Source organism: Hippoglossus stenolepis, chromosome 15 (genome assembly GCF_022539355.2).
Source record: "Hippoglossus stenolepis isolate QCI-W04-F060 chromosome 15, HSTE1.2, whole genome shotgun sequence".
In the NCBI taxonomy this organism is placed as follows: domain Eukaryota; kingdom Metazoa; phylum Chordata; class Actinopteri; order Pleuronectiformes; family Pleuronectidae; genus Hippoglossus; species Hippoglossus stenolepis.
In genome coordinates this window covers 5,027,856-5,172,034 of record NC_061497.1, presented here as the reverse complement: position 1 = coordinate 5,172,034, position 144,179 = coordinate 5,027,856, and the positions used below count along the sequence as shown (strand labels likewise).

Genomic DNA, 144,179 nt, shown 5'->3' with positions numbered 1-144,179 from the left:
AAACTAACTCAAAGATCAATTTTTCGTCACACGAAAATAGCATATTTCAAAGCAATCAAATGCAATTCAAATTGCTTTTCTTCTTCTTCTTCTTCTTCTTCTTCTTCTTCTTCTTCTTCTTCTTCTTCTTCTTCTTCTTGCTCCTGGCAAAATGACGAGGTCTGGGACCTTGGGTTCAGGGTCAGAGACGTCCACTTCAGGGTCTGGGACCTCGGGTTCAGGGTCTGGGACCTAGGGTTCAGGGTCTGGGACCTTGGGTTCAGGGTCAGAGACGTCCACTTCTGGGTCTTGGACCTCGGGTCCAGGGTCTGGGACCTCGGGTTCAGGGTCTGGGACCTCGGGTTCAGGGTCTGGGACCTCGGGTTCAGGGTCACCGACGTCCACTTCAGGGTCTGGGACCTCGGGTTCAGGGTCTGGGACCTTGGGTTCAGGGTCTGGGACCTCGGGTTCAGGGTCACCGACGTCCACTTCAGGGTCTGGGACCTCGGGTTCAGGGTCACCGACGTCCACTTCAGGGTCTGGGACCTCGGGTTCAGGGTCTGGGACCTCAGGTTCAGGGTCTGGGACCTCGGGTTCAGGGTCACCGACGTCCACTTCAGGGTCTGGGACCTCGGGTTCAGGGTCTGGGACCTCTTCAGTTGAGCTTCAAACCAGAGATGTCTGGGACCTTGGGTTCAGGGTCTGGGACCTCGGGTTCAGGGTCACCGACGTCCACTTCAGGGTCTGGGGCCTCGGGTTCAGGGTCACCGACGTCCACTTCAGGGTCTGGGACCTCGGGTTCAGGGTCTGTGACCTCGGGTTCAGGGTCTGGGACCTCGGGTTCAGGGTCTGGGACCTCGGGTTCAGGGTCACCGACGTCCACTTCAGGGTCTGGGACCTCGGGTTCAGGGTCTGGGACCTCTTCAGTTGAGCTTCAAACCAGAGATGTCTGGGACCTCGGGTTCAGGGTCTGGGACCTTGGGTTCAGGGTCAGAGACATCCACTTCAGGGTCCTGGACCTCGGGTTCAGGGTCACCGACGTCCACTTCTGGGTCTGGGGCCTCGGGTTCAGGGTCTGGGACCTCGGGTTCAGGGTCACCGACGTCCACTTCAGGGTCTGGGACCTCGGGTTCAGGGTCTGGGACCTCTTCAGTTGAGCTTCAAACCAGAGATGTCTGGGACCTCGGGTTCAGGGTCTGGGACCTTGGGTTCAGGGTCAGAGACGTCCACTTCAGGGTCCTGGACCTCGGGTTCAGGGTCACCGACGTCCACTTCTGGGTCTGGGACCTTGGGTTCAGGGTCTGGGACCTCGTTATTAATATTATTATTATAATAATAATATTTATTATTGAAATCACTTTTTTTTACAATAGAAAATCCCAAACACTAAATTTAATTAAGTTTGAATTTAATGTATATCTACATTCAACTGCATTTTTTTAACATTATCATGTTTGTTCCTTTGATGTATGTCACTGCAGGTCACCATAGCAACCCCCCGCCCCCTCCTGCTTCCTTTTGCTCAGATTAAAGGCAAACAGACCTTTGAAGTCCGTCGTTACCTAACCGTCAGTTTTCAGTCAGTTTTCTTCTGACTACTTGGCTCGTTGCACTTGAATCGCTTCTTTCACCGGAACTCGTTTCTTTGGATTTGCCTTGAAGACAACTACGATTTATTTGAATCAACATGATGCCAAAACAAAAGCAAAGCGTGGAATTAACTTCCAAGCCAACTGCTCTTGTGCTGGGAGAGAGGAGGAAGATGTTCCGGAGGCACAGTGACAGGGAGGCAGTTGTGTTCTTGGAGACTTCCGCCTCCTCAAAGAAGCCAAGAAGCCCACCTGATTGGAGGGGCGAGAAGAGGCGACGCCCTCCAACCGAGCCCGTGGTCTTTCTCCACGCTGCCTCCTACGAGGATCAGCCGCAGGTGGACATCACCTTTGGCTTTCCATCCAGCCACAGGACCGAGAGGACAGAGGAGGAAGCTCCAGCTGCCTCTGAAGAAGCTGTGAGGAAGGAGCAGGTCCAGCCTGAGGAGTCCGTCAGCTGTGTCACTGAAAACTTTCAAGCTTTCATGACGGAGCTGAGTCACGAGAAGATGGACATTGAGGAGAGCCTGCAGGAAACGGTTGAGCTCCTCTTTGAGAGGGCCGTGCAGAGACAACACTCTGCTGCAGTCTTCGCTGAGCTGTGCCAACGCCTCTCAACAGTAAGTTATGCATCTATGACTGGAAGCTACTTTTATCCTGTTTCTTACTTAGTTGAGCAGCTTGTGTTTTTTTGCAGGTTGTAACATTAATTTAACCCTTTGATAAACAAGCTATCTAGTAATGGATTGTCAAATAAGACTTAATAAGAATATACATTTGTTCATAAGGTAAGAAAGGACAATTTTAAATAATGATTTGTGTTAATCAAAAACAAGATATAATGAATACGTAGAATATTAAATGATGAAATAAGTTGATTTGAAAGATATGGCAAAGAAACACTCTAACATGCATGAAATAACATAGGAAATGAATACAGGTCATTTTTGACCCATGTTGTGCATTAGAAGGGAAGTGATACAAAAAGGATTTTGATTCAAAAAGTAAGAAAGGAAAAATTTAAATAAGGATTTGTGATGATAAAAAACAAGTAAATTGAAGAAAACCTGAAATACTGAAAGATTAACATAATTTACTGCAAAGATATAAATAATAAAAACTGAGTGGGGTTACTTTTGACCCATGTTGTGTTAATCAAATTATGAGTTAATTTAGAATTGAGGATAAAAATCAGCACACACTGATCACTGTTGACTGCATTTGGTGTTTGCTGTATAAAGTGATTCCTTGCATAGAAATAATCACTATTTATTTTACTAAGTATGTGAGTTGCATTTGTGTTAATATTTCCTTGTGGTTTTCTCCTCTTCAGGTGGAAGTCCAATCCTTGTCCGACTGGTCAGCCAGTGTCTCCTTCAGGTCTCTGCTTGTCAAACACTGCCAGGCAGAGTACAGGAAGAACTTTGACAGGGAGGACATTTCTCAGAAGAGGGGGTCTTGCCTGGAGCCAGTCAGGGACGTGAGGGTGATTGATCGGCTGAGAGAAGACCGAAACAACGCCAGACCCTCCTGTCGCTCCCTCAATACCATCAGGTTTATTGGGGAGCTGTTCATATCAAAGGTTCTGGCTGAGAAAGCAATGCACAGCTGCATCAGGAGGCTGCTGCAAAACGGAGACGGGCCGTCTCTTGAGAGCCTCTGTGAGCTCCTCCAACTCATCCAGCAGGACCTGGAGGTGGTCATGTCCAGGGAGGTGATGGACTCCTTCTATAACCTGCTGGAGTTCATTGCAGAGGAAGGGAAGAGGGCACCAAGGCTCTCCCTTTTGTTGAAGGACACAGTGGACACAAGGAAGAGAGCAGGCTCCACTCCCCACTAACATTTCAATGAAAACACATGTGGGAAATATAACTTTACATTTCCCTTTTTCCCGAGAATCAATGAAAAGAAAATAGATGTTGATATATAGATGTACTTGTTTTTTTGTAACACTTCTGAATATATTGTATTTTCAAAGTTTCACTGTTCAGTTTTTCCTAACCTGTGTTTTGTTTTATCCTGTGAATATTTACACTGGCAGCTAATTACGCTAAAAGGTTTAGGCTGATGTCATGTTGATGTTGATACACACATTGAGTGTCTTTTCATACTGGAGCTCAACAAATGATGATTGATTTTTTATGTCAAAAACTGAAAGAAGTAATAATGTAGTACTGACTGTGTAATCATCTAATATTGCAATTTTGGGATTTTATAATGGGTGTCTATCTGAGGTTTCTGTATAATGTACACTGGATGACATCGTACCCTGAGAAATGTCTGTACTCAGTTTGAGATTTTTACTATGTTGTCGACTAATGAATAAAATGTTTATATTTAATTGGATGTTTCTATGTCTTGCATGCAGCTGGCCTCACATTTCAATTAAAACATGTGGGAAATATAACTTATACATTTCCCCTTTTTCCAAGAATCAATGAAAAGCACAGATGACTGAAGAGTTTCTGGGACAACATTTGACAAAAGTACTTATCCTGAACTGAACATCAAATCTAAATGAGAATTCAGTAAAAAAAAACATATTTGATCTCATATTTGATCTCCTTACAGCTGGTTGTGTAAGACTAGTTTCACTTCAAGCTGTGAGGATATTCAATATAAGCCTCTGGAGAGTGATATTTATGAATGGACAAAAAAGCTTGGTTTTATTATATCATCAGCAACAACATGATATTATTTGACCAGGGCAGACAAACTGCAGCTTTGTGTTGAGTAACACTATTTTAAACCAATCCTTAAGATATTTCAGTGCGTGTGTAATAAAGATGGCATCCGAGGTCAGACTCCTAAAATTAGCACAGTATCGTCTGCTGAAACTCAGAGACTCTGTCTGTGAGCTTATGTTTGTGCACTGGACTAAAAATCTGTTTTTTGGGAGACAATCTCGCAGCATATTTCAGGATTCCAGTAGCTTAAGTGTGACAGTTGTTGCATGGATGGGTGGGCCTGGCCTGCCAAAATGTCCTATGCACTCACTTCATGAAAAGTTATGCAACAGGCAAAACTGCACTGATTGTCTTCCTTGGCCCCATGAGTTTTTTTGAGTTATATAAATATATAGTCATCCCAACATAGGCATTAAAATAAAGGCATATTACAACAATGCTTTTAGGATTTACTTCTCTCATTTGTACGTGTATAAAGAATATGTTCATCGCTTCATGAGTTTCCAGATAATAAGATAGACAGGCGAATAACTGAGATTATTCCTGAAAAATGAGCAACTGAGAATATATAATTTCAAATTGCAGGACAGTGTGACACTGGGTCCGCACAATACTGTCAGTGTCAGCTTTAATTATGAGCATGCGATTCTTCTGTTCTCTTGCCATATCATGCACCACAGACATGGAGGCTGTGAATGAATAAATAAAAGAATAATATTAATACTAAAAGAAGTTGGGGAGACAAATTCAAAGTAATCGAGGTACTTTAGATTTTAATGGGGTTTTTAAAAAGGCATTTTACTGATTTCCTAGGGAATAATCCTATTTAGGCATCTGATTTCATTATTTATTTTTTTCAGGCAAATGAATTGGCTTTTTGAGGGCTTTAACATGCTCAACTTCTTACCAAGCATTGCAGAAAATTAGAAAGTGGTGAAAATGTAGGTATTCTGGAGTAATTTTAAATGGGCGTGGCAAAATGGCTCAACAGCGCCCCCTGGAACGCAGCCCCTGAATTCACATTGACCGATCTTCACAAAAATCGATACACAGGTGTATCATGACCAGACAAACAAAAAAGTCTAGAGGTGCACTTTAAAAAAAGCAACAGGAAGCCCGACATTTTGCATTTAGTGGCCATCTAGTGTCATCTAAACAAGATGGAGATAAAAACTACCTCAAAGATCGATTTTTCGTCGCACAGTGTGACCGTGGCGTGGCGTCAAGGTTTGATTACACGCCATCAAAACACGAGGTTCTGTATCTCGGACATTGACCATGAATCCTTTGATGCTGAGCCGTCAACAAACAACTCCACTCCTGTATTATCAGCATCAAAGGATTCAACAACAAATTAAAGCCCTCAAATTCTCACCAAAGCATGTGCTCGGGCCAATTATTATTATTATTATTATTATAATAACAATATTTTTTTATTAATTTGTATTTTATTTATTATTATTATAATTATTCTTTAATATTAATATTTTAAATATTAATATTCAATATTTTATGTTGATAACCAAATGTATTGAATGCCGAAAGACGTTTAATTTTAATTAGGGCCCGAGCACCGACGGTGGGAGGCCCTATTGAAATTGAAAGGATTATTATTATTATTCTCTGCCAAATGAATTGGCTTTTTGAGGGCTTTAATTATAATGGTTTCCTTCTGTATTGTAGAGTAAGTATAAAGTAACAATGGATTTAACCTAGTAAAGAACAAGTACTTCAAAATACTTTTGAGTTTATATTCCTGGTTACTTTCTATCACTGTGACTGGGACATTATATTTAATACAAATCTCAGTCTTAATCTACTGTGTTTGTGTCGGTCTCTACTAATTGAGCTTAAAAATATAATATGGGAATTTTCGCACCGAACAGATTTGTATATTTAGATATTATATCAGTTCAAACCCTGCACTTCAGAAATTCAATTCCAAAGAGAAAGGCCACCTCTAAATCATGTAATATTACAGTCCATTTTTACGGAAACAGGTTCAAAGTTGTTTTTGAAGGTTTTTAACAGCAGTTTGACCTGTTTCTGTTTAAGAGGTTTGTTTCCTCCAGTGTCTGTTGGCGTTGCCTCGACATTGTATGAGAATGCAGTCAGTGATTGTGGTGAAAGGAGGTTAATGTACTACTGCTGTCAGAGCTGTTCCCCAGCTCCAGCATGTACCCTGTAATTGTGTTATTGCTCTGTAGAATTGTCAGTAGAGTTGTACTGCCCCAGTCGGGACACCGGAGCAAAGTCTGCGGAGGGAGGTTAACTTGACATATAAATTGCTATCTGCCAAGATGAATGGAGTTCGCCAGTGAGCAGATGAGGAGAGCGGTGACCTGACATCGCTTCTGACAGACTCCGTATATCCCCTGTCATCTCTCCCCCTTCCTTTCTCTCTACACGGTGCCAGCTGCTGCTTCCTCTGACGTTTTACTGGAACTGCCAAAGACTCAACGGTTTTGTGTGTGTGTGTCTGTGTGTGTCCATGCATGTAGTTACATCAGAGTAATTCATTGTTTTTAAGGGCCTCTTCACTTGTTATTTATGATATTGGCAACAAATAGTAATTCTTCATTTGTGTGTTGAATTGATTTCTGGCCTGTTTTCCACAATATTTTAAAGACCATAATTTCTGTTATATTACTGTGCACTTGTTGGTGTTATCTATCATATCACTAGATTTCTAATAACACGGATCATTTATTTGCATGGCATCCAGTAGGTCAGTGTTGAAGAGGGAAGAGGAGGATGGCCGTTTAAATCACATTTGAGACCCTTCAGTTTGCTGGCACTGATTATGAGGAGGTGCTTTGGCTATTACTGTCTACTGCAGGGAAAGTAACTAATACAGAGAATTAACTGATAAATAAATCATTGCAGATTAAATGATAGATAAAGCAAATAAATCTGATATGTTTAAATCTGGTCAATGATTAATCACATCTCACCAAAATAAGAGAACAAAATAAGAGGAAAGTTCCACACATGCTTTCTCATGGTTTGTCTGTAAACCTTCAGGCAACAACACACATATCACCCCCCCACAGGCTTGTCCACCTTGTGTCAATGGGGAAGAACTCTATAAACGTGAGGGAGTCATAATTTGTATCTTCTCAGAGAAGTCTGCAGTCAATCCAGGCGTTAGACTTTGAATGCCTGGTAACACAGTTTCAGATTAAATATGAAGAGAGCTCTGATTTTCTGTTTGGATTTGGTGTAAAAGATCCGTATCTCATTTCAGACAGAATGTCACTGTGTAGATGAGTTTACTGACCTTTCAGGCAGACATGGATCCTCCAGTGACTAAATCAAATTGACCCAGAGTTATGAGTGTTGTTTTCTTCCCAAAACAACCGGATGGAGTTCCACGAAACTTGGTGAATGGATGCGATATGAGTCAGGAAAGAACCCAATACATTTTGGTGCAGATCCAGATCAGGGGAAGGATCCAGGGATTATTTTCACTTTCTTTAACACTGATAAATTTCCCAGAGAACAATTATTGAATCTTGATTTTAAAAAGTTTGGCCTATTTAAGGAACTGATATCTGTCAGGGTTATACTATACTGAGTGTTTGATTATTGTTTACAAAACTTTTGAAAATGGAGTGGAACCAGATTTGTTTGTCTTTTCTTGACTCAATCAGGGGGGAAATTATCGAAGGATCATCTCATTTCAAACTCTTTATTTTGCCATTACTGAACACACCATAGTTCATCCATTTCTGTGAAAATGTCCCCAGAATTATAATAGCAGGTGCTCAGCAGTAATGTTAAGGCCTTAACGGACAGAACTGTTAAAGGGACTTTATAGCATGGCATACAGACATAAAAGACAGTGTACTGTGTGCAGCAGCATCAAATATTACCTCAGACCTCCCACTTAATATTATATGCATCATAAAGACTGAACTGCAGAGCATCAAAGACACAGAAGGACAGATTTTCCTCTCAGCTTCTTGTTGCTCACTGTTCTCTCAACATCCAGCAGGTGGCGATGTATGATAAGTGATGAAAGGCTGTACTCAGATGTGTGGGGCACAGTAATACTACTGTACATTACTGCTGCTACAAAATGATGAATGGGAATAATCAATGTCATTTTAGGACTGCTAATTTGAAAGTCAACAACGGCCAGTGAGTAACGTGGGCTTACACTGATGTATTGTTCATGTGGGCGACAAATACAGATGTTTATTCGTATGATTGGCTGTTATTAGCCTCAGCCATCACAAATCATTAAAATTTACTAGTTGAAAAGCGGAAGAGCGTAAATCAATAATATTAGAGAGAAGGGAAGATTACTGTTGTGCTGTTCTCTTTGTGCTTCCCTTCAGCAAACCGGTGGTCACCAAGGTGAGAGGAATCGGCTCACGGTGACCTCTGTGTGCCTCTGCTTATTCAAAACATGCCCCCACCCCCACACCACACATCCCTGCAAGCCTCAAGCATCAGTTTGTCACAACGCCGCTGGCCCCGACTACACTGTTGTCGTTCTTTTCCTCCCCTTCACCTTAATATATGAGACTCTTCCCGGCCACCAAAGGAAGAGGAGCATCCTTTTCAGCCACACCATGACCTCTCGATTGTCAATCTGATGGATGTGTGTGGCCCAGATCTGGGCCACTGCATTAGTCGTGGAGGCTCCTGGTTATTCACCGTGAATCCACATCGCTGCTCACATCTTGTTTGTGTTTGTGGCACAATTGTTTTGTTGTTGCAGCTCAGCTCTGGGTGTAACACGGTGTCCATTTAAATGGTGTCACAGCTCCTGTCAGGTACATTTGTTCAATGTCGTCCAATGACCAGAGACGCAACCGAGGATTAATTTACAAACATGTTACCTTTAAAGCTGTTAATGTTGTTGTAGGTTGTTTTTGTGCATAAAACATGTGTATTTGTGTTGTACTGCTGTGATTATCTTAAGCTGAAGGTGACTGCCCCCCCCCCTCATGTGCCTCACAGTGGGTTGGTCCTTCATTGTGTTCTAAACATTTAAACATTGAGAGCAAAATTTAGGAGATCTGCTTCCTCAATAAAACAAATTGTATTTAGGGATATTTTCTATAGTGCGGTTAATGGTTGTAGCTTCTCTACTATTGTGCATATATAGGCTACTGGACTTATAAGGATGTACTTAATGTAACGTAATATAATTACTTGAACGTGCAGATACAACCTGTGTGGTGTCTGTCTGTCTGTCTCCACTGCACTTGAGAAATGTTTGTTTATTGTCCCCTTTGCAATAACAGGAAATAGCTGCTCTAAGTTGAAGCAGCATAGTGAACTCAAGCACAGGCTCAAAAAGCCGCCGTCTTTTAAGAGGCACCATGATGTTTTCAATTGATGGCGTGCTATATCTAAGCAGAGGTCCTCCTCTCACACCGCTCTTTCCGCCTCTCTCTCCCCCTGCTAGCCGGAGGCCAAAAGCCCGGGCCGCCACGCCAGTCCTAATAAAACCCTCCGCTGAGAGTGGCGGCGGCAGCAGCAGGCCCGCATTCTTCAGGAGCCAGCACTTCCCCTAATCTGCCCCGGAGATGGAGCAACAGTTGGCCTTGCTGGTGGGGAGGAGAGAGGCGGAGGGAGGAGCGGGGGTGTCTCCCTAGTGACACAAGCATGATGTGTTTGTAAAAACACAGGGAATGTTGGAATTGGATACGCTCACACTCTCTCTCTCACTTAAGCGGGCTCGTGCAGAGATGCAGGGCCTGATTTTGGCAGATGTGTTCATTTTCTCCGGTGACCTGCACTAAACAGAGAGACTAACAGAGAGCATTACCCTACCTGCCACACTCGGCTTTTTTTTCCATGATGTTTGGCACTTTGATCCACTCCAGTGTGTGTGTGTCAGTGTGTCAGTGTGTGTGTGTGTGTGTTGATGTTGGAGAAAATGCCAAAGCTAGAAAAGAGAGGAAGAGAGTCAGGGAGGCACTGGACTAGTAAATGCCTTGCAGATGTGTGCAGCAATGTAGCCACTTGTGTCAGCCAAGAGATTTTTTTGTTGGCGCATAAGAACATAATTCTACATCATAAATAGGTCTCCCATGACACGAGGTATGTGAAATGTATTTGCATCCCTTTATAAGGGCGTCCTCCTGCTGTGATTGTGGCCAGTGAACCTGGTTGTGTCTGGTTCTGTGCTGTAGCTGACGCAGCCTGTGCGGTCTTTGTAGAGCAGATCAAGCCCCCATGAATTAATTCCTCTCTGCTGGTCTCTAGTTTCAATTGATTGCTTTAATTTGGCCTGTAATGATTAGGATGCCTCCTGCCTGCAATTAGTGCACATGTGTATGTGTGTGTGTGTGTGAATGTGTATACTGGTGGGCTGTGTTTAATTACTGCAGTGGATGGATGCTGTGTGGCCCAGCAGGAGGCTGCAGGAATGGGAGGATCCACGACTGTGCTTGGCGTCCACTGACACCTCTACCCTCAGTGAATCAGAGCCAGGACCTGGTTTAATTCCTTCCTGTCCAAGTGAAGTAGCCAAACCCCCAATGCCACGAATCCCAGTGTTTGACTTTGTGAACTGAGCTCTGATAGACTGGGATCTGAAGTGTTTGAGTAAATCAGGACTGTGTGTGTATGTGTGTGTGTGTGTGTGTTTAAAAAAATTCCACATAACTTATTGAATCTAGGAATTTGACTTGCGAGCCAAAGATCTGGAACATGTCTGTGTCTATTGGAGGGAAAAGTAGGAGGTGTGTTGTGATGGTTCAGTTGGCTGAGGCACAGTGTCATGGATACAACTGATAGAACATTGCCTCAGAACAGTTTTCAGTTAATTTACTTGTATACTTTTCATTTTATGCCACTTTATACTTTGGTACATTTCAGAGAGAACACTCACTTTACATGACAGCTATAGTTCAGGTTAAGACTTTACACAAAATGTCTATTGTCTGTGAGTTATTAGAAATTAGCTCTTTAATATTTCAGTAAAAAGCAAACAGTGGAAATAAATGAAACAAATCTGTGATGCAGAACATTTGTTTTTCTGGTTCCAGCTCGATCTGTAAAATAAAGCTGTTGCATCAATGCACACAATCAAAATGTAGTGTTATTTTAGTTATATTTTAATTCAATTATTTAATAATACTAGTTTCATTCAAATGCATGATTTATACTTTAATGGGATTTTTGTTTACATTGTTATACTGGTTCTCTTCATTGACACAAAGATCGGCATTGTTTTTCCACCACTGCCACAGCAACATGTGTCAGCACCTTATCCATCTTTACAGCTTTTACCTCCACTCTTTCTTTAACCATTGATAAAACCATTCATTCATACATAATCAATATCGCTTATCCTGTAAGGGTATGATAAAACCATTTCAAAAAGTCTCTGATTATTATTTATTTTATTTATTATTGTCATTCAATCCTCAGTCGTATTGATAATATAAGGAGAATGCACCTGCTGTTTGGACTGCACTATGTAAAGCGCTCATGTCTGAGTGCTTACGACAACCGGGGGATGAAATTAGAGCCACCAACAATAACACAAGTGTGAAAACTGTGTACCGACATCCAGATGGTGCACGACCGAAGGAGTTCATGTCCTCAGCATAATGAAAAACAAAATACACCCCCGGACACCCTCTCGCCCAACCTCTCATTTGTCTCCCTATCTCTGTTTTTGTTTAATAAAATCGTGCTCGCTCATCAGCAGAGGAGGCCGGGGCTTCTCCTCCCTCTGGTGCGAGAGCAGCAGCAGGAGCTCCCTTGGGGCGTGGTGGTGGTGGTGGGCCTGGTTCGCTGTGTGCCGCCGCTGTCAGTCTGTAGTGAATGCAAATGAGGTTCTGCTCACTCCCTCTCTGATATACTCTCTGTATATAACCAGGCACTAACTCTGTCTCTCACTATCACGCTCTGTCTCTTGTCCCATCTATCCCAAGGTCCTGAGGGTACACGCACCATCCTCCACCTTTGTTTAAATCATCGTACCTCGGCGCCCTTAGTACTCTCCTGTCACACGCAGCTAAAATGGTGGCTTTATTACACTATAGGCGAGCAGTTTACTACCAGGCTGTGATCATGAAGATCATATTTTTTGACACATACCCCTTTTCCACCACAGTGAACCAGGTGTAAGTGCTGGTTCAGAGCTGGTTCACCTTGGGAACCTGTTAAGAACCAGTTTGCTTTTCCATGGGCTAGAGACGCCCGAGAGCCACGTCATTGCGTGACTGTCGACATCTCTGATTTCCCAGCAACACTTGTGCCGTCTAAGCACAACATAAACAATGGAGGACTACAGCATCAGTTTTCAAGTGTGGTTTAGTTGTTCGCTGTATTTGCTTAAGTACAGGATTTGTCTCTGAAGCTCTGTCTAATTTGCCTTGGATCTCAGCCAAAGACCGCATGGCAAGTTGACAGTTTGTCTCCTCCCCAGACCACTGCTGCTACGTTTTCACATTCATTACTTTGCTGCAGACTATCCTGTCCGCGTGGTCGGATTAAAAAAAATGGTGGTAACAACAAAGTCACGATAGCGTCTAACATAGGCGGTTCATTCTTCCAGACCAGCAAAGAGTTGTGTTACACTGGAGCTAGTTTTTCTGGCTGTCGAAACACAAAGAACTGGATCAAGATTAGGCACTGGCTCAGATCTGCTACTGGAACTGCCTCGGTGCTACACAACGCTGCTCCAGTTTGCAGGTTACTCGCAAAACCAGGACTCCCAATATATAATAAGTGATTCCAGAGTTTAACCCACCTTCTTGTGTTTTTAATCATCGAACCCCAGACAGCAGGGAACTTATTTCATCAAGTTCAAGGTCTGAAAGACAGGACTGCTACCTTGGCACCACGCCTCTTTAACCTTCAGTTCAGTCCTACATTGAATATGAATGCTCATATTAGCTGAGAGCAAGTGGACTTGTCAAGGGTGAATGGGTCATCTCGTTTATGCAGAAGCCATATGAAAGTTTGGATGATTGTTTATGTCTCATTAATAAGCAAGTACGATTATTTGTTCACAGATCTCCAGTAGGCCTATAACCTCCTCCTTAGCTTAATTATCCTGGAGGTGTTCCATGCTAATTTGAAGTGTAAAGCAGCTTTCTTTAATGATGTTGTGAGTTTGATCGCTCTGAAGCTCCTCTACCAGTACGACTGATTCCATTTGTTTTTCTCAGTCATTAAACAGATAATCCTGTGCTGATTGCCAAAAGCTAATTACAGTAGCCACCGCAGGACTTTTCTGTGCAGTACAGAATAAAACTGTCATTATAGAAAGAGCTGAAGAGCTTTTAGTGGAGCGCCCCTGCTGTTCCCTTCCCCATATTTTCTCCTTAATCACCATAAATATTACTTATTGTTTCCAGAAGAAAACAAAACCATGAAGCATTTTTTATTCTCTGCTGCTTAACAATGCTGCAGACGTGAACAGATGGAAATTAGTACTGTGCTGAAAGAAAGAAAGAAAGAAAGAAAGAAAGAAAGAAAGAAAGAAAGAAGGAAAGAAGGAAAGAAAGAAGTTACACCCTGGTGTATTTCAGCTGAACCTACAGGACCTTTCAGCCTCGGGAGGCTGAAATAGGACTCAACTATTTATGGCTGTACAGATAATGTAATGCAACATGACACAATGGAAGCATATTGCTGATAAAACACTGCACCATTATGTTTTATAGGTTGGCTGCTTTTGTTATATTAACGTTAAACATACATCAGAGTAAATGAAAAAAGAAAAATATTACTCTAGAGTTTTAGGAATGTTAAGATTTAAAGAGGACATTTTCTTCTGCTTCACTTTAAAGCTCTTTATTCCTAAAACCTTGTGATTTCCAGCCTCCATTTGAGACATAAAATTCTTTATGCTTCAGGAAGTTGTGTCAGCTCTTACGATCCTGCCCTTGTACAGAGTACATCACTGCACACCACTCTCTCAGGTTCGCAAAATGAGGTAAGGAATCCAACTGTACCTGAAGCCCTTCAGAAAGAAACATCTCCACTGCAAAAGAAACCGCTAGAGGCCAAATTACCAGCCTTTAAGCATGAAGTCAAGTTGTGACGTCAGTGATAGAAAACCAGTGATTGTAGGTCAACAGAAAAGCACCGAACAAAACATAAGAAAATGTCAGTTGTACATTCAAGATGCCAATCTCCTGTTCCACCACATCCTAAATGTGTTCAACCGGATTCACATCTGGTGACTGCAGGACATGTTCATGACACTGGTTGGAGACAACTTTGTGGCTTTATGACATGCAGCACAATCATGCTCCAAGATACACATGATCAGCAACAATACCCAGGGTTAGCCCCAATCTTGGATCCGCATCAGCTTTCGTCTGACAATGCCGGAGCCTCTGGGGTCAGCAGACAATATTTGGGACTATACACCGTGTTCTGTTACTTTACTGTTGACAGCATGATTATTTGAATTTTTTTAGATAATTTGAGCTCAACATTTCTCCATTCAAAACACAAACATTGAAACTTTTTGTAGGTGTTTTAAGTCCGGGCGACATTTTGGCAAATATCTATTCACAGCTGTCAGCATACGAATGCCGATTCATTTAAAAGCTGATAGCTTTTGTATTTCAGTCGATGTGTTCCTTCTCTTTTACTCTTCACATGGACTGTTTACGTGCACCTGCTGAAACGTGATTGATCAAACTCAAAATGGAAACCAAAGGGCTTCCGGTCCCTCACCTACAGATTCTGAATATTCACATACAGAATACATTGATAGAGTTCAGGGTTACTCCTCAGATAGACTGTGGCCTTCAAACCATGATGGAGTTAGGGTTCAAACCAGGATTGATTGGTATTAAGTGTGATAAGAAAACCATTTCCACACCATTACACCACCACTGTTAAACCTCCTTCACATGCAGTTTCTGACCCAAAGGAGCTAAGTATAGGAAAATATTATTTCACTCTATTCTCCACTGTCACACACATGCATGTACAGTATACTTCTGTATTGTCACAGCTCCTCATTGAAGCTTCCGGATGTTTGCACTGACACATATTCAAACCCAAGAAGATTTTTTTATGGATGCCACCTCCCATCATAAAGATTCTGCATCTTTTATTTACTATTTTCCACAAACTTCAGCCTGACAGATTAGAATTGGAGAAATATTCACCCCCCCCCCTCCAAAGTAGTGCAGTGGTTAGCACTGTCACCTCACAGCAAGTAGGTTCTGAGTTCGCATGTTCTCTGCGAGTTTGCGTGGGTTTTCTCAGGGAACACCAGCTTCCTCCCACAATCCAAAGACATAAAGTGACTTTAAATTGCCTGAAGGTGTGAATGTGAGTGTGAATGGTAGTTACTCTCTGTATGTTGGCCTTGTAACTGGCGTCCTGTCCAGAGTGTACCCTGCCTCTTGCCTAATGACCCTCAATGGATAAGAGCTATAGCTAAAAGATGGATTAATTCAATCGCTTCCCCGGTTCTATGCGTGGATCAAGAGCAGAGCTCTTACTGCATATAGGTCATTAAAACATATTTATAACCCAAATATATTGCACAACTGATTAAAGGTATTTTATTCTGAAAATCCTGTCTGCAGCAGCAACAGGGACGCAGACAGCTGCAGGCTCTTAGATGAGCTCTGATGTCTTTGTGAAAGATTTTTCCATAAGTCCAGGAGCTGAAAGTTAAATAATGCAAGAATAAGTTTTCATTCGTAGTTTAAAGATCAGTTTGAGCGTCGCTGTGTCATCAAACTCTCGAGTTGTGTTTCCCAAATGAACAAAATGAAGAACAGCAACAGAAAATACCTCAGTACAGATATAGTGGCACCGTTAATGAAATTAAGATATAGAATATTAGTTAAAAAGTAAAATCTGAGAAAAATCATGATAGATGTCCAGTTTCATGCAAATTATATACATTATACATATACAATACATATTTGCATGATTTTAAAAACTTTGTGCAGAGTCATTACTTTGTCCATCTGACAAAAGAACCAAACCTACTGTGTGTCTCTGACACTTTGGAAACTTCAACACTAAGGTCTGTGGGTTTGGCTGCACAGGATCTGTAACGACCAGCCCACGAATGGATCAGTGAGCTGTTTAGAGGTTGGATACATATGTTTAAAATATTATGTCAAAACTTCAATTATCCAATTATAAGTGTCAGACTTTTAGAAATTGCAGGTTCACTGGAATTTAATATAAATATGAAGTGACTTGAAAGTCAACTTTTTTGTGTTTGTCAGCAAAATCATGTATCACTGGACCATGTGCTTTATTAGAGGATTGTCCTGCGCATGAGAAATATATATTTCGCTTAGAGATGAAGGGCCACAAAAATTTGAGTCGGGCTTCTGAATATCTTCGCCGACAAATAGAAAACACATGCTGTAGGTACTGTGTAACATCTGTGCGTTTTCTCAAAGACCTTCCAGAGTGAGTATCCTGTGTCGACACGGTTTTTGAACCTCTCCTTTTTTTTTTCAGGGTGTAAAAACACTCAGTCATCAGTATCTTTTTTTTTTCTTGCAGTCCTCCTTGAATTTCTCCGGCTATTTCAGGACATCCACCGGCAGCCATTCATCATAGGGGAAGTCTTAACTGTGCACACTAAAAACACATTTCCAACATCTCTCTGTATCACTTTCTTTTCTACACTGATTGTATTTCATCCATTCATCCCTGGGCTTCAATCCCTCTCTGTCTATATCATTTTTTTCCTATCACAATTGTTGTTAAAGCTTTTGGCCTCAGCTGTTTTAGTAGATATCTCCGAGATAACAGCTTACCCTATCTCTTCTCCGTCGCTCCTCAGGGATAAACCCAGACTGATGCTCCTGGCCCTGGAAAAACACTGGATAACAGGATTGTAAGTGTTCCTGTTAGTCGAGCTTACCTCTGTAAAAGATGCTACTTAGTGTATTTACATTGTAAGAGGAATCCCGCTAACTAAAACAGATTTGGAGCACATCCCAGTAATTGAAGAGAGAGGATAGCGCTTCCATGTGGCTTAACTGGTCGTGTAAAAGAATGCAGCTATACACTGTGCAGCAGCAGTGCGCAGTGGAGATAGGCAGAGGTTGTGTGTGTTTGCAAATGAGCCCACACAGCAAAAAATCAGCAAATTAGGTGTGCGTGTGTTTCTTTGAACTTGCTCTTGCGTTTGTCTTTGCACCTGTGTGTGTGTGTGTGTGTGAGTGAGACTTCTCTCGCCTGGCTGTGTTTGTGTAAGATGATTGTTGTTGCCTCTGAGACCTGGCCCATCCAGCGCCTCCAGCTGTGTGCTTTAACCCAGGATGCTGTGGGCTCCCAGCACATCAAACACATACATACACACACACACGTACACACATATACACACACACACAAATGCTTACATCTCTCGACACACATCTTTAGCTCTAATTTATGCAATCACTGGTCTCAATTTACATACATCACCATAGATCATACATGTTGAGGCTGCTTGCAAGGTCACTACTCTTATTTCAATGGGAGGATAACATGTATGATGGCTGCAATAGTGCAGCCTTGATTTATTTCAGGAGGTAGAGGCGGAGATTTTCTGACACTCTGTAAAGCTTCACGCTACCATCCCTGCATGTTCGCTGCTACCTGCTGTAACCCCTCAAGAGGACGTGTGAAATGCATAGACCTCGTCAGCACATAATTGCAGAGTGCACCAGCAAAGATGTCTTTCTAAGCACAAGAGCCCTAAACGCTCCACAATGGGCCCTCTGTATCCTCTGTGGAGGTATGTAATGGCATGTGAGCTGGTGAAAAGGGGAGTGGGCTGCAGCAAGTGATATCTCCCTTATCCCCCCCTCTTTCTTGTCCCTGCCTCCCTTCCTCTCAGCTGGTTAATATGCATTTCATTAGACAGCCTGCTGCCGGGAGAACCACGCTCTTTTGGCACGTCCCCTCCTCTCGCAGCAACAGTGACTCACCCCCCCAGGATCGGATGTAATGATTCTCCGAGATGGCAGCAGGTCCAAGCCCACTTTCCACTTTGCATCCAACCACAAAGAAAGCTGCAGATAATTCACCTCTCCTCACTCCCCTGTCTCCGGCTGAGATGGATGCAGATGAGCTTCTCTGTACCTTTCTGTGTGTGTGTGTGTGTGAGTGTGTGTGTGTGAGAGTGTGTGTAGGAGGCGGTGTGCCTTAAGCTAGGAATGGATTGGACTGTCTTTAGACTGGGCCCGGTGAGGCAGGCGGAGAGTATAATCTGATTTAAAGCATGTCAAGGATTGTGAATAATTTCCTCATTACCCCCACCCTCCCGTCATTTTCAGGGCATATTTAATTTAACAAGAAGAGGGAGTGTGTGTGTGTGTATGTGTGTGTATCTGTGTGCGTGTGTGGGTGCGTGTGTGTGTATTTGTGCACGTGTCTTTGTGTATGTCACGTCTGTGCTGAAAACTGTCTCCTATCTTCCCGCTCGAGGAGGAAAGAATTACTCCTTGCATATTCTCTCTCTCTCTCTCTCTCTTCCCGTCTCTCACTTTGCCTCCCTCCTTCTCTCTCTCTCCGACCCCCTGAGAGCTACAGCTGTCACAGTGTCACTTTTCCCATCCATAATTGAGGAGTGTGCACTGCACAAAGCCCATGAAACCATGTCAACCACTTCCAGTTGCTCCTGTTAAATAATCAGGCAGAACCAACAGTGCCGGGGGGGAATCTGCCTGTGCAGCTGCCTGTATCACTGGCTTGTGCAATCACTCCTCAACCGTCTTCTCCTCCAGACCTCATCCACCCACCCACCACACGCACTCACACACACACACCCCTCTGAGTTTAATATTTGCTAATTAGCTCTAAAAACACTGCATGCGGCTGATGGGACTGTATTGGGAAAAGTAAGTAAACAGATGAGGGTGGCGCTAGATGAAAAGATCAGAGGATCTGAGGTCTTACAAATCTGCCCTCGGGGAACCTTAAATGTATGTGCCGCATTCCATGGCAATGCAGTTATTTAATCTTAAACCAAAAAAAGACCACCTGCTGGTCTTGGTGAGATATTTCTGTGAATAAGGATATGAAGGGCTTCTTCATATCCTGCTCTCTGCAGAAATCAGCGATAATTAGATCACTATTAGCATCCTGGTTAGGGAGCCACAAGGTACAAGTAGGTGATATTATTTTCTCTTTATTATCCCTGCCTGTGTGCACCCTCTCTACCTGCACCTCTCGCATTCTCTCTGTTGCAGTTTCCTTCATCCCACCACCCCTCTATTCTCCTGACCCCACCTCTCTACCTTTCTCGCAGGCGGCAGGTTCTCACTGGCAACTCACCGCCAGGAATCAAAGAAGGTGGACAGCTCCCAGGAAGCGATGCGGCATGCCGAGCTCTCACCCTCACCAAGGGGTGTGGGGGTCTCAGTATAATTAAGCATCACCACCTTCACCGTGGAACTGCAATAACTCACACTGTTCGCAGATACAGCATCCATTACAACGACGCCACCGGCCCTGATGATTATTAGACACACGCTCCGCTTTCCCAGTGAGGCTGCGTATATGTAAGGGAGGGAAAAAAGAAAGTTGGTTAAGATGCAGTGCAGTTTAGCATGACGTAAAAGAAAAACCTTCAAAACTCCAGAAAACAGCTTACATTTGGAAATAATCAGCGCTGTCAGATTTGAGATGATTGCAGTATCCTACATGCAGAAATTGTTCTGCGTGTGACTCTGTGCTGCGTGATCAAAAGAGCTGTCGGGAAATGTACGCTTTCTAAAGAAAGGTAGAGTGCAGGGAGGCTTAGTAATGAAATATCTGTAATTACTGTGGTGGTGAACAGTAATGGTAACCTCCCACTCTGCAGGCTTTTGACAGCCATACTGCTCTCTGGGGAGCGCGGATTTCTTTATATAAGAGGGCTCTTTAATCCAAGTCCTATAGGAGCTGAGATAAACTGAGTAGGACATCGGAGAGGTCTGGTGTGGAGATATCCACCTCATATCACTCCTGGTATAAGTCCTGTCAGGCATCACACATGTGATTGAGTTTTGGTACCACTTTCTAAGAAGGCATTTTATATAATTATGTTATATAATATGGTATTGATTAGTAATGAGTCATAATAAAAACAGAACACTCTGTTTGGTTGGGGGTTATCCTTATAATGGGTCTAATTCAACCTATCAAATGCCCAGCGTCCACACCAAAACTCCTTCACTATTTGATTGACAGTTGTGGATCAATGATCAAAGAAAAGGGCGGGTGGTGGAGGAAGTACTCAAACATTTTATTTAAGTAAAAGTACAAATGAAATGTACTCAAGTAAAGGTACCACATTACCTTTTCAACTAAAGTAAGTGCATGCTTCGTTTTAAGTATTAAAAGAAAAAGTACTTGCAGAGTGTGGCCTATTCCCTAATGCAGGGGTCTTCCACACCATTATAGCTGAGTCTTAGTGGCGACTAAATCCATTTCAGGTGTTAGGGTTGGATCAATGGACAAATTCCCTTCTCAGTATCAATCACTTTAAAATATATAAAATATATATAAATATAGAAAAAACAATACAAACATTTGATGAAATACTTAGTAAAATATAGTGGAGTAAAAAGTCCAGATATTTGCTGCTATGTCTAGCGAAGTGAAAAATAAAAGTAACCAAAATAAATGTACTTAAGTAAAACGCAGATAAAATGAAACATGTAATTAAGTAACTAAGTAAATTACATCCCAAATTACATCCCACCACTGAGAAGGGGTTTGCATTTTCTGAGTCTGTCTGTCTTAAAGCAACATTAGTGCAACTAGCTGTATTATGCACATTGAACGAGTTATTGGTCGCTGTATTCATTCTTCCTGGCTTTGCTGTCTGTGAAGAAATTCCTTCATAATTTGATTCAGAGTTGAAGGGCATATTGCACAGTTTTACATATTCTAATATTTAATTAATATGCGTCTTCAGCACTAGACGTCAAACCAGGTCTTCTTGTTAACAGATCTGCTTCCAAATTAAGTCTGCAGTGTGTTAAGTCATCAATTCTTGCCATTATTACCAATTAGGAAAGCTGTCTTTTACACTTATATGCAACATTTGTGAAGCATGACTTAATGATTTAAGTAGAATATATAGCCTTGTGTCTTTTAGGCTACAGAAAAAGATCATTCAAAGTGAAGTGAGCCTTTGATTTGCTTTACGATAGAAGATTGTTAAATATATGCTCACCAAGTTCTTTATATGTCTGTAACATGGCTTCATCACACACTTTGGTCCTGGTATTTAGAGCCCTGCTTCCATACACCTTGGACATATTGAGTGAGAGTGAGGAACATTATTCATTCACTTTTCCAACCATCTGTTCCCAGCTGGGCCTCAGAAATGAAGCAGCAACCTGTAGGCGCTGAACCTGCTTCTCTCACCCAGAGGCTACATCTTTTGGTTTAGGGCTTCACTCCTGACATCTTGATGATCTTTGGTGTGATTTTTATAAGGCCCTTGACTCCCCTGTTTTCATATTGCTCACAGTATAGCAAGGGTGCTGCTACTGTCTGTGGGCAATGAGTTTCTCTATGATGTCGTCCTATATTGTAACATGAATGATGATGTAGACCACAGTGCCACTCTACCGAGCCACACTGCTTTGTTGTTATTTGCTGTGACACATGCCGGGACAGGAAAAGGTCAATGGCTTCTCCCATAGAGAGAAACAAGACATATGTATCATAACATCTGCATATCTATCAGCCACGGAGACTGGTTGTGACTCGCTGCCGGGGATTTATTGACTAGCGTACAAGACTAAATGGGGAGTAATAATTGTGTGGCGACGAAGGAATCCAAGCAGACTACATTATGTTAATGTGGCGTCTGCGAGCAGAGAAGAAAGGACTGTGGAGTAGTATTTGTGTTTTCCTGCCACTCAGTGTGTGCAGCTCATGAAAGCAGTCGGCTTCAAGGTTTCACTCTCTGTGTGTAGTAACCACAGCTATTCATAGCTTTGATTGCCCCTGAGCAGAGGTTTGTCTGTGTGAGTGACTTACCAAATTGTGCAAACAATATGCAATGTGTGTGTGTGTGTGTGTGTGTGTGTGTGTGCGTGCGTGTGTGAGTGAGTGTGTGTGCATGTGAAAAGGACAATTTTTAATAGTTAATTTCTGCTTTTTTAAAATAGAATTTGTAGTAATATTAATTCAGCTTTGAAAGACACTTTGTGACTGACTTACCACAAGATGCAATTTCAGAACGATGTCTGTATGTGTGTGTGCTCTTGTACCGCTCTCTTTGTGAGGACCAGTTTGAGTCTACAACCAACCGAGTGAGGACATTTTGGGAAAGTGAGGACCTTTTTGGCAGGTCCTCACTAAGAAGCTGTACAAACGTGTGTGTGTGTGCGTGCGTGTGCGTGCGTGCATGCGTGCGAGCGTGTGTGTGCTTGTGTGTATGTTAAATGAAGTGAATCTGCGTGATGTCGGTTCCAGCTGAAGGTGAGTTAATGTCAGAAGACATGAATTCTGAACAAGAAGTATGGTCTTTTCAAGCCCCCCCCCCCCGGTCAAATCTCAGGTGTGATCTCGCCTTGGAGTTTTCCTGATTTACCATGTCTTAGTGGGTTTACTCCAGTTACTTCAGCTTCCCCCCACAGTCCAAAGACATGCAGATTGGGGTTAGGTTAATTTGAGACTCTATATTGACTGTAGGTGTGAATGTGAATGTTTTTTTGTCCCAGTATGTTCCCCTGCAATACAGCAGCGACGTGTTTAGGTTCTACCATGGGGTGTACTCTGCCTCTTGCCCAAGGTCAGCTGGGATTGGTTCCAGCCCACCCTGCAACCCTCAAAGGATAAGCGGTATGCTGAATGGATGGATGGAGTTTTAAATAATCTGTATTCATATAGAGCTTTTCTCGTCTTGATGACCATTCAAAGGTCTTTACAGTACACTTTTGCCATTCACCCATTCACACACATTCATATATAGTGCATCTATGTGCAGCACTTTCTCTATCACACATCACTCACCCTCAACGAGCACAGCCAGCAGGGGCACTTTTTGGTTCGGTGTCTTGCCCAAGGAAACATCTGCGTGCGGAATAGGGAGACTGGGATCGAACCGCCGATCCTGAAAATGCTTAGGGAGGTGCTTTCTGCATGGTGCTCATTATATCTCAAATGTTGTCACAATTATCCCCTCAGGACACACCTCTGAATGAATACATTAAAAGGTCAGACTCAGGTAATTTCCCACCCCACCCCCAAACCTATACCAATGTTTGTGTTTTACTTCTTTTTTTTTAGAGCACCAGTGTTTGATGTGTGAATTCCAGGAATTTCCCACTGAACAAACCACTGTCTTTCTGATCTTCAGTTGGTAAATGGTCATTTCTGAGGCTGTTATTGGACCGCACCCTGTTATTGTCCACCCACTAAGGAGGTGGATGAAATACAACAGTTTCCTTGTAGATGGACATTTTAATTGTTCCAATTCTTCAAGCCTTAAAATATGGCCATCAGACAGCACTGACTTCACAGTACTCTCCATGTACTCTGAGGACAAAGTGTTGTGTGGTCTATTTAAAAAGAAAGATTAATATTAACAATGTTCTGTGATGAATAGAAACATATTGTGTGATGTGACGCCTTGGTGGCTTCAGGGATAAGCTCCATAGACGCTGCTTCACAGCAAACCATTAGGAGAGCTCCTTCTGTGTGCCATGTGTGGGATCAGATGTGACACGGCGGTGGATGGAGGGGAGGTCATGCTCCTGCGTTGTTTGTGTGTCTGTGGGATGATCGCTCAGTAGATCAGGAGGCCGCTGTGCTTATATCTAAGTGCTATTTAGAGGTCAAGCTGTATACCATGAGGACTACAGGAGGGGCCTTGCACAACACAATGATAATCTGACTCAAGTGTTTATTTATTATAATATCTAAATATCACATAGCAACGTCCAGCGCCTCGGTTTTACTGCTTATTCTCCACTCGTGTATTTCTCTTTTCCAAACATCTTTCATCCTAACTAGGCAGTTTAAGGGGATTATTTTGCCCCACACTGGGATGCTTTCTTGCTATTATGTGCGTCAGGATTGTTCTTAATGATTTCCTTGTGTTTTCAATGGCCCACCAGTCAAAATGTCCTTGACTCTGTCAGCTGCTTAGCTGCCAGGAGAACATAGGGAGAATAAGATCCTCAAGACAACAAGCTATCTATCCATCTATATGGAGTTTGAATGCATGCATTATACACATGTTAATCTCTTGCGTGTGTGTGTATGTGTGTGTGTGTGTGTGTTTGCGTGTCTGTTTCATGTGTGCAGGCACTGCAGCAGCCCCATCCTCCACCACAGCAGAAGGCCTGGGTTTTGCTCTTCAGACATCTTGTGCGTCTCTGGTGAGTAATCAGGTACTTGATCATAGAGACAGGTAATTATTCCTGTGCCAAGCTCACTGGCAAATGAAAAGTCCAGCAAAAAGCATCCGTCTCATCCAACACAGCCTGGAGTAAGAGGACAAGGAAAGAGTAAAAATGTGGAGAGAATAGATGGCCAAATGGGGTAACAAGCCTTAAATCACCAGTTTGGATTTTTTAGGCTGTTTTGTCTTGGCGTATTAGAGAGGTATGTGCTCCAGATGTTCATAACTACAACCCTCGACTTACGCACAGTGATTAAAAGGACACATTCCTGTGTGATTCAGAAGGGATTCCTGTTGAGTCACTTGAAAACACATTTATTTTTCCCTCAAAATCCCATGGTCACACTTTAGAAGTTTGAATAGCAGCCTGAGACTGCACTGGCAGCGATCCAGTGATTAGAACATTTCACTGGTAATATAGCGTGTTTTACTTGGGCCTGCACTCTGTAGGCTGTAAAAGGTGAGCTACTGTTGACGTGACAAAGTGCTTACAGGCAGAATTTCTACCTCCCCTTGCCTACATCTGTGATCTAGATTGCTTGCTTCATTGGTGTCATTTAGGTTTGTTCTGGAGCAGTGAGTAAACCAATCTTCTTACATACACCCCAGTCTGCAGTTTGCCTTGATTTATGAAGAGGGAATAACCTAGTTGAACTTGAGGCTCATTTGTCACCTGTCATTAAGATGTACTGGTAAGGTGTTTTCCTGTTACAAATAGCCGCTTCAGTCGTTGTGCTGCTGCTCCTGCTACTTCTGGGCCGGTGCAGTGGAGATCAGTGGAGGGAGAAGAAGAGAAGAGCCACTCCAGATGTGTGCAGCTCACGCAGAGGGAAAGGGTGTTAATGTGCTGTCCACTTTGTCTGTCGTAATTGCGTTGCCGTCTGTAACAAGAAGATCTCGTTCCCCCTCACGGCGATCACTCATTGTCATTTCTCATCTTTGTGAGTGAGCGTGCAGTGCCTTTCTGCCCCTCCCCACCCCCTTCCTCACGCACGCCCCTCCACCATCGCTGAGGTGGTTGCGCTCTTGTGGGCTGAAACTCCCATTGGAGACAGACACTTATTTGGCTCCAGGATAAAGCTGGATGTGTGCTGAATTGAAATGTTAAGTCTAGCATGAAACTCCGGGGCCATGAGAGACTAATCAGATGTTGAGAGGCAAATAAATAAATAAAGTCGCACTACAAGTCTAATTTAGCCCGGACATATGCCCGTGCATTTTTGAGTCTGACGCCTGCAGAGGCCTTAAAACACAAGCAAGTGCAGGAATTATTTTTTCAGTGAAGAGTGATGAAGAGGGATAGGGTGGGACAACAGCTCAATAGAGGGTGTCAGGGTGACACGAATGGGTGAGGCTGAAAGAGGCAGTTTCAGATTTATATTCAGATTTACATTCTATTTTTAGATTCATTAAATGTGCATCTCCTTCAGCAGAAATCCCCTTAAACACACTTCTGCACTGACATTCTGTTGGTGTCCTCCGAGCTGTACAGAACAGAGGGCCGACACACAAAGGGAGAGGCACATACAGGCAGAGAGGGAGTGTAAGAGAGACTGTTTGACAGGAATAAGAAGGAAAAAAAGGCAGGAGACGCTGCCTGCATGGAAAGACTGAGTCGACAAACCAGTTAATGGAGCTTTAATCAAACGTGCAAGTGTTAAATATTCTGTATGTAAACAGTGACGAAGAACCTGAAATATATGACTGGGAGCATTACTAACCAAATGCAGCCTCAGTTTTTTTCTTCCACTGACAGTGAAATTGAAGCTACTGTTCCAGAAGTGAAATAACTGGAGCATGTTTGACAGCTAAGATTACACATAGCTACACAGCTAACACTCATTAATATCTGAGCCTAATTATAGCACTCTGGATTGAACTTGGAAGCTTAATAGCGAGTCTATTTCCAGAGGGGCTTTCAGTCTGTATTCATTTACCTGTTCACACAGCACAGAGGTGCTACGGCGATAGTACCAGACTTATATGTGGGCACAGCTTGGAAGTGGCTTTTAAAGACGTCAGCAAAGATAAATTATTTCCAACCACTATCTGTTGAGGAATCTGGTAGTAATCCCTCAGGCTCAAACAACTTGGGCTTCCTTCCAGATTGACCATTTTGCAACATTCATCAAGAAATTTCTGTTTCAGTTTCTGCTCCAGCAGTGGCCTCAGTCGCAAACAAGGTAGAAAAACTTCAACCAGAGTTCTCCTTTGAGCAACAATCAATTCTTAATTTTTCTTTCTCCAAAAAATACTAACCCCTCACATTGTGCTATTGCTCTGTACAATTAAATGTACAACAAAAGCAGAAGGCAACAGGTTGAGGTTTGGTCTAAGATTTCTGCCATAGACCAGAAAGGTGAATCAAAGAGGACAAATCCAGCTCTTGTCTGCAGCCATGCTAAAAGCTCCTTGAGGCACAGTGCTACTTTGAGTTACAAATGTTATTTGTTAGGGTTCAAATGAGGTTTAGCACGATGTTTTCCATGTTCACAATCATAGCTTAGCATATTAGCACGCTAACATTAGCTAATTATCAAAAAGCACTGCTGAGTCCCTTAGTGTTAGTGTGATTATCGTTTTAGGTGTTTTGGTCAAAAATCGAATTATGGGACAAACTGAAAGTTTGACATGATGAAGAAGCTCAATAAAAAAACTAAATGTGATGCACGCTTTATATACAGTCTATGGTCATGCACATAGATGCAAAGACGTTAAGCCATTTTCAGACATGTCCTGCGGAGGATCTCCGGAGTTCAGTACATGTCTGAAAGCAGATTTATAGAAATCAGTCCCCTTAATTTGTAAGATTTTAAAAATCAAGATCAATGAATTATTCCCTGGGAAATCAGTGACAATATCAAAAAACGCCGATTTAGCATTTTTAAAGTATGTGAAACTTCCTGAATCTGCCCCCTGATCTGGATACACACCTAAATTTAATGGGATCCTCTCTGACACATACAACATCCTTCCATGTACATTTATTTCTTCTACATAGTTTTGTGGTAATCTTTCACGTACCTTTTGCGTAATCTTGCTCAATGACCAGGTTTGAAAACATAATCTCCTAGGCAGAGGTAATCAAGGAATTCATCCTGAGGCAAACATAAATGTTTGAAACAAATTGCAAGGCAATCCATCCAATGGCTGTTTAGACATTTCACAGACATCTCAATGTCAACATCAAGCTTTTAGCTGAAGAAAAATCAGGGCATTAGCAAAGTCGTTTGGGTTCATATTAGGGAATTTTGGATAACTTAAAAAAAAAATGTAGGCAAATTTATCAGATACATCTGGATAAGTGAACAATTTTGATCTACAGCTAAAGTCAGGGGATCACCAAAGTTTTTCCGATTCATCCTCTGGGCACCATGACTGTTTATAGAAAATGTCATCGTAAAAAGAGGCATATTTTTTTATTATTGGCATCAAGACAGCATTGCTTTTAATATCTGTCTTCCAGCATCCCTATATTTTCTGCTTTAGGATTTTTACCTGCTCTTACTTTGAAAATAACTAAAAAGACAGAGCTGGAAAGAATGTGTCATATTTCAGAATCTCCATGCAGCAGTAAAAGTGACTGGGAGAGACAGCACCACTGTTTCCCTCTGTACATGTCTGATTTAACACCAGTGCTGCACTTTTCAATGCCTGTCTTGTCAGAAGGGGGTGAAAAGGCCAGTGAGGGGTATTTTTTAAATTCATTCTCACAAGGTCAGTTCCTGCTCGGTGAAGGGTTAATCTGAGCTCAGTGCAGGCAGACCTCTCTGACACTCGGCAGGAGCTCCCCCTGATGAACACAGGTAGTGGGCGTCCAGTACACTCCCTGCTGTGTCTGGTGGTTAGAGAAAGATGGAAATTGCATTTGCACACTTTCTGAGAGCTGCTTTCCTCCTCCCCGTCGGGTTGATCCCACAAGGTCTGCAATAAAACCTCTAGTCCAACAGTGTATTAACAGTAAATGGTTCGCAGCTATTTTTGTTGCTTTCATCCCTCACAAAATGTGGTACAACACATCTTAATGAGGCTGAAAAGCTCTTTATTCACTTTTTGGACATGTTTCTACAAAACGTATTGACTAAATTATAGTTGACGAGGCCTTTTCACATATCTCCTCTCATTACTCCTCTACATGCTGTGCAAGTATACGACCACATTGTGGATAGCACGTGTGTACTCTGAGTGATGAAATTTGATGAAGGTTTTGCCTATAGGTGGCGCTGCAGCAACATCGTACATTTCATAACTCAGTTGGCTGACTAACTTGAAATAACTTTTCAGCAATAAAAACCAATTCAAAGGAAAATTGTTACCAAAATGTTACCGTTAGATCGTATCATATATCATATCAGATTTTTGCATTATCCTCCATCCTACAGTGGGTTACATGGAGTGAGGCTGAGGTGTCATGTTGTTGTTGCTGTCAGAGTTAAAAGGCCACAGAGTGACAGAGAACTTAACCAACTACCGGCACCCCCATTCATGCTCTGCTGGGGCTAACTCTGACTCATCAGGTCACACACTGCCATGTATCAGAGAGAAAAGGCCAGAGTGGATGGTGTGTGTGTGTGTGTGTGTGTGTGTGTGTGTGTGTGTGTGTGTGTGTGTGTGTGTGTGTGTGTGTGTGTGTGTGTGTGTGTGTGTGTGTGTGTGTGTGTGTGTGTGTGCAGTGGGTGGAGGTGCCAGGGGAACAATAAAAGGATTTAATATGTCCTCAAAAACCACATCAACACCGAGCGCCTGTGGCTGATACTACTGGGCAGATGTTTATCTCTAATCAATATGAGCACAAAGAGATTATAGCAAAGTATTATCATCCTTCATCTAATACAGCGTGGCTCCAGTAAATTTACTGTTGTTGTCTGCTCTACACTCTACCTGTTGCGGAGAGTAAAACGTCCAGTGCACCAGTAGTCTGACTCGGCAGCTTTGAGATTCGGTGGCAGAGGTCCAGTCAAAGCTGTGGTGATGATAATGATACCAGCTCAGCCGGGTGTGCCATTCCCAGGCTTTATAAAGTGATATCATGGAAGCGCTTAGACATGTGAGGGCACATCTGATTTGCAAATCAAATACCTTCAGCCAAAACAAGTGGAGCATAGTAAAGAAGTACCTGACACTAAATTATATCACCCACAGTGTGTCTACACAGGTTTTGACCATCTGTCACTAAGACTGTAGACAAACCGACAGAATGATGAGTCCCACGTTTTTAATTTTCAGTCTGCAGTCGTATATGGATGAGGGGGACAGATGCTTTAAAAAGATGGAAGTTGCTGCAGTAAACATGCTGTAATTTCTATCTTCAGTTTTTTCTAAATTAAGCTAAATGTAATGATCGAGAGTAAAACTTTTCTTAAATTCTTAAAATCAAATGGCCTTTTTTATGCTGCACACTATGATTGTTAAAGACAGTGACATGAGACAGTGCATCCAAGCTGACAGAGCTTGTGTCTGATAAATGCAGTGCAGAGAATGGTGCAGGCTGATCGTACACTTTATTCCAACCATATTGCCCCTCAGAACTAGACACTCCACACAGTAAATGTAAGACACAGATGCAGACATGCATAATGCATGAGGGTTGAGCAAGTGTTCACGTTGCAATGCGAGTGTGCTATGTTGAGAGTATTTATGGCATATTGTACGGTGAATAATGAACCCAAACACACATATGTACACACACACACACACACACACACACACACACACACACACACACACACACACACACACACACACACACACACGCACACGCACACGCACACGCACACATATTGGACGTACAGTGATGCACACACGCCTGCAGACACACACTGAACAGTTTAGTAGTCTCTGCTGGCGGCACAGACAGATGTCTTCTTGGCAGCTCATAACCTGTATCTCACAACCTGCTCGGCTCGCACAGAGCAGGTAATGACATGCACAAGGTATTATTGGATGCATTAATAGAAATGAAAACTACAGTCCTCCCGAGATTGTGTCAATATTATTCAGCGTTGATATTGAGAAGTCATTCCCGTGCTCTTCTTTACATTCAGAGTTACAACAGATTTAATGTAATGCATCTATTGATTACAGAGCAGGGGAGGATACTGTATCTGTCAGTATTCTCTGTTGGGAAGAGCCTGTTTACAAAGACCTTGGATGCTGCACTTGGTAAACTTATTGACCAGTAACTGGCTTGTTCAAATAAACCCCTGCTCATGAATATTGACCGACACCCCATAAAATATTGACAAGTGTGCTGTGCTAGATCCTTGGTTGTGTGTTGCTGTTTGTTTCCCTGCAGATGCAGGCAAGGATCGCATTCTTTCGAAATGTATTCACATGAGTGTTACACTCAGCTGTAAATAGCCCAAAAGTCCTCGTTTGCCTAAAAACAGAATCATCATTCAATGTAGTTAGTCATGGTCATGAGTATGATGACAACCTGGAGACGTTACAGTCTGAGGTAAGAGCTCATAAAACTTGCAGGGAAAATTCTTTTCTTTTCCCACTGTGTTCATCATATCATGGTTCAATACCTTGTTTATTCAAAATCAAATCTTCATTTACAGATGAAATGAGTCCTGAAGTGTGTCTTAAAGTTTCTGTTGCATTTCATTAATACACCGCTCACTGAGATGTCAATTCCTTTTTCAGATTGCAAACATAATGCAAACTGCTCAAACAACCCTGCACACATAAAACCTAAATGAAGGTCAGTATGCATTTATGTGGGATCACAATGAAATACTAGTGCAGTGCTTAATGCTTTCTTTTTGAATCTGCAACAGTGACCTATGATTAACTGGATTCAGTTTTTGCACAATTTTTTGGGGATTATTACTGTTCACGTGTGAGGCTTTTATAGAAGTTAGAAGATTTACTTCACTGTTGTTGTTCATCGTACATTGAATGTCATATTGCTTATTTCAGAGGTCTGTTAAGCAGCTGACACAATCTTTAGAGCGCAAAACATTGTGCTTTTACTTTGCAGAAAAATTGTTTTAGAGAAAGTTATTCTATGAATGTTGCTGCTATGACTAAGATCAGCACCCGTGACTCCCGTGAAAGTCAGATATGCTGATATAGAAAAATCTAAATATGAAAATAATGTGGTAGAACATATTATTGCTGGTGGGCCAGTTTAGACTTGGCTAAACTGGCACATCAGTTGTTGGCCACTGGTGTGGTTTATCTGAGGATGTAGAAGAAGACATGTTGAACTCCGACCACAGACTGACTGTTAAGCCCCGCCCCCCCACTGACTTCTACGGCGCACTGCCTGCTTGTTTATTCAAAGTCTATTAATACTGAACTTATGAACTTACAAGTCCAAATCGCACCAAATGTGACACTGCACTTCCTTGGGCCATCAACAACACACATGCTAAGTGTGAAGCCGATAATATGAACGGTTCTTGAGATATGCGTTCAACATACAGACAGACAGATGTTTGTGGAATTAGTGGGTAGAGAGTAAGGTCCAAATGCTTGAAATCACTTCTCCATTCAATTGACTGGAACTCAGACCTTAACAATAATGAGCTGAAAATTTAATGTAGACTCGGACCTCAGGAGTTAACTCAAACAAGGATCATTGTGTCTCACATTTGTTGTTTGTTTGAAACAGAGGTCGGCGATAACCATCAATCACAGCGCTACTTCAATTTACACATTTGTGCAAGTGTTGCAATTTTTTTTTACAGCGTGATCAACTAATGTAATGAGCACAGTGCAGGAAGCTGAGGGGCGAGGCTGAAAGGGGGCAGGGGGTGGAGATGTGAGCTGGTGACAGTGCTGATGGGGCAATCAAGTGCTAACATGAGGAGGGGAGGCTTCCTGGGTGGTAAATAGGCTCTATATCAGTCAATTGAGGAGGGGAGGGGAACACGTGGGCTGTGGAGCCCCCTCCAGCCCACACACAGCCCCCAATTAAACAATTAGGGGCCGAGGCTGCTCTGATCCTGCTGCACGAGGGCGTCCGCTACATCAACAGCCCTTCAGCCACCATGTTACATGCCCTTGAGTTGAACTCTAACATCCCCATTGCTCTCTGATAAACCCCCCTCCCCCCTCTCTCTCTTTCTTACTCTCTCTCTGTCTCTCTCCCTGATCTAATTGCAGCGGTCCATATGGATGCTGGGAAAACTGCAGTGTCTGCAAACCTGGATGTATATCCTGTGGCTGCTGTTTCCTTTATTATGGCACAAACTGCTGTAATCCAAGAGTAAGATTGAGGATTGCATCGTACCATTATCTTTATGTGCCCATGTACACTCTGCTGGACCCTGGGTGTATAGCCTCCTACGCGTGTCCTTGGAAATTTGAACGATAACAACTGTCCTGACAAATATTGATGCATGATCTGGGAATGTAACTCCACATTGGGAACCTGAACAATTACACCACCCTGAGACTCCATGAATGCTGTTTCCTTGGATGTGGACCACCCTACAGTGTCACTGAGAAGAAAATGACAAAGCACCATGTCACAGAGGAATGCCGAGCATGTTGTACCCAGGTCAGACTCCTGACCGCAGGCCAGTTTTATGGTTTTGCTGACAGCTGCTTTTGATAGTGTAATTGTGACAATGATCTCACTCTCTCTCTCTCTCTCTCTCTCTCTCTCTCTCTCTCTCTCTCTCTCTCTCTCTCTCTCTCTCTCTCTTCCTCTGTCTCGAGGAGCTCTGCGCTCAGCCTTCCTCCCAGCGGGGGAGGTGGGGGAGCACATTTCATTAGCTTTCAATTCATATTGAATTTATTAATCCCATGCTGCTTCTGCAGGGTGGAAGGCTGCCTAAGAAGGGGGGAAATATCTTCGATATAGACACCTTTTCCTCCATCTGCTTACAATGTGTGTGCAAAAGTGTATGAAAGAGGGGGGAGGAAGGGGTGTGGGGGGCAAAGGAACCAAGAAGGCGGGAAGGGGAGAGGGGAGAGGGGAGAATAACAATGACAGCCTAACAACAAGGGCTTGTGAAAAGACTGCAGCAGGAAAAAGTGTGTCAGATCATTTACCAGCGGGGATGCACGACTTCGTCTTTTTAAAGGCAGCAGCCCTGCAGAAAGGCTCTTGTCTAGTCAGCACTGCAACAAAGGCGCAGCTATGGCTCTATTCGAGCGCCTGGAATGTTCCTGTGTGCACGGGGCCGGCACCCGAATAACGAACCCTCGGCTCCATCAAGGGAGAGAGCGCAGGGTTAACCTCGGCCAGACCTCGACCCCCAGATAGAGAAGCAAAGCCGTGTTGTAACAACGGGGCTGACAAGCACTTCACACTATTTAACGACAGAAGTGATTCAACAAAGAGCCGCTCTCTGCCTAACTGCCTCTGAATAACACTGTTTGACATTGTTCTGAAGAGACTGAGACGGGGAGTGTTGTAGCGCACTGGCCCTGTACCAAAGCAGGTTGTAGAGTTAGATGTGATCTGGTGTCAGATGAAAAAAAAAAAGGTTTATGAATTCCTTGTGGAAACAGGGCACAGGAGACAGCTTTCACTTTCATTTTTTCTGCAAATCCGAATGTCCAAAAGCCATTGGGTTGGGAACACTGCCAGGAGAATAGGCAGCTGGAGAAAAGTAGAAACCGAAACACTTTAGATAGACATCTCCTTCTAAACATGACAAGCTCACAATACCTGTTTTCCTTGAACACCTGCTAATCAGCCCACACACTTTATCTGACTGAAATCAGACAATCATAAAAACACTTAATGGATCTTTCATTCATTTCCAATCAACTTCCTTGATGTGATCCTCCTCAAGATGGTTCAAAGGGAGCACGGCCCATTCTGCAGCGATCATCAAGAAGAGACAACTGCAAAGTTTGAAATAAGTTGAATAAGACAAAGATTTCCCCCATTGTGGCTTGTTTGACTTTCATTCTGCATGTTTCTATACTAAAATGATGAATCTATCCATGCAGATAAACAGCATAGTGTAAAGCCAAAACACATTGCATTCAGTTACATGTAATATCCTGTCTGTTTGTACCATATTTATCTATTTTCCTTTTTTAATAGTTTTTTTTTTTTTTATTGTTTGATACAAAAATTACATTTGGGAGCCCGACACAATGTAATGTCATTCTACTGTGCACTTGCCTTGTGTGTGGTGTGAATGACAATAAATTGGATCTTGATCTTGATCTTGAACAGTAAAAATCCAAAGAATAAAAATTTGACTATGTCTGAACTGGAACCAAACAAGAGCCAATTAAATGTTGTGCATTCTGTTTCCTCCTGATTAACTTTTATTTTCATTGCCTCTCTCACCAGCCAACTGCGTCATTATGTTTTATGTTGCAGCACAAGTTGGAGTAGAGTTACTCTGCTCTTTCCAAGCTGCCACTTTATCAGCAGCTTTTAGTACTGTTGCGCTTTTATTTTCATGTTTTATTTCCTCCTTTCCGACCAAATTCACTGAATCACAGTGGTTACTACATAGGACAAAAACACAGTTCAGTTTATTCATTTATTCATAGCTCTTTGCTCAGTGTTGATTACAGTTCAGATAATTACCAAATGAGCCCAATATTGTAACTATTTGAATCTAGTGTGTTTTTATATTCCAGATCAGCCCCACGGCTCCTAATTATTATATTATTGTAACTCAGGGCTCTCGAGATGTTTTTTTGCTGCATTTTAATAACTTTGCAGTCAGGGCCAAGTGCTACTATGTGCGTAAATTAATGGAATAAGTGCTTGTTCTCACTATCTTCAAAAGATCCGCTCAATCTGTCTTTGCAGATGAGGCTTGTGGGTCCTCAATGAGCATGTTTGTTTGCGTGTGTGTGTGTGTGTGTGTGTGTGTGTGTGTGTACAAGAGAGACGAGGAAGGAGGGAGGGAAAGCAAAGAGCACATCTCGTGTGCTTTAACGTGGGGGCTGGGAGGATAGCTACTTTATTTGAACATGGCATGCTCGTTGACCTCTTCATAGCTATTCTTTCTCTGCAGAGGCCAGGGTATTACCACTTAGCCTCTGTAAACACAAGTTACGCTGTTGAACTATGGACCTCAGAGTCATGCTCTTAACTGCTGGATGCCGCAGCTTTGTCCGCCAATGAAAGAAAACCCTTTTTCAGCCGGTGTGGTCGATTTTATTGATTTGCAGAAAGCTTTTCAAATATGCCACGTGACTCTTGTGATCTTTCCATAACAGCACTGTGCATCCTGTGTCTTGTCTGTGTGTCTAAGGTCATATATGGCAGACCCGTATTTTACACTTTCACTACTCCTCCCCAATATTTCTGAGTGCTGCTGAGTTAGAATATATATATGTCGGGACGTCTCCGTGGGATTAGATAAGAGGGAGCTTGAGATAAGTGAGAGAAAAGCATCACCAGATATGATAACAATCTGGTATCCACGTTAATTCCTCTGCTGTGACAACTGCACTCATCGGCTGCACTATTAGATGTTTTCCTTCTGTTAAACAATCTTATACAGATGGTATCATGCCACAGTTGTATTCCGTATCAAGGGGAGTGATGATAAAGCGTGGGAAGGGCTGAAAGTGAGATTATTATTCATTCCTATGGGGAGATTTAAGGTTGAGAAAGCTGCTCGGTCCTTGAGGATGGGATGGAAGACACAAAGCTGATTGTGCAGGCCCCTCAGAGGCTGCACAAAACAAGCACACAACTCTTGTTGTACATTGTGTTAATATTGGGTTTTAAGTGCTTGCACAATTGATATATCTACGCCAGATCATCTCGTGTAGATCTGGAATATTTGTTGTAGTAGTTGTTTGATGTGAGGGACAGATACTACTTTAGCTTGGGAGCAGTCTAGACATCAAGTGAAACTTTTTGTTCACGCACAAACAGGAACAATGCTGAGACATGTGAGAAAGCTTTTTATGTCTAGTGTCATGGTGTTTGTCTTAGATGATGTATGAACACACACTGTCTCTTTACTGTTCACAGATTGTATCTTCTGCAAGTTCAGGTAGGTGAAACATCTTCCCGGCCAATCACTGGAGCAAAGTGATCACCTCCCATGTTGCTGTTTGGTACAGTGTTGTTACTCTTCAGGCTACCACACCTTCATGACTCCATCAGCGTTTCAGGAGCAGCCGGCTGTTTTCTGGCCCTGGGGTCCTCCTGTCATCATCACCTTTATGGCCGGCTTTTCCCAAGATCTTTAAATATTGCAAATGGGAAGTGTTACTTATCCCTGGCACGGGAGAAAAGTACTGACACGGACTGTTGAATAATCCTGATTTATGAGCACGCCGCTACATAGTTACAGTATATTTATATATTTTTTAAACCACAAGGCAACAATGACTTCATAATAGTGACCGGTTAGAATAACAGAGACATTTTGTCGAGCCAGGATTATATACAGTAGCAAAAGCAGTGTTTAGAATCTGCTGAATAAAGGTTTCAATCAGAGGAGAGTTTTACTTATTAATTACTCATTAGGATAACAGAAGAAATGACAGGCTCGCTGCATGACCAGGTGCCAGTCAGTTCTAAAAAGAAAAGACCAAACCACTAAAGACAGCTTACATGGTCTTTATAATATTATAATTACCAGGCAATGCACTAACAATGACAAAAAACAACCCATCATTAATATTTTATAAATCTATGGTGCTCCAACTTGGAAATTACCTGAAAAACTAACTGTACAAAACAGATTATATGATCAGAGAGAGAATTTGTTTTGTTGGTGTTGATATTGTGTGTACGATTTGTTATATTTTCTTCACAGTGAGAGGATCTGATATACTGTTGAAATTATCCTCAAACATCGGCTCCAGTTGAACTGAATGTAACAACTGCAGTATTCACATGCGCAGCCGACAGAGGATGAACTAGAATGTTCAGTGGTAATGTAAATTCTGCTGGACACTGATGCCCATTTACATACAAACCAAAGGAATGGAATCAGAAAAGATTATTTTGTTTGGCTTATTTCTGTCATATTGTGCAGCTGTAATCGAAGCCCTTTTTGTTAAGCTCCCTTAAGATCAGTGGTGCAGTGCTTTATGATATTTTTGGTAAAAATCATATACACTATATTGCTATGTTTATTTTAAGAGCAAACATTGTGGAGTTTAATAATTAACAACTGTCTGGTTTGAGTCAGGAATTACTTGGAAGGAAATGCAGGCTGGTTCCAAGAGGATGACTACACTTCAAAAAAGACGTTTTTTAAACTAGTAATGTTAAATACTTTTACAGTAAATGAATAACACAAATCCTGCAAAGTGAAGTTACGGGTCCGTTAGTGCTGCACAACTGGCATGAGCAGAGGGAGTCGGGCCTTTGGCTGCTCGAGCACCTGCCCCTTTGGCACTCAGAGTCCAAAGTACCTGTGGCCTTCATCAAGAACAATTGACAATTAATAACAATTTAAAGATTTAGTTATACACGCCACATCGTGAACTTTCACCTGCACGACTTGGATGCTCAGTGTGAGAAGGAGAAGCACAGGGTAAGTTCACTTCTGGGGAAGTTCTGTTACATAAAATAATATGAGTTCTGTTTGAATATAGGTAGCTATTGTGCAACAGGTTATACTGAAATTTATGTTGGTGGTGTTTTAATATCACCTGCCTCTCTAAACAAATCTTAACTTGTTTATTAAATATAGGAGCCAACAGTTACATCATAGTTTAATATTATTTGCACTGCTGCATATACTGTATGTAATCTCAAGTCCCCCGGACATGTGACAGGGCAACAGGTTAGTGTGAAGATCAGAGAGACATCGACCAACCTTCATTCAGTCCATCGTCCCCCCAACACACCCCCCACTTACTAACATGTCCTTAGTTGTGCTGTTTGACCTTTGTTTAGTCATCATTTAAGTTGTTTTGATTTTATTTATTCATCCATTTGTGCTCTCAGTCTGTCCTCTGTTCTCTTCAGTGATATACATGATTTATTCTTGCACTTCTGCACTTGATAAATATTTGATTTTAGTTGCCTTCTCTATGCCTTCTCTATGCCTTCACCCCACTCCTTCTCGCTGGAGTGGGGTGAGCGGGGTGAAATGAATGTATTCCATTGAAATAAAAAAAACAAAAACACAGGGCGCACCGGTGCATCTCGGGCCGCACGTTCTCATGTGTGCAAGTGCAACGTCTCGTGCGCTAGGTGGTGCACTGTGAAAGTGAGCAACTTTAGAGGGGCTGATCATTAGTAACAAAATCTGTTGCTCAGTAGCGCCACTTGCGCTCGGCCTAGCGGCAATACCTATCAGTCCTGTGTTATTACAGCCCTCATGACCACGACACCGGCAAGTTGGCAGAGGTCAGAGACGATGGTTGTGAGCGGGACTGTCAAAATAAAACGTGTGCCACAATCAAAATGTTGCAGCGCCTAATTAAGATGCGTGGTACTTGAAGAAAAAGGGCAAATATATCTTCGTGTGATCGAATTCGAATGCCAGATTTGCTTTCCCTGAATCTGCATCCACTGTGTTAGTTGCAATGATGAAGGAAACATTGCAGCACTTTTACTTCGCCGGAAACGCCGCCCGCAGTCTGACGTGTGTCTGTCTGTCTTCGGCCAGCTTGACGAAGCTTTGACCACGAACGAGCCAATAGGCTGTGGAAGGCAGAGTTGTCCCTGTGGCCGCCATTAAAGAAAGGAATCCATGAATTCAAATGGAAACCAACAGGAACCGAGGCTGAGAAAAATGATCGGATCGATCGTTCTAATCTAGGCCGATGCCGGATTTCGAGGGGTTTTCACGGGATGCGTTTCGTGTTCAGAGAGGATTTTGCGATGGACGAGTGAGACAGGACGGCTTTTATTTTTTTTTTAAGCAGAGACCGTTCCAGGGCTAAGGGGGAGGGAGGGAGGGGGAGTTGCTTCTTTGCTCTCCTTTTCTTTTTGTTTTATGGACATTTGTCGCTTCCCTGCACGAGTTCCCACTGTGTGCTGCTGGAGATGTGGACGTGAGGGCCACACGGAGTCTTTTATCCGCTCTGGGCTCCGGCGGCGCGGGGAGAACTGCAGTCGGGGAGGTTGTTGAATTAACTCTCCTCCAGCCAAATGTTCCACAAAAAATATCTGTCGCTGATTTGAGCCTGCACACCTCCGAAAAAAAACACCAAAATCCGCCCGATTGTTCTTCATTTCCCCGGGACGCGACACAATGGAGAGTTGGACCTCGCAGTGAAGAAGGATGAGTTCTTGTTTTGTACCGAACGGGGCCAGCTTGGAGGATTGCCATTCCAATCTATTCTGTCTGGTAAGAGATTTAAAACTAAAGCAAAGCAGCCATTTTTAACTAGCTGAACGGGGGCTAAGCTAACATTAGCCGCACGGGCATCAGTTGATAGCAGCTTAGCTAGGCTTTACGGCCCTGTCGAGCTGACATCTTCTCAGGACAAGGTTTCCCCCACAACATGAACACGAGCCCTCCTGGGAAACACTTTGTCGCCGAGTTGTCATTTAAAAAAATCTCGTTTCTGACACATTTCCCACTTTTCCCCGGACACAAACACTGGAGGCTCGCGCCGCTCGCTCGTTAAAGCTCCACTTGTCTCTCGCATTACAGCAACAATATCTCCTGTTAACACGCTGGAATACGTGTTGTGCATTAGACGTGCTGAAGCCTGGACTCGTGTGTTCCCCGGGAGTTAGTTGTTGTTGTTGTGGCACTTTCTGGCTCTTCTACACAGTGTTTGTTATTAACTTCCCATCTCCTCCTCACTGCATTCCCACTATGTTTCATCAAGTGCTCTGCTTTAAATCGAACACGCACGTTTTACCACTGACAGTGGGGAAACCATGGTGCATTTGCTATTAGGTCTTTTTTTGTGGAACACTGACAACTTAACTCCAGCGTGGACTAATGTCAGTGTCTAACTTGCCCTAGTCCCCCGCTTGTGTTTCCCCTCTGACAGCTATTGTCAAGCACCAGGCATGTAGAGAGATCGTTTGAGGTGACAGTATTTGTTTTCATGCCATTGTCTTGTTGATCTCCCTGGACCTGAGGCACAGGCCCCCGGATTGAGTTCTAAAACTCTGTGGCATGCATGCATTCCTGTGCACTCCTACCGCCGAGGTAGCTACAAATCTCAACTTCACTTTCTGTTACCATGAAGCTGCAGTGTGAATTGGGTGGAAGCGTCTCACGCAATTTCCTTGTTTGACTGCCAGGCTGTAAATATCTTTTTCATCAAACCCTGCTGTCAGTTGTGGGTTGGTTGTCATCACCCTTAATGGTTGAGGTTGTGCATCTAACCACATGGAAGTTCACAGGTATTTTTTCCTAATCCAATTTGAGATAAATGTCACAGCGATCATCCTCCCCAGTTTGTCTTTGCCACTGCAGCAGATGTAAAGGGGGTGCAGTCCCTCCTCTGGCTGGATAATCAAGAACATGGTCTGAATGTGTTTGTTGTCACAGTTAATTGGCTTGTCAGCAGGCTTAACTACAGTTTCACTTGAAGGTTTAGCCGAGGAGTGTAATACTCCCTTAATGTGCTCCTTTTAACATCTTGCCTCCTCCAGTGGGAAGTTGTTAATATGATTTACTATGTGCTGAAAGGTAAATATTTTGGCAGAGTAGATTTTTTTATTATTATTAAAGTGAGTGACACTGAATAGATTTGTGGTGCGGTGGAAGTATAATATCCCAAAGTTTCTAGGCTGTAGATAGATTTGATGTTGCATCTATGTGAAAAAGTTAAATGAGGAGCCGGGAGTAGAAATTCATCAATTGCGATATTGACATAGATGCCTGTATAATAACAATATACCGAAATACTACTCTGCTTTCATCACAAATTGACACAGCTTCCTAGCTGTCCGCCCCCTAAAGGCAACATCTCATTGCAGAAAATCCCCCACTCTTTCAGCACTACACTTTTGGGTCGATTGTGTGTGCTGCACTGGTAATTACAATGTTTACGACAGCACTTGAAGGCAGCGCTGGCTACAGTGGACAGGCGAGGTGGAGGCTGGTCGTTGTGGTGCTGTGCCTGTCTGGCTGACATTTTCCTGCACAGTGAGACTAAGCATAACACCACTGCTGTTATGACTCACTCACTGAACAGACTCCACTTTGTGGTTTTATGGTGAAAGAATGTGAACACATTGTGGCACTTTTTCCCTGCTTCGTTTTTCAGCGGATTGGTTTTCTCTTGAGAACGATACTACTTGTTGCGTGCTTTTTTTTGGTATTCTAAAGCGAGCCTCTTGGAATCTACTTGGCATGTAAGTTTAGTTTATGTGTTCCTATATTATTATGCACTTATGGAGCTGGCTTGTTATGAAAATTGCAGTTTAGCCTGGCATGCATTTCAGTGTTGGAGTCGGTTCAAACCTTTATAAAAAGCCCTCCTGTTTGGTGGTAGCATTGAACGGGGCATGCAATAAATTAACAGGAACTATGTATAAACCAGGTCAAATGAAATTGATCGGTGACAGATAGGAAAAGTGACAGGGACTCGTTCGAGGGGAAGCATCTGCGACTTGATTTGAGCAGCATCACCTGTTGCTTGTCTCATATCTTGAAAAGCAGGATGGCAGCTGTTTGAACACGGTGTTCCCTACTGAGACCGAGAGCCCAAAGTGGCCCAAGGGAAGGTGAGCAGCTGGCAAAATCAGGGGTCGTAACCTCCCAAGTACGCATCACCTTAGGACAGCTTCTTTGGCCATATCTAGTGTCTTTGGCCTTAGATTCCCTCCCACAGCAGTCCTGTGAGTTTTGGCTTTGGTGTATGAAAGATAAAACTCCTCATGACCCACATCGCTCCTTCTGCCAGGACATTTTATAAGCAGTTGCTCGGATACCTGAGCAGTCACTACACAGAAAGGAGGAAAGACTGTGCAGATTTACAGCAGTGTTTAAGGCATGTGCATGTGTAACACTAAGTTGGAAGGAAATACACCCTGTTTTTGCTCACAGACTATTTATTTATTTTTGAAAGGACAGACAGACTGCAGAAGGAGCATTTGGAGTTGATGGGGAGTGAAGTACTGATGTGTCTAATCTTTGATAGTGGGAGTATTAAGTTCTACCTCCTCAGGCTTCGAGTATGTACCTAGAGATGTAAATATTCTTGTGAGTAGCTTGGATAAGATTCAGCTCATAGTAGTTGTCATAAATACATTCATAATGCATTTTTTGCAAAATATGATTTAAGACAAATATGACAAGTCAGTTTTTTTAGTAAGTTTTGTACTTTGTAACTTGTAGACAACTTTTGAATCCTAAATTATATAACCCATTGCTCATCTATGCAACAATAGACATTGCATGTTGAAGAAGTCGTCCCTTTTTTAAAAGCCTTTAAAAACATGTCAAAAAGTAACATTTAACTCCACATTAGTAAGTGTAGTTTTGTAATGTTATGTTATATTTTCATATATGTTACAAAATGCACTGTATGGTTGGTCAACTGTAAATCTAAGCTGTCTAAAAATGCATACAATATTTCTTCTTTTTTTTTTTTTAAACCCAGAATGCTGCCACTCAACAGTGCTAAATAATTCTTGACCACATATGTTTATTATTATTATTTCAATAAGGAGCATTCGATTTTATAAAATTATTTGTAGAATCATAGAATGATTTTATTCACATCTATTATGAATCAGCAGAACATATACTTGGCCCACTTTCAGTGTAAACAACACCAATTCTGGTTGAAGTCTTGTGTGAACAGACTGGTTTCATTCAAAGGGACTTCACACATTTTCTTCTATTTCTCCAAAATAAGCTCAGCAGGTTTAAAACAAACTCATTCAGCTCCAGAGCTGCTGCAGACCCTCAGTTTAAAAACTTTTCTCACCAGCAACGTGGTCGTGATCTATACAGTGTTAGACCAATTCCACCAAAGGTCAGGTTACAGTCACTTAAACTTTATTAAGTTTCAATGGGGGTCCAGTTTATGTCAACCTTACCTCTACTTCCTCACAGTATGAAGCAGAGTTTCTCACTGGAAGTGATTTGGTTGAAATACTCTCAACATCCTTCTCCACTCTGTAGATTGTCAACATAACGTATTACATAAATTATTATTATACTTTAACAGCTTTCTGTGGAAACATTTTATATCCTCATGTCCATTACTGCAGCTCTTGTGTTGTACTATGATATTAACTGTTATAACACATCGTTCAGATATTAGGTCAAAAAATGATGGACCACAAATTCAACACATCTTCATTTAGATCCTCATCGAATCTGTTTGAGAGACGTGGCTTTAATATGTGCTACTAGGTTATACTAATAGGAGTTTCTAATATCTTTACAATCCCATTTATTTGAATTAAGGTTGATAACATTTAAGGAAGACCCCTCAGTATAACCCAGCACAATTCAACAGCACCACAAATTAAAGCCTCGGAAATGGCCATTCAAATAATTTAACATGCTCTTTAACAGAGCCAATAAAAATAATATGAACGACATCATCCCAGTGTACATAATAAACTGTGCAAGTGAGTGAAGATTAATATATTCACTGTGTCAGCTCTTTCACTGAACTGCAGAATCAGTCTGATTTAAGAACGTGACTTAAAACTTAAAATAGGTCTGACATGGATTTATTTAATCACTGGAGTAAAAAGCACTTAAGAAAATCACCTGCAAATGTGTTTTTGTTTCAGCAAGGAAATGAGGTTTGAAGAGATTTACTGACGTGAATAAAAGTAACTTAAAGCCAGTTTCTCACGCAAACATTGCAGGAAACAGAAAATATGCAGCAATTGAATAAGTTAGACGGCACATTGTGTTATGTTACATTACCATAACAGCAGAGGTGAATAAATCACTTGTTCTGCCTGTTAAGTATAATAATATCTCTTGCTTTGGCGAGGATACAAACTAAACAAACTAGTGCTGTCTGCCTGTCGCTGCGTCATAACTGAAGCGCTCCGTGATGCCTTTGCTCCAAGTGACCGTGCATTGCTGTTGTACTGCTGTGATAAGCCATTGCCAACTTCCAGAACTTGGGTCTTCCTCAAATACTCCCACATTTTAGATGATCCTGTGCTAGGTTTTGTAACTGCAGCCTGAGTTCTTTCGTAATCGATGACGTAGGTTATGTGGATGCTCACTCAAGCACTGACCTAGTCACCGACTGTAATTTAATGTTTCTATTTTTGAGTCTCTTAAGAACTGCTCATCCGAAAAAAAAACGTCACAGCCAACGCTGCACTTCCCTGGGCCCTCGGCCACACACCAGCCGCGTTTAAAGTTGATCGGTTGAATGGCTGTCAGGAAGAGGGAAGGACAGAATTTAGGAAGATTATCTGTTTCACTGGCATAAACGCAAAAATAAAAATATATCCAACCAAAGCCTCTCTTCATCCGGACCAAACTATAACATGAGCTGAAGTGAACCAACCTCCGCCAGTGATCCGCATGTCTGAACTTGTCTGATTTCATTTTTTTTAAAAACCCACACAGTGTTACATGGTTGGATGATTTTATACTGTACATCACAGAGTTTGAGACTGTTATTTTATGTATTTCACAATATCTTCACATTGAGCTGTGGTTAGGTGTTAAGCCGTGGCATGTTCCCAACGTGTGTGTGAGTGTGTGAGGAAAGGGTGCCTCCTTGCATCTGGTTTTAGCTATTTAACTACTTTTGCCAGGATGTAATTTAAGAATAAGTTGTAATTATTGTGCATCTATATATAGTTTTTTCTTTATGATAAAGTTTGATATTAAGGACGAAGATGTCAGATATAGACTTAGAGTAATAAAAATTTTCCATTAATGAGGCATTCATTACAGGGGATAGTAACCCACAGCATTTGGTTATACTTAAAACCACAGTTTCTGTAGTGAATGTTTTTTTTAAATGACATGTTCTAAATTAGATTCATTTTTTCACTTGCCTAGTTGCAATGAAACTGCACCATAGATAGAAACATCTTGCTTGTAACCGTTAAAAAGGAAAGAACTGTAATCTAAGATGAAGACTTCTGCTATTGCTTGTTTTGTAGGTTGTTCTATTTAATTCGTGCATTAACAGCACAGCAGCTGCATCAGTCCATATTTACGTTGCACGTGCTACTGAAGCTCAACTTCAAAACAAAGCTTTAGTGGTCACAGGATGCCGTCAGTTCACTTTTCCCTGCGTGTTCAGTTGCACTGCAGCAACCGTAGATCAGTCAGTGTTTTCTCTGCATCCCGTTTAAAAGTCAGCTGATTCCATGCTGACTGTTAATTAGAGTATTTAACTGTGTTTACACCACATGTGACGGTTGTTTGATGATCTGTGCCATTAATATATCACTTGAAACCACAAATGTCTGGTGAGAGAGTCTGTAACTAGCAGATATTTTTATTATTAAATAATTCACAGTTGGTTGATAATCCAAGTTCTCATCAGTTTATGTAATTGTCTTTTCAATTAATGGTGTAGTTTTTCATTGATTGTAAATTGCTGTACTCAAATGTTATTGGGTTGTAGAGCAGTTTGCGTTACACTTGTATTCTTTTGTTCTGTGTAACTTTGAAATAGATGAAAATACAGGAGAAATATCGAGGAATAAAACCCCTCTGTATTTGTTTATATATGTAATTTTAAAAACCTTTTCACATATTTGAATTTACCGTACCTTGGTGTTAATGCAAATAGAGTTAATGCACTGTACCTCAGCAGTGAAAAGGTCAAGGGATTATGTGGCCACTGTTTTCCTTTTGTGTTAACTATTGTATTAGATCAGGCCTGTCAGAGCAATGGCTATGTACATATCTCCTTTGTATTTAGTGTTCCTTTTTAAAAGTTGACCTGTAACATGAACTCATAAGGGATTTTCAGACAATGCACACAAGTTTGGATAATCTCGGGTAAATAAAAGAAATGAGTTACTGAAACTCTTATTTGAATTCAAACTGAAGTATCGGTCCCCTGTGAGCAGCTGGATGCCCGGCTGTCTGTGTGCAGCACAAAATCATGTCTAAAAGTGTTAAACCAATATCTAGGAGGAGCAGAGGCTGATAATAAAGTCTGTAGGGCACTTATGAACTAAACCTTTTATACAGTGAATCACACAGTACCGCTGGGGACATGGCCATGAATGGTCAGTAAGATGATGGGGGGTGTTCCTTTGCTAATTGCCTATCTGCACGGCTTATGATCTGGTTTCACAGTTAACCGTTGTCCCAGACCTCCCTTTGCATTGTGTGCACAGATGTTTCCGAGTGAGATGCAGGTGTAATGTGCCGCTTCTCACACTCCAGCAGGAAGGAGAAGCCTCACTGCTGCATTACACACTGTCATTACACACAGACCTAGCCAGCTCTGTTGGTTTCACCTCAGAATTTGTACTCAGCATGTGTAGCAGCTTTTGAATAAGGAGCCAGATTGTTCATCAGATACCATGATGTCTTGATCATGCATCCTGACGAGCTTCTGTGTTCATTTATGCTGACACTATAAACCAACCTTGGGCTTTTTGTGTGCTTGCCAGGCACTTTTTAACTTAAGTTCCTGTTTGAAAACAAATTAAACATGTGCTTTCTGTTTATTGATGAGGCATATGATATACACTTGTAACCTAACTGGCTAGCCTGTATTCTCCTGATGTATTGCCTGGACATGCACAGGAGCCATGAATGTAGTCAAAACTATTTTTAACATCAGGTTTTTAATGATTTGTTGATCTGCATGAGGCCACAGTGTCTTATGGCTTGCTAACTTGTTGTTGTGATCTAGCTCTGCTGCTGCTGACGCCACACAATGCTCTGTTTTGACAATCCCCAGCCTAGCCCCAACCCTCACCACCACCACCACAAATAACTCCGCAAATCTCCCAGCTTATCCCTAGCCAGGCGAAAGACCACCGCTTTTCCACAACCATGAGTAATCACTTGTTCAGGCTCAGCGCATCTGCACTTGAGTTAAGATATCCCCTGATTTGTAATGGATTAATTGATTGAATATACAGAGACCTGTACAACTTGGCATCTCAGCCCGAATAAAATTGATCTAAACCACAGGAAAATTAGCAGATCACACAGATTACTTGAAATATCTAGAAGAAAAGTTTTATTTTGCATATGTTTTGAATGTTATACTAACAAAATAATATGCACTCGCATACACACTCATCGCACAATGTCAACAAGTTTGCTGATGACCCGTCTTATTCCAGCATTATTTTAAGATTAAGATTCCTTTATTGTCCTGCATCAGTCATGCACACACAATCATACTACATGCAATGAGAAATTCACCCTCTGCTTTTAACCCATCCGTAGGTGAACACAGCACACGGAACACAACACACACAAGGGCAGGGACCACACGGAGCAGTGGGCAGCTCTTGGAAAGCGCTCCGGGGAGCAGGTGTTAGAGGGGAGTAAGGTGCCTTGCTCAGGGGCACTTAGACAGTGGGATAGGGAGAGGTGTGTCCATCTGTCACTCCTCTTGGACTTGAACATGACAATGCTCTAGAGATTCCTGGGATGTCAGAGTGCTTGGCTCTCTCAGTCCTTGAATCTTTAAAGGGGCTTGAGGTCATGTGACTGATGAGGGAAGTCCATGACAATCAGGACTTCTTGGTCTTCATGTAGTTCTTCTAAAGCGTTGTGTTCTTTCATTCTATCAAATTCTCTATCTGTTACTTCTCTATCTCGCAGGGAATTAAGCTTGATGTATTGATCTTCTGATGGTGTGGTCACCTTTATTCTTCTGAATCTGATTGTGCGTCGGATGCAACTGATCTGCAAAGTGTTTTTAGCGTTCCATGCACTTCCTCCTGAGAAACCTTTAGTCGCGCCATAATTTAACGCTTTGAAAAACAATTTGCCTCCTGACACTTTCACTTAGTTCAGATGCCATTTCCCAGCATCACTGCTGCTTGTTGAGCAATGATCTGCTGGAATCTTGAGGCACGGTCTTATTTATAATGGGCGAACACTGGCTGCAAGTTGAGTTGCTTGAACAAGCCTCTGATGAATAGATCAAATCCACTTGACTGTCATCTGAACTTGTGATTCAATGGAAGGGGGACAGCTCGAGGAAATCCTACCTTTTGTACAAAGAAGTTAAATTGGCCAGTGCCCAAAATTTGTTTAAATTTGATTTCTGATGAATAAATTAAACAATCATTGCATTATAATTTTGATCAATAGCAAGTCAATATTTTAATGCTGATGTTTTGTGCAAGCACAGTGAGAAGATATAACAAACAAATTATCTACCTCAGATTTTTGAAGCCTTTGCTGTTTATCTCTTGTTTGTTATTTTCATAAAGAGTTTAAAACCACAACCTTCACAAAGGAGGAAAAGTCAGTTCTTAAACTCACATTTTTTTTGACGATTATTGATATTTACTTATTTTTGGCCATATTGCTCAGCCCTACTACACATAGTGCAGAATCTTGTCTATGTATGCTCTATGCATTTCTAGGTTTACTTAAAAATATTAGATTTTCAATGTCGGCTCAGACTTTTGGATGCCACTGCCAACAGGGATCCAGATTGCCAGCGGAAAGGGGGGTGTACGTGTTTGGGAATTCTCTGTTTGTCTTTTTTGTTCTAGTTAGTATTTGCATTCATGCATTTGTTTAGCTACACATGGGCAGTTTGTTGGTGTGCAGCTGATAAGCACTTTAGCTAGCAGTGCAGTGTAATGCTTTAACACTTAATAACCCCGCCAGTGATTTACTGCCTGTGAGGCTTTTTCCTATGTGTTTTGTTCTCTCTATAAAAGCCACACAGTGTTTACAGAAAGGCAAAGTACACACATCCCCAGAGCACTTGCCAACGATGAGGATTAAGGTGGTGAGACTACATTCACCAGCATTACCTTTTTCATATTGTTTATCGAACATGTTGTTCAAAGTGATATCGGAACAACCCGGAGCATAAGTACACAGTACTTTGCAGAAACAAACAGTTATTTCAATTTTTTGTTGCAGAGCGTAGAGAGTGTTGTTTTAATACCTACTCCACACGCTGCTCAGGATGTTTACGTCGAGATGCTGAGTGAGTCCTTAAGCAGCAACTCTGCACACTTAACACTCTCTTTCTCTCCCCTTTCCCTCTTCTTCCAGGCGGACTTGACGGGGATCAAATGGAAGAGGTTTGTGTGGCAGGGTCCCACCTCTGCACCCATCCTCTTCCCGGTGACAGAGGAGGATCCCATCCTATGCAGCTTCAGCCGCTGCCTGAAGGCCGACGTGTTAAGTGTATGGCGGCGGAGTCAACGGCCGGGTCGGAGGGAGATTTGGCTTTTCTGGTGGGGGGACGACCCTAACTTTGCAGATCTCATCCACCATGAGCTTGCAGGTGAGCGACTTTTGACATGCACATCAGGGGCATCTAGTTTTAAAGATTTTAATTTACGCGCTGTGCAGGTACATCGTCTCCATGCTACTTCCTCAGCACATAAAGGTCAGAGGTCAGGGTCAACTTCGGAACAACATTCAGAGTGCTTTTAGAGATTCAGTGATTGAGTGCAAGGGATAAGAACAAATGCTCTCAGACACAGATCTGGGTGTACCACTTGAGGAGCAGTTCATTTACTCTGCAGGCAAGTTGGTTGTTCTAGTGTTTTTGAAAAATGAAATGATGAGAGAGAGAAAGAGATTCTATTTCTCTGTGTCACCACTCCGAGAATGCGATTTTTACTTCCCCCACCAATGTACCTTTTGTTTGATTCACTCAAGATTATATCGCTAAAACAATGATGGCTGTTAAAGATAGTGGATCATGTGGAGGGTGCATAGATTGCTTTGTCAAGATGTGGTGTTGGTTGTAGAATGAGAAATGACACAGATTCAAATGTTTGATCGTTACATATGGCACAAGGAAGAAACCCTATAACTGAGAACCTCAAGGAAATCTTAAAATCTGTGATATCTGATACCTTACCCCCTTTACCCTTTTCTGACTGAGTAAAGCTGATAGTGCCAACGCCTGAAGAGAAACTCCCTCTCCCTGCAAACACGGAGAGTCTTATTATTGGATGGGTTTCTGATAGAGGTTTATCATATCTAAGTGACTGCTGACCTACACCAAATCAGCACCTGGCATTTTATTTTTGCCAGGTAGAATAAGTAGTCCACAGCCACATGTCGGTTGAAACAGAAAGGAAAAAGGTAATGGAAACTGAATTCAGTGCGATCCTAACTTGAGCGAGAAACACAGCATGCAGGAGCAGCCAAGCAGAAATAAGGCCAATGCATCCACCCCCCACTTTCTTGTTTCCCCTCTTCAGTAACAGTGATATAAGTGATGGAAGATGGGAAAAGGCCATCTTTATTCATGCTCTCTGCCATGTAGATTGAACTTTGGAGTCTGAGCCAAGCACAGCCTGTCTGTGACCCCCCTTCATTATGGGGATATTGTGCCTGAAGTGGACTCAAAATCGGAGCTGAAGGCTACAATGGGCAGCTCATTCAGGCCTAACGGGTCCTGGTAATAACCTGAAGCGTCTGGCTCAGGCCCTCTAATGGAGTGAGCTACATTTCAAGTAGAACAGGGTGGCATGGGGAATCTATGTTTGGAAATTGTTACAGTCTCTGCTGTGTTCTTAAGCAGGCTTTGTGGTGGTAGTTGACGGGGTGCTTTCGCAAATTACTTGTCAAAAAATACTGTATTGATTGTATTATTTATAGAACATTGCCACAAATGAATAAACATACATATATGCAAACAGCTCTATGTCTGTGTTTTCTATCAATCTCACCTGTTAGTTCTCCCCTTGCTGGCGCTCCTCTGGGCATTCAATCCCATTTTTCTGTTCTGATCTGAGACCTGAATTTGGATACCTGTCTATCATTCAATGGTGGTAGTTATTTGACATTGTGGCGGGCGATCAGAAATGTATCATTATATGGGAAACAATGGATGAATTGGGCTTTTTGCAAGACTCTTGGAAGGTCCTGTTTCAGAAGTTGTGTAATAAAAACCATGGTGCGGTTCGTCTCTTCCTCTCTGTCCCCATGGACAGCACAGATGTATATCCTGAACACCTGATGAGACGTTTCACACTCCCCATGTTCCTCAAGTGTTTTGCACCCTGACTCAGCTGTGTCTCAGTGTGAACGGTTCCCAGATGGATGGTGTCATGCTCCATTTTTCCTATTTTGGAAGCTGCTGCTCCCTTCTTCTTTAGCTTCCCCTCCTTTTTGTAACTGCTCTGGGACTCTGGCAGTGAAATGAGGCAGGGCAGCCTTTCTAGATGGATCTAAAGTCGCTGGAGGGCCCCCTTCTGTCCTCCCCCAACCTATGCATCTGCAGCTGTTGATCAGTCTCTTCAGGATGGTGTGTCCTGAGACCTGATAACACAACCGGGGATGGAAGAATGTCAGAATCTCTGACCGGTTTCTGTAGACCTGTGTCTATCCTTTCATCGAGACATTTAGTGACATGAATTTACCGTCCTCCCGAGTTCCCAGATTTCAGCTGGTTTTCACTCTGACTGATTGGGAACCAGAGGCCAGGTGAATGCTTATAGGAAAGAAAATATTTAGTTTTCTGTGTCCTGGGCACCATGATTGAAGCTCTCTGGTAGTGTTCGTCTATCCCGAGAAGTAGGATGATTGACAGCCGGCTGCATTTATTGACTCTGCAAGGTGCTCTCCCTGCAGATGTGTGAATCAACACACTACCAGTAGCAATGGCAGAGCAGACTGTGACAAGACCAGCCCAACAGTCTTTTTACCACCGCTCTCTTCTTACCATTACATGGGTGTCATTTTTTGCCTTTGGTCCCAGCCTGTCTTGAGAATTCTAAAAAGCTTACTATTTCTTATTGTGATTTCAGCTTAACTTTAGTGCAATGTTGGTGGTAAACATGAAAATCCGCTCTTTTCCTTTCAGTTCAGTGACAAAAATGTTGCTTGCTCTCAAACACACACACACACACACACACACACACACACACACACACACACACACACACACACACACACACACACACACACACACACACACCCTCTGCCATCCTCATTAGATTAGCGGCCTGTGAAAGTCTTTTAATTTTGAGCAAGTGCCATTTCTGTATACCAGCATGCCAGTAATCCCTTCACTCCAGGGAGATGAGGGGAGAAGGAGTGAGCTTGAGAGATGAGAGTCGTGAAGGGCGGAAAACTTGAGGGATCTTTTAACGTCTGACACTTAATCACCATTGAAGAAATGTAAGGGTAACAAACCACCAAGCGCCTTTTCTGTGCTGTTGGAAACCCGCCTTGCTCGTTACACAAGGAGAAAACCAATTCTAATCTTCTCCTGACCATGCACAGAAATTATTCCCAATAAGAGAATGCCATTGCTGAATTTAATGGCTTGCTTCCTCCCTCCTCGTAGTTGACTGTGGGCATGTATTCTTATGCAAATCCTATACTCTCTTCATTGTCCTTTCCCTATAAGCTGGTGAGGTCCCCTGACCAGGGGCACCCTGGTCAAGTGAAAGATACAGTAAATTGCTTCTTTCTCCTCCTCTGGCCCTCTGAATTTTTTGGGCAAAGAAATTAGGAATGATGTCTTTATGTGAAGGTAATTGCTACATAGTACTTACCTAAGCTCCTAGGATATGTTCGCATAATTTTAGCTTTCTACACCTGTGCTTATTGAGCCCATAAAACAGAATTTTGAAAAAGCTGCTGGCCCTGTTTTAGTTTGCAAAGTCCACAGTTCTGTTTCGGTCTGGATGGGCAGACACAGACATTAGGAAAGAATAACACAAGCAGCCATGTTTGTTTCCTGATTGAGTCTTATCAGTCACAATGGCATCTTTCCCCTAATAGCCATGCTCCTACCATGTGACCCTTCTCCAGAGAAAACAAATGGCATCAGCCTCGACTACCAGTATTGAATGCAATGTGGATAACAAACTGTTGCTTGTTGCTGTTGAGCAGTGAAATTCTGCATGTTATGATAATACCTGTAGCAATTTCTGTGGGTGTGTGCATGCACAGTTAAATGGCTTTTCATGTGATGTTCAATTTCAGGCATGTTAGTATGGATAGATTATTCTTGACGGAGTTAAAAGGCTGGACTCAATGGGCATTGTTGTCAAACAGCCTTTGAAATTAGTGTTAGGCGATATGGTATAAATTGTATCACGATAATTTTTTCATATCAGTCGATTTCGATATATATCGCGATACAAACCAAATCAGCGCCACTGAAATGCATTACACTGTGCAGGTCAGAGAGTGACTCTGCTCCTCTGCTGTTTTCAAATCACTCACACGTAGAACTGATCTATAAAAACCTGCTGAATTCATATTTATGTTCTCCGATAAACTGGGCGTCGCTTCTTCTGCAACAATGAAGTTAAAACACAATATTGCGTCATAATCTGCGGGAAGAACTTCTCTTCTGTCTGCAGGAGCGTGTGTGCGCACTCGTCTCTGCCGACAAACGAACTGATAATCGCATTTATTTACTTATTGATCGATGTTGGATCATGACTCCAGCTCGTTCCGGTCACTTTAACACTGATGTTTCTATCGAGAAAAAGTTATATTACGATAATTATCTTCATCGTTTTGTTGCCCAGCAGTGATTAGTGTAAAAACGTATTAGTTTGAACAGAGACTTACTAGTTTGACCTGATCCCTGCACTGCACATCCTACTAGGGCTTTCACTGCACCCTATTCCCCTCGGACACATTTCCTTCCTCACTATTCCCTCAGCTGCAAATGACTCTGGTATGGAGGACTACACATCACAGGGATCTTTTGTGTTTTTTATTAAGTTGAAGGGGAAAAAGCTCAGAAAGCATTGTTTACAATGCAAACAATATTTACCCAATAAGTTTCGTTTTTGGTGCTACCTTCAGGTCCTGTCGAAAAACCAAAACACTTCACAGAGTACAACCAAGCTAAAGTCTCCCTGTGTACACAGTTTGCCCATTTACCAAAGCATAGTAGTTTACATAATAAAGTTCAGTTTTTTAAAATTGGTTTAAAAATAATCATCAGTGTTGTATTTAAATGCAGTATTGTCCATTCACAGCTTCCTTTTGTCCTGACGTACCTGGACTCATCACCTGTATGTGTGCCTCCGTGCTCTAGCTCAGCCGCTAGTTACTGTTGATCAGTGGAGAGGGAAGTAACGCTTTTGAGGAAATCCACGCAAACAAGTAATAAATATATTTTCCTACGTAAAAGTAGACACTGAAATTATAGTCTGCGCGTGGCAGACTGCAGCCGTCTGTGTCTAACGAGAGGAGGGGGGGGCAGGGGGCATACTGATGTTGGCTCAACCCACACACCCAAACTCTCTCACACTCGCAACTATTTCTTGTCCGGTTACTCGATGAATCGATGTTTTATTCGATAAAATACTCGATTACTAAAATAATCGATAGCTGCAGCCCTAATTGTGTGTTGGGTCACATCTCTAGAGAATGACAGAGAGAAATGGTGGGGTGGGGGGGGGAGAGCGAAGAGGAAATCTCCATTAAAATGTCCATCTCCTCCACTACTTAATGTTTTGAATCCATTCAATGATTGAGCGAAGAAAGGCTCTATTTAGTAGAATTCTTGCTTTGACAGTGATCTTCTGACAGTCGTCTTTGTTTTAGCTGGAATGCAGTAATTCTTTGAATTTTTCTGCCTTTGCCAAGTTCATAGGATTTTTTTTGTCCTTGTTTGACCACTCTCCTCCATGCCTTGAATCAAAGGTGAAATACCCCCCCCTGCACCTCAGGGCAGAATATCTATTTCCAAAGGGCATATTTCATTAGTCTGTTGTATTGGCTGAAAGTTTTACCCTCCTACAGGTCCGCCTTTTTTTCTTGTCGTTTGTGGGGGGAAAAAATCTCTCTTTCAAAATTAACTGCCCATATGTCTGTTTGAAGCACCTGCAGAAAACAGGCTCTAATTCGTTTGGTGACAACAAATATCCACCAACCAGAAAAGTAGGATGTTTTCGATAGCTAGATGATGAAAAAAGTGCAGAGGGAAAACCAGCTTATTGGCATTTTGGGACGCGCAGACATTTTTTCATTGCAAGTTTTAATTGCGCCTAATTAAACATGAATTCACCTGAAGAGCAAGCTGAAGCGGAAAAAATGCCAATAGCACAAGTCAGCAATAGACGGACTGCAGACCTGACCCAGATGCCATTCTATACGGAACCAGACCTATTATTAGATTTTGATAGTTTCTATTTTAGTTTTTATTTATATATTTAGTCCCACAATTATGTAAGGCCTATTGTAAGCTACTGTAGCCCAGTAAATCCCCCAGGCAAGGATTCAGAAAAAAATATCCCACTCACTCTTTAGAATTTCCAAATGTTATTGACTATAAGCCACGCAATGGCTAAAAGGAAACTGTGATTTCTCTTAATCGATCTCGTGGTATGTTCTCACTTTAATACTGTTTGATCGCCACCAAGAAACCCTGGAAAGTGCCACTTTTAGTGAAGTTTTGTTGGGAGTCTGCACTGGATTCACAAGGCTCTGGACGTGCATCAAAGATAATTAGTTTGTGACACACTTTGTTAAGCCTTTTTCCTTCAAAAATGGTTCTAAACTTCAGTGTGCAACACAGAGAATGATGAAGAGATAAACCCAGACCAGCTCTAAGGGGAAAAAAGCAGAGGAGGCCAACGGCTTTGTACTTTGGGATCAATTTTCCAGGGCTAATCTCCTGCCTGTGAACCACCCTCCGCTTTCCCCTTTCCCCCTGCTCCATCTCTCTCTCGCGCTCTCCCTGATGGATCTCCTATGGCTGGCACAGTGTAGGAACTCGGCCATGCATGCAGCTCTGGCCCATGGGTGCAGTCTCCCTCTCTTCTCCATCTATCTCGCTTTTCCTCTCTACTCAAGAAATATTCATTAATTAGTAATGGAGACTTTACAGAGCACTGCTGGTTCTCTCCCTCCTTCCTTGCAGATAAGGGGAGAGAAGTGGGAGAGAGGAGAAAACCTTCTGGCCAGGCTTGGTACAATCCCCTTGAGCATAGTCGATCACAAAGCATTAATCCTGCTGTTTAATGACCGACTGCTGCTCTAATTGCTTGCACACAGAGGGGTGGGTGGGTGGTGCTTTTCCAAGTTTTATGTAGACGCAGAAACGCCCACATACCATTTTGTGATTTTGAGTGTTTTGGGGATTAGCGACTGATGCTATATCCTCTTGATGTTTTACCGTTTGTGCACTTATGTGAGCATTCCTGTCTAAAAGTGTGAGGTAGATGTGAGTGTTCTTAACAGAACTGCTTTGCACCCACTTAAGAGCTTGTTTAAAGGTCAGCTCATCTGGGCCTGACACAGAGACAATGACATGGAAGTGTCCCTACCATCAGTTGAGCTCATAAATCTTTGTTTAAATGAGGCCTCTTAACTTTCGGCCCATGCACTGACCGCAGCAAACCATAGCCCACCATCCAAACACGTACTTTATTAACACTCATGCTCACATATTGACTAGAAAAAAAACCTTTGGTACGTGTGTTCTACTACACGTTAAACGGTACTATGCAAAAACACATTAAGTCCAGCAGGTTCAAATTGAAACAGGAGGTTGCCTTGTTATATGCACAGTTAAACATTAAAAGTCTATACTTTTGCCGGAGGTAAAATAATTTGCCCTAGCCAGGAGCCGCCTTTATGTTCAGGCGCACACCGCACAAGCTCTGCCTCTATGTGAGCCTGAACACAGTCCCGGAGGAGGATAACAGCGGGCATTTAGGCTAAAACCATGGTTCAGGTCCTAATAACGCCGGATTAGTGTTGTTGTAAAGTGAGTGCAGGTCAGCCGGAGTGTGGACGGAGGACAATCAGACCAACCCCTGCTTCTGGTCTGATCCTGAAGCAATTTTACAATCGTTTCACAGCGTTGGTCCGTAGTGGACACTGTGTATTCACACTTTTTGTCGCCACTGTTCTGGCTTTTACCGCCTCGTCCACCGCCTCTCCCCTCTCATCTCTGCTTTACCGTCCGTGTGTCAGCGTGTGAGTGAGCGGGGGCGGGGGCCAGCCCAAGCCTTGCCTGTATATAAGTGTAAACTCTGCAGAGGAGATGAGGAAGCGACACGACTCCCTAAAATACAGAGACTGACTAGCTAAATCTTATGTGCGACCAAGGAAAACCTTTAGTCACACTTGACAGATTTTTGGTCGCACATGGTCACACTATGGGGCCCTGACAGAAGGAAGGTCCTGTATTTTGGATAAGTGTATGTTTCTGTAAAAGAGACAATGTTATGTAAATAAACTTGAAGCTGCCACTACTAACATGAAAGCTGCGGCAGTCTGCGTGCTCTGCTGCGTCCCAGAAAGTAAAGCACATCCGGCTACAGGAGCCTGAAAGCTCTATCTTGTAGAGTACACCTGCTGCTTGAGTTGGGTCAAGAATAGATCCCATTCTCACCTCAACAAATCCCCCCAGAGTTTGTGTTCACCAGACTGAAATCATCCTCTATAAAGGGGTGGTCTCGCTGTGGTTGTTTTTGCCTATCTCTCTTTTCTCTCCAAAGTTCTCAATTTAAGGAGCTGGAAAAACTTCAGGATTGTGTTTGAGTTGTTGAATAGTGCTGTTTAATATTATTCACGTAATGCAACTTGACCATGACCCCTGACCAATGGGTGATGCAGTTTGAATTAGCACCCACTTCTTTGCAGTAGACTGTATATACAGAACATCTTGAACTCTAAAGACTCTTGCAACAAAAGAAACCTAAGATGCTGGCTTTGTTTTTTGATGAGGAGTGAGGTTAGATGGGTCTCATCCATTCCTTATGGACGTGGAAAGACAATCGTTTTTTTTAAAATTAGTAGTCAGGCGTTGTTACCCTGTCCCTGCAGCAGCTTAACTCCATAGTCTAGTATCATAGAGATATCTGCACTAAAAGTTAAAAACCCAAGTCTCATCTGGTCCAGAGTCCTGCTGATGTCGTTGTGAAAATTGTTTGTAAAATGTTGCCTTACCATTTCTAGTCAGTGTCACACTGTTTACATCAGGCGGCACGCTAGATTTCAACTTAAACTGCTGTGTTTGTGTGGCTGTGTTTGAAGTGGGGAGTGTTGCAGCAGGCATGGCATGATGAACATGAGGTCGTTTGGAACACTTGATTTAAAACAGACGCACGTTTTAGAGTTGCCTGTCGCTAGAGGGAGAGACTGAAGACGAGCAGGCGACAGAGAGTAGGAGGGCAGATGTGGTCTTTGCAGTGGGGAACAGATGCGATTGCTGTGGTATTTGATGTAAAAGTAGGTGCAGGGAGGTTTCTGCCAATCTCCCCATCATCAACAGATGGCTGAAGTAGGACTCGAGGTTTAACAGCAAAATTTGCGGTGTGTTTTGAAGTCTCTCTTATGATGGCTTTGAACTTTGCTGCTCTCCTCCTACTCTCCTGTCTTTCACATGTTATCAGCTATACCAGTGTTTTCCATAAATTATCTTTACTGTGGCGGTCTGCCATATTCTAATTTGTCTTGCCACAGTAGATCTCTAACTTGGTGTTTTGCTCCATTGCTGCATTGTATAGCTGTGTGCATGCTCGTGCTATCATCCATAAAGTTGTTACCGTCCACACACAGTCATACGTCGTAGTTTCAGCTGCAGTTGCATCGATCTCTTCCTTGAGAGAACTTGTCTTTCATTCTTTAGTCTGTGCACCTGTCACTTGGAATCTGTTGCACCAAAGAGTTTTTGCCTGTGCACCCCAGCTGCTAGGGTTGGGTACCGTTCACATTTGAACCGGTCCCACTGCCTGGAATTCGGTACCAGTACCCATCTGTACTTTTTTTCTGTACTTTACTCTCAATGTATAACAAAAAATGTCCGACCAGGGTTTTTCCTGCATACATAATTGCAAGTTGGTCAGTACAGTGGAAACCACTTATAGTAATCACTATAAAGGAATTGTGTAGCTTCTGTAGGAATTGTGTAGCTTCTGGATGATACCTTTTCATGAACTTGAAGGAAAGATAACAGCGCCCCACACACACACACACACAACACACTGACTCTGCTGCTCACTGCTCACTCTCTCTCTCACGCAAATGATAGTGACAAAGAGAGGAGCAGTCAATTACTGACAGAGCCGGTAAAAACTGTAAAACATAATTTCTTTTACAGTCCAAACATGTTTGAATAGACTCAAATGAACACTGTAGGCGAACATAGTGGAGCTATGCATGGCTCACTGGGTGTCTGCCTTGGTGGAGCTGTGGCCGAGGCTGTGCACACTCCGATGGTCCCTGGGTCTGTGTCCTGGCTCCCTGGGTGTTTGCACCATTGACTCGCCATTGTTCAGACCGTGTGCACTGATCAAAACTTCACCACTCTCTGTGATGGAAAACTTGATCCCATGGATACTCACGTCTGTGTTTTCCGAAATATTAAATGTTTTCTTTCTACCTGTGTTGAGTTTATTCTGCAGTTGCGGTTAATTTTTAATGGGAAATTGCTGTTTTCCTTCCTTTTTCCTGCCTTTGCCCTGTTTTTCGGTGTTCCTGATCTAATCCCTCAAGAAGTGCGTGCACCTGACGTATTAGCCGGTTGCTCTCAAATCATCGAGCACATAACCCCACTTTACTTGGCAGCTAGCCTGAAGTTGTTTTTCTTTAGCTGATGTAATGTTTTTAAGGCACGCTGAACTCTTGAGTGTCTATTAGAGCTGTGGCATTTGAAAGTGGATTTGATGTGGTAAGGATACCTTTTTTCCTATTGAAGTTGACACTCCTTCTTTTTTATTTTTCCAGCAGATGTTTATAATTTCACCCTTGCAACATATAGTTGGCTGTTTGCCTTAACTCAAAAAAACATTAGAGCTCTCAGCATCACCTTAAATAACCTGTTTAAACCCACCAGGCTGGCACAGGGCCATTGGTGTCTCTCTTGTTCAAGGAAGGAAATCAATGTAATTTCCTTTTTTGATAGCCTGAGAATCATCTAAATTTAAAATATCTTTACCTGCCTTTCCATTCCAAGAGCAAGCCATGGGTTCACTTAATAATTCAATAAAATGTGATTAACTTGCCTCTGGGCTGGATTGTGCTGAGCTGGCGCATGTCAAGCTGACAAGAAGGGTGCGTCACAACCGGTATTTATTTAGTCTGTTTTCAGGCAGAGGCTGCACACTTGGGGAGATGTTTGCTGGAGACTTGACTGAAAGGAGCTTAAGTCCTGTAAGATGTGAGCAGTGGCTGTTAATGAGATTAAACCAGCATTCAGTCCAGCGCAGAATGTGATTCAGAGAGCAACTCTGATATGGGTGTAACAATACAAAGCTTCACCTTGAACAGCTTGCTACAGTGTGATATGTCAGTTGTCTTGATTCAGTAGGTCATGAACTAAGTAGTTCTAGAGCTGTCTTAACACTGTTTGATCACAGTTTAACAGTTCAAATTTTACTTGATAGTTTTGGCAGTGTGTCTGTTTGGATAGCCCAGTTTTTATGTAATTCAAAAGAGAAGCCAGAGAAAACCTTCCCATGTCACTGCTTATTTGATAGCATAGTGGTTTCCCAGTGAATTGAAGTATCAATGGGAATTTAGTAGTACATTTTACAGAAGTTGAGTCAACCAAAATTGGGTAGCATCGTTTTTGTTTCTAGAAGTTGCTACATACATTTACATTTACATTGAAACTAATATTCAGATATTAACCCAATTGAGCCAAGAGTCTGAATAAACAGCATTTTCTGGTAACGTAAATAGTGACCTAAATAAAGGTCATACTTGGAATAACAGATAACCGAATTAAGACATGAGGAGTGTTTTCTTAGTTGCATTATGTAGACATGTATATGTCTTAATTGCATTATAAAGTTTTCACATCATTTTACAACATGGACATACGGCAGTTACCAACTGCTTGATGACATATGCCTTGGGTGTAAACAAGATGGAAACATAAAGGAGTTGTAACTTGCAGTATATCGTAGATTTCAGGTTGGGGTTTTAAAACGGACAGAATAACGTTGGACGTTATGGCCTAGTTGTGTATTGGCATGAGTCATAATCAGACTATTCTCTGTAAGCATATAAGATATGAGTGGAATATTCTATACACAATTTCTACATGTGCATAGTTTTGTTTTATACCATGTGTTTTAGTGATTTGCCTTTTTTACAACAAAACGACTAATGATAAAATCTTGGTTTTCCCCACTGCACCGAAAAACAAAACCGGGGCTGGGAGTTTGTGAGCCATAGCTTTCTTAAACACTGGTATTAAAACTCAACATGTGCAGTTGCCAAAAGCACCTAAAACCGCCATAGCTTAAAAGCAGGCACCTCTTTTTCACCTCTCTGTAACAGCAAGTGCAATCTTGTTTGCATTTACATGTTTTTTTGCTATCTTTATGCAATATGATTCTCAGATGTCACTTTAGATATGACTTTCTGTTTTGCATTCCAGGAAATAGGAGTTTTCTGCATCAGGGTGTGAAAAGGGCTTGTCATGCTCAGTGGATTGCCAGAGCAATCTTGTTGTAATTTTCTTTCAGTGATTATGCGCAGGATAGGATCGTGTGCACAGTGAATGTGCAAGATCCTTTACTGAGTTTCCAGTATGTTTGATTAGTTTACATGCTTATGAGAGAGTTTGTCAGACAGGGTTTGCAAGGTCATTCATTCTTTCATTGTATCGCGTCTTTATTCAGTTAAATGTATCATCACTGTTCAACTGTACTTCGACTTGTCATCCACACAGTTATACATATCTCCGTTTTAAATGTTCTTCTTTGAATTAAAAAATATTTTATGTGTCACTTTTTCAACTTAGGGTAAAGAGTGTTGATTAAAACATAGAAAAACTTTCAAAATCGAAGCTTTATATTTTGGTGATACAATATATTGGTTTTGACAGTAGTTGTTCCTGCACTTAATCTTGCAAACACTGATGAATGTCCCTATTAGTGACTGTACCATCTGATCAAGGGCATGGCTGTTAGTGTGGTTTTCCTTTACCAGCCACGGCAGTAACATGCACATCTCTCGCTCTAATTGTAAATAGAGTTTTTGTTCTGTCACGATTGACACTGCCTGCCCTGGAGAGTTCTAACTGGTTTGAAAATAATATGACACCGCTTTCCACACCACTCAGATTTCTCTCTCTCTCCTCTCTTTTTCCAGCCGAGGATGATGGGCTGTGGGAGAACGGCCTTTCTTACGAGTGTCGCACGCTGCTGTTCAAAGCCATCCACAACCTGCTGGAGCGCTGCCTCATGAATCGCAGCTTCGTTCGCATCGGCAAGTGGTTCGTCAAACCTTACGAGAAGGATGAGAAGCCCATCAACAAGAGGTACGTTGACGCTCGCTTTTTATGTCAACTTCTTGTCCAGATTGTTTCTCTTTTACGGCGGTGCTCTGTGCATGTACCTGCACTGTGGAAAAGGAGTTTTTAAAAAAGTTCTTCTTTACTCTGGCCTTTTAGGTTTTTAGACATGTTTGTTGTTGCTGGCTGTGTTGTGGTCTGTTGCAGTTCAGTGGGCTGATCACTGCTCCCACAGACACAGGCTTACAGTTTTATGTGCAATTAAGTTTGTAGGCTATTGGACCAACACTTCCATAGGTTTCTAATTCCCTCTGGGAAACACTTGACACTAGTACACATTCATATGCCTGTTTTAGACAGAGGTAGATATTAAATAAAATGTATTGTATCAGAGATCTCCTGCTCTTTTTTTGTTGCCAATTTCCAGTTCAAGGAGTTGATACTGTATTTAATACATTTTTTTTAAGCCCGGTTATTTGTTGTTTCCTTTATGTTAAGCTGCACACTACATGCTTACTTGAGAGCAGTAGATGTCAATTAGTGGCCTTTCACCAAAACTTGAACTCCATTGAAAGTAAGCAGAAGTTTAAATCTTAAACTTATAATATAAGGCTCATAGATCCCAATAATATCATGACCACATCTAATCATAATGGAATGATTTGCATTTTAAATGCATATCTCTTTGTTTGCAGCATAATAGACAACAGTACTTTAAGTTAACCATTAAGGAAACAGCTAGTAGCTGTTTATAGCAGGTGAATAATGTGATCAATTGGTACAATTTTAAATATTTTACTCCAGCACAATGTATAGATTTGCTGAGATGAGTATGACTGTTGACTGAATACAAATATAAACTTGCTCTAATTATGTCCTGGGACAAACTGGTCAGTCCTGAGAGGCAGCAAAGGGACAAATAGGAAAAGACTGTGACTTCAAAACCATGCCAGCCCCTGAATGATTGATGTATCAAGAAATGTCCTGTGGATCAGCTCGGGACATTCCTGCATTGTACACTACATAACAGCTGTGATATGAGAGTTTTAAAGAAGACTGATAGAGGTGCTATTGCCAACAAGTGCCGACACTGTCTGTCTCCTATCTCTCCTCTTGCTCTGAGTGTATTTGTGTATGACTGAGACATCCACCACCTCCTCTTTGCTATCTGCTGAGCTGGATTTCTGGCCGTCGGTGTCTGGGTTCATTGATAAGAGATGTAGACGTGGGTAGAGAGGAGGAGAAAATGACCGTAGCTGTTGTTGCCTTACATCCCCACGAACTCCCTGACTCTTCCTACCTCACACTGACTCCACACATTACACGCTACCAGTGTTTGACAGCTTTAATCTTTTTCAAATTTGGTGTTTTTTTAAGATTACACTTGTAATGTGAGGTGTGACATATTTGATGCTTGTGTATGTGACACAAATGCGTGAAAGTTTCAGATGAGACAGACTCTAAAACTTCAAAAAGCTCAAAAGACACAAGTCGTCTGTCATTTTGTTCCGTTAGCAGATATCAAACTTCCCACTCTACGATGTGTCTATTGTTTAGCATTTTTTTGCAGCATTGTTGCCGGGTTTCCCAGTCAGATGACCATCGGGGCCGTGCAGTGTTTGTTTGCAGGCTAGTTGTTTTCCAGGTTAGAAATGTTATTGCTCTGCTATCTGCTGTCAGCTTCTCTATATTCATTTCCACTGTGTGGAGTGGCAGATCAGAGTTGCCAGCTTTAATACATAACTCTTTCAGGGCCTTGTATCTGTCGACAGTGACTCACGTCTCTCAGGACGTGTATAATAGAGTTTCACTTAACAGGCAGACTAGTAGACAATAGACACAATAATATCGAAGAACTAATTTCTCTTTTAAGCTATCTATATTCATGTCTTGTTTGTAGCACTATTGCTTTACCCAGTACGCTAATCGCAGAGGGCCCCAGTAAAGGAAAAACAATGGTCCTTTCCTTGAGTCTGAAATTCACAGGCCACCCGCTGCCTGTGTGTCAGCTTCTCTCTCTCTCTCTCTCTCCCTCTTCTCTCAGTTTCTCTCTCTCTCTCTCACTTTCCCTCCGTCCCCCTCTGCTGTCACGGAGCAGACTGGGCAGGTTATAAATAGTGGTGCAACCACCCTGAATCTCAGTTGTCGTCAAGGATGTTTTTCCTCTCCCTTCGCTGTGTTCCGCTGTGCCCCAGCCACGCTGGGATTTAGACAAACAAAGCACAACAAACCTTTGACAGAAATTCACTTGGAATCGTTTTGTGTTTTGTGTTTTGTGTTTTTTATTTTTTTATGTTACTGCTCCCAGACCAGTTGATCTGACAGTGAAACATTTTTGGTTCTTTATTACTGATGTAGGGCTGTTGTGTTTGTAATCTATTAAATGGCTAAAGCGATGTTGGTTCTCATTTCTGCAGGACAAAGTAATGTTGGGTACTCTTGCTTGTGTGTGATCCGGAGCTCCTCTACCTTCTTTGTGTTTTATCACTGCTCAGGTTTGTCCTATCGGTACTGCCATAGCAAACTATAGAAGGGATGCAGTGTCAACAGAGAGTGTTCACCCCTAGGGTCACAACATCCTCTTGGGTGGCATGATGATGGCCTTTATGTCCATGTTGACAACTTACCTCATTCTCAGTGACTAGGTGATTCCGCAGGGAGTAGAATGGAAACGTTGCAGGGAATTCCCACTCTTATTGTCCAGTGAATTTTGCATTGTTTCATTCCCATCATCCCTGGATACTTTTCCTTCCTTCCTTCCTTCCCTAAATACAGAAACACACACTAGACTAATTAGTTAACAAGGTTTGCTAACACCTCAGCTCATCTGGCTCCTCTAAGCACCTTATTCACCTTTCATCGAGTTAGTAGGTCAGGCACTATTTAGTATTGTCTCTACTTCTTAATCACAAGTGGATTTGTGGGAAGCAAAACTGTCTGTATAACCATATCTTCTTTCCAGTGTGACCGTACAATTCTCATAAAAGGTTTTGGAACATAGTCTGCATGGTTGTAGTAATACAAACATATGAACTGGGGAATATCAGTTTACTGAGAACTATGTGTTAATCGTATCACCAGGATCACTGATGCTAACTGTCATTATTGGGTCTCTGATGCACAGATATTGTAATCTTTCGAGGGTTCGAGTTTATTGGCTGTTGAAAAACTCAAAATTCATTACAAATTATTATTCATATTTTCATATTTAATCAATTAATCATCTTATCTATAAAATTGCTTTTCAGCAGTTTCAACCCCTAACAGTCTAAGGTGTTGGTTTTATTTAACAAACTGACAAAAACCCAAAGTCTATTGTCATATATGACAGGGGAAAATGGCAATATGTACAATTTCCTCCCTTTCCCTTTTTGGCTGTGTAGCATTTGCACACACTATATTTATGTAATAGATAAGACACACCGAAAACAGATTAACCGCTCCATAGATATTTATACAAACAAGCCCATTAAATATACAAGAACAAAATCTAATGAATACAGTAATTGGCCACTCCTGCACATAAGAGCAAAGGAAATAATACAGGTGCAATATTTACTGTTGAAAAGGAGTTAGAAAGGATTGCAGAGTACTTTTGGTTAAACAACGAGGCTTGTCCTTTTAGCAAAGATGGGTTTTTGGTGCCTTAATGAGTCTGGAATTAGCCATTTATTGGTCGCAGACTCAAGGCTGCTGTAAGTAATATATTTAAAAGGTATTTCATGGCCCTCTCATCCTGGCCTTTGGATATTAGTCCCAGCAGTGCTGTCTGTCTCCACAATACACTTAGCTTAGCTTCTTCCAACACGGGCTGTCATTTATTAATTGTTTTCTAATCTCCGTTTGCCATTTGGATGATCAACTTTTCTATTGGGCAGGTTTTCCCCACTCTGTGTGTTGTCAGGAAAGTTGTTGGCTGTACATTTTTCAAATGTTGTAAGATTGTCACCATTGAATCAGTGCTGCAGATAAGCCAGTTTAGGATCTTACCATATTCTTAAGATGATGTGTACATTGTTCGGCGTAAGGGTTTCCATAAATCCAATGCTTGTTAATCATGAGATTCGCTTCCAAAAAAGCTTCTGAAAGCTAAACCAAATGATTTTACCTACACTGATTTTGTAGAAATGGGGGATATTTGTATGATTAGGTATTTAATATCGTATGTAGACCTTACAAACCACTACACTTAGTGGGATCCTTTGAATTTACATCTATCACCTCTGTTTCATTCACAGATCCCCATTCAGCTTTGATACGTCTGTAGGGTTGACATTTAGTGCAGTCTTTACCTTCTTTATTTATTACCACTCTTGGCTTTTATGTGATTTGGAAACTCTGCAAAGAATTCTCCTATTTCATTCAGTCTTGTGACAAAGGTGTAGATCTAGGATATTGCAACAAAACACAATTGAGAATAAATCGATAAATGATGGGCACATTAATTGTGGTAGCACTAATGGGTTATTAAATAATGGCTCATTCATTTTCTTTAGATTGATAATTGAGTAAATGTTACAGCTCTACATGTGGCACACTCATCAAATGTTCCCACATAAATACATTTATACATACAGACTTTTTAAAAGCTAAAAATAGCAAACACTGAAAGATAAATACATCTGCATATATGGACAACACTGGATTAGGTCTGTGATCATGGGATGACTCCTGTGCAGCATCTAGAGTCTCCAGTTGGTGGAGGCTGTTGCTAGCTCACAGTGTTCATAACCTCAGACCTCTGCCTGTGTTGAAATGCTTACATCATCTCTCCCCCTCCCTGCTTTCTCATTTTAGCCCGATGTGTGTGGTAAGCAGTAGGCAGCAAACTGAATTTTCTGACTCTTTAATAATGATAACCTCTTCTGGTGCCATCAGTTGCTCGTATTGTCTCCTTTCCATATCAAGCTATTATGGAGGATTACCTGTATCTTTTCTGAGGAGCCGTCATTTTAGTGATTAAATAAGAAAAGCAAATATTAATATATGATATGAATATTAAAATTAAATGTTGAAAACACTCGAGCTGTTTTGATCATATTTCTGTTGATAAATCTGTGCACATTGATTGATTGGTCGCAGCCTTTTGCTTTCAACGTGACCTGCAAAGGCAGCAGTATGTGTTGATACAGCTGACAGCAGTTCTCTTTGTCTGGAGGACAGGCGGCTCCAAGTTGTGCAGCCTGGTTGTTCCTGGGAACCTTTAGCTGCTAGGTAGACTTCAGGAAACACAGAGAAAGAGAGAGAGAGAGAGAGGGGGAGGAGGATTGGTGGGAGTGAGGGGTCGAGCAAGGGAGAGCTCCTCTTGGTTGTCATGGCAGCAGGGAAATGCGCCCTGGGATCGTGTGTTTCCAAGGTGAAGCCGGATGCTTGTGCTCTATTGGTCAGCCAACGGGTTGACTTGCTTCTAATTGGCTGCGTTACCGAAATACAGAGCAACATTAAATCTTTGATGTGTCAATTTGATCAGGACAAAGGGGATATCATGCCTTCTCATCTGCTTGGTATGCACTCTGTATTTAACGCAGAATTCACAAGGTCTACAAAGCACTCTCCAGCTGCGCTGCAAAAAGAACATTAGATCTCTACTCCACTTTAAATATGTGTCGTCTGCTGTGCATTTAGTTCTCGTCTGACTGAAAGCATCATTAACAAATCAAGCTGTTATGAAATGAGGCCAGGGTGCTGCAGCTTATGTTCCAAGAGTGATTGATAATGAATGAATGCAAAACATATACAATGACACTAATGCCGGCGTAAACTAATGCGGCTGTCTGTGCTTTTCTGCATTACTGTGTTGTGTTATGTGGCGGAGCACATTCTTCCTCTATTGTTTTGGCCCCGACGTTAGGAGGTGAATATGTGAGCCCTGGTGCGCTGTGGCAGGCAGAAGCAGAGAGCAGCACTCTGTTAAGTAGGACAGTGCAGGATAAAGGGCCACTGCCTCCAGTCTGGGGCTAAAGCGCTAAATTTATCCCTTCCCTGCTCCCAGCACAACTCAAACGCACAGGGACATGGACACATAAACACACGTCAACAATCGGCATGCAAGCCAGTCCACACCGAGGGCAGTTGGAGAGTTGGCACACTGGCTCTTCATTAGAATGATTGGTGTTAGACACAAGATACGCCGCCAGACAACTTCACATGTAGCAAACATACAGACTAGCAGCGCTGATATCGATATACAGGACAACACAGCAACTCTTTTCGATACCACAACCCTCCCTCAACACCACCCCTTATTCTTCGCTGTGCTTCATCAGTCTCTCTAGCAACAAGCGGTCCAGCGAGACTGGGCTGTGGGACCATGTGACCCAGCACTCTGGATATATTATGTTGCTGGAGATATACTGTCCAGAAGATAAATATGGATCTGCAAGGAAAATGCCTGTATTTTTCCTCGGTATGCATCGCTTCCTTAATTGCTGCATAATTATGCATTATTGATAGTCAATTTACTGCTTAAAGGAAAGTTCTTTGCATCACTGACCTTAAAGAGTCCCTACAATTTACAGCAATCTGCAAATATATAAATTTTTAACTGCATCCCCTCATTTGAACCTTCATCATGAAGGCAAACCATATTATGTATCTTGGTGTGCACATGAAGTTATTGCCTAATGGAAATAGGTAAAGCCTTTCTCTAAAAGACTTGGCACCGCTCCATTTAAAGTAATTGATTGACTATAGCATGTCCAAGGGAATGAGACAGTAGAAGCGAATATAATTTTAACCAGCATATCTCATGACACTGTGTGCTCACGGAACAAAACGCCTGGAGTGTTTCAAACAGTGTAAAGAAACAAGACACCGTCAAACTTGTCGCACCTCGTTGTAAGATTATTCTACAAATTTTCGCTCCTGAATGCTTTCCTCATTTCTTCTAGTGCCAACTCGTGGCCTTGGGAGAACAAAGAATTCTCTCATTACTGAAGTAACAGGCATCATAGTCTTTTTATGTATTATAACAATGACAAAAACCAGACTGGTGTCAGATACAATTTTTACTATTCGTGGAGGGAATCCTGTGTCCTTACATGTCCTCGGCTCCCTCCCAGTTCTCCTTTTTCTTCGCAAACGCCCACCTCATCAGCCGCTGTACCCTGCATTCCTCCCATTCCTCCCATCTCGCCTTGTGACCAGAGGCTACGGGAGAGTACGGGGCCAAATGCAGATTTAAAGAAGTCCTCATAGTTAATCTGTCAGCCGTCACTCCCCCTTCCGTCTCCCTGCCCTCCCCTCTGTCTTTTTTCCAAGTAACTGTGGTCCTGTCTTTAATCCAGAGGTTTAGACAGATGGTCACATTTAAAGATAATCCCTAATATGGTGTTGGACATTTCACCTCATCGCTGTAACAGTACGGTCCCTTTGTAACCCGACCTGGCCTAAAATGTTAAAAGATTTACAGGAATCTCACCACAGGCAGAGACCGTGTCCAGAGAGAGCCTCAAACCTAGTAACTCCAAATAGATCTCTTCTAGACAGACGTGGGCTTCAGTTAAAATTCAGTGCGTCGGCTAATAATGCAACTAAAGAATTCTTGATGCAATTGAGGGTTACAGAATACGTAATCTTCATACAGAGCGCAGGATTAAAGGCCTGTAACTGAGCCTGTCATTAAGTGTCTTTTCTGCTGGATAGACATCACTCTGCAGCCATCAGCTAAAACAGCTCAGTCTTCAAAGCTCCATTCATTTAACACGTGATTCGTTTTACAGTGGAATGAGATTGATTCCATTTCCAGAAGTAATTTTGGGGGTTTCTTTTGAAGAAATTTCTGAACTGACAGGAAGTTTAACTGGAGGCAACATCTTTATTTTACATCCAGCCCATTGGAAGTACAACACAGGAATACATGACTTTGTAGCACATTAGTTCCAGAGCTAGACAACACTGGGGGATTTTAGATTTTTCTGCTTGTTTTTGTCATGCTGAACACACTGTTTGATTCTAAATCTATGGTGCCGCTCTGCTTAGCATTTGTTTCAACCCTGCTCAATGCCTAGCAATGTTTTAGTAGCTTTTTCATAGAATCAACAAGAAAACTTCCACTGCTGTGAACAGAGCATAAGAACGGCTCATGTCTCTACCAAGAACAGCTGTCAGTAGACACATCGGTAAGATTTAAACAGTGCTACTACTCTTACAACACTGATGATCAATCTGGCACTTAAATTGTACTTTGTTTCTTTTTAAGAGCTAAACAGAAACAAATTCAGAACAGTTGTATTGTCCTCATATGTACTGTATATGAATAAACGATAAGGAAACTGTAACAACATTTTTAAGTTTTCACGAAATCACTTATAGACTATAATGGGTTTGTTGAAATATAGACACCTATGTTTTAAAGCAAAACAAACAGCAATTTTTTGAAAAATATCACTATGTTAGACTTCTAATAAGTGGTAGTTTGCCTACAGCCCCCAAATCACAAAATCAGCCCCCATGCTCTGAGTGATCTAAAACTCTACAGTGGATTTCTGAACGAGAGTTCTGATCATGTTCTGTTCAGACTCTCAGATTGAATTTATGTTCATATGCATAACAACCAGCTGGCTAATGGTTACTTTTAATCATCAACCCAAGTTCGTGTGATTCAGTTAACTCAGTGTGTGGGCTCCAGGCTTCTCACATTCATAACATACTCCGGGCAACGACAGATGATCAGCCAGACAGTTAAACTGTGCATTTCTCCGCCTGTATGTGCTGGATGTTTATTAGATGTTTTGACAGATTGCTCGTATTTCCGGCCCTTATGTGCAAATGACTTGTTGCACTGCATTGTCATCATTGACTCTGCTAAAGTATAACCACACTTCTGAATGCTAAGTTCTCTCTGGGATTGTCAGGGTCTGTATGGTTGTGGGTTGCCAAGTGCTGCAGTGTGTGATCGAGAGAGCTGCCCCCATCCGTAACACACAGGCTCTGGATTGGGAATAGTGAAATACATCATGAATACATGTCTTAATCAGAAACTGAGTAGCTGAGATAAAATGTCTCAGATAACTTTAATGGAGCAAAAATACAGTAAATAGGAAATCTTTCTTCTTTAATACTCTTTAATACTGTGTGTCAATACACATCCCTTGTCCTTTTCTGTGTTGCACTGGGTCCAACATATATCAGATCTACTTCAGAAAAGAGCACATATGTTTATCCACTATCGCTTATATTGCTGGCTAATACTGTTAAAATGTGTAGGGGATTATACACGCGTCCTGTCTCTGATTACTTAAATTGAGCTTTAAATTGAGTTGGAGTAACGTGCTTCTAATTCTCGATAATTTTTCAACGTTTTTAGATATCAAAGTAAAGGTTTATCTTTTCCATGAGCTGTCAATCTTATATTGGAGTCAAATTTCACTATACACATTCACTAGGCATCTGATATAAATTTAGACAGTCTGCAAGTTCACTTGTTTATTTAGTTCAACAAAGAGATGTCCTCCTGTAAACCTGTTCTCATTCCTTTGGATTACAGTGAGGAATGCCCACAAATGTTTGCCGAGGCAGTTAGTCACATTTCTGTACACAATGTGTCACAGCTGGCTGACAAGTTTTAAAACCACAACCCTAACATGATTTACAACAAGCGTTTCTGCTAAATCGAAAGAAAAAGGGCAGAAGTAGGCCTCGCCTTTGTGGGTTAACTGCAGACGCCCAGCTTTAATCCAGGATGAGGCTGACTAATTGGCCATGGCTCGGGGTAATTAAGCTTTATTATAACAATTGCACGACTTATTTTACTAATGGCATGGCCTAATGACTCAATGTGAGCATGTCTTAAAACAGGCAGAAGATACCACCTTTATTACATAGTATTAGAGCTGCAATAAACGATTAATTTGATAATCGATTAATCTGTCGATAATTCTTTTCAATTAATCTGATAAAAAGACAAAAGGCTCCATTTTAACTTTTCCAGCAGCTCTTCTTGTACAATGCTGTTTTTAAATGTATTACAAACAGCTGCAAATTACTAATGATAATAATTCCAGTTTCAGATACCTGTTATTTATAGCAGACTTTTCATAATCCATGTTCAAGATGTCTTAAATTCATCTGAGTTCAAGATAGTTTGAACTAGTATATATCGTTTAATCTATGACTAGTCACAATTAGTGTTTATCTGAAACTGGAATGAAAGATTATAGTATATTATAATATAATTCTACTGAAATGTAGATTTCTATAATTAAATAACACACACATGAATGACAAAAGTAGTTTGAATCTTACTAATTACATATGTTGAAAATTTGCGTTTTAGCAGTTAAAACAGAATCAAAGATATTTACTGTTTATAATGATGTTATATAAATCTTATATGAAAATCCGTACTCGTCACAGTGAAAGTATGACTATGAAAATCTCACTTAACACAGACTTAATGTTAAAACTCCTTGTCCTGCTGCACGTGACTGATACAGAGGACTGTCTCTGTGACTCACAGCTGAATTCATGTCTGTATTTACATAAAACTCTTCCAGTAAGTCGTTTTTGTGCTTTAGAACATAACTGCTGTGAAACAATCAGGAAATTACATTTAGTATCTTTGTTTCACTGCTTTGTGTCTGGCGCCGTGAATTATAACAGACCTGACTAATCGATGACTAAATTAGTAAGTATAATCGATTAATTCGATTAGTTGTTGCAGCCCTACATACCACCATAACATATGTCGTTCACAGGTGTGTAGGACAGGGTATGCTTCACAGTTAAAGAGTAGGTTTTGTTTGCAAGTGTACTTTCAATACAGTACTCTCGGTTTCCAATGATACACAAGTGCCTTTTTCTGACGAAGGAACAGATGTTGCATTATAATCAGGATGCAGCTGCAAAGTGATAATGTGAACATGGAAATGAGTGTAATTAATAAAACAACTTTTTTTTCCTGAAGATCTAAGTTATCTAGCTCATATTGAGAGAGTAGATTTTTAGCTGACAGCAGGTGTATCAGAGGAACAGAGTTTGTGTGTGTGTGTGTGTGTGTGTGTGTGTGTGTGTGTGTGTGTGTGGTGTAGCCTAAACTGTGAGGGAGCTGGAACCTGCCGTGATGTCGGGGTTATGTCAGTATTATCTTTAGTCCGCTCTGGCTGGATCCGTATGAGTCTGTGACACACTTGGAGAGGATCGGATTTCTCCTCTTTTTATGGACTTCAGGACATGTCGTTCCATCTCTTTCCATTTCTTTCTCTCCTCCAAGTTTAATCTGACATATATAAAGAGGCTCACCCCCCTCTATTTGCGGCAGAGGGAAATCAATTCAAAGTAATAGAGCTCTGAGTATGTGTAAGTGAATGTGCTGGCCTTAAGAGTTTGAGTTCAGTGTTTTCTCCAGCACCGTGTCTCCCCTGTGAACTGCGTGCTAAAGCCAGAGCTGGTGTTTCTATCGTGTGCTTGTGTTACTCTGGCAGCAGACAGTGCTGTTTTTTCCCCGGTGGTCAGGTGGCTAGACAATAGTGAAGATTGTATCACCCTGGAATAGTGGCCTCAAATTCTCTGCTGTCTACCTCCTTCGTTGTTCTTTCTTTCATTGCTGATTTTCATTTGCCACATTTTACTCTTGATGGAGGTTCCACCTGATTAATGTCCTTATTGCTTATCCTTTACCTGTTCTCAGTTGGGTTTGATATCAAAGTGAAATATTCATATCCTTCTAATATCCTTCTGACAGATGATTGTGGTTATTGTGTAAACAAACTTCCTAGTACCACTGCATCTCCCAAGGAAAAAGATTGAATTACTAATAGGGATATCACCAGAACCGATGCCTCTGTACCAAAAAATGTCACAGTGCTCCTTTTTTTACAGTACCACTCTGTACATACCCAACAATACAGACCCGCCGCTGCAGGATGGTTGCTGCCGTTGCATCGGGATCATGGCAGGCGCACGCCTCATGTCCTCCCTCCCTCCACACTCCCCTGCCGACCTGTGCTCACTTTGCACGTTGACGGTGAATACTGTCACTGGTCAGAGGTTCTTGAGACCCGTGCAGTACTTGGGTGTTGCTTTGTATTTGTTTGGTTCGCTCTGAAGGTTATAAGACACGTATTTAAACAGAGCAACGGAGACGAGCAGACACACACACACACACACGAAGTTCTTCCCGCATATTGTGAAGCAACGCAGTTTTTTAACTTCGTTGTTGCAGGAGCATTGAAGTGAATTCAGTGGGTTATTGTGGAGATCTGTTCTGTGTGTTCTTCTGCTAAAAAAGCATCCCAGAAACACTGATAATGTTAGCATTTTGAATGGTCTGTCACTACTACTGTAGTAACCTACTGCTTACAGCCTTGCACTTGAGTATATAGCTGTTGTTTTTTGTATGAGCAAATATTTTTAGTGTGTGTTGAAGTAAGTGGGATCTATTGTTTTGTTTTTTGCTGTGGTATCGAAATGGGTATCAAGAATCTTGGAAATTTTGTGGTATCGGAATCAAGTTCTAAATTTCCGGTAATGTGACATCCCTAATTACTAACCATGTTTTGTTGTTGTGTGTTGACGGGTCTCTCTTACGTCATTGTCCATATTTGTTAACGTAGTGGCTGATTGTTATTGTAAGCCTATATTCCAGAAGCATTGTTTATTGATGTTGTGTCAGGAACTGTGCCGAAGCCAGCACGTCCTGTCACTGCAGCGGCACATGACCAGTCAAAACAAGTTTACATGTCCCAAATTGTAATAACAAGCTCCTACAAATGGCAGATATCCATGACACCATGTATGCCCAGAGATGGAAGAGAGGGTGTCTCACTTGCTGGTGGTACTGATGCTGCTGCTGTTGTTGTTGTGCTGAGGAAATGTACGTCAGCTAAACGGAAGCTCAGTTCAAAGTGCGCAACCATTCAAGCCCAACAAACATCTGTGGAATGTCACAGCTCAGCTCCTCTTTCCTTTATCTCCACTCTCCCTCCTCATGTATTCCCATGAACTGTTCTGACCATGTCAGGCTCCAAGGCCTCCAATCGACTTTCGTTTCACCTCAAATCAGGTTTCATATTTCGTAACTTAAAAGAAAAGCATGTTGCTCCTCAGCAGGAATATGTTCAGTAGCTAATGGATAGTGACAGACAAATTAAAACTCAAACAGTGATTAAATCAATATCAATCAAACATCACTTATTTTACACCACCACTTGAACCCTCAGAGGCCCTAAAAACACCTTTCTTTTAAAGCAAACAAGCGAAGAAGACTGTGGGCACAGTTTTGTTGGATAACAACCAAGAACAGAACCAAATAATAATGAAAAAAATTAACTCTCAATGAAAAGTATTTGGCAGCAATCCCATGACATAAAAACTTAAAAAGCACAAACCTTTTTAGCAGCTCAGGCTGTCTGTGAATGAATCTGGGTGCTCTGTCTTTTTTTAGGTCTTCGTGGTCTCCTACTGGTTTTGTTGCCAGTTGTAACAACGTGTCACAAATTCATCTGCTGACGAGCCTGGACACAGACAACACACTCGATAATGAGATGTTGTTGTTTTATTCCGAAACAACAATCTTGTGTCATCGTTTCAATGTTCTCTAGCACTGTTGTCAAATTGGTTTTCAAGGGATAAGAAAATATTGTAAGAACGAAAGTTTGAGAAGAAATAAGATCGTTCTTTAAAGCTTAAAAAATTGAACCGACCGTTTTATGTAGATAAAGTAATTAATTATTTAACAGTTTAACTGGTTTCATAATAGATTCATCGTTTGAGTTATAATCTGCTCTTCCATTGTGATGATTCGGCGTTAACATGATTGTAAACTGAATATCTGCGGGATTCGAATTGTGAATTAGACAAAACCAACAGTTTGAATCATCTTAGTTTGAGAGAAACTGCGATGGACATTTTCTTGATAACTAATTAAGATTTTATACAGTATATTAATAATTAATGGAAATAGTAATTAGTTACAACCGTAGAGAGTATGAGATTTGGAAAATTGTGAAATACGGTGCAATTTAGAAATAATAAAGACGTTGAAAACTCAGTCTGAAACGTGGGGCATGGGAGGACACTGCTTTGTCACACACAAAAGGTCAGGCCTGTTCTCCACACTGCTGAGAAACTGGCTATAATGCACATGCATTGTGTAAATAAAGGCCCTATCCAAACATCAGTTTGGTGATCGTCTCTCGGTGTGCCACACAGCAGACCACCCATGTGAGTGGGATAGAGGCTGCCAGTCGTACACGTCTCCCTCCCTCACTCCGATCTCCCCTTGCCGCCGTGCAGGTCGCCGCTGGCCTTTGGCACCTCTTTTCCATTGCGTGCCAGCTGAAGTCAAATATGCCCTCCTGCCCTCCTTTGTACGTTCCCCCGCTCCAATTCCTCACTGGATTCTCTTATTGTCCCCTAACAGAGCCAAAGGCCAACCAGCCATTTGCGTCTGAGAGGTGGAGCAGGGAGTGCCTCTGTGGACAATCAAGGCGGCGTGCGAGCGAGCGTATGCCGCGTGTGATGGCGAGGATTGGAAAAGGAGAGAGCAGATCAGAGAGCGGCCCAATCTATTTGCCAGTCAATAGATGAAGAGCAGAGCGGAGCAGAGGGGAGTGGGAGGAAAGGTGGACATGGAGAGAGAAAAGATGATTAAAAGATCTTGTGGCTTTTTGTCAGGTTACAACGGCGGCCCTCCCTCCTTCATACCCTCTCAACATGACTGACAGAAAGAGAGGCAGATAAAAACATGGGAAGTGAGATCCAACAAATCAGGTTAATGAACATAATATTCTGACAAGTATCTGCTTCTTTGAAGGCTGTTGAACTCAGTATTTTGGATACACTGCCACCTGCTATATCATATTTTCTGTCTGTATTTAAAATATGTATTGAATTCTGCTAATGAAAGAGCAAACAAACGAGATGAGAAATATTTAGCCGTTCTAAACGGGGATCTCTGTGGTCATTAGCTCATCGACACTGTGCTGCTGACAGGTGGTGTTTTCATCGCACAGGTGCACAGTTTTTCTCTGGTTCCCCACACTGGCCTTGCTGTTTGGTCCTCTCTTTATTGAAGCGCATGCAGTATCTCGCTGCAGGGGAGATGACATTCTAAAATCCCTGACAACCCAAGTCTTGAGTTGAGGTTCGACATACTTTAACAACACAGTTTGTAATGGAGAAGGGCCCCTGAGGGGTCCTTCAGGGGATTCCTGGGGACCCTGAGGCAATGTAAGAAATAGTTTTCGAATGAAATTATAATTTCATTATGATTCAATTTAGAGGTCAGGCAGAAGGGGAGTTTCAAGGATTTCTATCTTCATTTGAAGAAGATGTTCAGAAAGTCACTGCACCTAGACAAGTAAGGGGTTTCGCACATAATCTCCCCCGAAACTGCAGCGTGTCTATTTTTTACAAACTAAACAAATTGGATCTTCAGAGGTGCTGATTCACAGATTCTGTTACTGTTGGACCATGCCAGGATGGCTGTAGATCCATTATATAGCTTACAGTAATGAAGGTGTTATTCATTTTCTCCTCATAACTTTTGGCGAGAACACACATTTCCCAAAATGTTAAAGTATTTCTTTAAGCCTGCAGTAATTTTTGTCTTTACCCTTTAGCCTTTGTTGGACAGTCAATAGAGAAAAATGGCAGAAAAAGACAAAGGTCCACCAGCCAGGAATTGAACTGTGGTCAACCATTAGGTCAATGGATGTCTCCTAACTGTCTGTCTTTGTGAAAATCCTAAATCAGTTGTATGGCCTCTCCATGCCTACACATGACCTGCTCCCCCTCTTTCCAGCTTCCACACTTCCCACTAGTGCTGGGCAATATGACTTCAAATCAATATCACGATTATTTCAAACCCCTAACCACCGGATCACAATCTGCTCTCCCCCGTACATGTCCTGATAACGTTTTGGTGTTCATTATTAACGTGTAAAGTGAGCGCAGGTCAGCAGCGGAGGGAGGAAGGAGGGCATGCTGCAGGGTAATACAGCACCGAACGTAGCTGAAACTCGACAGTTCGTGAATGCACGCATTTGGGAAAGTATTAACCGAATTATCCAACCTGAGCAAGATTGTATGTTGTATGTTGGTTTCTATACATTTTCGGTGAATTGCCCAGCACTGCTTCCCACCATGTTAAACAGCTGATGTTTGCAGGTGTGTGTTTACCCCCACATGCTGAGGCATGTGCAGTCGTGTTTGCTGCACTCGTAGGCTGTGGATGTTTGCAGAAGGGCTGAATTTGATTCTGTGTTTGTGTGTCACGTGTGGATGGGTCGTGTGAACACCCCTGCACACACACACACACACACACAGATCCAGGAGACAGGAAGCAAGGGCACAGATAGATAGAGAGAGAGAGGGGTTTCAAATGCAATAAAAGTCCCCCTGCCTTGTGCTGCAGTTTGTAAGCTTCACCAAACCTTGTTCATCTTGTGTACGTGTCAGTGAGAGACGCAGGGTTAGGCAACGTGTCATGTGCTCATGTGTTGATGTTTCTTTGCTCGCTTGGCCAACTGCTAACCGAACACCTGTTAAGTTCAGTAAGGCTCATGTCTGTTGACCTGAAATACTACAAGTGCACTAGTAAAAAGTAAAAACATATTTTGTTGTTTATTAAGGTAGACAAAGAAGGATTACTAAATTATTAATATTTAGTTATATAAAGTGATAGTTTCAAATTGAATGAGCCATACTCTAATCTCTAATGTGATCTTTAGCCTGAGACAGCTGGCATGTCAGCTAATCTTCTTAACCAATAGGCTGAAGCTGACGGAGCAATCTGTACTGTCACATTTATGAAGAATTGATTTGAATCTGGTTTAATGCCGGCGCGTGTGCGTGTGTGAAAGTTGGGTTGTACTTCTGCCTGCTGAGCCACAGATGGCAGCCCTCTACCTCGAGCGCACAAGTGCCCCTGCAAACACAGATGTGTGTGTGTGTGTGTGTGGATGTGTAGCGTCAGGGTTTCTTTGCATGTGAGAGGAGAACGCTACACTGCAGTTCTGTTGATGTCTGCAGAACACAACACATGTTTGTAGTTCCTCTCTGTTGTCGTCGATCTCTCACTCGCTTTTCATTACCTCCCCCTCCTTGCTCTCCAGGCAATTTCCCCTCGTTTCCTACACGTACAGAAATATACTACAGTATTAGCAGCATGTACATTCTTGTAATGACAATTCATAAATTTCAGATTATTCCTTTTAAGCGAGCCTCAGATAGCTCCACCGGCCCTTTGCTAGCCTGCAGTCAATGGTTACTATTGCTTCCACTCTTTGTCTCCATGCTGTGCAAATAAGAACGGTCCGTGTCAGCTTGTCATTCCACTCCATTTTTAATTCTTTTCTTGCTTTTTCTCACTCACCCTCCAGGCGCTTTGGTGACAAACTCTATTGCCATTAAGAAGACCCCTCATTATGTTGGCTTTTAAGATGGAATAACAGCCATGACTTTGAACACAATAACGCGTCCCCTTTTACCCACAAGTCAGCTCTGGGACTACCTCTGTCCCTCCTTGCTTTCATGTTGGTATTTTTTATTTACAGAATGGCGATGTGGAATAAAGCCGCAACATTTCTGCCTTGAACAGGCTGTGTAAGAGAAGCCAAACCAGCCAAGTGTAATTTACTACTCCTGCACTGGAGCAGTCGTGACACACCTCCCAAACAAAAGCGTCTTTGCTCTCTGTGCCAGCATGTGGCCCAATTCCCTAGTTGTCTTTTCACTCCCTCACCTGGCTGCTCACCAGTGTTTTCTTCTTGTGTTTATATTCATCCCCTGCTTCTCCTCAGTCGACCGCTGGTAGTAACTGTTGTTGTTTTACTTGCACAAGCATATTTTCTTTTATCAAGGGTTTTTCTGGAGGGCTTACACACTTGGGTGATTTTGGGGGATGTCCTGAAGGTATCAGTGGTTCTCTGCATCATACAAAATAACATTTCCCTAAATTGATTTGAACTGCCGTTTTTTTCATCCTCCCGCAGCCATCAGATAATTTAACAGAGTTTGACTGATTACCTAAATTTGTGGTTGGTTAGGTGTCTGCAGTGTTTTTGTATAACCCAGTTTTTACTGGGCTTGTCTGTCTCTATACCAATCCTCTCTGTTTCCACACCTGCCCAGAGACTACAGTCAAAATAAGCAAAGATGGCTTGAACTGACTCATTTACAGAATTGTTTATTGATGAGAAAATCCCATGTAATTTTCACCGAATAAATATACCTGTCATTCTGGATGGATGAGAGCGGGCTGCATGCAAGACGCTAAGAAGCCAACATGAATTGATTTCCTCTACAAAAGCCGAACATGTTACAGCAACATTCAAAAAGTTCTGCAGGTCAAACCTGACTAACTAAAGAGTTTTTCGTTGATTCAATCTGACAGACTCGCTATTGACGAATGTGGAAAGACACTCACAAGCCTGGCAAAACAGACTACAGATATTCCATGATGCGTGATGATCTTTAAAAGTATAAATATAGTATCAGGAAAACATTGATACTTTCTCCAGTCAAAACGAATATTTTTTGTAATGAATGACAACCCTTATTTTTTCAAATCAAAGATTTAGAAAAAAGGGTAAACAATGGTATCCTCTTTCTAAAAAAACTTGTATCCCTGAACGTGCTGGCCTCATCTGAATGAAGCAGTGCTCATTTCGCCTGAGTGCAGCCATTGACAAATCAAGTAGCTGTTTGTCAAAGTGTTTCTTTCTAGTAGAAAATTACCCTTTTGCGTTCCTCTTTTTTGTGCGGCCTAACAAGGAAGGACTGTGAAAACACAGAAAGAATTTCATTCAAAAGAAAGACCACATTTGGAAGATAGACTACTTGATAATTTGTCAAGCCCAGATTCCTGAAGACTTACAGCAGCTTGAGAAAGCAGGTCTGGTTTCTGTCTGAATGCCATGTAACTCAGAAGGCTGAAGCTTTACATTAGCTTGGATGAACTTAAGAATTGTATTGTTTTTTTGTCCCACCATCACTACATTGAAGCCACGTTATGGAGGGATGGCTTCTCTACTGCTTTTGAGTTTACAGAGACCTATAATTAGGTCAGTATGTATAAGTCAGTGTACATATGCTGATATTTGAATTATATTTGACCCATCCTTTAATGGCAGTAGCAGTCCACTAGCTTAACACCAAAACATTGGTATTTAGCTAAAACTGCTGAGGATGTCTTTTCTCTCTCTTTGACTCACCTTCATTAGCCTACATTGCCTCCAGTCAGGACTGTTATCAACAGTAAATATCATACATTTACAGCCATTCATTAACAAGCACCACCTTATCTTAACCAATAAAACCAAAGTCGAAGATGAATGCCAAGCTCTGGGGGGCTTAGGGCATCTCTTCAGTACGTAGGTAGTATTATCTTATTGAAGTGCGCTTTCTCTCTCTCCATCTCTCTCTCCCTCTGCTCCTTTTCTTTAATCCTCTGCTGAGTAGGTGTGCCAGAGAGAGACGGGGCGAAAAGACTGATATTTGCTTAACCAAATCCTCTGAGGACGCAACCCTCTTTGATCCACTTCCAAATTCAACCCCTTCGTTTGGTCATCTGTCACTTGCGCTGTCTCCCGCTCTCTGTGATTGTGTAACGTGTGAGTGTGCGTGTCTGTGGGCGTGTATGTTGGATGAGAATAGAGAGAGGGAAGTCCACAGACAATGGTCTGCATTTTGCTCTGCCCCTCTTCCATCGGCCTCGTCCTTGCTTTGCATTTCTTCTTCAACTTGACACTTTTGTTGTGTGTACTGTTGAGGTCAGACTGGCACAGGCAGGCATCGAGCTTGTGTGTGTGAGTGTGTGAGTGAGTGAGTGAGAGAGAGAAGGTACTGTTGTTGCTGAGTGTGTTAGCTAGAGGGTTAGTGTTCCTTTGTATTACACACAGCTCTATCCACATTAGACCGACGAAGTACAAACCACACTAACACAAACCACCTGTGAGCACTGATTTGATGACATTCTTCCATCCTGAAGTCTGTAAAAGATGCTGCAGACGCTTCATTATCATCTACGATAAAGAGCTGTCCAGCTGTCTGAGCAACTTGATATAAGCATAAAAGGCATCTTTTATATGACCAAAGGGTGCACAGATTAGTACCTCCTTGCATCTACCTCTGGCTTCATTCTTCCTATCGAGTCTCTGTCACATTGAAGCAGAATGAGTGAGAAGAGAGATTCCATTGCAGCCTTTGACAAAAAAAGACTGGTTTTTATTATCATATTTTCTCTCTCTACCCTTCCTTTCGCTGCCAACTCTTTTTTCCCCCCACTCTGTGAACGGGAGCATGAGCTAGTACATCTGATATGCTTCCCTTTTTTTCCACAGCAGTCACTCACTCTCCATCGGAGTTATTCATTGCAAGCTGCACCTCTTTTCAAAGGTACACATTAAAGTAGTGGGATCCCAAAATACCCATCTCTTTCTTTCTCTCTCCTTCCATACAGTGAGCACCTATCCTGCGCCTTTACTTTCTTCCTGCACGGCGAGAGCAACGTGTGCACCAGTGTGGAGATCAACCAGCACCAGCCCATCTACCACCTGACGGAGGAGCACCTTACTCTGGCTCAGCAGGCGTCCAGCCCCTTCCAAGGTGGGTGTCCAAATACACTTGGCTTCTTTGAACTCGCTCCAATGAATTCTAGGGCCAGTTAGAAACACAAAGCATATTTGACCTCATCCTGTTGAGTTCACTGTGGGGTCACATTCTGCCCCATGTTCTCTAAAAATCTGATCAGCATCCCAGTAGCTGGATAAACGAATGAACAGTGTCATCCTCTAGTCACTTTGATATAACCCTTGAGTGCAGTGCCACACACAGTCATGATGACGACACATCGTTACCCTCGAGTTTTGTTCAAATCTGATCAGCGGCGTCTGAAATAATACATTCGACAGATGAACAAAGAGAGCCCATTAGACCAAGCCTTATTCAGTGGGAAAACATAAATACTGCTCCAATGTTTTGCTCAGTGTTTTCTCTTTGAACTTTTGGCTTCAAGGCTGCCTGGGAATTCCGCATTTCAAAGGAAAAGGCTGTAATCAGCTGACAGAGTCCAGTAGGACACACATATTTTCATGTGTGAACACATGCCTGCTTTTGCACTCAAGTTGAAAAAATATATATGGTAGCCTGTTCTTGCTATATTTAGGGCCCGAGCACCGACGGTGGGAGGCCCTATTGAAATTGTGTTTCACTTGAAACTTTATCTAAAATGTACATTCAGCTGATGAGAATCTTCAGATAAAAATGAGCCTTGCGTGAGTAACATTTTGTAATAAATGGCATAAATGTCAATTTTCATAACACTACATATATTATATGGGTCTGAGCAAAAGTGAATGTTTGACTGGTTGGCACAGGCATTAAACCATGAGTCAGTAATTCTAGTCTTTGAATTAGAAGAATAAGTAAAAGTTTCATCCAAACTGCATATGATTAGTTTGAGAAAAAGCTTACTGCGTGTCCTAAAATACAGTTTTATCATTAGGATTCAAAGACGCCATTTAGCTCAAAGTATTTGAACTTGCTCTCAAAAGTATTTTTTTCATATCTTCTTGTAACATTAACAACTAAAACCTCACTCTTAGCCTAGGAGAGTATATTTTGAATGTAATTAATTAGTAAGCTTTATGTGTGCTGTGTTGGGAGCTGTTGTCAAGATGATACATACGCAATCCTTCTGTCAGGCTGTCTTTCATTACACTGGCACGCATCCAGTTTAAAAGAAAAGCCTCTGCAGTCACTTTGAATTACAGTGTAGCGCAGTTATAAAAATCTGTGGCCCTAATGATATTCCATCATTGGCTCTAAATTTACTGTCCCACCCCGAGCCAAAAACTGTAATCCCAAAACCATTGTTAGCTTGCATCTCCTCTCACATACAGTGACATTAATGTAATGACAGTAATATACATATTGTCTTATTTTGCCAGGGGAAGGAAATAGTTTGCCTCCTAATAACATGATTACATTAAAGTGATTTTAATACGAGTATCACACATATATCCTGATGTTTGTATCATAAGTGAGGCATGGAGAGCTGTACACAATCTTTTTTTCTGCATACTTAGCTGATGCCCCGTGATCATTCCCTCTGGTAGATTGTCACATAAAAGAACACACATTTTACATTATGAAACAAGTGCTTCATAGAAAATAGACAAAGCCTGACTAGAGTTAGCGTTTAGTTTGTCAATGACTTCATAAAACCTTAAAATTATTTAAGTTATTCTTTCAGTGATGGACACATGAACCCTGAGGAAATGTTTTCCTCCTTTCATCCCCTCTGTCTCTACAGCTCTCGTGAAATGAGGTGATGAGGTCCTTTCTGTTTTTTAAAAAAAATTTCACAGTTATTGGAACTTGGCGTATGATTTGAATTTGAGGTTTTGATAAGATCTTCTTGTTCAGTATGAGGATTCCAGTCACTAACTAGCAGTTACTTAGTTTTGACTCATTTTAATCTTCTAAGAAAGCCTATCTGCACTCTGTTATCTTCCTTTCAATTTTCCCAGTCATGTAGTTCCAGACAAGTCATGTGAGTTTCCCCACAGACACACACTCTCCCTTTTTATTATGAGACAACATTGTCTCAATTAAATTAAATGAAGTGATGTGTGCTGAATTCTTTCTATTTGTGTTGACACTGAACAATCAAAACTGAATTAATTACCTCCAGCTAGGAGGATCTGCATTTGTTCTTTTTTACTAGCAGGATTACAGAAAAACTACTTAACTGCTTTCATGTTGTGGATGTGTTGGGCATTAACCCATAAAATCTTGGGGCTGCTCTGGGTCAGGGGGCAGATCCAGGAATGTTTTTCAATTTGAAAGAGTTGGTTTTTTGACATTTTTACTGATTTCACATTGAATAATTCATGGCCCTTTATGGAACAAAACAGGCATGTTTAGGGGGCTGATATACAAGTGTGTGTAATTTGGTGCTAAAATCTGGATCCTGTAATTGTAAATGTGGTTTCATTAGGGGACTGTTGTGCCTTGGTGGGGGTATGCGTTTTGAGTGCTATTTAAGTTCTTATTTTGAGGCAAATAAAAATACCTCCCAGTAACTCCATGTTGAGAGCATAGATTTTTTTTATGTAGCCTGATGTGTATGACTTTTATGATCTCCCTGTTGTGTCTGTGCGCAGGTGTGTTTTCACCTCGGCAGTATATCTTTAGCTTCCTAACAACCCATCCTCTCTCTTCCCCCCTCACCTCTGCCAAGCTTGGTTTACTGTGCGGTAGAGCGCTCCGGCAGGCAGACCTCTCCAGGATGTGACCTCATAAAAGGGCGCAGAGTGAATGTAATGAACTCTCAGCCCATTACACTGATCTGAACACATTTGACATGTCTTCAGGGAGCCAGAGATAGACTCGCAGGCAGAGAGAGAGAGAGGGAAGCAGAAGTAATGGAGGGGTGGAGGGAGGGGAGGTGGTGATGGGGGGTAAAAATGGTGAACCATTTCATAATTGTGCTGAATTTGATCTCTTCTACAACTGACCTCAGGTCTTAAGAGTGTGCAGCCAGAAATGAAAGGGAAACAAGTTATATTTCATTGATATGATTGGCCAGTACTGGATGTTGTGTTTCGCAACTTAAATAACAGTTAGTTCTTCTCTGTTGTGATGTTTTTGCTGAGGTAGGACTGTATGTGCTGTAGGTAAAGCATTATGTTGAGGGGGCATTCAGGATGTGCTTCATGTTAGAGCTTTAAAAAAGCAATGTAATGAATGCCACCCGGATTCCTTTCACAGTCAAAATATTATCTCTATAGGTGCCAAACTTTGCCTAATGCTTAACAGAGCTGCTAATACCCCACCCTATCTGTCACCACCACCTGCCAACCACATCCTCAAAATATCCAGGAGTGTTGGGTCTGTACATTAGATTTTTTCTTCAAAGTAGTCATTTTCAAACCTTCATAGTGACACCCGTGGTTCCCATGGTAACAGCAAGCGCAAGAAAACACTCCTCGAGCACCGACTTTGGCAGAAATACAATAGCGGTGCAGAGTAAAGTTGCAGAAAAGGTGGACGTGTGCAGCCTGTCACCTGCAGCTCTTAATTTAACACTTCACTGTGGCTGCTCCTGTCGATCCCATTACTGTGACATTTAATCAGTCTCAAAACCCGAGCGGGGGTTGGGGGGGTGTTGTGTTGAAGCAGTAGCAAGTAGGGCTGGACTATATGGCTAAAAAGTATTCCAAGATCACAGAGAGATCACAATAGATTCAACATTATTATTCATTTTAAAGACAGATTTGTGCTCATCAGGGAAGGTTGTGCTTTTTAACTCCTCTTTTATTTCGAATGACAAACACTTGTTAAACAGTGAAACATTTTACATACATGTAGTCGTTAAACCCCTTACTGTGTTTGCACAATGCATTGGCAATACTATATATTGATATGAATTGAACCTTTATGCTATTGCTATTGATGAAAAGTATATTGCAATAATTAATGACATTTTTTAATTTCCCAGCCTTAGTTGCAGTCGTGTACAGAGGGTTGAGCTTGTGCTCATTGCAATGTTCTTGCTGGACCTTATTTTTGCATGTAGAGCGGAAGAGCTGTCTCGTAAGGATGGTTTTCTTTTTGCGTAAACTGTTCTGTGTGTGCATGGACTTTGTGTCACCATACATTATTCCCTCACAAAATAAAACAAATATTCACAGATTTATTCTTTGTTGAAGAGTGACTGGTCAGCACTGTACAAGTAGTTTGTTTCCTGTGTCTACTTCACAGTAAAAGCCTGTTGCCAATCAAAGGCTTTTAATGTGAAGCAGTAGCCGTAAAAAAGTTTTGTTTGTATTAGCAGTGACATCTGACGCTATGTAAAGAGAATAAAGAGCGAGGCTGATATCAGTGAAGTAAGATTACACTGGAGAATCTGAATCCTGCATGGGAAAAGTGAAATTCCACTACCAATACAAACTGCTATATAGACACACGTTAATATGCCCAAGGCCTACCTCAAATAAAATGCAAAACATAATTATGAAAATTGGCTTTTATTTTATTACAGGATTGTAACTTTATGAGTAGCAGTTGAGCCTCACCATCTGCAGGACATTTTGTCGGAAAATGCCCCCTCGACTGAAACACTGCTCATGCATCATGTCGTCCTTTTCCTACCATTTTCTCTGTCTCCCTCCATTTTCCCATCCTGGAAGCTCTTCTATGGTCCAGCCCCAGGATCAATACCTGGAGACAAAGGCCATCCAGTCTAGTAATGACATACTAGAAAAGCAGAGCAGATCAGGACATTAACAAATGCTCCCTCACACACCCAACCACCCAGCCAGTCTGTTCGTAGAACCATTTATACCCCATCCTCACATTAAAATGTATTGCAGACGCAGAGACAGAAAATGGAAGCATTACGAGCTGAAGGGCTCATATATACATGTCAGGTTGATGTGCATACAGTATCTGTGCTCATAGGTATGAATTATGCATGTTAGTCCATGGTAGCGCTTTCATTCTCTGATGGATGTAGGTCTGTTCTGTAAGCAGACTGATGGGCTCACTGTGTGACTCCTATATGTCTGTGCAGTCAAATGTGTTTGCAGAGGAGTGGCCCTTTTTTATAAGCCTCTGTTTATGGGTTCTGGGAGGCCAGCGCTTGCCAATAATTGGCGTCTGGATTGCTCAGTAAGTATTTGGTGAGTCTGCCGGGACCAGCCGGGACCAGCTGAGTCCAGCGGTGCTCCAGAAAGATTCTGCCGGAGATGACGGAATCACAGGGAAAGGGATGCATTAGGGAGAAGTAAGAAAGGAAAGGTGATCAGTATAAAGAGAGACTTTAGATAGTTATGAGGGCGAAAATGGGAAGAAGATATAGGACATAGAATGGGAATGAAGGAAACTATGAAGTGAAGGCTGGAATAAGAACATGAGGAAGGGTAAGTGATGGAGCTGAAGAAAGAGAGTAAGAGTGGGCTAAGGATTCAATTCAAAAAAGGAAGAAAAGAGGTACGATGTGAGAATGGAATTCTGGGGAGAAGAGAGGTAAAGTAAGAAGTGATGGCTGAAAAAAGAATGAATAGTTTAAGAAGTGAGATAAGGGAAAAGAAGTAATAAAGGATTTTAGGATGTAAGATATAAGATGTAGAAAATGAATTAAACTGGAAACAGAAACATAGAAATGAGAAGAGAGAGTTAGTAAAACATGGAAGTTTTAAGGTTATGCAGAGGGGAATCTAGGGAGGAAATGGATTCAGAGGTGAAAGAAAGAAGATCTGCGGGGGATTAGTTGTGTCAGTGACGCACACTTGATTTTGCCACTGCTTCTCAGTATAAAGTAGAAGACGTACTTATGATGACTAACATTGTTCTGTTTTTCTCTCCTCTCCTCTCCACCCTACCCCTCTCTCTAGTCATCCTCAGTCCTTTCGGCCTGAACGGGACCCTGACGGGACAGTCTTACAAGATGTCAGACCCACCCACTCAGAAGCTGATTGAGGAGTGGAACCAGTTCTATCCCATCGGCCCCAGCACTAAGGGGGGTGTGTCGGAGGACAAGGTGGAGGACATGGATTGGGAAGATGACTCTCTGGCCTCTGTGGAGGTCCTCGTCGGTCAGTTATTTTTAAAAATATCCATCACTAAGCTATTTCTCCTTGTGTTTGTCTCATTAGAATGTAGATTGGAGTCTGAGGTTTAACCTGTTTGTTTTCTTTCTGTGTGTGTACAGGTGGTGTGCGGATGGTGTACCCAGCCTGCCTGGTTCTGGTGCCACAGTCAGACATCCCAGTTGTGGCCCCTGTGGGGTCCTCCCAATGCACTGCCGTCTACTCGGGTGGCCACCAAGTGCCTGCTTCCCAGCGAGAGCCCGCCATTTCTTTGGTGACCCTCACCCCTCCCACATCGCCCGAGGAGACGCAGACAGGTAGTGATATACATTGTGTGGATTTATATCACTGGAGAATAGAGACTGATTGTCATGGTTTGCTCTTAAAATGATCTATACCATTGAATTGGTAATTTTTTTGTCAAGTGGTCCATTGACCTTGTCCTCTCCCTCTCTAGTGGACTCTCACTCGGCCAAGAAGTGGGTTAGTATGCCCTCATCATCTGATGTGTTCAGCGTGGACAGAACAAGTCACCATGGAGGGAAAATTCCACGCCGACAAGCCACACAGGTGGTGGAGCGTGTATGGCAAGAGTGCAATATCAACCGAGCCCAGAACAAGTAAGTTACTGTGTCGAGAAGGCAGCACAAGGTCATGTTTGAAATCAGTGTAGATTAAAAATATGATTTAAACATCAGAGGACAAAACCCATAACCGGCTATCTAATCTGTCCTCTATTTTTGTGTTACGATTGGTCATTTGGTAACAAAATAAAATCACAAACGGGACAGTGCCGCCATGTTCTTGGTTTCATGTTTGCAAGCTAGACGGAATAATAATTTGTTGCTCGGGTTGTGTCCTGGCATGAGTTCCCTGTGTGGTCTCCATGGGCCTGGGCAAACTCCAACAACCTATCAGTAATAATTGTCACCGTGGATGGTTGTAAATTGGAGATATAATGGCGGGGGTGTAGTTTATTTAATTGAAGCACTCAATCAAACTAATAAGATGCCAAACCAACCCAGATAAATGTGTATCCTCATCTGTCTTCCTGCATGAGTTGTGTTCATCAACAAAATCAAATTGTGATGAAAGCCTTCACATGCAGTTTTTTCATCGGGTGCCTAAAAAGCGTTTGATTGGATGGAGTGAGGCTTTGAGCGGTAAACTGTTATACATCTTCCGCACACTGGTGATTTTTCAGGCTGCTGTTTTGGTGGTAACATTTTTTTTTCATTAAATACACACATAAAAAAACCGTCATTACAAAAAAAACCGGATCACTCCACTTGGAGAGGCTGACAGGATGAGCTGTTTTCTCTGCTAATGCTCCACTAACGTTTTTTTCTTTTATTTTATGAGCACTTTTATGAGATGTAGGCAGAGTAAAGTAGAGCACGCTTGTGTGGCAGCGTTCAAGTAGTTAAGTACTCCAAAAGTTGAGAATATCATTTTCATTTTAAAACTGCTCATCTAAGCCTTGTACTTCAGCTCTGCATTGGACAGATTCAGTATTTTTTAATAAACCTTGATGAGTGTGTGATCACAGGTTTCTGTGTTCCTCTTTTAAAGATAAGCTGGTCAAAACTGAAAGGCCCTTCCCTCTGCCCAAAAGCACTGTTGCCTTTCAATGTTTTGTTTCCCAGCACTTCTCAACTCCAAATCTGCCATATACAGTTAACAGAACTTTTGTCAAACCATTTTCTCCTATATTTCTATTGCATTTTCTATCACACATAAACCAGTGAAAAATCTTTGAATAAAACGAGATGGAAATGACGATCACAAGTAATTAAAGTAAGAGTAAGCTTGCAGTATTGTCCCTTGGTCTTTTGTTTTATTCAGCATCAGTGAATCTGACACATTGGGAGCACCCTGGGATCTGTTGCCCCTTGACCAAGCACAGAATGTCGGCTGTAGTTAGCTGTTGGCTTGTCAGCCAAAATATTATTGCTCAGAGCAAGGCTATGAAATAAGCCTCAGCACAAAGCTTTTACCAATCGCCACTGAATAGCAAGGAAACATGAGCTATAGCAGTGCCGTATTGAGGATTTATGTTACAGAACTTGAAAAAAAAAAAAAAAGCACTGGTCTCTTCACATGAGTAACACCGGATGAAAAATAGCCGAGGAAGTGGTTGGACTCCAGTCACAATTTGCCCTCAGAAAATTTGTGTTTCAAAGTGTTGTTTTCCTCCCCAGGCGGAAGTTCTCAGCTGCAACCAACGGTACCTGTGAGGAGGAGTTGACGGAGAAAGTGAGAGCCTGGGATTTCGTGGAGCCTTCGCAGAGGTCGTACTGCAGCTGCTCGAGGTCAGTCACTTTCCGCGTGGAGGTACAGTGTGTGCAGGTATTGCTCACGTAGTATGTGAGCTCAGAGGCATTTCGAGGTTATACTGAGTGTGTGGAGCTCTTAATGCAGGCACACAGGGCCACAGTCAGCAAAATGTACTATATGTAAGATATTATTCTTCATTCATTTTTTTATTTATTACTTTTTTGTAAAAGTGACATCTGTGCCAAGGCGGAAACCTCCTCTGCACTCTGGGTTTCTGTAAGTCAGACATTTTTATTTCTGCACTGATGGGGATAATTCGAGGGAGAAAGAATAAATTAACCTCTAATAGAGCACTTAACGGATACTGTGGTAGTAAAAAGAGCATGTGTTGCATGATCTTAATGTTAACAACCATGAGCTCAGAACATGTTGAATTCATTAGTGTGTGTGAATGCTTAAATGTCTCTTTATGTCCTGCAACAACGGTCCAGAATGCAGGACATTAAGTTGTCATGTGTGACTCTGTAGCCACATTTTGGACATCACTCTACAGTACATGGTAGAAACTTGACAGGTACTCTACTGAGTAGGGGGGTGCTTGGCCATCCTCTATTGAGAGCGTGCTGCAGCTGTAGTCCGACTCAGTTTTGTTATACCCGGGTGATTCCTGCACATTGTACACCAGTTGAGATGGATATCCATAGGTAATAAAGATCTATCTGACTTAGTGTCGCCTTCTCACCTCGGCTGTGTGTCACCACGTGTCTCCACCTCCTGGATCGCTTGACCTCTGCAAAGTCATTTGATTGCAACTCTGTGTACGCCCTGCAGTGGTGGGCCACTGCTCAAAATGTGAATACCTGAAACACTGGCCCAGGGAGGGGAGAGCAGGCTTGGACCACAGGCCACAGCAAAGTGGAATGGGCCAGTCAGCTGGAGCATGTTAATTTGTTGGAAGCCACCCAGCACTTTGGTGACACAGAAACAGGGAAGCTCCTCTCTTTGCCAGTTTTAATGGCCATTAGCTTTGTTTAGTAGATGGAAGCCTTCCATGTCTCTGCTTAGTTAGACATCTAATAGTCAGGACATGTGCGTACCCCAGTCATTACAAAGGCACAGTTTCTTCAACAATTCCCTCATTTGTATCCACAACAGTAGACTGAGTGGTGACCCAACACAGAGAGGCTTAAGAAACACTGAGGCTGACTTGAGAGACTCTGATGCACTTGCACAGTGGTGTAGATGAATTCTCAGTGTAGTGAGGGAAGGTGAGCCAGAATGATTTGGTTGGCTGTCAGCAGCGTGGATGGTTACAGATCGGGTTGTCAGCGTGGCCTATTTTTTGGTTTAAATTTTCTAAAATTGACATTCTTGCAAATTTGCAAAATACAATGATAAACTCACACTTGAGTGTGGAAAAAGGTAAGCATCTTGCTAGTATACAAGACTATAGTTTAACTAATGTTTAATGATGTAGGATTGATTAAAGCGGCTTTCAGACATGCGCCGAACTCTGGATAATCTCCTGACATTGAGGGGCGCAAAGGTCAGAGTCAGTTGCTGTGGATATTCGCTGGTCCCATATTAAATACTCTTAACATCCGAGTAAGCCCATGTGAGAATACAACTAAAGATTCTCCATGAGTGAGTGGGTGTACCTCCTGTGTGTGAATGCAGCACCACCCCTCAACTGAACAATCTATCGAGATTTCTTTGTCGTTGTGAACTCGTCTGACGGGAAACTTCTGCATCGTCTGTACTAAACATCTATGTTCCCTTACGTCTGCACAATATGATTTGTAAGCTGAGGCATTTTTTAGTAGCTTAATTTCTGATTGTATTTTCAGACAATATTGACCTTTTAAAAAAAACGGAGTTCATGGGGTTTGGATAGTGCACTTGGCCATTTTGCGATTTCAGTTACCTTTCCATTAATTGTTAAGCCCTAGTGTGTATTATGGTTTCAAAGGTTATCTCTGACACTGCTGTCATTTTAACAACATTGTTTCACTGTATTTCCCTGCAGATATAAATCGGTGAAGCAGCGAACAGGCAGCACCCCAGGCCAAGCTCAGTCCGCAGGTCAGCCCTCCACGACTCCGACCAAGCACAAAGCTGGAGGAGAGAAGCCTGAGAAAGGTGACAAGCAGCAGAAAAGACCCCAAACACCCTTCCATCATCGCAGCCTGGCCAGCGACGAGACCTCACTAGAGACTGAGACAACTGCAGGGCAAAGGTTGACAATGAGGAGCCAGGATGGAGGAAGGTTTCCTAGTATTCGCTCTGCAGATGTGTCTGGCATCCAAAAAACCCACCAGCTTCACAGTGGGGGGGTCAGTGCGGGACCATCAGAACAGGCCAACTCCCCCCAACCCCCACCACTTAGCCCCCACCCCTGCGAACGCAGCGAGGAGTCGGGGGAGGGCATGAAGAACCCTTCAACCCCCAACAGCCAACACTTTTATCAGCCACCCTCAGAGCCTTGTCTAGTCCGGGTGAAGGGTGGCGGCGAGGAGCACGGAGGTTCAGAGGGTCTGAATCAGCACTTCCACTCGCATCAACCCCATCCTGGAGTATACTCCGACCCTCCTGAGCCCACTGTGTACGTGGGCTCAGCGGTCAACCTGGAGGAGGACAGCTCCCACGCTCCATGGCGGTTATTCAACCTACCCCGCAGGAAAGAAGCCGAGGTGCCCACACCACTGCTGCCGGGGGACAAACTAAGGGACGAGGCATTGGCGTCACAGGACAACCCGGTGTCAGTCACAGAGTGAGTGACATTTGCCAGCTAATATTCCCTTCCACCCTTTCCCTCTACTACAGAAAGGCCCCGGGGCCCCTTTGCAGCATTTTCACTAGTCCAGAAAAATTGTTTAGAAAGAGTAATGACTCAAAACCCACCGTGATGCTCTTCCTCATTCTATCCTTCTCTCTCTGAGTTCCCCCACCTCATTCCACCCCTTTCATCCCTCAGCTGCAGAATATTCAGTATAGTGCTTAGCGCACACAGCATGTTAATCTCTTGCTATGTGCCCTTTTGACATCATATATTTCCAATGTGCAGGGCCAGCACTACTCATTTATCCCAGCACAGAAACACACACAAACATGGGAGCTAGGAGATAGGAAGAGTAATGGAAGAGTTAGATAAAGATAAACCTCTGCTATTGAGACGTGCTGTCTGCTGGCGATCAGTTTGGCAGGTACTGAAGAGAGAGCTGCACCAACACGAAGCTGGAAGCAAGGTAGCGGGTCACAGATTGACAGAATGGGGGTTGGAGCTGTCCAATGTGAAGACACAAAGGGCAACCAGCGGGCCGTAGGGTGGCCATAGTGGGAATTATCATCGAGGTTATGCAATCCCAATGGGCCAGTCACTTGTATGGATAGTTCTAGTGAGCTGTAATCCTCCTGGCCACAGCTCTTGAATGGCTGCTAATCTCTGGCCCAGGCCACTGCACACCATCACCTCACATCAGAGCCGGACAGGCATGACGAGAGGACAGAAGTACAGAGAAATGTAGGAGGCAGCGAAGGGGGGAGATAACACATAAGCTGGGTCAGTCCCTCCTCCCTCCCCGCGCAGCCAGCGGTCCTCTTCTTTTCCCTCCCTCCATGTTCTTTCACCTATGAGAAACAACAGGGGCGCAGTGGTAGCGACATAAAGAGATTTTGATGAGCCGTGTCACAGCAACAGGTGATAAATGTGTCTCTAAGAGTTTGAGCAGTCAGTGCAGCAGTCACCATGTTTCCATCAGTCTGCCAGAGACGAGATTGTCTGACAACGAACGTGATGCATCAGTTGTGTTGCACGAAAGCTGTCAGATTTGTTTGCGATCGCTGCCATTTCTGTTAGTGCAGATAACAATGCAAGCAACACTGACATGATATCAGGCAGCATCAGGTCCGAGCAGTTTAAGAAATGTTCCAGTTGCCAAAATTTAATACAGAAAATCACGTTATGTTGTTTTTCTTTTTACGTGCAACTTCTTCTTATTGCCAATTTATCAGGTTGGTAAAACGTAGCTCTTGACATTCACATTAAGAATGAGTAGGTGGTACCTAATTGTAAATCTTTCTGATCTTTCTGCATTGCTCTCTTCCCAGGATCATGTCCACATCCAATTGGCCACTGAAGGTGTCGGAGGAGCGCGTTCAGATGTATCGAGCCAGGAGAAACCAGTACTTATCTGCTGCCATAACTGACGGAGATCACGAGCCGGAGGTTGACCCCTATGCCTTCGAGGAAGGTGACGTCAAGTTCACATTCTCCAACAAGAAAGATAAGGCAGGCGGCGAGCGGGAGCCAGGCAAGAAACATAAGGTAAGACGAGCCAAGTGGAGGAGTGAGGAATGTTTTCACTTGTCCAGGACCCCCTGACGTTTAGCTCTGTTGCCCGGGACAAGTGTATCAGATACACACAACAGAAAATGTAATGCCATAGTACAGACATTATATTTTGTCCTCTCTGCATTATTAAGTAATGGTATGGAACACAGATGAATAGAAAACACTTCAGGGCGTCAGATTAACTTCACCACTGGTAGCACTGGTGCTATCAACTTTCTCAGTTGGGCACATAAGCACATGATTTGGTCACACCCTTCTCTGTTCAGTGATTACTCTCATCTAACCACTGAAGGTGAGGAGGGGGTCAGTGTTTCAGGTCATGCATCGGTCACTGGAGGGTTTGTGTTTCGTTTTGACCTGGTAACAAGTTTAGAGTAGCCTGCAAATGGTCCGGCCACATTGTCTACAATGCTCACCTAGTATAGAATTTCCCTCGTACCACAAGCATGGTACTGCGTCAGCTATTGTAGCTCAAATCAGTTCTCTTTCTTCTTCACTGGCTCAGTTGGTTTCCCCCCTGCCTACACCTGCACTCTCCCTGCAGCGCGCACGCTCATCATTGGCTGTGTCTTAGTCAGAACCGCTTGGATTTGGGGCACAGAGCCAGCAGGAAGAGTGCAGGTGAAGCAGAGTGAGTCAGTAAAGAAAAATGGCTCCAACCACAAAGGCTAAAAACAGATCCAAAGAAACCAAATCATCATTATGCAGCACTGTGAAATTTGGACTCATAAAGAATATGCAAACATGTTTAGTTACCTACACTTACATCATATATACACTTCTCTGTATAAATATAATTTTACTCTTTAACAGCATCTTTTATCAACGTTCCACACCAATTCGTCACACTGCTATATATGATTTACTTGAACACTACTCTGTTCTTTTATCACACCGATACAATTAAAATTATTATGTGTGTGTGTGTGTGTGTGATCGTTTACTCTGATCTTGAAAAAAAGATCTATGTAAATTTATTTTTACAATTTACAACAGAATTCACACTTAAGACCACAAACACACTAATTAATGGGAGATTATCACAATAGTTTTAAGCTTAGATTAATCAGCAGTGCAAATCGTGTTATGTTTGGAAATGTATACAGCTCTGCTGCCACTTGTTACGCTGGTTTTGTTAAACTTCAATGTTCACTCCACCAAATGTATCATCACACATCACAAGGAAACTGTTCGGCCTGTGAAAACGGTCACTTCAGTGGCTCTGGAGGGAAGTTTTTAAAGTTAAAGAAAAAAAACAGCCCCGATGAGCTCATCATGATAATCTTAAAATGTGCTTGAGACCTGAAAATTGAAACACAGGAAGTTCCTAACAACCAATAGTGTCATTATGGGAAATGTTGGATCCAGTCATTTTGTTGCTGAACCCACACCCAGCACTAAAAGTTGGGGTGTTTTAGCCTGTGTTGGCGAAATTCAATTTTGACCATTCTTTTGTTTAAATCTGTCTCTCACAGTCCGCCAACTTTATGAAAATTAAGTACAAATGCACACTGGAGTTCACTGTGGTTAGTTAACCTGATCGAAATGCCATGCTGAACCTTTACCAGCATTGTAAAGTACTCCACACTGCTTAAAAATGAGCCACGCCCCAGTGCCTCTTCCAAGTTGGCTACTCTTAGTCTGGTTTGCTGCCACACCCCATTGCATATAACGCAAAAAAGATTGAGGGTAACCCCTTGATCCATACCTTCTTGACTAGTTACCCAGGGTGAAATCAGGACACGAGGACTGACTCTTAAGATCAGGGAACAGGCATGGTAGAAAATAGGCTATCAGCATCCACAGCAGTACTGCACTAAAAATAACAGTGTGACCGCTTTCCGCATACATCCGTGTTCACTGCCCAGAACTAAATGAGCAGGAAGCCCTGAATCCCCATTGTTAGATGAAGCCAGAGGAACACCAAGTAGTTAGCTTGTCCAATTTCCCTTAGTTGTTATGTCCTTTTCTATTCGATCTGTCCTCTCCCTCCTTCCCCTTCTCACTGTATTGCTCGGCTTCAGCAGGGTGTCGGCTCTGGATCCAGACAGGGGCCACCTGTTAACCGTGGGTTGCCCCTAGCGTGCGATGCGTTTATGTGTGTACGTGTCTTGGTCTGAATGTTTGCAGAGGGCTTCACGGAGCCTGGAGTCGAACCACAGCAACAAACCTGACTCACTGAACCATTAAGCTGAAAAACTGCACTCAAATATTTTTCCACCCTTCTGTCTGGTGAAGACCTCGATGCACGCCTCCGGTCTGTGTCGGGATGTAAGGATGAAGGCAACTCTCAGTGGAGTGGAGAGTCCCCAAAGAGCAGCCTGTGCAATGGAGCCCTACCACTGTCTGTCTGCTATAAGTGTGTGTGGGTGTGTGTGTGGGTGTGTGTGTGCGCACCATGGACATGTGGATTCCTCGCTGTGTTCGAGCGATTTTTCTCAAGAATGGTCGTCATTATTTGAGGCTGCACCACACTTACAGTTTAACCTGAGTGGTGTGAAATATTAATCAGGAACATATCTGGCAGCTTCCTTGGAGTCGAAGAAGCTCTGGCAATATGTAAAGACTCCTTACACACTTCCCCACCCAAAGCCAGGTTATTGATAAGGGGTTAAGGCGTCATTACCACCTATAGATTGTGGCCTTGGTGCGGATGTTGTGCTCTGCTCTAGATTGGTCCTTTAAGGGAGACGGATTAAATCCGGCGTTACTCAGAGAAAAGCCCTGGAGCGCAATGAAATCAATGGCCAAAACATAACATTCCTGTTCCCCAGCTACAACTGCTCAGAGCATTGTGTACACACAACTTGTCATAAGAACACACACACACACACACACACACACACACACACACACACACACACACACACACACACACACACACACACACACACACACACACACACACTCACACAGAAGGTCAGCCCATCCAGATATTGATGTCTGGGTGGGAGTGTAGAGGCCATTCCTTGGATCATGTTTTCACAGTGATCCACACTGGAAATCTCATTTGCCACAGCAGAAGCAAACCTCTCTCATTTATAGGGCCTTCTGTCCAGTTTTATCTCCATTATACTTATATTCTTTTTTTATTCTCCTTCCAAATTGAGTCGAGCAAATTTTACTTATTTCTGACAAGATTTTCACCCACACACATTTTAACACAGGTTATCCAGCTATGGGGCTCTTATTAACAACCTGAAATGCTTCATCAACATGGGATTGTCTTTGGATAAACAGTTTACTTCTCTGGATTGAGCAATGTTTATTGAACTGGTTCATAAATCACTCTGGTTGCATTCATTCAGTCATTCAGTATGTGTGGTGTCTTCCTTCTTCTGACCTTCTCATCTTTCTTTTTTTCCCCACAGGGTGAAGATGGAGGATCAGGTCCATCAGACGGTAAGGAGTCTCTTCACTTCCTCATCGCTCTTTTATTCCTGTGTCTTCACTGCTATTACACAAACACATTCTTTTACTCCCACTCTTAGAGAATCTAGACAGTGACGTCAAAGTACTTTGTGGTCATTGAGGTCCAAAGACACTGAACATTGAAAATAACTTGTCACTTACACTATGTCTAACTACATTCCATTTAAATAAATCTTTTGTCCTAGCTTCATTGAATCCAGTAAATTGAAGTCTGTTGAAGTCCATCAGCATTAACAATCATTGCTCAAAGCAGGAATTTGAAGTCTGATTCCCATTAACTGTATATATGTATATGTGTGTGTACAGAAGCTCAGCGGGCAGCTGCTACCAACCGCATGGCTTCCACCAGCCTCATCCATGAGACAGACCTGGTGGTGTCCATCAACGACCTGGACAACCTCTTCAACTCGGATGAAGACGATCTGGCGGTGAGCAGAGACCTTGGCTCACGCAGCAGCCAGTATTTCATTAAGCTGTGTGTGTGTGTGTGTGTGTGTGTGTGTGTGTGTGTGTGTGTGTGTGTGTGTGTGTGTGTGTGTGTGTGTGTGTGTGTGTGTGTGTGTGTGTGTGTGTGTGTGTGTGTGTGTGTGTGTGTGTGTGTGTGTGTGTGTGGCATTCATGTGCCAGAGCTGTCTCTACTCTGCCCATCATTCGCTGACAACTCTCACAGCAGTTCCTCCAACATGACGTTGTATGTTATACTGACTTGCAGGCCCCCCGGGTGTTAGAAATATAACAGGAGTAAATTCAGAGCAGTGTTATTAACTGACATTTTGAGTTACCTAAATCGTCAGGTGCTATAAAACATACTTTTTTGTTCACAGCCTGGTTCTCGGCGACCGGTGAATGGAACTGATGATAAATTTGGCAACAAGGAACCAAAGTCATCCTCTTTGGACCCTGTATCCTGCATCAGTATGTATCTCTACACCCGTCTACACGCATTTCATCATCTCCTTTAATCCACTCAATAAAATGAAGGCTTTTACTACACAAGCATCACTAATGCTCACGTTTGGCTTTTCCACCTAGTGGTGAAGAATATGGCTGTAATTAACTTGACAGTGCATCAGCGCTCAGCTCAGCTTCGAGTCATTCTGTAGCTGCTGTCTTATTGTCTCCTTGTCACTCCACTGCTGGCTCTGTTCTTACACAGTGTTGCCTTAAACTTGAATTGATTTGAACACAACTAAACAGTCCTTTGGGTGTTTTTTATTGTTAGGTTTGAGCTCAGGGACACTAATGTAGAAGTAGAGACAATTTAATGACACTGTTCAGTAGATTTTGCTGTAAAGTAAATTGGTCTCATATTAACAGTTTTTCCATTAGTTTTATGAACAAATAATTCCCAGACTCTGCTCTTTTACCATGAGCTGTTTCCTTGAAATATTACTAAAAGTGAGAGACTACATATTCCCTCCATTTTCTCAGTGAATATTTGCATTGAGGCTTTTCATTCTGGTGTTGATTTATCTTATGTCAATGGTTCACAAACTGAAGTGTATCCCCCCCCACTGTGGGATGAATGATGAGGATGCCCAGAGGAAAACTATGAAGTGAAGCTCAGTTGTGTTGATGAGGTTCATTCAGGGAAAGTAAACTAGAGTTTTCTGATGCTAACCAATGCTGATCTTTATTTTTCTATTTTAGTTTGTTGTTTCCCCAGTTACTCTTAACGACTAATTAAACGAATGGGTATGTTTGAGAAAGTTTCAGAAACACTGTCTTTATGTAAACAAAAGCAGTTTAAAAAGGAAAACGCTCCTGCTTTTGAATATATAGCTCAGCGGAATTCTCTAAAGTCTTAGTTAAACAGGTTGTGAACATGAAAAGGCAATTGTGACAAACCATATTATCATTTCACCAGTTGTGGGTGAGATGCCTGTTTGACTTCAAGCGTGTCTAATAAGTTTTCAGCTGTGGTGCGTGGTAGCTGCCTGTCACAGCAACTGCTTGTCATATTTGGCTGCAGAACAATGGGACATTCATCAGAAAGCATGTTGGCAGTAGTTGTCGTAATGAACTTATTTTCCTCACATGGTAGAATCATCAGGATCATGTACATAATTAAGAAATGGCTTGGGTTGCAAAGTGTCAGATTTAGGGAAATTAAAATTGTGGGAACAAAATATATTTAAATGTATCTTATTAGCATGTAAGGCAGTATAAACTGTAAACTATAGGCAACAGTGTTCAATTAGACTTTTACATTCCTTTTACCTCTACAAACATATTATAATTCTGATCCGACATATTCTAATATTGTTCCTCTCTCCGCTCAGGCGACCTGCACCAGATGTTTCCCACACCTCCCTCGCTGGAGCAGCACATTATGGGCTACTCACCCATGAACATGTGCAGCAAGGAGTACGGCAGCATGGATCCCAACCAAGGCATGACCTCATTGGATGGCACCTCATCTCTGGGAGGCCACTTTAAGATTGAGGTGGAGGAAAGCTTTTGCAGCCCTAAGCCATCTGAGATCAAGGTGGGTCTGGACTAAATCCTCCGGGTATCATAGCAGTGTCTATTACAACTGAACCAACAGGTGGAATTTATTGCCAGAACCAGCAGATGTCACAAGCCGGGCCTTTTTCAAACAGGCCACATGAGCATGAGAGTGCTACAGATCAGTAATCCAGGGTTCATTCCACATGTCAACAAGCATCTCCCCAGCTGAAGTGCCCAGAGTCCTGCACGGCGTGTAACTAAAGGGTAATCGATAAAAGAGTTGTGCAAATAATTCACAGGTACGGGAACAGATAAAAATGAACTAAATGCGAGTGAGAACTTAAGGATATCTGTTTCTCTGGCGAAATCTGAAATAAAACAAATGTGGGTTTTTAACATCTGAATCAGTTTATATGAAACCTAGTCAGCTTCAAGGATTTGTTTTATTGTGAAAGCCAAGACACCACCTATGACCAATTCCCTTCTGCTCAAATAACTGTCTCTACCGACAGCGAACTTGCTAGAACATCAAAATGGATCACATCATGACAAAAATAATCAGATGTGAAGATGTTCTCAGTGGATTTGCTGCTTGTATAAAGTGCCAAAAAGTATTAACTTTTGATAGCCACTGGCTAGACACATTGTTGGAAAAAAAGGGTCTGAGGAAAAACATTGACAGCTGCAGGAGCACAGCTGCTATGACAATTGACAAAAACTTCTCTAAGAACACAACTCCACCAAAACAGGAGGAAAAGGAGGCTGTAACCCATTTGATGTGAGTGACTTTGTATGAAGCATGTGTTTTTTACTCACAGGTGATGGGTTGGGCCGCGGGTCATATGTTAACGGGTCCAGATCTGAAGCTGAGTTAATTACAGGTAACGGGTCAGGTCTAATATGGAGCTTTGTCGGTGCAAGCAGGTCTCTACAAGTGCCCATGAGCAACACACTAAATCTTTATCAGTTTTAGTCCTGCAACAATAGACCTGAAGATAATGTGAGGTCACGGAAATGTTCAACTCTGCCTTGCATTATTTACTTCAGGGAAGAGGTTATTAACTGTGGTACGCATATTTTTAGATCCAGTGTAATGTTCAAGGATATCGGTTTATTCTCATTACTTTAGACATTTTTCTAACTTACTATGCCTTATTTTCTGTCCACCGTTTAGGACTATTCATTCGTGTTCAAGCCAGAGCTGTGTCAGGCGTTTGTTGGCTGCTCCATGTTTGCTCCTCTGAAGACATTGCCGAGCCAGTGTCTTCCACCTGTCAAAATACCAGAGGACTGCATCTACCGACCAAGCTGGACCATGGGCAGGGAGATGACCTTCCTCAACAAGGACAGGTACGGCTGATTATTATCTTTCTGAACTCTTTTTTTCAGCCTCTGAAATTCAAAAATGCCTTATTTATCCCGATGATGTAGGCAGAAGGTTACTGAGGTATTGAAATTTACATTTGCAGAAGACATGCCAAGGCTGTGCTGGGCTGGTTTGCGTTTTTGTGTGCACAGAAGCATGTACTCATACTCTGCTCTCTTTCTGTCCACACTCCCACCCTCTGGTCTCTCCACGGACACCCCCTTGGCATGCAGCTCAACTCCACCCATGCATGGCTGCCGCAGGCGGTGCAGGGAAATTAGTGTAAAAGGCATTCTTGGATGAGGATTATCACTGGAGTGGTGAGATGAGCCCCCACAGCGGCTCCATGCCACCTCGCTGCTCATAGCAGCTTGGAGTCTCTAGAAATACCTGTCACTGATTTCTTAACCACACGCATGGGAATTTCAGTTTATAAGCAAAATAGAAATACCTGGCTTTGCTCTATTGATTTTGTGGTTTTCTATCAGGGCAGTAGACCCTTATAACATTTGTATGGACTTAATATTTATCATACCCATGTGTTACGTTATATGTTTTGTTGACGCAGGAACATAAAATCTGGCAGGCGCACTAGACTTAAGGCGTTCACTGATCGGTTTATGCAATTCCGAGCAGAAACTTTCACTGTAAATCATTTCTTATTCAGGGTTGTAACAATGTCAACAACCTCACTTTGGGTCTTAAGCTGAATTTTGTTGCATGAAAACTGCAAACTGTTTAGTTTTAAACAGACGCCACCAAGCCTGTAAACTAACAAACTGGCATGGAGCAGATGCCAAAGAATGTCCTTTCCATTGATCTTATATTAGAAGTGCTTCATTAAAATGACTATGTAGAGCAGAACAACAGTTACAAATGTAATAACTTGTGATAATCATAGGGCTCATTATTTCTTTTTTTAAGTGCAAACTCAGGTGAAGGTAGACTGCAGGGAAAGAGAGGTGTCTGGCCATTTTCCAAAGAGTCACTGGTAAAGATCTTATAATGTGCTTGCGAACACATCCCATCTCAAACGTGCCCTGGCTGCAGGAGAGCGAATTGCGCCGGGACTTCCTCCTAATGGGTCTGTGCCAGGAGTTGTTCCCCACATACAGCTAGGGACATCGTGTGCTCACCCTCCCTCCCTCTCTCCTGCTCTCTCAAACACACTCTCCCTGCTTCCTCACAGTTGCTTGCCAGCCCCAAAAATAAACCATACCTCAGAGGGACGCTTGCTGAAATGTTTATTGAATGTCTTTCTATCTCTCTCGCTCTGCTTCTTTACACTTTTCCATTCTCTCTCTCTCTCTCTCTCTCTCTCTCTCTCTCTCTCTCTCTCTCTCTATCTTCTTGTGTGCAGCCCACTCTAAATTCTTTTTGTAGTTGATTGTCGTTGTAGCCTTCTGCCTTAAACTATGTTGCATATGCAGAAAGACAGTTGGATAACGATATATTGTTACTTCAAGCAATGTGTAGACAATTGTTGTTTTCTTTCAAAGGAAAAAAATAACAATTATGCTCTAGTACAGGATGACTACCTTATTTTCATGCCACAATTAGACATAATTGTTTGTCCAATTCTTGTTTTTATTCCGTGCTGAACATGGGAAGTTACTGTTGTTGACATTGGAACCTGTGATTTTGATATTTTCAAATTATGGCTTTCATAAGATTTAGCACCGGCCCCATTCCAAACCGCTAAAAATGTCCATATATACGTTGTGTTAACAATCACTCCCTAATTACTTTGAAGTCCACTTTATAGGGAATTCAACATTTGTTTGTATTGTCCGAAAGTTAATTGAAGTTTTTTATACCCTATATCGTATTGTGAAAGGTAGTGTACAACCGAGTAATATCTACCATCATGCATTGTGCTCGGAGTGTTGACTGGAAGAAAAATAGCAGAGAGCTGAGAGGGCAGCATGTCTCAGCCTTCCCTCTCTTCGATTGTACTCATCCTCATTCTTATCAAAAATGTCAGAAAAAAAGATAGATAATTTATATTTGCAGGCATATTCAAAGACTAAATTTAAAGTGCGCTCCTAATATTTCCGATTTGCGTATTTTGTTTTGTTTTTGTAACAGGCATGAGACAAATGTGTAAGTTGTGGCGGTAAATACGTAATAAGAGCAGAGCATCACAGCACGAACTGCAGCTAACAAGTATATGTCTTCATTTTAATCAGGGTCATTCAACACGCTTTTTACCTAAAAGTATTAATACTAATTTTAAAATAAACATTTAAGATTTCTCATGGGATTTTCCAGCGGCCAATGTTGTTTTCTGTCAAAATCAAAAAAATTAATGTCCTTAAATCTTTGTGCCCTCAGTAACATCCCCAGTGTGGGCAGCACCATGGACCAGGACTACACCCAGACGTACACTCCTCAGACCCACACGCCCTTCATGTCCAACAGCGCTCCACCAAGTAACAGTGGTGCTGGCATCCTGCCTTCACCGGCCACGCCGCGTTTCTCTGCCCCCACCCCACGTACGCCACGCACTCCACGCACACCTCGGGGTCCCTCCAGTGTCCAGGGCTCGCTCAAGTACGAGAACTCGGACCTTTACTCACCAGCGTCCACCCCCTCCACCTGCCGACCGCTGAATTCAGTGGAGCCGGCCACAGTACCTTCCATCCCCGAGGCCCACAGCCTCTACGTCACCCTCATCCTCTCTGAGTCAGTCATGAACCTCTTCAAGGACTGCAACTTTGACAGCTGCTGCATCTGTGTGTGCAACATGAACATAAAAGGAGCCGATGTGGGCGTTTATCTGAGCGACCCCATCGGCGAGGCCCAGGAACCCTGCAGCTGCGGCTTCAGCGCTGTGGTTAACCGACGCTACGGCAACGGCTCAGGTCTCTTTCTCGAGGATGAGCTGGATATCATCGGCCGCGGTTCAGATGTCAGCAGAGAGGCAGAGAAGCGCTTTGAGGAGCTGCGGCTTTCCTCGCTGGAGAGAACTGGATTTGGGAGGGGCGACCGTGTCCCCGACGATCTGATTCTCCTCCTGCAGGACCAGTGCACCAACCCCTTTTCACCCATTTCAATTCTGGAGCATGAAATCACGACACAAGGGCCAAGCGGGGCCCCTGTACCGCCCTGTGTGAGGGTGGAGGAGCGTGACTACCATAGCGACTGCTACATGGCCCTGGAGCATGGAAGGCAGTTCATGGACAACATGTCAGGTGGAAAAGTGGATGAGGCGCTGGTCAAGAGCACCTGCCTGCACCACTGGGGCAAAGAAAATGGTAAGATAATTTTGAGTTAACTAAGTTTCCTTCATCTGAAAAATGGAAACAAAAGCCTATTAAAAGTATTAAAAGTGGTGCTAATAGTCTGCCATAGATTTGCTTAAAGGTGACCTGTGTTTTTAGCTATGTTCAGTCATATTGTTCAAACTCAAACACCACTTATATTGTCAAAAGGACAGTTGAGGACATTTCTGCCTTTTTTTGTTGCAGCCAGCGTGTTTGTTCTCATGTTGTGATTAATCCTTAGTTTCCCCTTTTCTTGTCCGTTCTCCAGCAGTGGACGTGAGTACTCTATGCTCTCAGGACGTGTTGCGGGCGCTGATGTCCCTCCAGCCTGTACTACAGGACGCAATCCAGAAGAAGAGGACGGTGCGGTCGTGGGGGGTTCAGGGTCCTCTTACCTGGCAGCAGTTCCACAAGATGGCTGGACGTGGATCTTATGGTAAAACTGAGAACAAGCTGGGAAAGATTATCTGTTCAATACACAGCTCTTACTGATGCCCTGTGACAGTCCAGTGTAGCTATTTAAATCAGTTATCAGTGAGTCTAACAAAAGCACATGTTGTCATCTTGAGCACAGAAATCAGTTTTCTAAGAAGATTACCAGATAAATCCATGATATCAGCAGTGGTGGTTGGTGTTGGTGTGTGTGACATTTTCAGATGTGTGTGTCTTGAGGAAGAAAAAGCTGGATGTTGTCAGATCAATAGGAAGCGTGGTCCCTCTGCTGTGGTCCAGATGTCAGTGCTGTTGGGAGGAGCTGTCAGATTGTTTGGTGACCTCGCATTCTGACGCACAGTGAAGGGCTGAGGGTGAAAGGGAGGGGGTCTGACACCTTACCTGTTAACACCACTAACTTCCCTGTTCTTTCCGTCTTTGTGTTTCTGTCTACCTCCTTCCTCACTTTGTTTCCCCTTCCTCCTCCTCCTCCTTCTTCTTCTTCCAACTTTCTCCCACAGGCACAGACGAGTCCCCAGAGCCCCTGCCCATCCCCACCTTCCTGGTGGGTTATGAGTATGACTTTGTGGTACTGTCTCCGTTTGGTCTGCCCTACTGGGAGAAGCTGTTGTTGGATCCCTTCGGCTCCCATCGGGATGTCGGGTACCTGGTGGTTTGTCCTGACAACGAGGCCCTGCTGAGCGGCGCAAAGAGCTTCTTCCGAGACCTCACAGCTGTCTATGAGGTAGAGACTTTGAAGCCGAGAGCAAACCTGTCACTGATTTTGCTCTACAAATGTAACAGTGCTTTATTTGTCCCCGCTTTATTTGTCCCCATCTCTGGGTTGGCAAATGTTTATTACAATATTGAATAGTTAGGAATGATTTTTAATGTATATCACTCAAGATTTGTACATGTGTTGCTTCCTTGCAGCTCTGTAAATGATAAGTCAGACTTAAAGTACAGTTTCTGCTGAAGAAAATATACAATGCATGGGGGGTAAGGACATTTAAAAGGCAGGAATTAATGCACTGAAAGTCCAGATTGGAAGTGGATATCAGAGGGTTAATTACACAACTAAATTATTTAGTGTCTCCGGATGGAAAAACATTTTTACTGGAAAACTATCTCAACATTTTGTTGTGTAAAAGAGGAAAACAGGAAAATGCAGCTGCACTCCAGCCTTCATTCTTTTGCTAATTTTCATACTAAATAAAATGTATCCACCATTTCTTAAGAATGATTGTCTTCACCGTTCAGCCTCTATCTCTGTTTGTCTACAGTCGTGTCGACTCGGCCAGCACCGGCCCATTTCCAAAGGCTACCCTGATGGCATTGTCCTCGTCGGGGGCAGTGGAGCAAAGAGCCTCGTGGATCAGCCAGTGAGCGACTGGTTCCTCAAGGCTGCCAGCGGCAACAGCGACGCCTTCACAAAGCTCAAACTCTATGCACAAGTGTGCCGCCACAACCTCGGTACGTATCATTTCCAGCCTGCAAGGTAACTGCAGCAGTCTTGATCCCAGTCCATGTCTCAGGTTCTTCTCTTGCTCAGTGCTTGGTTCAGTCAGCTCTTTGTTGCTGAATTTCCACCTCTAACACCACTTGGTCTTGTTATTATGAAAAGGCAAGCCAGAGAGACTTGACTGCTTGAAAGAGAGCAGATCTTTGAAATGCAAAAGGAGTGTAGGAGGAGGTCGAGTTGAAGTGGAATAAGCTGAGTATCTTTATCTTCTCCTGGAGTGTTTCATGTTAATAATAAAGATCCAATGTTGGGTGTGTTTCTCCCTTTAGCTCCATACCTCGCATCACAGCCATTGGACAGTTCCCTCCTCACACAGCCCAGTCCCCCACCCTCATCCAGCCAGTCATCTTCCGCACAATTGTCCAGCTCCGCCTCCAGCTCAGTGGGCCAGCAGGGCTCTGTGAACGCTGTGGGCTCCTCGGTTCCCAACAACAACGGCAGTAGCAACAACAACACTGGGTCCGGAAATGGCTCTGCATCGTCCAACAGCCTGGTGACATCCACAGGCCAGTCTGGCAGCGCAATACCGTCTGCCAAACCCAACTCATTTCCCCCTTTTGGGACCGTGGGCAGTCAGGGCCAGGGAGGTGGCCCCCAGAGTGGACAGCTGGGACAGCAGGCTGGTACCCAGAATACTGGCACCTCAGGGGACAACTCCAGCAGCCAGGCCCAGGGACCCGCAGAGCCTCTTGAAAGGTACTGCACGAACCATAAGCCTGCACAGCATCAAGTCAAAATCGGAAGAATGGTTTTAACAGTTTAGTCGTAAGTGGCATAAATCACATAAAGCTTTAAGCTGTTATATTTGAACATTTTCAAATGCTTTGAAATCCCTGTTAAGCATTTTATTAAATAATTTATTCCTTTTACGAAGGGTTGGTAAACATAATAACACTAATAATAATTACACAATAAAGTAAATGTTTATTTTCTCCAATGTAGAATACAGTGTTTGCTATAGTATTTAGATACAACTGTAGCAAACAGGTAACCAGGGGAGAGCTTATTTGTGATCTTTGTTACGTGAATAAATGAAGCTTGAAGTCTTGGATGTGTCCCAAATTATCATAAACTAAGAATTATGCAGAGCACAAGATCAGTTCTATAACATCAGCTATGTGATCTTGTGCTTTCCCCAGCACTTTGGAACGAGAGAAGATCGGCGTGCCCACGGACGGGGAGTCCCACGCCATCACGTATCCACCTGCCATCGTTGTTTACATCGTGGACCCCTTTAGCTACGAGGAGGCCGACGGTGGCCCGGGCCCGGTGCCCGTCCACTCCAGTGTGTGGACGCTGGGTTTGCTACGCTGCTACCTTGAGATGCTTCAGTTCCTGCCCTCACACGTCCGCAATTCTATCTCTGTACAGGCAAGTAAAGTTCCAGTGCCACATGTTTTATTGCCGATCATATTGTTTTTCATTATCACAACATTAACTCCATGAGTGAAGAATGCATTCGTTGTGTATCCAGTTTCAGTGAGTCGGTTACTCTTCATGACACAAGGATTAAATATTGAATAGCATCATTACAGACACATCTATCATGATTAGTCACTCACAGTATAATGTGAGGGACCAAAAAATAGAAACAGCTTAATGTGCAGTACAATATCAACTAGAATGGCACTCAGTAGAGCGCATAACTCTGCCAAGACCCAACAGGCAACTTGTATTCATAAAGCTGTCCAAAATTCCACAAACTCAAACACATCAGTTCCCTAAATTTGTCAGATTTTTCATCAAGATTCATGAATTATTCTTGTGAGGGAAATTGGTGAAAATGCCACACTAATGCCTCTATCTCATAATGCTAAAAAACCCTGGTTTCCCCCCCTCTGTCTGGATCCATGCCAAACTTTAATGGGTTCTTTCTTGGCCCATGTCCCATCCTTCCAAGTTGTGTAGAAATCCGACCAGTACTTTTTGAATAATCCTGCAGACAAACGAGCAAGTCAACAAACAAGGGGGCAAAAACATTAACCTCCCTGGTGATGGTAATAAATACCACCACACCAGCCTTGAAAATGACCACAAAGACAATCATCACCTGTCTCACCCTGTGTCTACAAGAATCTGAATTTTCACTTCAGATCAGAAGTGTCCATGTGTCTGAGTCATCAGGTTTGACAGACAGACAATGCAGCGTATAGAGCTTTTATAAATTGTTCGCCTAGTGTTAATATGAATTATTACCACAAACAGTATATTTTTTTCAGATGGCTTATGCTTACTCAACACTTTTCTCTAATAACTCGTTTACACCAAAAATGGCGAGTGTGCAGGTTTTTTAAACAAAGGTAAATGCGCTAAAAGGGCGATTGACTCCTTTCCCATTGCCAGTCGATGCATCACGTTCACGTCACAAATGCACTGAAAAACTGCCATTTGACCTGGGAGTGAATGCAGATTGTATCATTTCCATTGCCGACAAAGGCCAAATGTTAGCAGGTGTTAGTGGGTTTTAAACCCTTGATGGAAAAGCGTTTAATTAGTAGATATTGCAGTTGTAGAGTTGTTGTAACCCCAGGTTGCCCACATCTAACAGCACATGTTTTTCTTTTTCTTACCCCAGATTGTCCCCTGCCAGTACCTGCTTCAGCCAGTACGAGGCGAAGACCGTCATATCTACGCCCAGCACCTCAAGTCTCTATCCTTCTCCGTGTTCGCTCAGTGCAGACGGCCGCTGCCCATCTCAACCAACGTCAAGTCTTTAACAGGCTTCGGCCCCGGCTTGGCCATTGACACAGCACTGAAGAGCCCAGAGGTAAATGCATACATAGACAGAATCTATATGTAAAAGCAGAAACAGTTGTTAATCTAGCATGCTTTTGCAGTTCAGCTCTGTAGCCGCACCCTGTTGGCATTGGGTGTCAGCATCAGCATGCCTGTGTTGTCCTCTGATCGATAGGCAAGCAAACGGAGGCTGACACCTCGGACCGGGCAGCAGCATTTTAGTAGCGTTCTGCTCTTCAGCCAGACAGGAAACTGACCTGGAGCGACACAGCCTTTTGCCCTGGCTGTGTTCAGTCTGCCAGTGAGAAGAAAGAAGCCAATGAGATATAGAGGTTTTAGGACTAAACATCCACATATTTTTTCTTCTGGAACAGAACCAAGGGAACTTGTAACCCTGTACTACTGGAGAGTTTTCTTTCCATTATCTGCTTGGCTGGCTCCCTGAGACCTCCATAATGGGATCTCGACTCCAGGTTTAGACAAAGGGGCGCTTTAGATCAGGACCTAATTCAGTTGACTTCCTTCCTTTCAGCCAGCGCTACCTCTAACACGCCAGCAAACCCAGCCCTGCTGGAGGAACTGGGACATGAATGGGACAATGGGTGCGACACCAGGGACACGCAGGTTTTGTTCAGATACTTAGAATGTGAAATCAGCAGGAATTAGGATCGAAAGACATCATTTCCTGTGGCTGTGAAAGTCCAGTAGCCAATCACGTGTGCTCAAAATAACCAAATCTGCAGCCTGTATAGTTTTTGATCCATTTGTCTTTTAAGGGCTGAACATTAATCATTACATCTTCACCTCCCAAATTGCAGAGGCCGGAGTGTCTGCGTCTGTATACACCTCCATTCATCTTGGCCCCGGTGAAGGACAAGCAGACGGAGCTCGGGGAGACATTCGGGGAGGCATCGCAAAAATACAACGTGCTGTTTGTAGGATACTGTCTTTCCCACGACCAACGCTGGCTCCTGGCCACATGCACTGACCTGTATGGGGAACTGCTGGAGACCTGCATCATCAACATTGATTTACCAAACAGGTAGGACTATACAATATTAAAACCTACTGTCTTCTTTTGCTGTTTACATCCAAAGGAAACACTTAAAGCCTCTGGGCCTCCGAACTGTTGTTTTGAGTTTTGGCTTTTTCTTAGGTTGAGGTATATCGGGAATTTACTCTGGTCATTAAACTCCATGTATTAATAAAAAAAAATTTGAAAACAGATTTAAAACAAAGTAATGTAAGCTGCTTTCAGACATGCACTGAACTCTGGATAATCGTCTGACATTCTTTGGTTGGCCTGAATTTGAGCACACAAATGCCAGAGTGAGAGGCACCGGACTTTCTCCAGAGTTTCTCCGGACAGCCTTCTAGAAAAAACTGTGAAGAATGTCCGAAGGATCCCAATGTGAGAAAAAAGCAGGAGATTATACAAAGGATTCACAGTGAGCAAGTGTGTGGGTTGATGATGTTTTCTAACAGGCAACTGATGCAAAACTAAAAGAAAAAAAGCGACTACAAATGTATCGGGATGAAAAAGCGGTGTCATACACATAGGAGACATCATCGAAGATCTTCAGAGCCTTTAGTGATAAGTGCCAAAGCTATTATCAATGTACTGTAAACAGTGATTTCCTCAGCTGAATTAATACATTACATCTTGCCTCTGCCTGTGGCACCACCACTCACCTAAACACTTGTTATGTTAGCTGTGCATTAAGGTGTTTTAGGGCAACCTGGCATCATTCTCTACACTCTTGACTGGTTCATATTTCTCTGTGAACATCACACATTCAGTCACAGCTGGGCAACACGTGTATATGACCTCACAAAAGGTGCACAGGAGCTTTTGCTACTATTCAAAATGTGTCTGCTTGATGTTAAAACTGTGTCATACTAGCTGTCAAATGAGGCTCACTAAAATATAAATTTGACCCGAGAGGAAAGGCACATTACTGTCAGTCAAGCATTGTCTGCATGGGCCCACACATTCCTGAGAGGAGGTTCACCTTCACCAATCTGAATAGCTTGGACTCATAATATATTCATAATGATATGCTGTATAATATATCATACATTAATAATATATAATATAATATACTAAATTTTAACCCACCTCTGATTAGTAGCTAGGCACTCTGTATTTACACTAGACAATGAAAGGAGGTTTTGACATTTGCGTCCGTGCATGTTCCACAGGGCGCGGAGGAAAAAGGGCTCAGTGCGGCGGCTCGGCCTACAGAAGCTGTGGGACTGGTGCTTAGGATTGGTGCAGATGACATCTGTCCCCTGGAGGGTGGTGATTGGCCGACTAGGCAGGATAGGGCACGGAGAATTAAAAGGTGAGGAGGACTTTCATGCTAAACAGCTTTTTCATGACTTAAAAAAAGACATTGAGTGTTTTCCACACCAGTTTATCACTTTGATTCATCCCCGTCACTCTCCCCGTCTCATGTTCCAGACTGGAGTATTCTGCTGAGCAGGAGAAACCTCCAGTCGCTAAGTCGCCGTCTGAAGGAAATGTGTCGAATGTGTGGCATCTCCGCCTCAGATACTCCCAGCATCCTCAGCGTGTGCTTGGTCGCCATGGAACCCCAGGGATCCTTTATCGTTATGCCAGGTACAGTATGTGCACACTCGTAAAATTTTAAATACACTTGTTATCTCTTTTTAATGTACACTTCTCGTGTCAGTTGCATTACCCTACCAAGTAAGGCAGCGCCGTTGCTTGTTTGTGTGTGTGTGTGTCAGTGCCATGATGGATGGCAGCAGCATATCACCACCGTGTCCCCTCCTTGTCCAGAGCAGATTGATGGCAGGGAAGATCATGTACCTTTCGCTCATAAAGCACTATCTCTCAGATTCCCATTGATCTCAATGCAGTGTGATGGAGAGCTTGATCAATGGGTTTATTTTGGGAAACGAGTGGGGGGATTGTCAGTGCATCATAGCAGGATTGTGTTGAGCGATGCTTGGCCGAGGACCTCTCTTTCGTCAAAAGCTCTTCAAGCTGAAGAGATTAGAAAGGCTGTGTTAGCCACAGATGTACAAACATGTCTAACTATGTCTGAGGGCTTTAACTCAGAGATATGTTGCATCGCCGCTTATATGGTATAAATGTAGTTTCCGGAGTGAGTTTTAAAACTTATCAATATCCTAAAACAACAAAATCATTTAACTGATTTTAGCATTTATACTATAGGGAAAGGTTGCCGTGTTGATCACAGTTGTGACAGTGTGAAGCTGAAGGTGCAGGATTTGCTGGAAAATAGGTTGCAGTTATTTTTGTTTGGCATGTGTCTCTGATCATAATAAACAGAGATGTAGGTGAACAAGTAGTAAGGAATTAGTGATGCAATAATGCTGTTAGTTTTTATATTGGGGATAAGTAACATTTTTTGATAAATATGGAGTTGGTAAACGATATGAAAACAATTTCTCTGTGACCTATATTTAATGAGTTATGACTCAGGTCCCCCCCCAAAAAAGTTCAAACTGGGTTAGTCCTTGTGCTTTTCCTTGTCACTGAGTAATTTCTCCTTCTTCACAAAATGAATGTTCATTCTTCATTTTCTACTTCCTCATTTTTCTTTTCAATAACTCACTGCATGTTAACAATCATGTATAAAATTCATTAAAAAACGCAATAATTAAGATCAGTGTGTTTTTTTTAAATATAAATAAATATAAGATGCATTAGAATGTATAAGAGACACAAACCTTTATGGCCAAGTGTTTTCTCCTGGCTACCTTTCCCCATCATATCCTTGCAGAAAGCCCTGTTGATGTACGGTTTCTGATGAATCCTGTTTCAGTGGTGCTTTCATTCTGTTAGTCAGAGTTTAGGTGATGTTTTCTTGCTCAAACACAATTTTCTCAGTCAGACACGAGTTAAAGGATTTTTCCCACAGAAGATAAAATGATTGTGACAAGGATCCCTGTCTCGGTTCATTCTCCTCAGCCGCAGTGTTTATTGACCCGGCGCTCTCTCCTTCCTTTGTGCGTCCCATCAGACTCTGTGTCGACCGGCTCAGTGTTTGGCCGCAGCACCACCCTGAACATGCAGACGTCGCAGCTGAGCACCCCACAAGACACCTCCTGCACCCACATCCTGGTCTTCCCCACCTCTGCCTTCGTCCAAGTGGCCAGCTCCAATTACACCAACATCGACACCAACATCGACATTCTCAACGCCACCACCGGTCAGCAGCTCTCCTTCATCAATCTCGTAGTCCTCTTCAGTTACTAATCCAGTCTGACTCAGGCTGTTTGCTGGAGCTTAAACAAACTCACGGATGTTTAAGCAAAATGCAGCAATTACTGAGGTTTCCCCTCTGAACTGAACTGTTTGTTTCCAAACACTTCCTGTTAACTTTTCCAGTCTATAAAGAGTCTGGTTTAACAGTGTATGCTTACATACTTCTACAGCTCCCTCAAGTGTCTTCCCTTGTTTTCCCTGTGCAAATGTATGTGTTGCCAGAAGTATGAATCATGGTCCCTCACATTCCATACTCACTAAATAAATTATCCACATACTGCAATTGAAAGTTTAAACCAGTGCCCACATTATATTTTCTGTACAATATGTACAATATGCAAGTTATTGCCACAAAGAAATTGTCTAATAACATACAGATAAGAAAAAAGGGCCATTTTTCCTTCAGAGGATTTTTCAGTGACTCATTGATAAAACATGTTACCACTTCATCACTTCTAGAACAATTGAATTATTCTCCTGTTATCCACAGATGGGTCTGATGCTATGGGGATCATTGACCTGCTGGACCAGGAGAACGAGCTGGTGGACCCAGACATCATCAACATCTCGCCCAACACCTCGCCAGTACACTCCCCTGGCTCTCATTACCACCACGGAGGTGACGGCATTAAGGTGAGACACGTGCACGCACACAGAGAAAGACCTTTAAGTGCCATGTGTTAAATAACGGACAGTGAGCTAAGCTTGAGTTCCTGCCTTGTTTCCAGGGCCAGAGTACGGACCGCATGGAGTCTCATGAAGAGGTCCCCAATCTCCTGCAGCAGCCTTTGGCCCTCGGCTACTTTGTCTCCACGGCTAAAGCCGGCCCACTACCCGACTGGTTCTGGTCAGCCTGTCCCCAGGCTCAGAACCAGTGTCCACTCTTCCTCAAGGTACCAGGCTCTGGCCTCCCTCATCACTATTTGTTCGGCTATTATAGAGTTGTATCTTTACACGAGCAGGGTGAAATTGTTTTTTTTCATTTGTGGTTTTTGTGGTGAAAGAGCAAGACAAGCTAGTGAAACAATTAGATGCTGGGTGAGGACACATTAGGGATAAAAAGAGATACAAATGAAATGAACTTTAACAAGGCAACTACAGTAAACAAATTAGTCTTGGGATACTCTCCTTTTATTACTTTTCCATTAAAATGCAGTTTAGACGTAAACCGTGTGCTAGTCCCTAATGGAAGATGGAAGAATTTTTAGACATCATCATTAATCAACTGCATATCTGTTCTGTAGCATTTTTGTTGCTTATGTGACCCTCCATCAGCAAGTGGTCTTGTGTTAATTGAACCCTTGGGTGTAATTAAATGGCACATACAAGAAAATGGCTTCACTAGCTTTGATTTGCAGCCATATCCCTACCTTCAGGATTTAGCTACAGACTCTGCGCTGCTGTCACTCTGCTTCTAATAGAGCAGTGATTATTTAGATGAGATGTAATAAAAGGTTAATAACTTCATTATGACACTGAACCCTCTCCTTGTGCCCCCCCTCCCCCAGGCCTCTTTGCACCTCCACGTGTCTTCAGTGCAATCAGATGAACTGCTGCACAGCAAACACTCCCACCCCCTCGACTCCAATCAGACCTCAGATGTTCTCAGGTAAACAACAGCAGAACACGCTCCACCACAGGTCAACTGCACCAAATACTACTGGCACCATGTCAACTGTGTTTCCTGGGTGATATTTGTAGTTCTTATTCACACTGATTTACTGGTTTAAGCTCAACATAAATTTGAAATGTTTTTTTTAAAGATGAAAATGGTTTCCGTACACTCAGTTTCTTATTTGTATTGGTAAACAATAATCATGTATTGGATAGTTTTCCTTTTATTTATACTTTTATTTTTATTTAAGTCAAATTCTACAGGGCAAATAACAATTTAGTCAATATTTTGTCATTCAGAAGAGTTCAAGATGATGTCTTTATGAAATACTTTCCAAAGCCAAGTGTGTCAACCTATGAACATCTCCAAATAAAAAAAATAACTGCTTCCCTCTTTATATGCCTGGACAGATATGTTCTGGAGCAGTACAACGCCCTCTCCTGGCTGACGTGTGACCCGGCCACACAGGACCGACGATCATGTCTACCCATTCACTTTGTGGTGCTCAACCAGATGTACAACTTCATCATGAACATGTTGTAACCAACCGCCTGTTACAGGAGGGATGTAGGCCAAACATTTCACAGAAGAGGAAAAGCGCCAACTTTCGTCAGAAAGTTTTGTCACGACTGAAGAAAACTGCAAGAACCAGACCCGAGTACGGAGCTGGATCCTGCACTGAGATAGGATCAGACAGCTGTTAAAAGCTGAGACGGTCCTGTCCCCCACGGCTGTCAGGACAGTCCTGTCCCTGTGATTTAAAGACATGCACATAGAGACAAGGGGAAAAAGAAGAGGGGAAACCAGAAGTTGAGTTGCAATTAATGAACGTGAGAGAATGACAGATTGGTTGTTATGGTATGTAGCATGGCAGCACAGTCACTGGCCAGTCTGTATGAAGAGACGAGTCTATCTGTAAAGTTATTGGAAGAAAAGGGACATATTTTAATCAAGGAAAAAACTCAAGAATGGATCTTTGGTTTTAAGACATGAAATTCCTTTTTATTCCTTTGGATGAAATAGTATCCAAATGAATGCCTGCATCCATTTTATTTATTGTTTTTAAATGTATAATTTGTCTTATTTCTTAACCTTTTTTATATATAAAATGGTGAAGGTTTATATCACCTTCCTGCTTTAAATCAATTGGTCTAAGATATATGTAATCGTCTTAATAAAAAAAAAACAACCAGGAAAAAACCCCCATAAAAATTCAATGAATTCCCAGTAGGTTGCTTTTAGAGTATTATTTTTTGTAATGGAGACAGAATATTTGTATGTTCACAATGTACAGAAGTTCAGAGTGGAAAATTATGTTCCATGCCTTTGAGCATGGAGGACTTACAGCAAAGCTGTAGCTACAGAGTTCTTGTACAGCAATGCACTTCACTGTGTTCAAATAAAGAGGTACATTGTTGTATATAGTATTTTATACCACACATTTAGACACAAAAACCAAACGGCAATATATATAAATAATTATATATGAATGCCATGCCAGCAGTTGGTGGTGTGGCTTCTGTTTTAGGAATAAAGTGCGTCAACTTATTTTTCTGTGCTTGTGTGTATTGCTTTGGGGGAGGGGACTGTGATGTGCAATTGGACAAGGACACCAATAGAGGAGTGGAAGAACTATTGGCATCTCTTGGAAGTAGCTGACCTCAGGTTTGATTTAGTTTTTAATTATAAATGAGCAAAAGAATGTGAGAACGGTTGTTTTAATGGCAGACATGCAGTGTCCTTTTCAGCTCATCCCTTTAGTTTACTGTACCTCTCCCTACTCTGATTGGCTGAGGCTCTTTTAGCACCACTTCTGATTTGGTTATGGAAGCATCTAGACAATCCCATTTTACGTCATTGTTAAAGGTCCAGTGTGTAAGATTTAGGTGAAAGGGATCTATTGGCAGAAATTGAATATAAAATAATCCCAGTGATGTTTTCACTGGTGTTTCATCTAAATTGTACGAATGGTTGTTTTCTTTACCCTAGAATGGGCACTTTATATTTAAATATTTTATATTTATCAGGAGTGGATCCTCTCTATGGAGGCTGCCATGTTTTTTTTACAGTAACCCAAACTGTACAAACTAAACACCTTTTGAGTTTTCTATGACAACTGATGGTTACCACAGGTTCTTTCATGTTTGGAAGGGGAGGGTGAGGTGAGGGGTGTTCACTGCAACATGCAACTTCACCACTAGATGTCACTAAAGTCTACACACTGAACCTTTAAAGTAAATGTGTGGTGTAAATTAGCTTTAACTATCCGTGGATGGGTGCCTGTTTTATATATGCAGTGTTTGTGCTCAAAGGAGGAGGATCTACTTTCTGGATTTCTCCTGTTCAGAGAGAAACTGTACTTTTGATGGAAATCCATTGGAATTGCTCTGTACCTTGCTTATTTGCCAAAATATGTTGGCCTGGAAAATTTGACCATCAAAATGTAAATGGTCTCTTTTTGAGTGTAGATAGATACATTCAATATTTAATAAAAACCCTGAAAAATATATTTTCGGTCCGGTGCCATGTTTTCTTTTTGGGAAATCATGGTTGTTTTTAGTAATCATCTGCTTCTGTGATACAGTTGCTCTGCAAGCTTGTTACCTCGCTAGCAAACTGGGGGAAAGGCATAGAAATGAGCCTGCAGAATTGCCCTGGAGTCATGTAGTAGCAGCTGGCAATTCATTCATTTGAGAGTTCTCTGCATTTCTTCTTGCAGTCAGCAGCCTTTGAATACACAGAGGTCCTGCTCTGTTTAACTCCATCCCTCAGCAATTGCCATCGGTGTGCCCTTGAAAATGGAGTGGCGTTTACTCTAATAGCATCTCAATGACTGGGGAGGTGGAATTCTACAGCATTTAAGACAGGGGTCTAAACAGTTAGAAGTCAACAGACACTTAAGGTGTTTGTTTGCTTAAAGCCTCTCACAACAAACCAAGTTAAATATTGATATGCTCTTTTTAGGCACATTAATAATGGTCATAGTTTATCGTGCTCTTCAAACGTATCAATTCTATTTTGCACGTGCATTTCTGCACCTTGACTACGTCCGTTTTTGTTTGCGAATGATGCTTAAATTCACACTGTTGAGGTCTATTATTTATCCAAGGTGCTAATCAGGTAATATTTCCCTTGTCTTTCGCTATTCCCCCTCATAGATTTAAGTTGCCCTGATATGCGAAGGCAAATAACTTGAGAGTGATGCTGACACTGCTTCTTTCCACAGCAAATTAAATTCGATTTTATATTGTACCTTGGACAGCGACACAACTAATTCAAGGGGGTGAACCAATATATTGCATGAAGCGTTTAGGATACACAGCCATTTTTATATATACAGTATTTCAAATATTTTGCAGAGGCTCTGTTGTAATTAGATAATTTGCTGACCTGCTCTCTTTAATTGATTACAAATTAAGCAGATAAAAAGTGAAGAGTTTATGCTAAGTGTAGAATTTACTTTGGCAGGTGTTCATGGGAACAATATGCAATCCAAAGAAGTGATGCTACAAGTGAAGGAAAAAAAGATTGAGTTATAGTAAAAAGGTTGGGAAATTAACAGTTTGTTGCATCATTAAAAAGAAGGTGAGCTCATCCACACACTCAACAAGGCCTGGGGGATCAATGAAGACAATTAAAGTGGATAATCACAGAATTGTTTCCTTGGTGAAGATAAACCTTTTTACAAAATTCAGCCAGTTCACAAACACTTGGAGGGAGGTTGACATATCGGGTCTACAATTAGGAGACACCTAAATACAGAGGCTTTAAGGTGCAAACATCTAGCAACACTAGGCAAGTTTACAGTTTGATAGGAAAACATCTCAAACAAAGCCTAAGATTCTTTGGACGGATGAAACCAAGATTAATTCACCACATCACGTGTCAAACATGGAGGAGGTATGTAATGTCATGGCCATGTGGCAGCAAATGGACCTGAGTGAATGGTGTGTATTGATGATGTGACTGCTAGTAGGAGTAGCAGGATGACATCTAACGTGTTCAGGGCTATCTGCTCAGATTTAGCCAAATACTGCAAAGTGATAGGACGATGCTTCACCGTGGATAATGACTGCTTCTCACTTCTGGAGATGAAAAGACACAGGATTTTATCCAAGTACTGAAAATAACTCTTATATAGAGGTATACAGTTTTTTTATTTTTGGTCTGTTAGTAAGCAGCGTTACACAAAAATTGCTGGATGGATTTTTCTCTAAACCAGATGGTAGGATGCGATATGAGTCAGGAGACCACCATTCACATGTTGGTGCAGTTATGGATCAGGGGGTGGATGCAGGATTCTTTTCTTTCTTTAACATTGTGTGAAAGTTGTGTTTTTCAGCATTTTCCTTGATTTCTCAGAATAATTGGATGGATCTTCAGGTTTGAAGGACTTATATTTGAGTGTGTGAATTTGGGTGCAGATCCAAATAAAAATTTGAATCTAGAGATTGTAAATGTGTTTTCATTAAGGGGATGCTTCATAAGGGCAGTCTAATAATAATAATATATAATAATAATAATAACAATTATATTAGTAGTAGTAGTCATAGTGGTATTAGTTTTAACAGTTACATTTGAGCCTTTAAAAATGGAGAGGCTATGTATTAACAGTTAATTCAATATTTTTGTTAAACCTTTCGAATCAAAGGATTTATTCGTATCAAAGTTATGTGACTGTTCAAATACTAATGGATCAGACTGTGAGTAGACAACATGATCTCAGCCCTGTGTGATTGTGTGTCTGCGCGCGCGTGTGCGCGCGCGTGTAGTGTGGGCTGGAGCGTTGTGCTGTCAGTGCTGTCAGTGCTGTACACTGTGCAGACTGGGTCAGTCACGTCACTGACACACTGACACAGATAAACTGTAGATAAAGACCAGATCTAAGTGGACATGCGGAAACTACACGAGACAGGACGTGAAAGACATAAAAGCTAAAGACATCTCCATAAACCTACCTACAGGCAGATGTGTGGGCAGGCGCTCTCCCTCTTGTGGTTGGCGCAGGACTCTCCTGTGCAGCCCGGTGGTACGAAACCGAGTCCGAGGTCCCAAGGCCTTGGTGGTGAACGTTCTTCTTAGAGGACGTTGTCATAACACGTGAGGTACGATTATTGTTGTTGAATTGTTGTATTACATTAACGTCCATGTTTTTAAACGACCGAGACAGCAGAAAGCACAAGCGTCAGTTTGATTGTTTTGTTAGCCTAGCCTAGCCTAGCCTAGCCTAGCCTTAGCGGTGACCAGTGGGTACAAGTGTGTTAGCTGAGTTACTCCAGGCTAGCGAGCAGCTAGAGGTAATAAATCGCCTAGTTTTAATTAGCGGATATCTTACAATATTACTCGCGATTTAAAATATACATGTTATTATTTCAAAGTCGCAAAACAAGGTTATTTTTGACTTGGGGACAACGAATTACACACGAGGTAAAGTTGACGGTATTAAATAGTTAAAGTATTAGCGCTAACAGAAGCTAACGCCTCTGTTGGCGATACCCAACCGTATATCAAACGGCTATCATTAGCTTGTTTTGTGAGCCATGTTATCTTGATGGTGACTTAATAATGTAGTTGAAAATATCTACGAATATACACGTATAACCGAATCAATGACAGTCACAGTAAAGGCCAGAGAAAGTTGTTGAAAGTTGAGAAATGAAATTCATGTGTGTGCTGCTACATGTAGCTTGTGCTAGCTGAGGTCTCCTCGCCGGGCACGGTACGGTTCAGAAAAGTTTCTGTCCTGAGTTTCTGCGATGTTTGCTCAACACGTCCCTTCCCTCAAGACCCAAAGACTGTGCGGTTTATTTGCTTCAGTTTCAAATCTGTGTTTTGCTTGTTCCCTCAGGGTGCAGCTGCAGAGAGATGGCAGACAGTGCAGGGCTGCAGTCTGTCAGCGCCTTTGCTTTTGAAGCCATGCAGAAGGTGGATGTAGTGCGCCTGGCTGCCCTCAGTGATCCAGAGCTCAGGCTGCTGCTGCCCTGCCTGGTGAGGATGGCTCTGTGTGCTCCAGCTGATCAGAGCCAGACCTGGGCTCAGGACAAGAAGCTCATCCTCCGCCTGCTCTCAGGAGTGGAGGCTGTCAATTCCATTGTTGCTCTGTTGTCTGTTGACTTTCACGCCTTGGAGCAGGATGCACGAAAGGAGCAGCAGCTCAGGTATAACAGACACACACATTGTAACATGATTGATTCCACAGTCTGATGTGGGGAACGGGGAATTCATTTCAGTCTCTTCTGCCAGGCATAAGGCTGGCGGCTCTAACGCAGAGAGCATCCTGGTGTCACAGCTTCAGCATGGCCTGACCCTGGAGTTTGAACACAGTGATCCCCTGAGGAGGCTCCGTCTGACACTCAGTGAACTGTTGGCCATCATGAATAAGGTACAGTCAGAGGTCCATAGGTAATTCAGGAAACCATTGGACATTGATAATATTAATTACCTTGGCTTTGTCATTTTCTTCCGAAGTAAATAACAAAAACTAGAAACTCAATGACAAGAAACGACTAAAAGCTTGTTAGCAGTATGTTTAAAAGAAGGTATTGAGTATGCCACCCTGAATTAGCCAGATAAGTGTCATCATTGATAGGTGAACCTTTGGTAAATTGATGACGCTCCTAACGCATGACAAATGGAAAAAACTTAAAGAAAGCAAAAATCTCCAGTTGAAAATGCGGTGTCACACAGAGAAGACACAGACGAAGATTGCAAGAGAGTTTGTGGTGATAAGAGCTGACGCCGGTGTGTTTGTTGTCAAAAAAAGTCATGTGATCTCCGCAGTGTAGTTAATACGTCACTTCCTGCCTCTGCCTGCTGCACCCGGCTCCTCTTGCCTGCACAATGTGGAGGGTTTGTTGCTGTTGTGAACGCATCTGTGCAGAGAACCTCCTGTTGCATTCTGCATGTGTGAAAGGCAAACTAGTTATGTCTGAAAACGGCTATATGCAAATGTAGCAGTGGCAAACCTTTACCTCCTATTCACGTCCAAACTCAGTGAGCACGGAGGCACATAAATCATTTGCTTCACTTATAGTTCATCTTTGTAAAAGAGACATCTGATTGATTTCTCAATATAGAGACAGTGGTCTGACCTTTAGGAAATAAGTAATAAATGAGTGAGTTCAAATTAATGAATAATTAAAATATCCTTTAGAAATGGTTTCACCTGAAAGAAATAAGATTGTTCATCAAAGCCTAATTTGGCATCAGAAAAGGTGTCTCATATTTCTCTTGCTTACTTTTAACTTCCCTGAACAGGGTGAGTTGAATGCTTGATCCACACAATCCATTTCCTTTTTTGTTTTTCAGGTGACGGACTCAAATGGAGAATTTTTCTTAAAGTCTTCTGAACTCTTTGAAAGCCTGGTTTACTTGGAAGAGGTCGCAGATGTCCTCTGTATTTTACAAGCAGGTGCTCAACTTCTTTTATTATTTTAATCGTCTGAGTTAGAAGTGCTTTGAAAGTGAGATGATGTTGAATACAGCAGCTTTTGTACACGTGAGGTCCCTGCAGGGATGAGAACTGGAGGATCCAGAAGGCTATACCAAAGGGTTCATGTGAAAGATTAGCTCATGTATAAAAATCTGTGACATGATGCTAAATTAATATGGAGGCCCATAAATGAAGCCCTCCTTTTATTGACTATATATTTTTGCAGATAGTTATGGTTTTACATCTCAAGAAATTGATAAGACAGGTCAGGAAAAAAATGCTTTTGTAGATATTTATGAGCTGCAAGAAAAATGCTTTTTCTCAGATGTTCACATTTGGTTGTTTGAGCCATGTGACTTAAACTTTTGTTTAGCATGTTCCCTGCCTCAGTTTTTCTCATTCTCAGTTGCAATAATTAATCTTGTCATGTGATCAGTCATCAGCAGCGTGATATTATTAAACTTATTGGTGGGAGTCGTATTAAAAGGATAGTTCACCCAAAAATGAAAATCCATTCATTACCTACTCACCTCTATGTCGATGGAGGGGTGGAGTTTCAGGAGTAAAGGAAAGCAGGGTATCACAGTGATGTTGAGATGAAAATGCAAAATTAGCAGTACATTAAAGAAATATCTAATAGTTAATACTGTGCTTATTTCCTCTGTTTATTAGAGCTGCCGTCCTTGCTACCCATTGTGGATGTAGCCGAAGCTTTGCTACATGTACGCAATGGTGATTGGTTTCTGTGTCTGTTGGTTGCCAATGTCCCTGACAGCTTCAATGAAGGTAATTCACCTGTGTCACAACACTGCACATAATCTCTTTATGATCATATGAGAGTAAGTTACTGGTTAACTGCCTGTACTTGCTTCATATAGTTTAGAGTGGGCCTGCTCTGGCAGAAATAGACCTTTTTATTAAGAAATAACTCCACAAGGTCTCCTTGATAGTTTCATTATAATAATGGGCAGATTGTAATTGAGTTGCCATTTCATGGTTTTATTCAGAATTGAGCTCTTTCCTTCCCATAATTCTAGCCATGCTACAGGCATGAGTGTGTGTGTGTATGTGTGTATTTGTCTTTGATTGATGATGAACATTATTGTCCCGCTCTGGCTCATAGAGAGCGCAGTGTGTCCTGTCCAGTGAGAGACTCATAAAATGCTGGCTCTCTCCAGTGGCTGTTTGTCACACAGAGGGTCAGAGCGAAGTTGATGGCTTTTTTGTGTGTGCTACATGGCAGTCAATGTCAAGGAATAATGTTTCCTTTGTTACTGGACAAGAACTAGCTCAAATGAATCGAAAATGAAATTAATTGATCTGAGGGTCAAGTGTGGCAAAGGACTCTGTCTAGAAGCATCAAGGTCTGTCACATGAAACACAAGCTGACCAGACCTAATTCCATTGGCTCTTTGAAATAATGCAGAAGTGACTGAGATGGCAGCTAATGTTATGTCAGTGCATGTCATAGTCTCAACCATAAATTGTTTGCCTTTTAAACCATCAGCTATGGGGAAGCACAATGAAAATGAGATAAAGCCTTGGAAATGATGTCCTGTGATGGCTGTTAAATTGTATTTACTGGCAAATAAATGAGTTGTGATTCTATGTATTAATGACAGAACATGCCTTAATCCCCCTGGCTCTACAAGACCAATATTAGTAAGCTTTGTTAAAGTAGTAAATAAAAATGTTCACTTAATTTAACTTCATACAATTTGGTCACAGTCTGGCAGTGATCAAACAATATGCATCTTCTGCAGAGAACAACAAAACAAAGAGGAAAAAAGAAACTGGTTCCAACAAAATTATATTTTGGAGCTTATTTTTAATGGTGCTTCTTTACTTAAATGTGCTTGTGTGTATGTGCAGTTTGCAGAGGTTTGATCAAGAATGGCGAACGGCAGGATGAGGAGAGTCTTGGAGGTCGACGCAGGACTGAAGCACTCCGGCAGTTATGTCAGATGAACCCCTCACAAGCCCTCAACATCAGAGCCATGGTGGTCAGTTACATTATTATCATAAGATGAGAAGAAAATGAATCCTTTTCAATTTCTGGAATTTGCAATTTGGAAACTGCAGTTTGGAATCAATAAGCACAGCTCTATAATGACGCAACAGCACAAAACACTCCATTAGAGATGTTTTCATGTTGTAATGAGAAGTATAAAAAATAGTTTTGGTTCATTATACTGTAAAACTGAAATTAGACGGGCCACTGTACAACTGCATGTTGTGCTGAAGTCAGAGCATATTAGAGAGGAATCTGCCGTAGTTGTCGGCAGCTGGTATTTCTTATGGATCAGCTGTTACTTTGAAGTAGACTTTACTATTATAAATGGTATTTTGAACCAAAGGTTTGTTGAAATAGCTAAAACAACATATATTACATCACTTCAAATTCTGAATACACTCACACCAACATTTCTGAATTTACAGAGTGAATAATTCGTAAAGATGCTGTCAGTTTTTTTTTTTTTTTAAACGTATACATACTCAAAATAATGACATTGCCACTATGATGTACTGTATGTCTGATACTTCTATGTGTCCTCAGATGGAGGAGTGCCACCTGCCTGGCCTGGGTGTGGCCCTGACTCTTGACTATAAACCAGACACACCAGATGAAGCTGTCAGTCCTCTGGTCTCTTATGTGAGCGGACTGCTGCTGGGCACCAACAGCAAAGTCCGTACCTGGTTCAGCATGTTTATTCGCAATGGACAACAGGTGAGGGGGTCAGGACTTTAGCAAATATGAGCATTTTGTCTCATCATGGTGAGTGAAGGACAGAAGTACTGTTATCTGAGGTGACAACATAATGTTGTGCGCTTAAGTGGCACCATGTTAAAGCACATGTTTGTAGTAGTGGTGCTAATATTCAGTATTCAATACTTAGTGTCACATTCTCACAGAAGCAAACAAACAAACCAATATACAAAGTATGCCCTCAACAATCAACTTCAATTCCTGTTTTCTGTCTCTCCCATTCTTTCCTGTAATTAATCATCATCATCTCATGAATTGAATTGCCCAAAATATAAGTTAATGATTCAAATGTAAACAAAGATATGAAGGGAATCGGGTATCTTTCCATGTGCTGGCATTTATGGATGACAGTTAATTTGTCAGTTAGAAGGCATAATTTGTTTATGTTTCCCTTATAAAACGTTTTATATTTTCTTTCATAGACAATAAAACTCTCTCTGAGCTGTGTGAAAAAGCCTCTGCAGAATTAGGGAAATGTGTTGAAATGTATTGCACGTAGATTTATTTCATTATTTTGTGCACTGTAATTGGCATCAAAGCGTTTCAGTAGATTAGTCTGTTAATTGATGCACAGAAAATGAAACAACCTTGTTAATCAATAAACTGTTTAAATAAGAAAAGCTGAACATTTGCTGTTCGCAGCAGCTGAATGTAAACATCTAGATGGAAGCACAGCGGTTCATTTATGTCTTTCTTTCTCTTTCTCTCTGTATTGACAGCGAAAGAGAGAAAGCAGCTCGGTCCTGTGGCAGATGCGCAGACAGCTGCTGCTGGAGCTGGTCGCCATCCTGCCGCGGTCACGCAGCACCCACATGCCCAATGACGGTGACATGGAAGGGGAGGGCAGCTCAGGGTACTCTGGCCTGAGAGAGGAGCATGTGGTGAAGGCCAGTGCTCTGCTCCGACTCTACTGTGCCCTCATGGGCATCGCAGGCCTCAGGTAGTTTGAAGTTTGCACTTTCCCTCCAGATATTTGATACTTGCGCAATAGGGCTTTTAAAGTTTGATAACATGGGTGTTTAATTGTTCTTACATAACTCAATGATTTTAGTACAAAACAAAAATTGAAAATGCTCCACAATCAATTAATTTGTTTAAAGTTTTGGTTACCTGAAAAAGCTCATGTCCTAAAGAAAATAATAAACTTACTGTGACCCTTCTCAGACCGACAGATGAAGAGGCAGAGCAGCTACTACAGCTCATGACCAGTCGGCCTCCAGCAACTCCTGCTGGCGTTCGCTTTGTTTCCCTGTCCTTCTGCAAGCTGCTCGCCTTCCCCACTCTGGTCAGGTACACAGAGTCTTGTCTTTTTGAATCACAAATCCGTTTCAGCTAACAGTTGGTTTTGCATTTAGATTTTCTGCCAAAGCATGCTGCTTGACTAAAGTCTTTTAGCAGTTAATAGGGTCCTTTTGTTATATGGAGTGTGAACCCTGTCTTCTGTGTGTGTGTGTGTGCGTGCGTCCAGCACTCCAGAGCAGGAGCAGCTGATGGTCATGTGGCTCAGCTGGATGATCAAAGAGGAGGAATACTTTGAGAGGTAAGAAAACTATTTATGATCATGAGGCATTATTTTATAATTATACTGTGGTTCTTAGTTTTTATGTATGTTTGAAGAGGCTTTATGTTATTGTGACTCATTGGGAGTTTAACATTTTCAGTTGTCAGATTTATGTGTTTTTTTAAAAATTATTTTATCTTGTTTGTCCTCAGCAAAATATCTGATCATAAGATTCTGATAAGGACACCATCTTCTCTATTGTTTCACTTTAATCTCAATGCTTCCCCTCCCTGATCAGTAGTCTGTAGTCAGTGGATTTAATAGTGAGCTAAATATGGTATTTAAATATGGTAAATCCAATATCTGTGTTCAGATTCTGTTTGTTGCTTGTCTGTTCTCACTTCGGAGGAATTTGATGTCTCTTGTAAATGTTTGGTGTCCATGGGAACAGCCAGTGATAAACTGTAACTGCAGCAGTGCATGTGCTTGTGTGTTCATGGGTCTAGTCCATAAAAAACAATTCATCAGTCTTAAATGACTTTAGGGGAGACTAAACTGATGCGGGCTGATGGTAAAACATGTGTATGTGAGCATATGTGTAGGTTGATACTAGTGGCATAATCAGTTGATTAAAATTCTGTCCTATAAGTTGCAGGATTAATGACAAGTCTTTTCTCACTCGCCTCGCTTGCATATGTGTGTCTTCCTTCTTACAGTGCTGCGGGCGTATCTGCTTCTTTTGGAGAGATGCTATTACTGGTTGCCATGTATTTCCATAGCAACCAGCTCAGCTCCATTATTGAGTTGGTGTGCTCTACTTTGGGGATGAAGGTAAGGTGGTAGGTGGGAGGGAGGCACTGATCAATACATCAGTCTGGCTGACCAGCTCCTGGCTGCACTCCTCCACTGCAGCAGTGGCACATATGAGGACTATATCACTGAAACACTAGCAATTCACACATATCTACCAAGACACTCTATACCCTGTGGCCAATTTTCTGTTTTATTACTTATTAGGTGCACAATTGTTTCCTGTCTGTGTGTTAAGTAGTTTCCCTGTCTCAGTGTATTTTCCACTAAGATGTGAAATGTAATTGGATTTAGAGCCTGTTTGTTTCCACCCTCAGGGCAATCATCTCAATTCAGTGTTGTGATGTTGTGCCTGCCATGTAGAATTTTTCTTATGAAATATGAAAGGAGGGAATTACAAAATACCAGCACTGTTGCCTGCAGGTTGTTTTCACTCAGAGTGAACCTTTTCTTTCTTTTTCTTTTGTGCAAACTGTCCACAGATTGCCATCAAGCCGAGCTCTCTGAGCAAGATGAAGACGATCTTCACGCAGGAAATCTTTACAGAACAGGTACACATATAAATAAATATACATTTATACACATCCGCCTGCAGTGATGACCTAGTTCTTTCTACATGGTATATCATGGTTACTTTCATGCCTTTTTTGAATGAATGGCAGCCTAATTTAATAATGTTAAAACCTCTATATTGGGAGATATAGCAGGTTGCTTGGTAAATTACATTCAAACAAAATTGTGTGCATTTTCACTACAATGTGATGGAAAGCTTTAAAGAATCTGAAAGTGTTCTTTGCCAAATGTTCCATTGTTGCTGTACTGAAAACGTTAACATTGTTTCTGGTGTGCAGGTCGTCACAGCCCATGCGGTTCGGGTCGCTGTGACCAATAACTTAAGTGCAAACATCACAGGATTCCTCCCAATTCACTGCATCTACCAGCTGCTTCGGAGCCGAGCTTTCACCAAGCACAAAGTGTCCATCAAGGTATGGTGTTAAAACTGGATGGCTCATAATGATGCTGCATGATTAAGTTCAACAAATGTTCCCAAAATGATTTTATCCTTTGGTTTATCTTTCAGGATTGGATTTATCGCCAGCTCTGTGAGACCAACACCCCCATCCACACCCAACTGATCCCTCTAATTGATGCCTATATCAACTCCATCCTCACTCCAGCATCCAAGGCCAACCCAGAGGCCACCAACCAGCCTATCACTGAGCAGGAGATCCTCAGTGTCTTCCAGAGCGCTGCAGGGGTGAGTGACAATTAGAGAAAATGTATTTGATCAATTAAAGTGTGCAATAGCGCCTCCCTCAGTTTTATTTAATGTTTCCTCTCTGAGGATGCACTTTAATTATAGCTGTCCCTGAAAATACAAACAGACTTCTTTCCTTTCTGTCTGAAGTACAAAACATATAAAGCTATTTTGTCATGAAAACAAGTCTCTAAATTTGTTTTCATAACATACACTTTTGAAATAATGGCTTAAGTAATTTTTGCGGGTTAAAAAGATTAGTTTTTCGGTAATTATTTACCTCAAGCATATCAGGTTTTTATTTTGCTGACGAACCATTGGAAATGATCCATCCCCACATTCATTGATAATTAAGAGCCCTATTGTGCTGCCTGTCCTCTGGACATCTTTCCAAAAATTAGTTCAAATTTCTCCTCCATGTTCCAGCAAATGTTTGACATTGAAAGGGACCGCGGTACTGTCCCCAGTCCATAGAAGTTATTTTTGTTTCTCTCTGTCTCTGTTGTTTAGCAAGGGGAGGGTGGTCGAGGGGGACGACAGCGCTACTCCATCACCACCCAACTGCTTATCCTCTACTACATCCTGTCATATGAGGAGAATCTGTTGGCTAGCACCAAACAACTAGGTATGTACATGGTAACAATGAATATACAGCACAGCAGTGTGGCTCGCTTCCCTCTGGGCTGTTTGCTCACTTCCTTTCTATTTCTTCTTTTCTTTTTGCCCCTCTGAAGTGTGCATAATGTCATCTCCTTCACTGAAGACAGCATTGTATGTGAGAGGGGAATTTGTCAGGTAGCGAGAGGAGAAAAGCAGCCTTTATCCTCTGTTAAGTTGTAGGAAACACTCTCACTCTGAATGTGCAGTCATTCATCCTTCTCTCTCTCGACACTGACTGTTGGCCGCTTCATACAGAATAAATGGAGGGCTGAAAAAGAGCCAAGTACAATTGGAGCTAAGCTAACTAGGACAGCTGTAGGTTAGATTGAGCATTAGCAGTTAGCATAGTCAGTGTTTATTTTCTCCCAGGACAAGCTCTCCTCTTGCCCTTCATTAGGCCAGATTTATGTGCGAGTTTATGCCCATCTCTTTAATTGCCGTGTTTACCCAAGTGCTCCCGCAGCCTTCAAAGAAGGAGTAATGATGCCCATCAGCAGTGGTAATGAACCCACGTCAATGAAAAATCACCTCAGCTCCTCTAACACATTGGCACAGTGGCTCTGGCGTCCTTACACAGCCAAATAAAACACTTATGCTCTGTCTTGTCCTCTCTTGCTTTATGTTCTCACCCTATCTATTTACTGTCCTACACTTTCTTTGCTTCACTCACCTTTTTTCTCCTTTTTTAAAGCCCTGATGCAGAGGAAACCAAAGTCGTACTCAGCAGCCTTGATGGACCATATCCCTATTAAGTACTTGGTTACCCAGGCCCAGGGACTGCAGCAGGAGCTTGGGGGTGAGTTTTGGACTTAATGTTTTGCTGTGTATATTTTTTTTTACTTTAAGCTACTGTTACTTTTAATATTTTTACTTAAGCAGAAGTATAATTACTTGAGTTAAAATGTACTTACATATTTGTAACTCAAGTTAATGAAATGACAGATTTAAAAAAAATACTACAAATACACAACTAGTGTTACAGGCTTGAGCACACAAGTTACTGACCAGGATTAGAGTTATAACTATGCATAACTTGACACTTCAGTCAATTTTACTACCCCAGAAAATCTACCAAACTTCCCCCAACTACAATGCTGACCATAAGCCCCAACCATATTTTTCTAGGCATTGATAAAGATCCTGAGTAAGCAGTTATCCCATGTTGGAAATGAAAAAGACTATTCTATTGGGGGAAAAAAAAACACGCTCATGCAAAAGCTCAAAAACCCATAACTCTTGTGGGCAATAAATGTTCAAGCAGCCTTGGTTTTCTCTTTCCCTTTTCCCAGGCCTGCACTCTGCCCTGCTGAGGCTGCTGGCCACCAACTTCCCCCACCTGTGTCTAGTGGAGGACTGGGTGTGTGAGGAGGAGGTGACTGGTACCCTGCCCCTGCTGAGGAGAATGATGCTCCCCAGCAACACCTGCAGATACACTCAGAGCCAGCTCCACCAGGGTGAGCAGGGGTGGAATGTGGGATGAAAGAAATGGGATTAGGGCTTGTAGTTAGGGAAGTGATACTAATATTGTGTAACACGTTGACAGGTGCCAGCCTTTATCCAACTGAAATCTTATCTCAGTGGTTAATCCTTCAGGCTTTAGAGGGATTATGCTGTAATTGGCTTTTCATTGATAGAAATTCTTAACAAAAGGCAAAGGTGTAACAGATCATCAGTTTCATGCAGGTTAATATACAGTATACTGTATGTACCTTTACAGAGGGGTATTTTCTGCATGGAGCAGTCCAACAGACTGAGGCAACAGACTTGTTGACGTTCAGAAGTTTTTGTATCCAGTAAAGTAGATGAGCTGCTTAGTACTCTTACAGAGAATAGTACTGCACATAGCTGCACTGTATGAATGTGTTTGTGTGAATGGATGATTGTAAAACTGTACTGTAAAGCGCTTTGAGTGGTCATCAAGACTAGTAAAGCATTTACCATATCACATTAACCACTCTAAGGAGATGTTTGAGACTGCCTCTCTTTGGCGAGGCGTCTGATGAGAGATGGTAGTTATGATGATGCTAGTTATAGCTGGTTTTAGCCAGAACAACCATCCTTACCTCACGGACCATGAATGGTTTTCAAAAACAGTGATTCCTCCCTTTTATCAAACTTGGCAGTGATCCTACAGACAGAAAAGACAAATTGGGCTGAAGGCCAAAGTGAAAAACAGGAAATGTCATTCCTTGTATATTTAAGTGTTTGCCAGATCTTGCCGCTGTCTTGCCCTACAGATTTGTCTGATTCCAGAAGTTTAAATTAATTTTAGTGTGTACACTTCACTGAAGGGAACACAACAATGCACTGCAGCTCGAGACTTACAAAACTAATTCAATAGTTTTCCACCCACAGCCTTCCAGAAGTTGCCGTCCAGCAGTCCCAGGTTGATGCGGATCCTGGAGCACTTAACGCTGCTTTCACCTGGAGACCTGATCCCTTATGCAGAAGCACTCACAGCCAGCATGGCTCTGCTGCTGGAGCCCGACGTGCCTCGTCGCATATTGCAGACCCTCAACAAGCTCTGGATGGGCCTCAACACTGTGATGCCCCGCAGGTACACAATCACATGTTGTGAGGACAGAAAAGTTTAGATTCATATCAGTACCCGATAATTAATATTTCTGGATGCGGATGTGCCTTAGTTCTATTTGTATGCCTTAAATTCATGGCATCACTTGAATACTGTGGAGAATAAAAATACCTAACTAACTGGGCTCAGTGTAAGAAAATGTCAATAAATTAAAAAAAATCTGAATTCAAGGCCAAAAGAAAAGATCTGTAACTGCTTGTCTTTTCAGTTAAAGGTTAATGATAGTACTTGGCTTGGCGTCATCTTTCCCAAGGCTCTGTAAAGTTGCTGTGAGGCTCTGTAAATGGATTAAAGGAGAACATGTGGAAAACGAGTTGTGACCCTTGACTCCAGGCTGTTTGTTCAGTGATTACTGTGTGAATAGATCAGAGGTATTGAACCAAGCAACTCTGTCAGCCTGTGTGAACACTCGGGACAGAGGAGGGTGACCCTCACTCTGCCCTGGGCCCTCAGGAGCACAGTTATCGGAGCTCTGAGCAGACATTCTATTGATCCAAAAGGGGTCTCTAACAAGAAGAGCTCAGGGCAGGAAAACTGAAAGAGACGCTCCACGAGGGAGATGTAAGGGATTGCTGCCCCCTCCCTCTTCTCTTCCTCACTTCCTGTTGTAGTATTGAATGTTGCAGGGGGCTAAACCAGGGGCTTTGGTGAATCAAGAAGCAGGGCAGCAGTGTCAGATTTCACACAGATCAACTGATTGATGTGGCTGTGCGAGCTGTTGGAAGACTCGGAGCTCTAGTAGTACCCTTCTGTTTGTGGTTAAATATTGGTCTGAGAAGAGACTGAGGCTACATCCACACTAATACATTTGAGTTTTAGAAATAAATTGATCTCAGTCCAGATGAGCGTTTTAGCATCCTATCAGAAATAGTCTCCATCCATACTTACACATGTGAAGACACATCACATGACCGTACAGGTACCCAGTGCTGGTGCTAATAGGAATCAATTTGCAGTTGGTTGCTTAGTAACAGAAAACTACCAACAAGGTTCAACAATGGTGAAAAGTAAGAGCAGGGATTTATTTTTGTAGACAGATGATGAGGTGGAACTTACACCCCTTTCAGACCTGGTGTTAGCATCCATCCTGAGTGAACTGATCACAAGTGGTCACTTCCAAGTTCATGCACCCAAATTTCACAATGAATTAAACTTATGTTTTACTATACTCAGTGGCCAATTATTGATTTGTGACCAGCACCACATTGACAACCTCATAATGACTGATACTCTTCTTCAATTGGTAAAAGCTGCAAGAGATTCATTCAGCCCCTCCTGACTCCTCCCTCTCTTCCTCTTGCTTGCTCATACTGACACACATCCACATAGGACATCTCTGTAAACTCAAACTGGGTAAAAAAGACATCAATTGGTGTTTGTGAACAGAAATTATGTGTTTATTTGCACATAGAGTGGGGAAGTGAGATCCGGACAAAGATCCAGAAGCATTCAGGAAGCATTTTGATCTATAGGTGTGAACAGGCGAGCTTAACAGTGACCAATTGTGATCGAATCTCCCAGTACGAATGTTATTACCAGGTCTGAACAGGTTTAGAACAAGTATTAATCAGGAAGTGAATATGGGTGACTGCGTCATCTTTTCCTAGTGAATCTACCTGCCAATCCAGACTGAAATGCAGCCCCAGAGTTTTAAACTAACACCCAGCAGCAGTTCTCTGTTTTAGGGTTTATGGATATCTCCTGAGGGTGAAATGCCGTTTCAAGCTGTTTTGTGAATAATCAAATCGCTGAAGTCATTTAACCCCTCCAGAAGTGTTACATTGTGTTATTTTAGTGGCATATAAATATCTTTATTCCAGCAAACAAATCATACAGTTCTATGCAAAAGTTTTAGACTTAACAGTTTCAAATCTTTTGACAAATGTTCAGGAGATTTGAATTTCATAAAGAAATTATTTGAGTTATATATAATGTTCCAAGTCAGGTACTGTATTTCTTCCACTTTGTAATACTTTGTGCATTATAAATAGATATTAAAACTATGACAAATGTGTTTGTGTTTCAGGTTGTGGGTGATGACAGTGAACGCACTCCAAGCCTCAGCGAAGCTGCTTAGGCAGCAAACATACACTCAAAACGATCTGATGGTGGATCCGCTCATTGTGCTGCGCTGTGATCAGAGGGTGTACAGGTGATCACAGAGATTACTCTTATTCGAAAAAATAGATTTGTCTTTTTAGTTTATTCAAAGTGTTTACACCAAGCTTATGTATTAGATCTCTGGACCATTTACTTGTTAAATTTGTTTTGCTTTGGCAGATGCAGTCAAAGCCTGTCAATATTTGTGATTGTACCTTTTTGTAATTTTCTCTCAAAGGTTTTGTGGATGTGACCATACTTACCAAATTAGACTAGTTTACCACAATCAGGCATTTAGTCTTACGTCAATAAACAAACAGGTCTGAGTGTTTTTATTCCCTTTCAGGTGTCCTCCCGTGATGGACATAGTTCTTCACATGCTGAATGGCTACCTGCTAGCCTCAAAAGCCTACCTACAGTGCCACCTGAAAGAGACAGCTGACTTTGAACGGCAGAGCCAGACAGTCACAAGCCTGGGGGTCCCTGGACAGCCAGATACACCTGAGGTCACCAGGGAGGAACTGAAGAACGCACTTCTTGCTGCACAGGTATTTAAACTCCAAACTGACACACTACCACACAATTATTTCTCCTTACATTCTCAGATCTCACTTTTGGAGGAATACACTTGTTTTAAGTCGTGTCATGGGATATTGTTAAAGCATGAATGTAGAAGTAATATGGCATCAAATTACACAAAAATACTTAGGAGGTGGACTTTCACACCCAGCTATTGTAACCACCTGTTTCTGTTAAACTCCAGGATAGCGCAGCAGTCCAGCTTCTCCTTGAGGTGTGTCTGCCAACGTCCGAGGAGCAGCAGCTGGGGGCCAACACAGAGAGCCTGCTGAAGAGCATCAAGGGTCCCATGCCAGGGAAATTGAAAGAGGGAAGCCCGGGGCCGAGGGCCAGCAGAGTCCTGGAGGAAGCTGAGCCAGAGGGAGGCCTGCTCAGTGACTTGAGGGAGGTGCAATGTCTCATCTGTTGTCTGCTACATCAGATGTTCATCGCTGACCCCAACATTGCCAAGTTGGTTCACTTTCAGGTAATAAGATAGGAAAAGCAGGTACATTTGCAGCCGGAAACACAGAGGAGAGACTGAATTAAAGGCTACATCCACACTAATAAATTTGAGTTTTAAATGGCACCACTTTTGTCACTTTTATGCTTCCCTTCCACACTACTGCAGAGTTTATGAGCCCCTAAAACTGAGACTTTTTAAGACGCTGCATGCCCGTTTCAGTTTTACAACTCTGAGGTTCCTTTTTAGTCGGATGGGCAGAAACTGAGACCTTTGGAAATTAAGACACAATCACCCACATTTGTTTCCCGATTGGATGTTTTCAGTCACAACTCGACTACTAGCAGTGAATGCAAAGTGTTGCTAACACTGTCAGTAATAGTTTCACCTTGTCGTCAGTGTCCAAGAAAAGAAATCCGTAGTCTTAGAAAAGAGCAGCATCAGCCTCAAAAAATGAAATACAGGTGTTGCTGACCTTGGCTCTGCTAGCTGCACGTGTGGAGTTGAATTCTGCTTTTTATATTGCTGCATGTGTACAGACGAGATATTATGTAGGTGATCTGTAACAATCCCCTTGGCCATGCACTTGCCTTGTTTTCAGGGTCTGTATGAACTGCTCTTGTGTTGACAGATATTGTTTTTAGTTTTAAGATGAATAGTGTGGATGCAGCCAAAGCTATAAAATTCCTTGCTTTCCTCCATTTTATATCATTAGTTAGTAATTGAATTATTAGTGCTGAATAATACAAAAATCACATGTTATTTTGAAATAGTGATTGATATACGAGTCCCAATTTCCACTGAAAAGAATATTCATATTTTTTTTACTGGTGTCTGTTATTTCCATTAATGTTCAGCCCTAGTTATGGTGCAAACAGCCTTTGTGCGAGTCTACCAGACTGTTGAAAATACATTAATTTTTCAAGAAGGTGATGTTGACCCCATTAGCCGTCACATTCAGCCATGGCTTTATAGTTAAGTGACTGCAGCACTCCCACAATGAGCAAACCACCATATGGTGGACTTCAGCAAACCAGTCCATCCTCTTTGATGTTAAACCCACCCTTGTCCACACTGCTGATTAAAAGCTGCTTTGTGCATCCATGAGCACATGCTTTTGAATGTAAATGACAAGTTCATTAAATTGACTGTGTATTCTCAACTCCTCTCTTATCACTTTAGGTTCATGATAAGTTTTACCTTTCCTGTGCTCTCCCTCTGTGTCTCTCTCACTCTTCCTCTCAGGGTTACCCTCAAGCTCTGTTGCCTTTAACTGTGGCAGGCATCCCCTCCATCCATATCTGTTTGGACTTCATCCCAGAGCTGCTGGCCCAGCCCCAGCTGGAAAAGCAGGTGAGGCTTCCCAACCTTTACCCCCCACATCTCCCCTCTTTTTTTTCTGGCTTTAAATCTTAGAGTTGCCCTGGCCTTGTGCCAGACCCTCCCTCACACAGTTGTCTCTGTTTTTTTAATGAAATAACTCTATAGAGCTCTTCAGCCTCGTTCCTGAAGTAAAAATCTCATTCATTTTCTCAGTAGAGATTTTGATTATCAGCCATACTCATATTGTAGCCATCCAAGTTAGACTTCCCACAAATTTCACGACAGTGAAATAATGTTCTATTCTCCAGCCAGAAGTCTTTATGATATCAAGCGTGTTTTAAGAAAACGTGTTTTATTCACAATTTCTAGGAGAAGTACCACAAAGCCCCACAATCCTCAGGTGTAACAGCAAGGTCTCTAAATGGGGGTACTCTGTTTACCACAACTGCAAAAATCATTATCGGCTACAAATAATTCACCATTGAATCACGTTTACCACAGAGCAACAACAATTTCACTTTCTAACATGCTGCTGATTTTTCAACAAGTGGGACGTGTGTGACTGTGTGTGTTTCCTCACAGATCTTTGCAATCCAATTGCTGTCATACTTGTGTACCCAGTACGCTCTCCCCAAGTCCCTCAGTGTGGCCAGGTTGGCCGTCAGTGTGATGGGGACCCTCCTCACAGGTCAGTGAGCAGCTTTTCTCTCCTCATCTCCTCAGCCGTTTACAGACATGCACTCTAGGGGGACTCTGGAGAATTGGGTCCGGACTTTCTCCAGAGGTTTCCTTTCACACATGAACAACGCAGTGGGACGTTTTCTGCTAATATGCGTTCACAACAGCAACAAATCCTTTGGAGGATTCAGGTGACGGGTGGTGCAGAGACAGAATATAACCTATTAATTCCATTGGGCAGATCAAGTGATTTTGTTTGAGTCATATCGATACAATACAGAGATGCTTGGTTGTTTTTGCGTTCACACATGCACGTCCCTCAGAGAAACTCTGGAGGATCCCTGGAGTTCTGTGCATGTCTGAAAGAAGCTATAGAGTCACAAGTTTGGTTGTAGCTTTTTAATCTTCTTATAATCTACTCTTGCATCATCACCATTGAACTGGCTCTCAGCTGACTCACTGTTTACAGTGCATTACAGTGCATTTTGTATCAATTGGCTCATGTCATCGAATATGTCTTAAACAACATTTGGCTGCCACCGTCTGGCCTTTTGCTGTTAGTGCAGCATTATCTGTCAGTTACTTAAGTTTAAAATATGTGCCAACAGATTAGCCACTGTATTCAATGCGTTCACAGATCTTGTGCTTACTAAGTGTGTGTTTTTTTTTCTTTTAGTGCTGACTCATGCCAAGCGTTTCTCCTTCTTCATGCCCACACTGCCGTGCCTGGTGGCCTTCTGCCAGGCCTTCCCCCCACTCTACGATGAAGTGGCAGCTCTGCTGGTACAAGTGGGCCAAGTTTGTGCCTCTGATGTAGCCACCAAAGCCAGGGACGTTGACCCTCTCATTGCCCGTACGTGCACTACTCATTATCTGAGTTAAAAAGATAAAATCTAATCATTGACAAATAATATTCTGTAATTTCCTCTGTATTGTTGAGGTATCGGTTGACCATTTCAAAAATCAGCTGCACCCTGTACTTGATGAAGAGATTTTTTGCAGGTGATGATATCATTGAACAGATCAAGCTGTGTTCAAAAAATGAAATTCCTATTTTTCTGACCACAGGCCTGCAGTATCTGAAAGAGAAGCCTCAGGAAGCTGTGGTTCAAGGAGGAGGCGGCTCCTCGAAGCTGACTTTACCTCAGAAGACAGCAGAGGAACTGGGTGGAACTGACCCTGATGTTCAACTGTGTTACTGTGTCGAAGCCACATTCATGGACATCATCAGCACCACCCTTCATGGACTATAGGCCACACGCACATTCTGGAGGGAGAGGAGGGACAGCGCTTCAACCGACAACTCTTAACACAGACCCCGACAGACAGTCACACTCCTGAGTTGAGGGCTGCACGGTATTAGGATAACATACGATATGAGATAACGATGTTGAATATCGCGATGAATTGAATTATGAATTACATTTTTAACATTTTATCTATTTTGTATGAGCTGCATTTCTTGTATGAAAGGTACGACAGAAATCAAGTTTATTATTAAATTATATCAATCAATATCGCTAATTGAAATGTTACATTATTATTCATTTTAGGTTTAAAGACACAGAGTTTTGCTCCTTAAAACATTAAACAAAAAACGTAGGTAGATCTATGAAGTATGTTACCTCCTCACTGTGTTTGAACAATGCATTCGCCAAATAATTGATATATATTGCATTACTTTTGTTATATTGAAGTCGATGAAATGCATCTTTTGATATTTATTGATATTGTTGGACTGCCCAGCTCTATAGTGTTATTTTGAGTCTTTTCATACAGGTTTGGACCGTGAAGTTATTATTTCGCAGGTTTTACCATCAGTAATTTACTTCTGTGTCTCCAGCATTCGCGCTGCGCACTGCGGCCACTATCGCGCATGTTGATATCGCGAAGATGATACATTTTCGATATATCGTGCAGCCCCACTGAGAAGGGCTTATGTCAACACACATCCACTCATCTTCAACAAATGGACTCGTATCGATGTTGACTTGATCAAGGGCTTTCAGAGGTTGTGGGTTGCCTTCATTATTTTCACATATTGGGATTTGCACTCTCTATCCACTCTGGTCTCTTTGGTCAGTCATGTTGTGAAAAAGACATTCTTTACCAGCAGGCTCCTTCTTGACATGTTATAAATAAACAACGATTCCCAATGTATGTAGAGAATGTGTGTTATGTGCTCTGTGACCGTTTTTAGAAAGTAGAATACTGAAAATGTCAAATGGATACATTTTCTTGACCTCAGCTGGCATATTTTTCTAAGCTGCAAGTGTTATAACTTTTCTCATCAACTGAAATGTATGTAGAGCTTTTTTATTGTATTTGTAATAAAACAATGATTTTATTGATAAGGTGTGTTTGTAACAAATGGAAGACTTAGTTCCTTATTGCCACATTAAACTTGAATCTGAGTTCATGATTGGTTCCTTTGGTTAGAAATGAAGACTCCTTGTTAACATCGTATGATGTGCAGCAGTTAGAATAAAACCATGAATGTAAAATAAAAAGGTGGTCAAATTAAAGTATGCTTACAAATAGTCCACAGCTGATGAAATGTAAATGGTTGTCTTGAAATATAAACTGGTAGCTGTCCCCAACCTTTTAACTGCCTCAAATGTGAATATGTTGACGGAGGAAGTTTCACTGCAGCACAGTGTGTTGCTGGGACCCTCAATTTTCCAACTTGAAACCTTCTCCCAAAATTGTTTTGGCCTGGTCATGGACAGTTGCAAAGATGACTGTGGTTAATATCATTCTGATCCTTGGGGAATTTCACAGTCATAAAGTACACGAGAAGGAAACTGTTTCATAATGAATGTCTGTCTTATAAACCAAGCACCTTAAATTCATGAATTACCCTCAATATAAATAATACGGTTTAGAAAACAAGCTCTAACCCTTTTCATTTGAACTATATTTTATTTATTGCTAATTACTTATTGTGCCTTACAATATTTAAGATTCATAATGCACATATTTCTTATTTGTTCACAGTATCTTGATCATATTGTTTTTGCATTTGAAAGAAAAAGGGTTAACTAACCCTAACCCTATTTCTGGTCTGGCAGCAATGTAACGAGTCCAATATATCAATTATATTTAATTATTTTTATAATGAATTGTTCAAACACAATGAGGAGGTAACTTACTTGATCATTTATATTAAATGTTTGAAGGAGCAAAAATCTGTCTTTAAACCTAAAATGAATAATAATGTAACATTTTAATTGGCATTGACATGAGATTGACATGATATCATTTAATGATAATAAACTTTATCTGTATAGTACAAGAAATGAAACTGATTTTGAGGAACATGAGAGGTTAAAATGACATTTCAAAGAAAAGGAAATGAACTTTTTTAATTTGACATAATTTTTGGACATATCACCAAGTCCTATAATAATTTACATGTTTTTCAAATACTTTTTAAACAGGATAAAGTGCAGGCGTTTAAATACTGTATTATTTGTGATGCATAAGTACGGACATTTTAAATACACTCAGTTTAAGGGTGTTTTCATACCTCCACCTTGTTTGAGATATATTTTAATAAATTGACATGATGCTGGCAGTGGTCAGCACTGCTGGAAACATGGATGGTTATTAGTCTTTATGTGATAGACTGGCAACCTCTCACCCAATGTCATTAAATGAATTGGTATTCCATTGTTTTAGGTGTGTTGGGAACTCCTGTTGTTTAAACATCAACACACAGACTGAAGCCTAGACAGATGTGCATCTCTTTCTGATGCTCAGTGACAGTATTATATTTGCCAGTAGCTCCAAACTCTCTCTCTGTACCTGGATAATGTCTGTCACTGCTGACGGACTCAGTAAGTGATGTCTCATGTCTGTCTTGTCCCAGGTTGCAGCAGTACCTTACAGTCCTTGCTGGTCTGAGCACTGACAAAGATCCACGCTGACTGTAAGTGACTGTCTGTGGCCAGCTGTCATCAATGAGTTAAGATGTTGTCCATTTAACGGGAGAATTGATTCTCAAAATTTTGGAATTGGAAGTATTGCTATTTCAGGATCGATTCACCAACCACTCGCATGTTAGAAACTTGCTTACAGTTGTAGTCTGTAATAGCAGTAGTAGTAGTTGTTGTTGTCATAGTAGCAGTAGTAATTATTGGTGTTTTTGTTGTTGCAATATTTGTAGTTGTAGCAGAAGTAGTAGTCGTAATTGTTGTTTTATGGATGTAGTAGGAAGTATTTGTAGTAATTGGTATTGTAATAGTTGTAGTTGTAGTAGTAATTGTTGGTGTTGTAGGTGTAGCTGTAGCAGTGTGCCAGAGAATGAAGGCCTGTGGTTGACTTGTCATTTTGGCTTAGAAGATGATGTGGCAGCCATGATAAGAGCTGGTCAAATTCTCTATATGCAAAGGAAACGTGCCCGAGCACTTCCTTTCTTATCTTCTGTTATAGACTACACTGGACCATAGCCACGTCAATGACATCTACCATCGCATAAAGGTGTAGCCTGTTATAAGTGCTGCTGGATTGTCTCAGCACCACAGTTATCTTTTCATTAGTCCTCATGAATCAAAGTGACATTGACAAATCTTCCCTCTCTCCATCAAGGTCAAAGAAGAGTAGCTAGGGAAGAACTAGGGCTGCAACCAACAACTTTTTCGATAATCAATAAATCTCACGTCATTATTTAAATTAATCAAATATTAATCAGATAAAAAGGCAAAAGCTACATTTGAACCATTCTAGCAATTTCGAAAAACAACTAACTCGTGGGTACAATGCTCTTTATATATGCTGTACAGATATCTGCCTCCGCTGTATCGTAGTATTCGCCTCCACCATTTTCCTAAAATTTAGTCCAGAGATGAGACGGCCTTGTCACGTTAGCTACACATCCCACGCCATTGGCTGTCTTACTAACCCACCTCAGGAGTTACCACATCACTTGACTTGGGTCAACGATATGATAACTGTCATATCATTGACTCAATTAATCAATGGTGAAATTTGTTGCCAACTATTTTTAAAATCCATGTTATTAGATTGGATCAGTTACTTGTCGGAGCCCTAGAAAAAACATGGGATGTAATTTACCGACTATACATCCAA

General features: G+C 42.1%; 2 protein-coding genes across 4 annotated transcripts; both read left to right on the top strand.

Annotated features, from left to right (window-relative positions):
* Positions 1 to 39,380: 39,380 nt before the first annotated feature.
* Positions 39,381 to 118,494, top strand: med13a (mediator complex subunit 13a). Of its 2 annotated transcripts, XM_035179271.2 has the most exons (30): positions 39,381 to 39,775; positions 49,559 to 49,793; positions 62,555 to 62,723; positions 83,101 to 83,246; positions 89,042 to 89,242; positions 89,359 to 89,553; positions 89,694 to 89,856; positions 91,438 to 91,548; positions 93,540 to 94,283; positions 95,621 to 95,837; positions 99,236 to 99,266; positions 99,603 to 99,724; positions 100,121 to 100,211; positions 101,579 to 101,784; positions 102,922 to 103,097; positions 105,448 to 106,370; positions 106,648 to 106,815; positions 107,333 to 107,556; positions 108,095 to 108,284; positions 108,603 to 109,029; positions 109,473 to 109,704; positions 110,909 to 111,100; positions 111,888 to 112,111; positions 113,272 to 113,414; positions 113,534 to 113,692; positions 115,086 to 115,274; positions 115,821 to 115,963; positions 116,059 to 116,223; positions 116,839 to 116,939; positions 117,356 to 118,494. In XM_035179271.2, the coding sequence occupies exons 1-30, from the start codon at positions 39,710 to 39,712 to the stop codon at positions 117,486 to 117,488; spliced, it is 6,486 nt and encodes a 2,161-aa protein (XP_035035162.1). In that variant the 5' UTR covers positions 39,381 to 39,709; the 3' UTR covers positions 117,489 to 118,494. The 2 variants fall into 2 exon arrangements, with proteins under 2 accessions (XP_035035162.1, XP_035035164.1); XM_035179273.2 differs by lacking the exons at positions 39,381 to 39,775; positions 49,559 to 49,793; positions 62,555 to 62,723 and adding an exon at positions 77,088 to 77,408.
* A 3,221-nt stretch (positions 118,495 to 121,715) lies between these two features.
* ints2 (integrator complex subunit 2) lies at positions 121,716 to 141,442 on the top strand. Of its 2 annotated transcripts, none has more exons than XM_035178848.2 (25): positions 121,716 to 122,050; positions 122,794 to 123,103; positions 123,189 to 123,327; positions 124,254 to 124,356; positions 125,050 to 125,163; positions 126,250 to 126,380; positions 126,935 to 127,105; positions 127,864 to 128,084; positions 128,309 to 128,434; positions 128,613 to 128,684; positions 129,362 to 129,476; positions 129,938 to 130,006; positions 130,307 to 130,441; positions 130,537 to 130,713; positions 131,224 to 131,338; positions 132,065 to 132,169; positions 132,663 to 132,827; positions 133,729 to 133,930; positions 135,993 to 136,118; positions 136,413 to 136,614; positions 136,830 to 137,111; positions 138,333 to 138,440; positions 138,993 to 139,098; positions 139,765 to 139,941; positions 140,157 to 141,442. In XM_035178848.2, exons 2-25 carry the CDS (start codon positions 122,811 to 122,813, stop codon positions 140,339 to 140,341), a joined length of 3,639 nt encoding a protein of 1,212 aa, XP_035034739.1. In that variant the 5' UTR covers positions 121,716 to 122,050; positions 122,794 to 122,810; the 3' UTR covers positions 140,342 to 141,442. The 2 variants fall into 2 exon arrangements, with proteins under 2 accessions (XP_035034739.1, XP_035034740.1); XM_035178849.2 differs by lacking the exon at positions 121,716 to 122,050 and adding an exon at positions 122,220 to 122,242.
* The last annotated feature ends 2,737 nt before the right edge of the window (positions 141,443 to 144,179 follow it).

Coding starts and splice junctions, on each gene's coding strand:
- med13a (XM_035179271.2), top strand. CDS start 39,710: ATGAGTTCTTGTTTTGTACCGAACGGGGCCAGCTTGGAGGATTGCCAT. Junction 108,285..108,602: donor AGTGTGCCGCCACAACCTCG/GTACGTATCATT, acceptor TTCTCCCTTTAG/CTCCATACCTCGCATCACAG. Junction 109,705..110,908: donor GCAATTCTATCTCTGTACAG/GCAAGTAAAGTT, acceptor TTCTTACCCCAG/ATTGTCCCCTGCCAGTACCT.
- ints2 (XM_035178848.2), top strand. CDS start 122,811: ATGGCAGACAGTGCAGGGCTGCAGTCTGTCAGCGCCTTTGCTTTTGAA. Junction 125,164..126,249: donor CCCTGACAGCTTCAATGAAG/GTAATTCACCTG, acceptor GTGTATGTGCAG/TTTGCAGAGGTTTGATCAAG. Junction 130,007..130,306: donor AGGAAATCTTTACAGAACAG/GTACACATATAA, acceptor TCTGGTGTGCAG/GTCGTCACAGCCCATGCGGT.